We start from the raw sequence: 142,038 nt of genomic DNA, 5'->3' as shown, positions 1-142,038 counted from the left end.
CCTGGGAAGCCCACATAGGAGAGGCACTGGGAAGCTGGGCAGCTCCTCTCAGGACAAGGTGTGCTTCCTGCCTCTCCCCCCAGGAGAACCAGCCCCGGCCTGTCCACCGGGGAGTTAGAACATTCTCCCTGGTGCCGCCACCAGTTTCCAGCTCCCTGCCAGCCCTGGCCTAGCCACCTCCTCCCTCTCACTTGCCACTCCTGCCCCACCGAAGGGTCTTCCCTGGGCCCCCGCCTCCCCACCTCATCAGGGGGCACCAAGCCTTCCATTAGGGGTCCCCTTATGCATTACCTAGCCTGCAAGAAACCCATTAAAGCTTAGCAGTTCACTCCATTCAAATCCTCCACATAGCCTCTACAGTAACGTGATGCTATTTATTGAGTGCCTACTGTGTACCGAACCCTGGGCTCAGCACTTTCCACCAGTTCATTCATTCTGGTCTCTCCTCTTCCTGGCTACCACCATCCCATCACCCTGGGAGGAAGCAATTAAATCATATCCCCCCTCTGCTCAGAATCCTACCTCTCCACAACCACATCCACACACCTTCCAACACCTCTCCTACTTCTCTCCCCTCACTCACAGCAGTCCCCCCCATATTGGCCTCCCTGCTGCTCCTTGGACAGAGGAAGCATGATCCCACCTCAGGGCCTTTGCACTTGCTGTTTCCTGTTCCCCAGATATCCCCATGGCTCTCTCCCACCTCCTCCAGGTCTTTGCTTAAATACAGTCTTCTCTCACTGAGGCCCTTCCTGACCTCTGTAGTTAAATGCAACATCTCACACACACACACACACACACACACACACACACACACACACACCAGCATTCCTTCTCTCCTTCCTCTTCTTTTTTTTTTTTTTTTTTTTTTTTTTTTTTTTTTTTTTATGCGTTACGCGGGCCTCTCACTGTTGTGGCCTCTCCCGTTGCGGAGGACAGGCTCCGGACGCGCAGGCTCAGCGGCCATGGCTCACGGGCCCAGCCGCTCCGCGGCACGTGGGATCCTCCCAGACCGGGGCACGAACCCGCGTCCCCTGCATCGGCAGGCGGACTCTCAACCACTGCGCCACCAGGGAAGCCCCCTCTTCTTTTTTTTAATACCAAAGTCTTTTTTATTTTTTTATTGCTGTCTTTTTCACACACACACACACACACACACACACACACCAGCATTCCTTCTCTCCTTCCTCTTCTTTTTTTTAATACCAAAGTCTTTTTTATTTTTTTATTGCTGTCTTTTTAAAATTTTATTTTATTTATTTTTATACAGCAGGTTCTTATTAGTTATCTATTTTATACATATTAGTGTATATATGTCAATAAAGTCTTTTTTTTAAATTTTTATTTATTTATTTGGCCGCACCGAATGGCTTGTGGGATCTTAGTTCCCCGACCGGGGATCAAACCCAGGTCCTCGGCTGTGAAAGCACAGAGTCTTAACCCCTGGACTGCCAGGGAATTCCCTCTCCTCCCTCTTCTTCATTTTTCTTCACAGCACTCACTATCTGACCGGCTATATCCCCCACCATGAGGATGTAAACTCCATGAAGACAGGGTTTGGGGCTGTCTTGTTTTCTGCTGTATTCTTGGGCTTAGCCCAATGCCTGGCACACGGCAGGTGCTCATTCCTGGAGCACATCTTTGAGTCTTCTGTGTGCCAGACTTGCGATCGCAGATACAGCAGAGAACAATAAGGAAACATTGTGGAAAGTGGCATCAGAGGCTCTGGGTCCAGGACCTCATGCAGTCACTTCCCAGTTGCGGGACCTCAGAAAAATACCAGAGGCCTGAGGCATAGCTGATCCCACAGACTAGCGCCACAGCCCCACTCCCCCAGTGCCATCCCATCAGCTCCTTCCAAGGACCCTGTGACATCCACAGTGCCATTATTCTTCTCTGGAAAATGCTGGGCTCAGTTATTGTTGATACCGTATGGTCTGTGCTTTCACAGGTTTCACAAGAGGCACCAATTAAACAAAATCCACCTCAACGGGACCCTTAATGACCCAGAACTGGGTTTTGTTGTTTGTTTTTTCCTTTCGTTTCTATTAGTTCATTTACCAGCCATTTACTTATTGGGCACCAAGCACGTGATGAGGTTGGTGAAAATGTATCATCTCTTCTGGACCCAGGTTATACTTCCATAAAAGGTTTACCTTTTAAAAAGTATAACAGAAAAAAAGAAGGAGGGAAAAGACACATTGGCACACAGGTTGAAGTAATGCACAGACAAAGGTCTGGAAGTTTGCACCCCAAAATCATAAAACTGTCCTGGGAGGGTGAGGAAGGGGCTGGCCCTCGGGCAGGTGGTCCAAGATGGACTTCAGCCTCATCAGAAATGTTTTCACATTTTAAGAGAATTAATGCATGTACAGTATTACTAGCATCATTTGAAATCACAATTTAATCATGAAAAAGGCAAAAAGACAGGTCGGCCAGGGAATCAGAGAGCAACTTGTATCTATTGAACAACTACTGTGTGCTCCAGGGGCACCCGGTTAGGCCCACCAAGTCCTAATCTTCCCAAGTTTCACCTTAGATCAGCCAGTGATGGAAGCTGGGAACCAGAAGACTGGGTTCCTCTCGTCTCCCTGTGGCCTTACACAAAGTCTTTCTTCCCACTTCCCAGGTGAGGAAACTGGGGTCAGCAAGGTCAGTGATGGGGACAGCTACACTCAAAGAATGTTCCTGAACGTCTAAGGAGAAACTCAGTGCTTGCTGACCTCGCTGCATGCCACAGCACCAGCTAAGTGCAAATGTGGAGACCCTCGTTCTGAAATCACTAGGAATCTCAAGACGCAATAGCAGAGCATTAAACCTAGCCCGGGGCCCTACTGAGCACAGGGCCTTGTGCACCTGCCCAGGCTGCAGGCCCGTGAAGCCCGTGCTGGTCTTGTCTTAGCTTACCAAAAACTTTTTCAAAACTCAGAGTGGGAATTAAGCGAGTTTTCTGAGTAACCTTCAGGCAGTCTGAAAGCTCCTTTCTCCAGAGCTTTCCATTCCATGCCAGCCGTCTTAACATGCTGGTATTCGTAAGGCCTAAGGGCAACATGGGCTCCCCCTTTCCCACAAATAGCAATAACACCACCACCAAGAGCAGCTACTATTATTGGGTACTTAGTACGCGCAGGTATTGTGTCGAGATGTGCACACATTTAACTCCTCGAGTCTGCTCAACAGTGCTGTTAGCTAGATGCTCTCATGGACAGGCTCTGGAAGTGGAACCTGAGGCATAAAGTGAGGAGCCGCTCAGCCCAGGTTACCTAATCAGATGGGGGCAGTGCTGGGATTCGTACCCAAGCCTGTGGGGCTACAGAGCTCACGTGCTGGCTCAGGAAGGAAGGCAAAGGCCGGTGGGAGGCGGGCGGAGATTGGCAGAGCTGCCCCAGGCCAGGGAATGAGGCTCCAGGGATGGGAGTTGCAGGCGGGGCTGCCCTCTGTCCCACTGCCTCCCCTCCCCACTTGGAGCCCTGAGCTCTGGGCTGGAATGGCCTTTGCCAGGCAGTGGTTTCATCATCCCCTGCCAGGCCCTGGGGAACCTCTGGGAGCCTGGCACGGCTGTCCAGCCCACTGAGTCCAGGCCAGAGCACTGGGTAAGGAGCACACTCTGGAGTCACCCAGACCCAGGTTCAAATCCTGCCTCTGCCACCCACCAGCTGTGGGACCTCAGGCAAGGTAATCCCCTTCTCTGAGCTCTTGTGTCTTTTTGGTTTTTCCTTTTGAACCTGAGGTACAAAAGGCCAAGTTATCCAAGCTGATTCCTCAATTCACAGTGTTGTCATCATTGCCCACGCAAGGCTCCTCTCTGGTTTTATTTATTCCCCTTAACCCCACTCTCCACTCCCTGCCCACCTCATTCTCATGTGTTCAATGTGCATCTTTAATTTTTGGTAATTATTTTACTTTTATTCACTTATGTAGGACAAAGTTCAGGAAAGGAACTTATCTCAATGAATTTTTACCTCAATGAATTTTTACCCCAGTGCCTATTTATATATGTATAAATCCATGTGACCACCACCCAGATCAAGACATAGAACTTTTGCAGCAGCCCATAAGGCTCCCTTATGTCCCTTCCCAGGCAATAACTCTACACCCAAAAGGAACTGCTACTGTGACTTCTAGATTTGTTCTCAAACTTCGTATCAGAGGAATCACACGGTATGTGGTCTTTTGGGTTTAGCTTCTTTCCCTCCGCATAATGTTTTTAAGATTCATCCACAACGTGCATGAATCAGTAGCTTACTCCATGTTATTGCTGAACAGTATTCCATTTATAGATGGACTACAATTTGTTGATCTTCTCACTTGCTGAAAGACATTTGAGCTGTTTCCAGTTTGGGGCTATTGTAAATAAAACTGCTGAGAACATGCTTACAGGTCTTTTTGCGGACACGTATTTTCATTTCTCTTAGGTACATTGAAGGTCAGACTTTTTATTTGTTTTTCTAATTTATTTTGGTGTAACTTTTGAACTTACAGAAAAAATTACAAGAGTTACAGGAACTGTTCATCCAGGATACAGAATATCCTTCACCCAGATTGTTTATATTTTTTCCCACTTACTTCACCACTTCCCCTCTATTTATATTTCTCTCTTATCCTGAATTATTTGAGAGTCAGTTGTAGACCTGATGTCCTTTTATTCCTAAACCCTCCAGCCTGTATCTCCTGAGCCCCCATTACACACCTGGTACTATTATCAAATTCAGGACACTTAGCATCGATGCAGCACTACTATCGAATCCATACACCAATTCGATATTCCATAATCGTCCCCATAAAGGTCTTTACGATTTTTTTCTGGTCCAGGATCACCCTTAGCTTCCCTCAGTCGTATGTAGACTCCTTCAACAGTTCCTCAGCCTCTCCTGGATTTTCTTGTCCTGCGTTTGAGGATGACACGCTAGCTATTTTGCAATATGTCCTTCACTCTGATTTGTCTGATGATTCCTCCTAGTTAGATTCAGGTTATGCATCTTTGCAGGGATATAATACAAGCGATGCTGTATTCTTCCTGCGTGTCCTGTCAAGTGGCACACAATTGTGATTTGTCCTATTGCTGGAAAATAGGGATAATAAAAGCTCCCACCTCCTAGAGCTGTTACAAGGATTAAATGACACAACCTAAGGCCTGCTTTTGTAATTATTATCTCTCCTGCATTTGGAGGGAGGGCCAGGCATGGGGCCAAAGAACAAACACACAGCTGTCCCCACCCAGACCTGTCTCCTGGGCCCTAACCCTCACCCTGCCTCCTAGAACTTGCAACCAAGATGCACAGAGAGACAGGGGTAGGCAGAAGCCCAGAATTCTAGTCAGACCAGACTGGAGGCCCCTTCGTGCTGTCTCAGCTTGATCCCATGAGGGATGGGGACCCGAGGCCCTGAGAGTACAGAGTACAGTCCCCAGTGTCACCCAGCGAGCCAGTGGGGACTCAGCCCAGCCGCTGCATCCTCCACACCAGGGGTTTTCAACCCAGGGGGATTTTTCCCCCCAAAGGACACTTGGCAATGTCTGGAGACATTTTTGGTTGTCACAGCTGGGGGCAGTGATGCTACTGGCATCTAGTGAGTAGAGGCCAGGGATGCTGCAATGCCCAAGAGCCCCACAACAAAGAATGATCCTGCCCCACACGCCAATAGTGCCAAGGTTGAGAAACCCTGGTCCACACTGAACTAATGACAGCAGGCACCAGATGAGCCCTGGCCAACTTATGTTGCCTACTTTCTCCCAGGACCCAACTGGCTGCAAAGAAAAGGCAGTTTGGACCTTCAGCAACGTCTAGGGCTTAAAAAGAGGAGTCCCCATTGCACAAATGGGGGTTTGCTGCCTCAGTCTCTTTTTTCCTGAGTCCACAAGGGTTCAGATCAGTGCTGTTGGAGAGGGTTTGAGGATGTACAACCTCTGGGGAGCTGGGTGGTAGGAGCTTACAGGGGCATCAGGAGCCCTGGCCTGGAAATGCAGGGGGCGGGGAATCTTAAACCACCTGTGGCAGCTGGGATTGCTGGGTAGGAGTGGTTACACCCTGAGAGTATGTCTTCATTTCTGGCCTCTGATTTTTTATTTTTTTTATTTTTGGCTGCGTCGGGTCTTCGTTGCTGCACGCAGGCTTTCTCTAGTTGCGGCGAGCGGGGGCTACTCTTCGTTGCACTGCGCGGGCTTCTCATCGCGGTGGCTTCTCTTGCTGTGGAGCACAGGCTCTAGGCACGTGGGCTCAGTAGTTGTGGCTTGCAGGCTCTAGAGCGCAGGCTCAGTAGTTGTGGCGCACGGGCTTCGTTGCTCTACGGCATGTGGGATCTTCCCGGACCAGGGCTCGAACCTGTGTTCCCTGCGTTGGCAGGCAGATTCTTAACCACTGCACCACCAGAGAAGCCCTGGGCTCTGATTTTATAGAACTAAGGCTCCAGGTGGTTCTAGTTCTGGGCAGAGAGAGACAACTAACACTGACATGTAGCAGATTCTTAGTAAACAATTTGTAGGCAAAATGAATTGTGATAATAATTGATATTTATTGAATATTTACTATGTGCCAGGCACTGCTCTAAGCATTTCACTTGTATCATCTTACTTAATCTCACCACACCTATGAGGTAGGTACTATTACTGCCATCCCCATTTTGCAGAAGAAAAAATCGAGGTACAGAGAAGCTAAGGCACTTGCCCAAAGTCACAAGCTGTTAAGAGGAACATGAATGGATGAATGAATGAATGAAATGAAATGAAATGAATACCAGTCCCCATCTATATTAGCGTTTTTCCTTCAAACATTACTGAATCAAAAGTCTGGTTACAACTCTTCTTGGGGCATAACAACCCCAGTCCCACCCCCTGACTCCCTGGTCCTCTCCAGAGGGAGAGGTCAGCCCCTCTCCCTCTCACTGCCTTAAGGGATTGTGTCCCCAAACCTGAGCCTGAGGTAGAGACTTACGCCACAAAGGCCTAGGGACCCTATTTCAAGGGGACCCTTTTGTTTATCAAGGGCTTATTTTCCACCAAGCTCCATGCTACACAACAGTCAGGAATGTGAGAGACCCATCGCACAGATGAGGAAACTGAGGCTTAGAAGGGGAGGTCATTTATTCCAGGTCAAACATCTAAGTGACAAACACCTAGTGACCCACACCCATCTGACTCGTGAGCCCCACAGGGAGACAGAAGGAACAAAGGGCGATGAGGAAAAACTGACATTGGCAGGGGGATCATGAACAATCAAGCTCATCCCTCAATCATAGTCTCCCCCAAACTCCATCTCAGTATCCGGACAACCTAACCTACACAGAGACACATTCAATGACATCATTACAGTGTTTGTGGCTGAGGGAACTTGGAGGCCACATCAGTGTCCATCATAAGGGGAAAAGTACATTAAAATGGGGCAGATACATCAGAGGAATGTTATGCATCAGAGAAAAAAGCAATGAAGAGCAGCATGGAGACATCTCTAAGACATAGTCTTCCAGGAATGGATCTGATGTGGTTGTCCCTTACAGTATTGCCTGAGCTAGAAAAAGGTTGGAAACAACTTAAATGTCCATCAAAAGGGGACTGGTTCAATGATTATGGTACATCCGTGCAATGGAATATTGTGGGATCACTGAAAAGACTGAGGCAGCTCTACAGTAGCACTGATATGAACAACCTCCAAGATACACTGTTCAATGAAGAAAGCAAAGTACAGACCATGATGGAAAGCGCCACAATGTGACGTATGTAAATATCGTGTGCTTGTGCTCCACCTCACACAGACAATCTGAAACAAGAAAAACTGCTGGGAACTGCACTGACCTCTGGGGAAGGGAACTGAGAGTGTGAGGGCTGAAGTGAGAGGGAGACCAACTTTTCACTGCAACCCTTTCATACCTTTTGGAATTTTGAACAATGAGCATATATTATATATTTGAATTAAATAAATTTAAAAGAAAAATGCAGAGAGGCCATGGGGGAGTTCAACTGAAACCATCCACAAGAGAGGTGACATAGTGTGGGGATCACAGGAGGGTAAGGAGGGCGTCCAACTGGGGAGGGGGGCCAAGGGTGTGTGTGCAGAGACAGAAAATTGGTTACACGCAGGGGACTGTCAAATAAGTAAATATATTGAGGATAATGCGAGCCAATTTTCTCACTGTTGAAAAGAGAGTTCCTAATATGGAAAGAGAGAAAATCAGGATAAATGTTGTGGTGATGGACTGGAACTAGAGTTATCAGCTGTAAACTCATAGTCTTCTAAATAGATGATAATGATGAAGATAGACAGATAGATAGATAGATGCATAAATAATATGGATGTAAATATACGTCTATATACACACACACACACACACACACACACACACACACACAGCCCTAAGAGAGCCTGGGAATAGGGACACCTCAGCAGCAATGAGCACACTTCCTGCCAAGACCTTGGCTTCTAAATACTGTTCTCTACTAAAAGGAGCCCGGGCTCCTAGGAGAAATGGCTAATTCCAGGGCTGGAGCAGGCAAAGCACTAGCTGAACCTGGAACACCTCCTGCCAGAAGGTAAGAGAAGTGCTCAAAGAACGATGGTGACATGTCAGAAGGACAAAGAAGCTCAAAAAAATAAATTAATCATTGAAAGTTTGATGAGGAACGGGATATTTACATGGTTTCAAAGTACCTCCACTCAAACAGTTATGAATTGCAAAGGGGAAAAAAGTAACTTTATAGATGTGAATTCCCCCAGATATCTCTTCAATCAAGTGATCAAAGTGAACATCACCATCCTCACCACAAGGAAAAAAAATTTTGTAACCATGTGAGGTGATGGATGTTCACTAAACTTATTGTGGTAATCATTTCATTATATATACATGTATCAAATCATTCTGTTGTACATCTTAAACTTATATGGTGTTATACATCAATTATTTCTCAGTAAGACTGGGGAAGGGGGAGTAAACACCATCAACACTAGGACAAAGAGAAGAGCACAGCATCACTTCTGTGATTTATATGCCTGACCTGAACACGCATGACCTGAATCTAACCACAAGGAAACAACAGGCAAACCAGGTGAGGGACATGCTACAAAATAGCTGGCCTGTCATCCTCAGAAGTGTCAAGGTCATGAAAATCAAGGAAAGACTGAGGAGCTGTTCTAGATTAAAGGAGGCTAAAGAGACATGGCAACTAACTACAGCATGTGATTCTGAACTGGATCCTTTCACTGGACATTATTAGGGCAACTGGTGAAACTTGAATGGGTCTGAGTACACCGCAGTAATGTAGAATGTTAATTTCCTGATTTTAATGGTTATATTGTGGTTATATAGAAAATATCCTGTTTGTAGGAACTATATACCAAAGTATCAGGGGGTGATCAGGCAACAGGGTCAGGTCAACAATTGATTCTCAAATAATTCAGGAAAAAAATGTTCTTTGTACCATATTGGTAACTTTTCTATAAATTTGAGATCTTTTTCAAAATAAAAACTGCTAGGGGCTTCCCTGGTGGCGCAGTGGTTGAGAGTCCACCTGCCGATGCAGGGGACACGGGTTCGTGCCCCGGTCCGGGAGGATCCCACATGTCGCGGAGCGGCTGGGCCCGTGAGCCATGGCCACTGAGCCTGCACGTCCGGAGCCTGTGCTCCGCAATGGGAGAGGCCACAACAGTGAGAGGCCCGCGTACCGCAAAAAAAAAAAAAATAATAATTAAAAAAAAACAAAAAAACCTGCTAGAGACTGAATGTTTATGTCCTCCAAAATTCATGTGTGGAAATAACTCAATGTGAGGGTATTTGGAGGTAGGGTCTTTGGGAAGTGATTAGGTCCCATTAGGAATGGGATTAGTTCCCTTATAAAGAGACTCCAGAGAGCTCCCTTGCCCTTTCTGCCATGTGAGGACACAGCATCTATGAATCAGGAAGCAGGACCTCACCAGACACCAAATCTGATGGCAATTTGATCTTGAACTTCTCAGCGTCCACAACTGTGAGAGATAAATTTCTGTTGTCTATAAGTCACTCAGTCTATGGTATTCTGTTATGGCAACCAGACTGACCAAGAAAGAAAGTTTTTTTCAAACAGAAAAAAAGTAAGAAATGGAATGAGATCTAGGATTGAATATGATTAACAGGAATTAAACACATACTCATAGCATTTCCTATGACTCAGTAAGGCACTCCTAGGTATATGCCCCACTGAAATATGTACATATGTTCACCAAAGACATGTATTCTAGAACGTTCACTGCAGCCCCAATTTTAAGACCTAAAAGCTAGAAACAACCTAAATGTCCCTCAGCAATAAAATGGGTAAATGTATTGTGGTATATCCATACAGTGGAATTCTGTTCAGTAACAAAAAGGAACAACGCTGATACACACAGAAACTTGGATCAATGCTGCAGTTACAATATTGAATACAAGAAGTCAGATACAAGAGGATGCCTATTGTGTGATTCCATTTGTGTAAAGTGCAGAAATAGGCAAAATTAGTGTTTGCGGTTAGAAATCAGGATAATGATCACCCTTAGGTGGGGGCTCTGAAATGGTCTGTGTTTGGATCTGGAAGCTGGGTACACGCATGGGTCCACACGGGGAAGATCCATTGAGCTGTATACCTATGCTGTGTGCACTTTCCTGTATATGGATATTTCACTGGGAAGAAAAGACATAAAACGATGAGATGCATAAATAAGGATAGACATTAACCACGTTGGGGTGAGGGCTATGAGAAGTGGGGTGGAATGGATGTGGGGAGCCAGGATGAAGGCAGAGAATAAAACGCAATGCAGACCTTGAAAGGACTGACAGCAATCTCGTCCTAAGAACCGGGAAGCGTGATTAGTTACTGCTCTACACCTGAGTTTCAAGATGCAAGGAAGAAACGGGTCCCCATCATCTGTATGTCCCTCACCAACCCATGAGAGATTCAGCAAGGTGAGCTTGATGACCAGCCCCATTCGGCATGAGAGGACTGAGGCCTGGCTTGGGTAAAGCAGCCCAGGCAGCCCCAACTCCTACCCCAGTTCTCTCTCCTTCACAGCCTACTGACCCCCCACCCACCAGTTTCTCTGAGGAGCCATCTTCCTCCCTGGCCACCTCCAACCTCCAGGGCTCCAAGGGCTGGGGCCTGTGAGGCAGGAACCTGGTGACAGCTGTAAAAATAAAAACTCACCTGCCCACAGGTGTGTGGGAGTCTGTAGGAGTCTCTGGCCTACAGACTCACCTCGCAGAGATCCCAGCTGGGCAGGCCCCAGGCAGGCTGGCCAAGTGCCTCCCAAGCACCGGTAGGCCAAGGGCTCAGCAGAGCAGAGGAGTTATTTGGGGTGGTGTGGGGTATCTGGTCCCAGCGCAGCTGTCAACACGCTCTGTGAGCTGCAGCAGGGGCTGACCGCCTCTGTTTTCAAACTGAGGGCCTCCTTGGTGGAGCACATATGGAAAGTGCAGAACAGGATTTGAGCTCACTGGGGTTAGCAGAAGAGATTCTGTCCATTCCAAGCACCTGATTCAAGCCTGCCCTAACAGGCACTGAGATTCAGTCTCAGAGGAGACACCTGAGGACAGGCAGAAAACTTTCATGACAGATATCTTCATGCATTACTTCTGTAATTAAAATGAATTGAAAGAAATCCTTCCACCACATCTGATGGGAATTATTCTTCCTAAGCAAAGAGCGAGCCCCTCGTTTTGAGCTTATGTGCAATTGTATCAGTAGAACATTCTCAGACAAGGAAGCACTGGGGCATCACCAAGAAACGCAGGTCACAAAATAGCTCACATAGGTTGATTCTGTTTTGGCAAATACATCAGTTAGAAATAGATTCAGCTGCCAGTAACAGGAAGCCAAAATGTCAGAGACCTCAATAAGCACAGATTTATTTTCCTATCATGTAAACTAGTCCAGAGCAAGGAAGACGAGGACTGGTATTGCTGTTCCATCACCATCAAGAACCCAAATGCCTCTTATCTTTTGGTTTCACCACTCTCTCCATGTTTCAATGTCTGCCTAATGTTCAAAATGGTCCTTGAAGCTCCAGCCATCACATTCCAGGCAGGAAGCAGAAAGAGTGGGGACTGGGGGGATTGCATAGGAAGGAGGCAAAAGGGAATGTATCTCACAGCTGAGTCAGCCCATTTTAAGGAACGTTCCTGGAAACCTCACCTACGACCTCTATTTATATCTTATTGGTCACCCCTAGCTGCAAGAGAAGCTGGGAAATGTAGTCTTAGTAGGGCACTTGCCCCCAACAATAGAGAGGTCCCATTGTTAAGGAGGAAAGGGGGGTGGTGTGTGAGTATCAAACAGACGTTAGCTACCCTGAAGAAAAAGTACACATAGAACAAAAATTCTGGAAGGAAATAACTGCTGCATACAGAGGTCTCTCTCTCTCTACAGTCACCCTGCATGAATTAACCTGTCAAAACTCTACCAAACACTATAAAGAATTTTACTCTCTTCTTGTTACAGATGGGGAAACTGAGACACAGCGAGATACAGTCACTTGCCCCGAACCACACAGCCAGGAAATGGTAACTTCAGAACTAGAATACAGGCAGCCAATTCTTCTAGCATCTGAGCTCTCAACCCACCAAGATGCTAATGACGTTATTAATAACAATGATGATGGCTAATTCTTACTGTGTGCTGGCACTGGTCGAAATATGTTGCATGGATTAACTCATTTAATCCTCACAACAACTTTATGAGGCAGGTATGATCATTATTCCATTTCAGAAACAAGGACATTAAGGCACAGAAGAAACGTGAACTGACTTGCCCAAGGCCACACAGCAAGTGTTAACAGGGTTTATTTCTGGGTAGTAGAATTATGGGTGCTTTTTATTCCCTTCTTTTATTGATACTCTGTATTATCTAACCATCCCACCATGATCGTACACTACTTAGGAAATCAAATAAAAAGAAAACACCCCTCCTGGAGTCCAGCCTCCTGCCTTCCCCCTAGCCACCTACTACCCCACCCAGAGGCCTCAGGGAGGCCTGGCCCCGCCTCCCTCCCCAGCCTCCCCTCTCCCCTCCTCAGTGCCCTCTCCCCTGCAGTCCCCGCTTCCCAAAGAACTCTCCCTCTCTTGGCTCCCAGCCTTTGCTCCTCCCTTACCCGTATCCTGGCATGCCCTTCCCCTCATTCCTGCCTGGTGAACAGCTCCCTATGGCTCCAGGCCCTGGGTCAGAGGATCCTCACCCACAAGGTCTCCTGGGCCCAGGCAGGCAGGCTCCTTCCGCTCTTCACCCACTGCACTTTGCCTAATCCAGAGGCTGAAGGACATGTTTCATCCCATCGATAAACTTGTCAAGGGCTTTCTGGGTGCCAAGCCCTGGCAGGGACACCTGCTCATTCATCCTCATAACCACCTCTCTGAGCCTCACCCTGGCCTCCATGGCCCTGCAAGAAAGACCCTGCACCCCTCTGTCCTCCTTTCCCCACTCGACCCCTGGCTGCCTCTACTCTAGCCATACTGGCTCCTCACTCTTCCCCTGACACACTGACCTTGGTCCTGTCTCAGGGCCTTTGCACCTGCTGCTCCTTCTGCCTGGAATGCTCTCTAAACACTCTCCCCAGTCACCCTCTACCACTTTCTCCAAGGCCTTAATACAGTCTGAAATTAGCCTGCTAATCCATCATCCATCTCCCCCAGCAGGATGTCAGCCCCAGGGATACAGGGACTGTCTTGGGCTCACTTGACGCTAGCTGAATATGTAAATGGAAGCTGGTACTGCTCTTTGTTCATGGGTGGGGAAGCCCAGGCCCAAATTTGTCAAGAATCTTGCTGGAGGTCACCCAGCAAATAAGGGGCAAAACTCAGAGGTGTTTTTTTCCCCTGCCTCTTACTCAAAGATGGGCCAAAGAGTGCAAAACTGAGGTTTGCCCACCTGTTCCCCCACATGCAGTAACTAGCCGACAGGAAAGTGGCTTCGCCTGGGTCCAGACAGACATGGATTCAAATCCCAACTTTTCTGCTTTCTGGGAAAGTGATGTCCCTTCTCAGAGCCTTAGGTCTCCACTCTTTGAAACGGGACTCCTACTTCTTGTTCTCAGAGGGCACCTGGGAGGGGCTCAAACTCCAACCCCCAATTCCCCAGCCCACCCTGGCCTGCCTCACCCCCTGCACATGGCTTCGGTCAATACAAGGTTGAAAACCCCCAAGGAGGGGCGGCCAGCCGGCCAGCCAGCTGGGGCCTCTGGGGCTCCATCACTAGTCACCCAGGTAGTCAGCTAGGCCGAGAAAGGACTAAGGGGGTGGGGGGCAGGAGAGGAAAGCAGAGCAGATGAGAGGTTTGGGGCCATGGAGGGGGAGGCAGGAGGAGAAGGCCTCGTGCTAGTCACTCACCAGTCGTTGGGCCAGTGCCTTCATCTCTCTGTGCCTCAGTTTCCCCAACTAGGGAAGGAGGATGATAAACAGCGTCCGAGTCATTGGATTATCACAAGGATAAAAGGCACGTAAGGCACACACGGTAACACCTGGCGTAGAGTGTGTGCTCAGGAAACCGAGGCTCTTCCCCCCTCACACCTCACCTGGCTCAGGCCTCTGCTCAGACGCCACCCACTAGGAGAGGCCTTCTTGGACCTCCCCACCCCTCCCTGCCCTACTTTCCTTCCCTCAGAGCCCTCGTCCCCACCTGTCATTACCTTGTTCTAGTTACTAGATACTGTCTGTCTCTCCCCATAAGTTGTCACCTCCATCTTGGTCACCACATGTCCCTAGCACCCAGCATAGGGCCTGACACAGAGCAGGTGCTCAATAAATGTTTACTGAATAAGTAAAAAAAAGAAAAAAACTGGACAAATAAATATCTCAGAAACAAGGACAAAACAGTCCCAGGGAGGTCTAGACATGCTTTGGGTGGAGGAGGACACACTCTTTAGGTATTTAGACGGGTAAGTCCCGCTTCTCTTTCCTACCCACAAATTCCACCATTCTTAGCTGTGCAACCTTAGACAGGTCACTTCCCCTCTCTGAGCCTGCTGGCTTGGCAGGAAAATGCCAGCAACAAAAGCCATGGCCTCCAAGAGCACACGGCCCGGCACCCAGCAGTGTCTCCAGCTTTCATTTCTGACACCCACTTCTATGCTTGGTAAGATCACCAGGCTGTGGGGCAACTACACAAGATTATGAGGTGTAAATGTGTTGTCAACTCTCCTGTCCTGAGCAAACATTGGTTGGGCTTCCCAGCTAGCCTCAGTGGTCAACCCCACTAAATGGGTCTGTGGTTAACATGACCAGCCTTCCTGGGCAGTTGGAAGAAACCAGCAAATCCATCTATGCCAAGGTCTAGGCGTGCTATTTTGCACATCATAAACACTGAACTTGCATCCACTATTATTCCTGTTCCTCAAGGCATGTCCCTGGCCTCCTCATGCTTCACCCCATCCAGCTCTCTTTCTTGTTTCCCAGCTTTTGAACGGACTGGCCCCTCCTCCCTGCAAGCCTTTAGCTCTCCTAGCCTAGTGATCCATAGGGTAGGTGTCCCCCCATTTATGACATGAGTTCCTCAAGTCCTTTGGGCACAGCTCTGGCCACAGTGCTCCCACAGGCCACCAGGACCACCATCAGAGCCCTCAACCTGTTAACTAGTTCTCCAAGCCCTCCTCAGGGGTAGTCAGATGGGATTGGGTTCAAACTCCCTTAATGTTGCTTCCAAACTGTGAAACCATAAGCAAGTCACTTAACTCTGGCACTTGGGGTGCCTAAGCCCGGGGTGGGGCAAGGAGCCCTCCAGGAAGGGCCCAAGATTTGGGGTGGGGGCTGGGATGACCAGCCAGGCTCTCAGCCCTAAGCTTTCCCCAGAGACTTGGGAGTCGGACTTAGCTTCCTAACTGGGTCCACCCTTGCTCTACCTGAGCACTAACCCCGCTACTGTAGGCCTCAGTTCACTTTTGTAAAACCAGTGTAGCACCTTCCCTGGGTGCTTATTCAGATTATAGGGAGGGTGTGAGTGTGTAAAGAGCTGCACTCAACACTTGTTCTCAGGCAGCACTCAGGAAGGGAGAGGCTGGGGGTCACTCTTTGACCAGGCTGCTCCCCTCTCACCACCTCTGCGTCCTCTGGTGACAAAAATGGGTGAGCAGCACGCATCAGCCAGCTCTCCATGACCAAAGGAGTGGGGATTAGAGGTTCGTTCCTAAATGGCAACTCGCCCCCCACCAAAAGACTGAGCTACCTCCTTCCCTAGGTCCAGCCCCCAGGCTCTGCCCTTCAGCAGGTAAATCCTAGAGGCAGTTGAGCCGATGTGCTCGTGCTGACACTGGACTGACTTGGAGGTTCCAGGTTCCCATCAGTCATCAGGCCGCTCAGGATAAGACCTGTCCGGGGCCACACTGGAGGCCCAGGACCAAAGTGAGGTTATTTGTGCCCAGTGCTCTGTACAGCCCTCAGGCCACGAGCAGGAGACACTAGGGTTAGAGGGATGGTGTTTGCCTTGATCCTCAGCTCCATAACGGTGGGGGCTGAGTGTCTCTGTTTCCCATATCCTGGCCTCCCACAGGGAAGGAACATCCAGGCCTCCAAAGGGAAAGGGAGGGCAAAAGCATTTCCCCTTCTCAAACCACAAAATCAGCAGCTGCTCCCAAGATCCCAGGCTGCCCCAGGCCCTCAGCAAACTAAGCTATGAAGCCCCCATTCCACCCTCCCTCCACCCCCGAATTCCTAGAGCAGGGGGCCCCCAAACCAGTTTCTCACCCTTTTGGATTTGACAGCCAAAAGGCTGTTCCACAGCTCTAAAAGCAGGCCTTGTAATGGTAGCAACCTCTCCAAAGGTTGCTGTGAGGTTTAAATGAGATGGGGCAGGTCCAGGGTTTACTGGACACTGGCCCCTGGCAAGCGCTGGCCATGCTCGCGCTGCGCTTTAGACTCAAGTGCCAAATGCCAGGAGCCTCCCAGAGAAAAATAATAACAAGAGCAAATGCTTATATAACACCTCCTGCGTGCCAGGCACCGTGGGACACTGTACGTGTATCCACCAACCCCTCCGTCTACATCCTCAACTCTCAGGAATGCTGTCCAGGGCTGAAATAGGGGTGGAGGTGCAGTGCGAACGGGTGGGTGGGAGGGTATCAAGGGGTAGGGAAGAAGCCTCGCCTGGGGCCATTTCTGTCCCAAGCAATCAGGGACTGCAGCCCTGGGTTCACACCTGGGCTCAGCCGCCTTGAGCAGGTGAGGTTGGGCCTCAGTGTCCACAACTGGGCAAAGAGGACAAATGGCACATCTCCCACTCCTAGGAAGAGGAGTGGAAGTACAGGAACCCTTCCCCCCACTTCCCCTACCTGGCCCGGATTCTCCCCTCCCGCTGGCCAGGGACACAAACCCAAGCTTGCCACCCAGGCCACTCTCTTAAAAATACACATACACACACACACACACAATTTTCTAAACAGCCGGCCCCACTTCACTTTCCAAAAGAATCTGCCCCATCTTGGGCTCAGCAGGACCAAGACCCGTATCCCCTCCCCTTTCAGAGTCACAGTTCTGCTGGCTGGGTCCCGAAGCACTGCGCAGAGGTCACAGCCCTCCAGTCCCGTCTAGACCCCAGCCTAGCACTCAGGACCAGCCAGAGTCCCTGAAGGCCCTCCCCAAGCAAGGTTCCGAGTCACTCCTCCCCAGCACCCAGCAGCACTGAGTCACCCTGAAAGCCTGGCCCAGCACTCCTCTGCCCCTCCCCCGCCCCAGCCTGGTACCCCCATCTCCAAGCACAGGCCCTGGGGGAGTAGCAGAGGAGAAAAAGCAGCTGCAACCCCCCCCCCACCCAACCACCTAAAGAGCCAAAAATAATAGCAGCTCACACACACACAACAACCCCACACACGCCAGAAAAGCAAATATAAAATCATAAATCCAAAATAAAGGGGAAAAAAAAAATCAAAGCCAACTACTGCCCCCAAAAGGCTCTTTAACCATTCTCAAAAAACAAAAAAAAAAAAGTTTATTAAAAGTGTTCTTAATGCTTGAACGGAAAAGATTCCCAAATATACAGATGCCTCTTTTCTCATAGAAATAGATTATTTTTTTATAATACAAAAAAAAAGACCAAAAAAACAACAACAAAAACAAAAACAACAGCAAGAGCAACAACCCCGTAGGAACATCTTTAAGCGATTACTCAGGGCCCGGCTGACAGTTACACGTGGGTTGCGTCAGTCCCGTGTACACACGCGTTCAGCCATGTTTAAACCGATTGCATCAACTTCGAAACCGGCCCGCCCGCCAGCGCCTGGAGAGGGGTCAGAAGGAGAGGCAGAGTTTATCATTCATCTGTACACATAGACATCTCTTCTTTAAATAACACCACGGGCGGGCGGCCCATCTGCATGTGCGGTTGGTGTGGACAAAAATATAGATATATATATATAATAAAATATTAAAATTACCGACGAGCTCCCCGCGCTGCCAAGTGCCCCAGTGCCAAAGTTTTGCCGGCGCCACCAGGGGCGGGGGCGGGAGCGCGGGCGCTTCCCGGAGTCTCGGTGGCCGCGGCGCGCCCGGCAGCGCGGAGGCCGGCCGGCAGGGGGACGCGCGCGGGGGCCGCGCTAGCAGTGGCCGGAGGAGGTGAGCAGGGGTTCTGGCAGCTGCTTGAACAAGTTCCGCAGGGTGCTGAGCTCGCGCGACAGCTGTTCCACCTTCTTCTGGAGCCGCTCGTTCTCGGCCGTGAGCTCCAGGACCTTGTGCTGCGTCTCCAGGTTGCGCATCTTGGCCTTGTCGCGGCTCTTGCGCACCGCGATGTTGTTGCGCTCACGCCGGATCTTGTACTCGTCGCTGTGCTTGTCCACGGTCTTCTTGGCCTTGCTCTTGACCTGCGAGGGCGCCGGCGCCGCCCCCACATAGCAGGCGGCCGGGGGTGCCTTGGCGTCTGCTGGGCTTGGCGTGCCGGGCGGGCTGGACGACGAGGACGTGGAGAGGCTCCCGCTGCTGCCGCTCGGCACCGCCTGGTAGCCGAGGTAGGCGCGCAGCGCGTACGGGAAACCAGCCGCCATGCCTGCGGTGCCGCCGCCCGGCGCTCCGGCCTCCTCCTTCCGCTTGCAGTCCGCGGGCTCGAAGCCCGGCTCCGCCTTGAGCTCGGCCGGCTGCGGTGGCGGCGGCGGCGGCGGCGGGGGCGGCGGGTGTAAGGGCGCGAAGCAGCCCGGGTGCAGCGCGCCCTTGGCGGCCCCCAGACGACCCAGGCTCACGTAGCCGTATTCGGCCGCCTTCTTGCAGTTCTTGCCCCCGTAGTCGTCAGAGAAGAGGTCGGAGAGGAAGTCGTGGTGCTGCCCGGAGGAGGCGGGAGCGGGGGCGGGCGCGGGCGGAGCCGCCTCGAAGGTGTCCGTGGCCGGCGCCGGGGCCTGCGGCGCGCCCAGCGGCTCCAGGTATGGACTGAAGTCGATGGCGCGCTCGTGGTCACCGATGCTACCCAGCTCGCCGGCGGGGGGGCGCGGCCCGGGTCTGGCCGCGGGGGGCGCCGCGGGGGCCGCCTTGCCGCCGTACGCAGCAGCCAAGCAGTCCGCCTCGTAGTAGAAGTTGGCCACTTCCATGGATTTAAAGGCAGGCGGCGGCGGCAGGGGGAGACATGCTGGGTCCCAGGCCACCAGGCGTTGCATGAACGCGGGTGCCCGGGGAGGGGGCCTGGGGCTGCCCGCTCCGGCCGGCCCGCAGGTGGCGCGGCCTCCCAGCTCCGAACTGTCGCTGCTGTGTCCCTGATGCTGTTGCCGCTCCCTCCGGCGTGGCCGCTATTAGCGCGGGGGCTGGCGGCTGGCGGCTGGACCCTCGGGTGGGTCCCCTTCCCGGTCCCGTGCGCGGCTCTGACTCGCTAAAGTTTCTCCTGAGCCCGGTTATTTATAAGGCGGGCCATGGCAACGGCTGCGTCACAACTGGAGGCCGCCCCAGCCCCTCCCCAGGCACGCAGAGGACACGCTGTGGCCGCCCGAGACCCCCGGGAGGGCGGCGGTGGGGCGTAGTGGCCAGACTGGAGACCCAGAGCGCGCCCTCGGGGGTCCCTCGGCCTGGTGGGGGGCGGCATCGCCCCCTGCCCACTCCCACCCGGCGGCCCCGGGATTGGGAGCGAGAGAAGGCGCTAACCCGCCCCCGGACCGCCCCCTCTGGGCTGGAGGCTATACTAGAAGGGAGGGGAGAAACCGGGGAGGGGGCAACGTGATCTTCTTCTCCCACCCCAAACACGGCCGCGGCCCGCCCCCTGCTGGAGGAGGCGCTGGCTTCAGGATCGGCTGCAACCAGTCCCGACTCCCCACCGAAGGGACGCGCTCCAGGCGGGATGCTGGAGACCCCAGCTCTGGCTCCCGGAGAGGTGACCCATCTCCACGGCCCTTCCCTGGGTCCAGCCTCGCACCTAAACTTGCCCCCATCCCCAGATCTTGGAAGGAGGGAATTTCACACCTATGGCGACTTCCTGTCTTAAATACGAAGGCCTGGGTTTGGGGGCCTGCAGGTCAGGGGCGAGCTCCACTTGGGCCTGTGCCAAGGTCGACCGCGCCCCTCCCCTAGCCCCGCCCACCGCACCTGCCCGCCCCTCAGACCACACCCGGGTCATCTCCAGCCCCACCACAGCCCGACATGGGCCCCGGGAGGGTGGAAGGGGACAGGGATGCTTGTCTCCAACACACTGTGTGACCTTGGGCAAGCCACTTCACTTCTCCAAGCTTCAGTCCGTGAAGGTGTCGTTACTGTTATTATTATTAGTTGTATTACTGTCTCCACCACAGACTCCCAAACATAAGGCTTATTGGCTCTGGGACGCACATCATAAAGAAGGGCCTTCTCCCAGGGTACAAAGAGGCCCAGAGGCCCACAGCACACCCAAGATCACATGGCCTCATGTCCCCCACTGTTCTCAGAAGGAAAGCCCTTGTCCAGGCACCCTCAGACCTATTTGCACCCGAGGCCAAAACACCTGTTTCTGAAGCTGGTGGGGTGGGGGACCAGCCAGGCTCAGGAGGGGCCATGCAGGAGAGAAAAGGGAATGCCCCTATTTTCACCAGGTCCCTACTGGGCAGTGAGGGTGGGCCTGGACCCAGAGTTTGCTTTTTCACCCTGCCAGAAGCATGCCCTTGCTGCCCCCCTGGTTCACAGATGGGGAAACAAGATGGCCCACCTGGATCTGAATTTAGGCCTGAGGCCCTCCCTGCAGAGTGGGCTCCAGTGGCCCCTTACCCTCTCCTGAGCCATTCCGAGGCCATTTGGGCAGCTCCTGGGCCTACCCCTCTGCCACCCCCAGCCCAGGCCGCCCAGGCAGGCGCTCCCAGCCTGCCTGGTTGCTGACCCCCAGCCCACTGACCCCAGCCCTGGCCCTGGCGGGCAGGTGGACATTGCTCAACCTTCAGCATTATCTGCTGAGCTGGGGTGACCTCCGCCCTGGAGAGCTGGAGAAATGACATCTCTTGAGTGCCCTTGGGGGGGTGGGGGGCAGGGAGGAACAGGATGAAACACTGGCCCAGCCTGCTGGCTTTCTAGGCCTTCCCAGAAGCCTCTGGGCCAGGGAGGGATCCAAGGCCCCAGGGCCACCCAGCCAGGCCTCCCAAGCTGCAAAATGGGACACTCAGGGCTCAGCTTGAGGGCCACTGCCTCCAGGAGGCCCTCCCTGCCCCACCTGCTGGTGAACTTCCTTCCCAGCCCTTATCTCCAGCCACCGTTATCCTAGTTGTCTTGTCTGCCTCAGTCCCACTCCAGACTAACCCCTCCATGAGTGCCAGCCCTCAAATATGGGAACTCCTGGATCAGGCGTGCTCAAAATGTACCAGGGGACGAATGCATTTGCTGTTACCTCTGGACCAAGACCGCTGTTTCCCCAGCTCTGCCCAAGGCAGCTCCTCAGGGCTCAGCCCAAAGGTTACCTCCTCTGAGAAGGCCTCCCTGACCTCCCCATCCTAGGCCCTTGATCACTCCTTTCGCATCCCCCTGCTTCATCTCCTTCACCATTCTCAATTACAATCAACATTATCTCACCTACGCATCTTGATTTCTGTTCCCACTGCCCTCTCCCATTGTCAGCTCCAACAGGGCCAGGATTTTTGTTTGTTTTATTCACTGCGGTTCCCCCAGTGCCTAGAACAGTGCCTGGTACACAGGAGGTGCTCAATAAATGGAGGAGGCTGAGAAGAAGGTGAGGTTCCCCCCACCATTAGCTGGGCTGTGTGACCTCAGACAAGACGGCTCCCCTCTCTGAGCTTCAGCACCCACCCCCACCTCTCAGGACTCTGGGGAGATGCTGTGAGACCTGGGGAGTCTGCAGCTAATTTGTGTGTGTCCTCACACAATCTTTCACCCTCTCTGAGCCATATTTTAAGCTCTTTACATATATTAACTCATTTAATCCTCCCGATAATTGGTAGGAAGCAGGTACTATTATTATCTCCGCTTTATGAATGAGAAAACTGAGGCCCAGCAGAGCTAAGTGTGTCCCAGGTCACATTCAAGGGGTGGGAGGAATTAAAGTCTTTCCAGCCCGACCTCCTGCTTTGGGTTTGTAACAAATCATAACGGGTCTGGCCACAGGGGCCCCATTTTCTAAATGGAAAAGCTGAGGCTCAGATAAGGGCAGTTGGGGTCACACAACAAGTCAAGGGGCAACCCAGACCCTGGGAACCAGCCCCCAAGGACCCGACTCGGTCCCATTGGGGTCTTGCCCTTCTGACCTCACCTAACAAATACTGAGCCTTTTGCTTCCCACTCTGCCCTGGCCTGACAGTGAAATCAGTGGCCGTTCCCACCCCAGTGCCACCCTAGGTGTCCTGCAGGGAGGCTGCGTGCACGGGTGACGTAAGCCCTTGTTTTCACAAGGCTCGTTGCTCAACAGGCCCTGCCTGCTGCCCCACCATTAATGCCCAGCCTTTCCCCGAGGAGGGCGGGGATGTGAGCTGAACCACTATGGCCCAGAGGCCTGGAACACGCCCCAGCGGGCCTGCAGGCAGCAAGGGCCAAGAAACCAGGATCCACCTGACACCACCCACAGTGACTTCTCCCAGTTACCGTCTGGCATAGGTGTCTGTAGGAACCTGGGGCGGGGAAGGGTCTCAAAATGGCAGCCAGCAGCCCTATCCAACCCAGAGACGTGTTCAGCTTGACCCCATAGTGTTTTGCTCCAGATTTTTTGTTTGTTTTGTTCTTTAATGAATGTATTGCCAACATTTAAAAAGCAAGACACTTCACATCAAAATTCAAACTTCCAGCTTCTCTTGTAAGACCGGAAGCCGTGGGCCGGGACCACATGGCTAGGAGTGGTGGGCAGGAGCCTGGCGGGGACTGTGGAAGAACAGGCACTTCCTACCCAGATACATGCCCCTCCTCTGCCCCCAAACTGCTTTAAGAATTCCTTCTCCCAGTCTCTGCAGCTTTTCTTTAGCCCCATTTGCAGGAGGAAACCAAGGCACCTTGCCCAAAGGGAGTGCCATTGTTGCTTCCTTGACAGAGGGAGGTGAAAGGGCTTAGAAATCAGCCAGCAGGTCGAAAAATAAGGCTGAAGGGGGAACCAGCAGAGATGGTCCATGGAGATTGTCTCTAGTGGATTTGGAGTTGGGGGTTGCAAGGAAGGACTTTTGTTTCTGCTCTGTACCCTCCTGGCTGTGGCACCCCTCTAGACCTCAATCCCTGGTCTATTAAATGCAGGTAATTATATCCCCTCTCTCTTGGGCGTCTGGGCCTACTGTTCCCCCTCACACTGACCCACCTCAACACATGAGAGTGAATTACCTCCCCTTAGCCCCACAGAGGGCCTGACCTCGCAAGTCAAGATAACCTCACAAATCAGGCAGGTGGGAAACAGGCCCAGAGTGGGTTAGGACTTCCCCGACCCAGGATCACAGTGAACTGGTAGAAGAGCCAAACTTAAAAGCCGGATTTCCCCTGATTCCTATGTCCGAGATTTTTCCCACCATGCCTCCTCTTTGAGACCTCACTCAGGTCCAGTGTCCTGGGATCCGGAATTTTGGAATCCTAGGATACCCTTGGTGCTGGCTAGTGAAACTTGCCTGAGCATATGCTGCCACCACGTGGCAAGCTCTGGGAATGCAGGAGTGATTTAAATGAATTTTTTTGATGGAGGACCTACTGGGTACTTTGCTTATGGGATATAGAGGTCAGCACTATGGATATAATAGATGCTCACAGGATAAGAGCAAGCCATCGCTGAAAGAAATAAAAATGTCCAACAAACAGACGAAAGGTACTCACTTTAATTTAGTCATTCATCAAATATTTTTTGGCACCTGAGCAACGTGGTTAAAAATATTTAAAAGATGCATTCTCTTTGACTCACAATTCCATTTCTGGAAAATTTGCCTAAATAAACATTCATAAATGTGTGTAAAAAAACAATTTTGGCATTTTGGCATGTGGCTCATGCCCTAGACACATATTCATGAACAAGACAGAAGTGATTCCTATTCTCATGAAGTTGATATTCCTCTTGGGGAAGACAAACAATAACCAAGATAAATGAGTCAACTATAAAAAGTGTTATATTCTGGTAAGCACCATGGAGAGAAACACAGCAGAGGAGGAGCATGGGGAGTGTTGGGGGATTTTATTTTAACTTTAGACTGGTCCAGGGAGGCCTCATTGAAGTGACAGGCGAGCAAAAACATGAATGCAGTGAGGGAGTGGGCCATGCAGATAGCAGCAGCGAGAAGAGCAAGTGCAGAAGCCCTGAGGTAGAAGCATGCCTGGCCCATGTAGTCGCTGTGGGTGGAGTACAGGGGAAGTAGCGGGAAATTATCTCACAGAAATAGTGGAGGCCATATCACACAAGGGTTTGTGGGCCACTGTAAAGACTTGGGCTTTTACTTTGGGTTAGTGGGAGCCATGGAGAGTTCTGAGCAGAGGAGGGACAGTATCTGACTTCAGTTCTAATGGAATCCCTTTGGCTGCCTATGACGGATGGACTGTCCTGGAGGCAAGGGCAGAAGCAGGGATCTCAGTGAGAAGGTAACTGGAGTCATGAAAGCAGATGACAGGGGACTCCACCAAGTCATGGAGGTGGTGAGAAATAGTTTGGATCTATTTTAAAAGTAGAACCTGGGACTTTCCTGGTGGTCCAGTGGTTAAGACAACACACTCCCAATGCAGGGGGCCGGGGTTTGATTCCTGATCAGGGAACTAGATCCTGCATGCCACAACTAAGGATCCCGCATGTTGCAACGAAGATCCTGCACGTGGCAACGAAGATCCCACGTACTGCAACTAAGACCCGGCGCAGCCAACAGCCAAATTAAATAAATATTTTTAAAAAATTAAAAGTAGAACCTTCAGGATTTGCTGCTCGATCCAGTTACAGAACAACCACACAATGGACCACTCTATAGTCATTTAAAGTGACAAGGTATATGACACAAAAAGTACTAGCAACCAACAGGAAAAAAGGAGATATATTTGATACATTCAAAATTAAAACTTCTGGTCAGTAAAGGACAAAATCAACAGAGTGGAAAGACAGCCTACAAGATAGGGGAAAATATTTGCAAGTCACATATCAGATAAGAGGTTAATATCCAGAAAATATAAAGAACTCCTACAACTCAAAAACAGAAAGGGCTTCCCTGGTGGCGCAGTGGTTAAGAATCCACCTGCCAATGTAGGGGACACGGGTTCGATCCCTGGTCCGGGAAGATCCCACTAAGCCGCGGAGCAACTAAGCCGTGTGCCACAGCTACTGAGCCTGTGCTCTAGAGCCCACGAGCCACAACTACTGAAGCCCGTGTGCCTAGAGCCTGTGCTCCACAACAAGAGAAGCCACCTCAGTGAGAAGCCTGCACACTGCAATGAAGAGTAGCCCCTGCTCACCGCAACTAAAGAAAGCCTGCGCACAGCAACAAAGACCCAACACTGCCAAAAATAAATATTAGGAAAAAAAAAAACAACAGAAAAACGACTCAAATAAAATTGGGCAAAGGCTTAGAAATAGACATTTCTCCAAAGAAGATACATGAATGGCCAATAAGCACACGAAAAGATGTTCACAATCACTAATTATTATGGAAATGCAGAAAACCACAATGATAAACTACCTCATACCCACAAGGATGGCTACCGTCAAAAAAAAGAAAAACAGAAACAAAATAACAAGTATTGGTGATGACATGGAGAAATTGGAACCCTTTTGCATTGTTGGTGGGAATGTCAAATGGTACAACCACTGTGAGAAACAGTAAGGCGGTTCCTCAAAAAATTAAAAATAAAATTACCATACAATCCAGCAATTCCACTTCTAGGCATATATCCAAAAGAACTGAAAGCAGGCTTTTGAAAATACATTTGTACAACTATGTTCATAGCAGCAATTATTCACAATAGCTAAAAGGTGGAAACAACACGTGTCCACTGATGTATGAATGGATAAACAAAATGTGGTCTATACATACAAGGGGATGTTATTCAGCCTTTAAAAGGAAAGAAGTTCTGACACAGGCTACAACATGGATGAACCTTGAGGACATTATGCTAAGTGAAATAAACCAGACACAAAAGGACAAATATTGTCCGATTCTACTTATATGAGGTACCTAGAGCAGTTAAACTCACAGAGACGGAAAGTAGAATGGTGGTTTCCAGGGGCTGGGGAGAGGGGAAAGGGGAGTTGTTTAATGGGTACAGAGTTTCAATTTGGGAAGATGAAAAGTCCTAGAGATGGATGGTGGTGATGGTTGCACAACGGTGTGAATACATAATACTTAATGTCAGTGAACTGTAGTTAAGATGGTAAATTTTTTTGAACTTTTTTAAATTGCCGATTGATTTTAACTGTTTACTTTGTAACATTTTTAGGTTACAGAAGAGTTGTAAAGACAGTACAGCATTCCCATAAGGTCTTTGTGCAGCCTCCTCTAATAATAGCATCTTACATAAACATGATACATTTATCAAAACTATTGGATTATAAGATGGTAAATGTTACAGAGCTACTATATGATCCAGCAATCTCACTCCTGGACTTGTATCTGGAAAAGACAAAAACTCAATTCAAAAAGATACATGCACCCCAATGTTTACAGCAGCACTATTTACAATAGCCAAGGTATGGAAGCAACCTAAATATCTATCGATAGATGAATGGATAAAGAAGATGTGGCATATATATATATATATATATATATATATATGACTATTAGTCAGAAAACAAAAGAATGAAATAATGCCATTTGCAGCAACATGGATGGACCTAGAGAATATTATACTTAGTGAAGCAAGTCAGACAGAGAAAGACAAATACTATATGATATCACTTATATGTGGAATCTAAAAAATAATATAAATAAATCTATATACAAAAGAGAAACAGACTCACAGACATAGAAAACAAACTTATGGTTACCAAAGGGGAAAGAGAGGGGGAGAAGGATAAGTTAGGAGTATGGGATTGACAGATACAAACTACTATACATAAAATAGATAAGCAACAGGATTTACTGTATAGCACAGGGAAATATATTCAACATCTTGTAATAACCTATAATGGAAAATAACCTGAAAAATATATATATGTATATATAAAACTGAATCACTTTCTTCACTGTATACCTGAAACTAACACAATATAGTAAATCAACTATACTTCAGGGACTTCCCTGGTAGTGCAGTGGTTAAGAATCCACCTGCCAATGCAGGGGACACAGGTTCAATCCCTGGTCCAGGAACTGGTCCGGAGCAACTAAGCTGGTGCGCCACAACCACTGAGCCTGCGCTCTAGAGCCCATGCGCCACAACTACTGAAGCCCACGCACCCTAGAGCCCACAAGCCAAAACTACTGAGCCTACACATCACATCTACTGAAGCCTGTGCACCTAGAGCCCATGCTCTGCAACAAGAGAAGCTGCCACAATGAGAAGAGTAGCCCCCGCTCGCCACAACTAGAGAAAGCCCACGCGCAGCAACGAAGACCAACGCAGCCAAAAAATAATAATAAATTAATTAATTTTAAAAAAGAATAACGTCATCTTAAAAATATATATATACTTCAATTTTTTTCACTGGTAAATTTTATGCTATGTGAATTTTACCACAATTTTTTTTAAAGGACAAGGTAGATCTTCATATGTCAGCATGGAGAGATGCCCAGTGGCATTGTGAGGTCAAAGAAAGGCATGGCAGAGTAGTATCCTGATAGAATCATGTTTATCTTGAAAACCTTCGCCATTAGCTAAAAAAAGTTTTAATTGTGAATTCACACAGTGTTGATGAAGGTTCGGGGAAACTGGCACACTTACACACTTTTAGTGGCTTTGCAAAGTGGTTCAACCTCTCGTTGTACTTTGACCATAGCTATCAAAATGGGAAACATCATTGGGCCAGAAATGCTGGGCACTTATACTACAAAGACACTCACACCTGCACAAGCACAATGAACACTGCAATAGCAAATCTTGTGACATAACATCAGGGGCTGTTGTTTCCAGGAACTACTCTCCAGCTGCCAAAAAGAATGGGGCAGGGGCTTCCCTGGTGGTCCAGCAGTTAAGACTCCACACTCCCGATGCAGGGGACCCGGGTTCGGTCCCTGGTCAGGGAACTAGATCCCGCATGCCGCAACTAAGACCCAGGGCAGCCAAATAAATATTTAAAAAGAATGGGGCAGCTCTACGGGAGAGGATCCAGACCAGCACTGTCCCGCAGGACTTTCTGGGATGACCGGCATATTCCACATCTGTGCTGTGCCATGTGGGAGCTGCCAGCCACATGAGGCCACTAAGCACTTGAGGTGTGGCTCATGTGACTCAGGAACTGAATTGTTTACTTCATTCAATTTCAATTAAATTTAAGTAGCCTCCTGTGGCTAGTGATGACTGTATTGAACCGCACACATCTGGGACCATCTCCAAGGTCTATCGTTAAGAGGAAAAGGCCAAGTGCAGGCCAGGATGTGTGGTGTGCAAACCCCACGTAAATGAGGGGAGATACGGAATTGTCCTCGTGTGTTTTAGGAGGATGGAGTCTCCTACTGCAAGAGCCACAAGAAACTGGCTGCACTGGCCGCGTAGACTTCAGGGTGCTCGGAACGTTGTGTAATAACACACCCCAAAACTTAGCGGCTAACAACAACCTCCATTTTGTTTGCTCACGATCCTGCGGGTCAGGAATTGGGACAGGGCACGAGGCGACAGCTTGTCTCTGCTCCAGGGCTGGCTGCAGGCTGGAACATCCAAGGTGACTTCTCCATTCCCATGTGCGGCACCTCAGCTAGGCTGGCCTGAAGAGCTGATGGTTGCTGGAGCACGTCTGCCAGTGAGTTCTTCGTTTCCCCCGTTCTCCATTATGTAGTTTCTCCCTCCACGTGTGGCCTCTGCGTGTGTGTTATTGTCGTGTGGCCTCTGCATGTGGTCCAAGCTGTCTCTGCTGGAGTTCTCTCCTGTGGCCCCTCCAGGCGGCCTCTCCTCATGGTCTCCCCACCACAGTAGCTGCACTCCTTACACAGCAGCCGGCTTCCCCCATGGCACAGAAGTGAAAGCTGCTAGGCCTTCTTAGGCTGAAGCCCCAAACTGGCTCACCACCATTTCTGTCACATTCTACTGGAAAGGCCAGATGCAAGGGCTGGGGACTGCACAAGGGCATGCCTACCAGGAGGCTGGTTCACTGGGAGCCCCTAGAGGAAGTCCACTGCAGAAGGACGGCGAGGGTCCTGAGGTGGGAGGTGGAAGACCCACCTCCTTTTCTAACTTTAAAATGTTCACCATGGGTATGTATTACCTTATTACCATTTGTTGGAGCTTAGAAAGCCATGCATGGCATGGTCCTGCCTCCATGCCTTTGCTCCTGCTGTCCCCTCTGCCTCTACACCCTTCCCTCCCACCTCCAGCTGAGAAACACCCTGAGAAACTTTCCCTGAATGCCCAAGTCAAATTACTCTCCACTTCCTCTGTGCTCCCTACACCTGGTGACCCTAGGATCTTATTCTGCCCCGGCTGGAGTTAGTTTTGTGTAATCTCCCTCTCCTTGGAGCCCCTCAAGGTCAGCCCAATATAGGTCATCTCTTTACACACACACACAGAGGACTCATGCAGGTGCTGAGGAGGTGCTCAGTGATTTGGGGGCACAACCCAGGAAAATACACACTAGCCTAACCCACAATCTCCCCACCCGGCTGGGCGCAATGCTGGCATCTCTGGTTGCATTTGTCTAGAGTCACCGACAGGTGACGACAGAGCCCAACCTCCAACCTCTGCAGCTGCTATGAGTAGAGAAAGCAGGTGTAGGTGGTGAACTTGAGATGTCAGACACCCCAGGGCAGGAAGCTCCAGGCCCAGCTTTGAAGAGAAATTTCCCATCCTTATTGCCCAACCCCCTCCTCCTCAACTTCAAAATTTGCTTCCCCGTCAAGCAATTGACTTTAATCATAGGCGTGACAACCATTCATAGGTGCAGTGACCTGGTTACCTCTAAAATCTTGTGCCAAGTGAAAAGCACGAGACACAAAAGAATACTCACTTATATCAGTATGGATTCATGGATTTTACTTTATTCCAGGGGTTATAAATCCATCATTACCATCATTTGTTTTGATGCTCAGATTGGCCCTGATTTGGCTAGTGTCAGCCCTTTTCAGCTGGCTCCTGTGTCCTTTTATCACGTCCCCATCATTCTTGGAGCATGTCCTTATTTTCTGACACAACAAGATGTTCCAGGCTCAACTTCTACTTTTCTTACCCCAGCCCTCGTTCCTTTCAGTGGTGAAAATCTGGGTGCTGTCCAACATTAATCGTTACCAATCTAATAGGTGTAAAGTGATAGCCCCTGGTTGTCTGCATTCGCATTTCCTATTACTAGTGAGTTTGAGCCTTCCTCCCATGCTTGTGGTTTCCTCTTCTGTAAATTGCTCTTCACGTCCATTGCCCTTTTTCCATTGGGGCAGCTGTCTTTTCTGTTGTTTGCAGGAGTTTCTCATATATTCTAAGCACTGCAGTCTTAGACACTGCAATGTCTTCACACTTAACGTCTGCCTATTAACTTTGTCTATAGGGTCCTTTGGTCAGAATTCCTTCATTTTGATATAATCAAAATGGGTTTTTTTTTTGCTTTTTATACATTTGTGCTTTTTTATTGTGGTAAAAAATAGATAACATAAAATTTACCATTTTAGTTACTTTAAGGGTACAATTTAGTGGCGTTAAATACATTCCCCATGTTGTGCAACCATCACCACTGTCCACATCCAGAAATGTTTCATTATCCCAAACGGAAACCCTGTTCCCATTAGACAGTAATCCTCCTTCCAGCCTCTTCCCCACAGCCTCTGGAAACCTCTACTTTGCTTTCTATCTCTATGAATTTGCTCAGGTATAAGTGAAATCATAGAATATTTTTCCTTTTGTGACTGGCTTATTCCCCTTAGCATAATATTTTCAAGGTCCATCCATATTGTAGCACATGTCAAAATTTCATTTCTTTTTTTTCTAAATTTATTTATTTTATTTATTTATTTTGGGCTGCATTGGGTCTTCGTTGCTGCGCACAGGCTTTCTCTAGTTGTGGCGAGCGGGGGCTACTCTGTTGCGGTGCGCGAGCTTCCCACTGAGGTGGCTTCTCTTGTTGTGGAGCATGGGCTCTAGGTGCGCAGCCTCAGTAGTTGTGGTGTGTGGGCTCAGTAGTTGTGGCTCGCGGGCTCTAGAGTGCAGGCTCAGTAGCTGTGGTGCACGGGCTTAATTGCTTCACGGCATGTGGGATCTTCCTGGACCAGGGCTCAAACCCGTGTCCCCTGCAATTGGCAGGCGGATTCTTAACCACTGCGCCACCAGGGAAGTCCAAAATTTCATTTCTTTTCATGGCTGAATAGCATTCCATCGTGTATATATAACTTCTACTAATTTTTATAATTTTGCACCTCATGTGAAGCCTTTAATCCATCTAGAATCCGCCTTTGTGGATCTCTCACTGGCCGATGGAAGTCAGCTGACCTGGAGCCTGGGAAATGCAGCCTGCAGAGGCCAGCCCCTCTGTAACTCAGAACAGAACCAGGGAAGGGCAGAACAAGCATCTGAGGGCAAGGAGGACCAATCCCTCCCAAAAATTCAGTATGAATTAAAGATCCAGTTTATTTGGGGCCACTTTCCCAACACCATCTTCTGAACAGTCTCTCCTGGGCGGCGGGGCTGCCGTTCTTGTGTTGTTACTTCTCAGGTATCCACGGACTACTCCACCGTCACTGCTCTGCCTCGCTGGTCTATCTGTCCGTGCACCAGCACCCACACAGCTTCTACTATAATGGCATACGTCTTTCAACTGCTGATGGGGAAGCTCCCCCTTTACTCTTCTTTTCTAAGGTTGTGGCTAAGTTCTTTCCACGCCACATCTCATCAAATCCTCAAAACAGCCCCGTGTCAGGGGTACAATCCTTATCCTCACAGGACAGGTGAGGAAACCGAGGCCTCAGGGAGGGAAAGTGACTTGATGACGTTTACAGAGCTGACAAATGGCAGAACTAGGACGAAGCAAGGCGTATCTGACTCTAGGGCTGCCCTTTGATCCCCAGCACCCAGCTGCCTCTCCCATTTGCAGTCTGCCAGGCTCTTATCTGTAAGAAGGGGGAAAGGGCTGGAAAAGCCTGCTGGGCTGGCCACTTGCCAGTTTGCTTGCATATCAGGAAGGAAAAGCACTCATATCAGGAAAGGAAACCACTGAGCATTTAAACAGAGAGACTTTCCAACAGGGAATTGGTTACAAAGATGATGCAGGAGCCCAGAAGCCAACCAAGCAATTGTGAAGAACCTCAGAATCCGCAGCAGCAGAGTCACTGCCGCTGCTAAGCTGGAGGGCCTGAGGGAGGAAGCAACACTACAGTAGCCCGGGGCCTGTGGTCACTCAGCAAAGCGGGAAACACAGTGGACTGTCCTGTGGGAGTTGAAGCCGTCGAGAAGACTCATTTGCTGATGGAGATGCAGCCCAAGGTGTAAGGAGACAGGGAAAAATACTTCTCCCTTCCTCAAACCTCCAGTCTCCCACCAGGATCTCTCACTGGCCGATGGAAGTCAGCTGACCTGGAGCCTGGGAAATGCAGCCTGCAGAGGCCAGCCCCTCTGCAACTCAGAACAGAACTAGGGAAGGGCAGAACAAGCATCTGAGGGCAAGGAGGACCAGTCCCTCCCCAAGAGGACCTCCCTTCCTGGTCCCAGTTCCCACCAGGCAGTCCCCACCATGGTTCCAGCCCTGGCTTCTTGGATCTAGTGATACCACATCTTCCTGTCCCTCTGACCTTCCGCTGTAGCTCATCCTGGGGTGCCTCCTCCTGCCCTTTTGGCATCTCAGCTCTTCCATCATCTGTGTAAGCAATTCCTTGTATTTCATCTTCTGTTTGAAATGCCTAGAGTGGTCTCCATTTTCCAGACTGGATCCTCGCTAATACAGCCATGCCATAATTCAGAGAATGGCCACAGTGCTACATGCTAAGTTTGTGGACTGAGTAAAGAACCAGAGGGGAGGGCAGAAATTAGGTGTGCTGAGTCCCCAAGGCAGGGCCAATCCCAGGCACACTGTGGACCAAGCTGCAGAGGAACCACAGCAATCCCAAGGCTGACTCTGGGTCTACACAGATGCTGGGGATTCCCAAATCAGGACCCAGGCACAGCTGAGAGGCTCCATGTGGTTCTGGCCAAGGAAATCAGCTTCTATTAAGGGCCTCCTGTGTGCCTGTCTGTATTCATATATCACCCCATGTTAGTTTTCTAGGGCTGCCATAACTAAGTACCACAGACTGGGTGGCTTAAACCACAGACATTTATTTTCTCACAGTTCTGGAGGCTGGAAGTCTGAGATCAAGGTGTCCGCAGGGTTGTTTTCTTCTGAGGTCTCTCTCTCAGCTCAGAGATGGCCGTCTTCTCCCTGTGTCCTCATACCCTCTTTGCTCTGTGCATCTGTGTGTCCTAATCCCCTCTTCTTATAAGGACACCAGTCATATTGGATTAGGACCCACCCTAGTGACCTTGTTTTAATTTAATCATCGCTTTGAAGACTCATCTCCAAATACAGTCACACTTTGAGATGCTGGGGGCCAAGACTTCAACATATGACTGGAGGGGGTGAGCACAATTCAGCCCATGATAACCCCCAATCTCACAACGTGGACACTATCAGCCCTGTTTTCCAAATGAGGAAATGGAGGCCCAGACAGTGATTTGCCCAAGGCCACCCAGAGCTGGGTCAACTCAGGTCCAGGCTCTTCACCTGTCAGGCCCCAAAAAATCTCTCACTCTCTGTGATTTCCTCAGACCCTGGGAAATGGATTCCAGTCTTCCCTTTAATTCTTTTCCTTTGTGTCATAAGACAGTGATCCACCATGTATTGAGCATGTATTATGGACCAGGCTCTTCCATTAGCATTTGGTATGTTTTCTAAATACACAAGATGCCTCTTCTTCAAGCCTCTGCTCAAACCTCCTCAGGGACGCCCCCCCTCTCCGAGCCCCTTATTTGTAACAGTGCCTCCACCCACACAGATCCATCTCTTGCTTTATTTTCCTTTACAGAGTTATCAGTACCTGAAAATATCTTATATGTGTGTTTATTTTTTTACAGTCTTCCCCCAACGAGACTCTATGAGGACAGGACTCAGGTCTTGGTGTATCCCTAGCACCGCGATGAGATTCATTATAGGTGCTTAATGTTAGTTCAATAAATAATCAAATGAAAAAAATAATTAAACAAATGAATGCTCTCATCAAATCTTCACCAGACATCTGTATGATGAGGGCCCTGGGATCATCATTTTATTAAAGAAACTAAGCCTCAGAGAAAGTCCCAAGCTCACCCAGCTAGTAGATAGTGAAGCTGGAATTTGAACCCAGGTCTGTATTCTCAACCTCCACACCCAGGCCCATCTCCTTGCCTTGGCCTTCCTTCTAAATCTCTCCCTGCTCTGTGGCTTCCCAAATGACCCTCACAGCTACCCTGAACCTCTTGTTCTGGAAATTCCAATTCCTCACTAAGCTGGGCTGCAGTATCATTTTGTGCCAGCAGGTGTCACCAGAGAATTCCTCATGGCCACAATCAGCTGTCCAGCACTCCAGAGCATGAACCTGCCAGAGTTTATTCAATCACCTTTAAGGATATTTCCAAGTTTTTGCTCCACAAACCAGTCTGAAGCTACATCCTTGCACCTGTGTTCATGGGTTATGGGGTGCGAATTTCTCTGGGAATGGATTCCTAGAAATGGAATTCCAGAGAGCAATGAACATCTTTAAATTGCATAGATTCCATGAACTTGCTAGCCTGGTTTACAACCCAGGAGTGTGGGGCCCAGAGAGGGCACGTGGCTTACCCAGGGGCATACAGCAAGCTAGTACAAGGGCCAGGTTTGAAACTGGCTCCACTGGCCATGAATTTTTCCATGCACTTGGAAGATACTTCCACCTAGGCTGAAGTGCCGTCTTTGTGCATTTTTTACATGTGTGTGGGGCTGGATCTGATTACTCCTTCTGTCATTCAATCACCTACTTGTTCATTTAACAGATGCATTGGTGAGATACAGGCTCAATGCTGTAAGAATGGCTCAAATAACAAATGTCTACAAGACAAGAAAATAGTTTACTTTCCTCTCTCACATCAATCTGAATGAAAGCAGACTTGGATGGTGGCTTTATGGTATCAGGGACCCAGACTCTTTTCTGTCTTATAGCTCTTCCATCTTCAACCAGCAGTTTCCATCTCATGGTCCAAGATGGCTGCTCTAGCATTGCCATCACATCTACATTCCTGCCAGTGGGTAGTAGAGAAAAGGAAGTAGAAGTCAACTTCTTTAAGGGCACAAACCAGATGTTTTGTGCCACTTCCACTCTCATCCTATTGGCTGGAATTAGTCATATGTCCTATATTGCTGCAAGGGAGGCTGGGAACAGTAGTCATTAGGTAACATAGCTGGGCAGCCATCATATTTTCTTCTAAAACTCGGTGATCTATTACCAATGAATATACTGTCCAGTTTCTGATGCTCATACATTTTCTGGGCACCTACTATGTGTGGGAGAAGGTGCAGCAGACTGGAAATAGCACAAACTTTGGAATTTGACTCGTCTTGGGTTTGAATCCCAATTTTGCCTTTCCCAGCTATGTGTCATGATCTCTCTGAGCCTCAGTTTCCTCATTTAAAAAATGGAGACAAAAGGGACATCCCTGGTGGTCCAGTGGTTAAGAATCTGCCTGCCAAGGCAGGGGACACGGGTTTGAGCCCTGGTCCAGGAAGATCCCACATGCCGTGGAGCAACTAAGCCCATGTGCCACAACTACTGAGCCTGTGCTCTAGAGCCCACGAGCCACAACTACTGAGCCCGCATGCCACAACTACTGAAGCCCGCATGCCTAGAGCCCATGCTCCACAACAAGAGAAGCCACCACAACGAGAAACCTGTGTGCCGCAATGAAGAGTGGCCCCCGCTCACTGCAACTAGAGAAGGCCCATGCGCAGCAGTGAAGACCCAACGCAGGCAAAAATAAATAAATAAACAAATAAATAATTTTAAAAAAAGAAAAAAAATGGCAGCTGCTTTTAAAATGAGCCGTACCCTGAGCCACACTCCCAAGGGCCAGAGGTGACTCAGCAGAGGCCTGCCCTCGATTCCAGTGGAAAGACATTCCAGGGCAGCCTTCTGTCGGTAAAAGCTCAGAGACATGTCTGTGCATCAATCATGCATGAGTCAGAGCATTATGCCCATAAGTCATAAAGCAGCAGCTGGGCCCAGGATTCTTGGCATCCTTCCAAGCCCATCTCCCCAACCCCATTTTACAGAGGAGCAAACAGAAGCGCTGTGAGCACAGCATGACTACACTGTTTCATTTTATCAGTCTCCTCCTAATTAGGCATGGGGGTTGGTTCCACTTTGGAGCCATCGTAAACAGACTTGGCTGGGCCTCCCTATGCCTATAGGAGCAGGGTTTTCTGGGGTAGCTGGGGAAAAAGAATCGCTGGGGTGAATTGTGGATCCAGGGAGTGCTCCAACTGCAACAGAGGGAGGCGTCTCTCCCCAATTTACTTATAGGTCACAGTTTTTCAACCTCAGCACTACTGACATTTTGGGGCAGAGAATTCTCTGCTGGCGGGGGCTGTTCTGTGCCTGGTAGGATGTTTGGCAGCATTCCCGGCATCTACCCACAAGATGCCAGTAGCATATCACCACACCCAGTTGTGACAACCACAAATGCCTCTAGACATTGCCAAATGTCCCCTGGGGGGCAAAATCATTCCCAGTTGAGAATCACTGCTCTCAATGCACAGAGCCTGTGGCAGGGTTTATAAGCACAGATTCTTTAAGCAGATTTATAGATGTCACTGATTTTCTTCTCTTCGGACAGGTGCATGTGTTTTATCTCTTTGGAAGGGGTCCATGACTTTGGTAGTCACTGGTTTAAGAATAAAGATTTCAGGGACTTCTCTGGTGGCACAGCGGTTAAGAGTCCTCCTGCCAATGCAGGGGACATGGGTTCAAGCCCTGGTCCAGTAAGACCCCACATGCCGCGGAGCAACTAAGCCGTGTGCCACAACTACTTAGCCTGCGCTCTAGAGCCCACAAGCCACAACTACTGAGCCCGCATGCCTAGAGCCCATGCTCTACAACAAGAAAAGCCACGGCAATGAGAAGCCTGCGCACCACAATGAAGAGTAGCCCCCGCTCGCCGCAACTAGAGAAAGCCCACGCACAGCAACGAAGACCCAACGCAGCCAAAAATAAATTAATTAATAACAAAAATAATTAAGTTAAAAAAAGATTATTAAAAAAAGAATAAGGATTTCAGGTTATTATTGGGATAATTAGTGGGATTTGAATATGGGGAATAAGAATGATATTATAACATTGTATCAGCATTGAATTTCCTGGTTTTGAAAACTATACAATGGTCATGTAAGAGAATGTCCTTGTTTTTACGAGATGCACACTAAAGTAATTAGGAGTCAAAGGACATTGTATCTTTTTTTGTGTAACTGACTCTCAAATGGCTCAGAAAAATTACACACACAGAGAAAAAGAATGATAAATCAAATGTAGCAAAATGTTGCCAACTGGGGGATCTGAGCGAGGGAGGTATATGGAAAGTTGCTGCACTATTCTTGCAACTTTTCTGTAAATTTGAAATTATTTTTTAGAAATTATTATTTTAAAAGGGTTTTTAGAAATCACCATCTCGTTTTTAAAACATGGTTTTAATCTGTTATTCCCCCTGCTCCCAAGAAAAAAGTGCATGATTGTGCCCAGGAGCTGGGAGCCATTCAGGTCACAGTCCCAAGAATCTCCCAGAAAGGGTTCTCTTTGCTTTTATTTGGGTCTGTAAAATGCCCAGAAAGAAGCTCCACCCAGCATTAACAGTGGTTAGTAATGGCCCCTACCTAGCCCCAGTTTTGTTCAAATGTCCACGCCTCCCCCAGGAGCCCAGTTGGCTCAGGAAAGTGACCCCATCCCCAGATCCTTAGAAGGGCCTGAGGGGTCTAAAGGGAATCTTTTCCCCCTGCTAGTGACTGGTCCAGGAACAGGCATGGGATGCAAGGGAGCCAATGAGGAACAAGGAGCCTCCAGGATGCTTTTTTACTTGTTTTGATGAATAAAATGAACGAAGTGACTTATGAGATATCTGACCCTAGCACTCTTGGATGCTGCCCTGATAACACCATGTGAAGAAGCCCATCTAGCCTTCTGGAAGATGAGAGGCCACAAACAGAACTGAGACGCCCCAGCCAACAACCAGCACACACTGCTGGATGTATGAATGAGCACAGCTGGAAGCTGAATGAAGCTGCAAGAGTGAGACCAGGTGAAACCAGCAGTGGAACCACTAGCCAATCCACAGAGTTGTAAGGAGTAATAATCAACACGGTTTTAAGCAACTGTTTGGGGATGATGTGAAGATTCGGTGAGGTTATAACATGACACAGAAAGTGCTCAGACAGATGCTGGTCATTATTGCTGACCACGTATTACTGTTCTCATCCCCATGCCGATCACCCCCTCTGTCTTCCTCCACCTAATGAAGCTCTCCCTATCATCCTCCACCCATCTCTTACCCTGCTTCATTTCTCCACATCACCTGTCCCTACCTGACATTAGATTATCTTTTTACCTGTTTATTGTCTGTCTCTCTTGCAACTGGGAGGGTAGGGACCACTGCTGTATGGCCAGTATCTTACACAGCATCCGGCCCACAGCAGGTCTCAGTAAAGATTTGGTGAATAAGTGAATGGAGCAATCCTGATCAACATGATTTGAGGCAAGTCATGGGGCGCTCCATCCCCCAACACTGTGACACCTTGGGGTGTCCAGGTCGGGCGGCTTTGCAGCCTGCGTCTCAGAGCTAGCAGAAACTGGAGAACAGAGACCTGAAGGAGAGTCAGGGGCCAGCCACCTGACTCTCTGGGGAGCTCATGCACCAGGAAGCAGGTACAGTGATGCAAAGGCCCAGCAGTGGATGCCAGCGCGAGATGTCAGGAGACAAGGCTGGAGAGTCAGCAAGGCCTCGACTGTCAGGTGAGGGTGTGGATCTCACCCCACCGCCCCCATAGTCAAGTGTAACAAACGTTTCTGCAGGGTATCCTGCCTGGCAGGTACCCCACCTCTCACTGTGCTCACTGTGAACCTTACAACAAGCCTATGCAGTGCTGTTCTTTCCATTTCACGGAAGGAAAATAGACCCACAGAGGCTCAGAAACACAGCTGTGAGACTCCAAGCTTCAAAGGCCAGGCTCCTTCCACTGCCCATTGCTGCCCTTGGCCTTTGTCCCCATCTTAGGTGTGTAATTCTGCCTCTTCCCTCTCTTCTGACTTTGCTCTAACTTGATGACCAAAATTATATGTCATTCTCTAGGCCAGAAAAACTACTTGAAGCCATTGGACATCTCAGCTTGGGACGTCCAACCTGCACCTTACACGCAGCATGCCCAAAACAGAACTCCTGGTCTCCCCGGCTCCCCAAACCTGCTCCCACCTTCTTCACCAGCTCAGTCAATGGCGCCTCCATCCTTCCAGTGGTTCAGGCTAGAAACCTGAGAGTCATCCTCAACTTCTCTCTCCCTCACCCCACATGCCATCAACCAGCAAGTCCTGGCCACGCCACCCTCAAAATGCAACCAGAATCCACCACTTCTCCCACCTCCACAATCACCCTGGTCTGACCCTCCATCCCCTCCTACCTGGACTATTGCAGTCACCTCCTCTCTGGTCTCCTGCTTCTGGACGGTCTCTGAGTCCACCTCTCACATGCAGCCTGAGGATCCTATTAAAATATAAAGTCAAGATCACTGTACAATTCTTTACCAGAATTGCCCAATAGAACTTTCTGCGAAGGTGGAAATGTTCTAAATCTGCACTAATTCATTACCCACCAGCCACATGTGACTATTGAGCACTTGAAATGTGCAGAGTATAACTGAAAGACTGAAATGTTAATTTTACTTACTTTATTAGCTACCCTCTGTTTATTAGCTTCCCTCTGTGGGAAACAGGCACTCTTGAACACAGATGGTGGGAGTATAAATTAGAATATGATTCTAATGGCTACCTACCGACCGATAGGTTTATCTATATCTAGCAAAATGACAAAGCAGTTAACATTTGTCAAAACAACCCCACTTCAGGAGTCCAACACATCTACCTTCATATGCAAAAATGACATTAAGTAAACCATCTATAACATCCAAAGATAGGAAATGACCCAAGTGTCCATCAATAAACAGCTAGTTAAATGAATTATGGTCCAGCCACACAGTGGAATACAATGAAGTTATAAAAAATGAATGAGGAAATAATGACCCCCTAAAGCACAAAGAAAAAAATAAATTAGACTTCATCAAAAGTAAAAACATTTTTGTGCATCAAAGGACACTATCAAGAAAGTGAAGACAACCAACAGAATGAGAGAAAATATTTGCAAACTATGTCTCTGATAAGGGTCTAGTGTCCAGAATATATCAAGAACTTTTACAATTCAACAATAAAAAGACAACCCAATTGTTAAATGGGCAAAGGATTTGAATAAATTTGGATTTATTTCTCCGAAGATATATACAAATGGCCAATAAGCACATGAAAAGATGCTCAACATCACTAGTCATTAGGGAAATGTAAATCAAAACCACAGTGAGATACCAGTTCATATCCATTAGGATGGTTACAACCAAAAACAGAAAATAACAAATGTTGGCGAGGAGGTAGAACAACTGGACCACTCGCACATTGCTGGTGGGGATGTAGACTAGTACACCTGCCATGGAAAACAGCTTGGCATTCCTCAAAAGGTTAAAGTTACCATTTGACCCAGCAATTCCACTTCTAGGCATATACCCAAGAGAAATAAAAACATATGTCCACACAAAAATCTGTACATGAATGTTCATGGCAGCACTATTTAGTATAACAGCCAAAGGTGGAAACAACCCAAATGTTCATCAACTGAATGTGTAAACAAAATGAAGACTATTCATCCAATGGAATGTTGATGGCCATAAAAAGGAATGAAGTCCTACAAAATGAATGAAACTTGAAAACATTATGCAGTGAAAGACCAAAAAAGGCCACATATTGTATGATTCCATTATATTATATGATTCCATTATATTATATGAATATATATTTTTTTTACTTTCAAAGCATGTGAATGTCCTACATATTAAAAATAAAATTATTTTCTTAAATATAAATCAGGTTACGTAATTCCTCTATTCAAAACCTTAGAATTCCCCGGCAGTCCAGTGGTTAGGACTCCACGCTTTCACTACTGAGGGCACGGGTTTGATCCTTGGTCGGGGAACTAGGATCCTGCAAGCTGCTCAGTACGGCCAAAAACAAAAACAAAAATTAAAAGGGAATTCCCTGGCGGTCCAGTGGTTAGGGCTCTGGGCTTCCACTGCAAAGGGCATGGGTTCGATCCCTGGTCGGGGAACTAAGATCCCGCATGCTGTGCAGCATGGCCGAAAAAAACCACAAACAAACCTTAGAGAGAAGAGATTTCTCAGTTCATTTTAAGTAAAAACCAAAACTCTCTATATCCTTTCAAGACCCTACCCTATCTGCCCCGCTCCCTTCCTCTCTGATCTCACCTCTCTCACCTCCCCCTCTCTCACCTACTTCATGTCTCACTGGCCAATGTGCTGTTCCTGGACATGGCAAGCATGTTCCTGCCTCAGGACCTTTGCACTTGCTGTTCCCTTGGCTTGGAACAATTTGCCCCCAGATATTTGCACAGCTGGCTCCATCTCCTTTAGGTCTTGGCTCAAATGTCACTTTCTTGAACAGGCCTCCTCTGACTCACACCCTCACCTCCCAGGAGACTCTGTCATGTTCCCTGCTGTTTCCCTAGAACAACCTGGGCCAGATTGGTGCTTAATAAATGTGTTCAATGAATGAATGACCTCTTTGTCCATCACCCACCCTAGTGCTGGCCACTAGGGGATCTTCAGACACCAGCAGTAACCAGCCCATCTCAGCCTGCTTGGAGTTCTGGGACACATGCAGAGAGCTTAGAAAGGTGTTTCCCTGAAATCTGAAATCCAGCCCTCACCAAGGCAAGCCACCTTCATCTCCTGGATTGAAAAATTGAACTAAGCTAAAAATAAGGCAAGGCCAGCCAGTTTTGCCAGAATTCACCAGGATTTGGGCTGCAACCTGTCCCTGCCATGGAAGCACACTTTTCTTTCCTGAAGGTATAGAAGGAAACAGGGAAGGAGCATGGACCTGGCTGGGGATGGTGGCCTCCCAGGGCATGAACACCCAGGAAACACACCTGGGATGACCAGCTTTTCCTAGCAGCAGAAGAATCCAGGGCTGAAAACCTCAGAGAACCAGAACAAGGGTGGAGCCTCCAAAAGACATTCTAGAAGGGTTCTCACCTCCCCACCCTGCTCCCCCTGGGCACCTCTTGGGTCCTTCCACGGCCTCTAAAACAGCTCCCATTTGGTGACACCAGACGGAATTTATGTGAGCAATTACTGTGTACTTTGTAGTGAGCTTGACCGGTCATTTACCTGCTGAGGAAGTCAAGTCATTTGGCTGAGACTTCATTCATTCATCAAGCATTTACTGAGCCCTACGCTGATCCAGACATGGAGGTTCAGCTGTGAAGCAAGCAAGTCCCAGCCCTCAGGAGCTTGTTTTTTGGTGGCGGAGACACAAACTGTAAGTTCACTGCCTACGACAAGCACTGAGAAGACGGGGTGATGTCGCAGTGACTGGAGGAGTAGGCACCTCTCAGCGACGTGGTGAGGGGGGGCCTCTGAGGAGGCAACACCACTCGTTATCATGAGTAAAAGTATGCTGCGGTCTAGCTTGGCACGGCGCCTAACAGATATTAAGCGCTCACCAAATCTTACAGTGACTCTCATCAGTCTACTGTCTTCTCCCTCAAGAGAACAGGCGCTCCCGAGCACACAGCACGAGCTGTCACACAGTAGGGGTACGCTCGGTCCTCGTAACCTCTGCACGCGGTAGGGCTCAGAAGTCGGTCCAGTGTGAATCGGCCCCAGCCAGGGACACTGTTCAAAGTGCCCACCAAGCCCTGGCTCCCCCGCCCCGCCCAGGCGCCCTCCACTCGAGTTCCTTGCACACAATAGGCGCTTGGCTGTGCGTGCTGAAGAGACGCCCGCTTCTGGGTCCGCTGGCGCAAGACCTCGGCCCTTTGCACCGGTGAGTAAACCGAGCCCGAGGTGGGCAACGACGCTGCCCGAGTTTCCGTGCGGCTGACGACCAGGCCGGAGGCGGAGGCGGAGGTGGAGGCGGAGGCGTAGCGTGACTGGCACTGAGGCGCCACCACCCCACAACTTCCGCACCCAGCTGCGCCAGCTGCGGACCTGACCCCCGCGCGCCGCGGTTGGTTGCGGCTCGGAGGTCGCTGATTGGCTGACGTGGCCCCGGCGCGGGCCCCGATTGGCTGTGACGCGCGGCCGGGCGAGGCCCCCGCCGCCGCCGCAGCCGCGCCTGGACTGGGCGGTCATTGGGCGGCGTGATATCGCCGCGGTTCCGCGGACCCACAGCTGCCGCTGCCGCCGCTGCCGCCAGCAGAGCGCACCGGGCTGGCCGGGCGAGTGGCTATGGCGGGCGCCGAAGACGGGCCGGGCCAGCAGCCGGAGGTCGACGAGGACGAGGCGGCGTATAGCCGGCGCTGGGGCGCGCAGCATGCCGGGGCCCGCGAGCTGGCCGCGCTCTACTCACCAGGTAGGACCTCCGGGCTCCCCTCCGGGCCTGCAGTCATCAGCCTGGGCCGCGGACAGTAACCCCGGGTCCCCAATATCGGAGCCCCAGCCTCCGGCCCCGATGCAGAACTCCATCTGCGGCTTCTAACTTGCAAATAGCTCCCCTAAGTCCGGGGACCCCACCCCAGCGCCCCTTCCAAGCCCAAGGCAGAATCCCAGCCCCGGGGCTTTCTAGACAGCTCACATCACACAGCCAGGTCCGGATCCTAGCTCGGGGTACCTGCGGCTGCAAAGAGCATCCCTAGCCTTAGGGACCCCCCACCCCAGGACCCTGTCCAAGCCGAAGGCAGCCCCTCAGCCACATGCACTGACCCCTAAAAGTCACACCCTATCCCGGGTTCCCCAGATCCAAAATTCGCACTCTAGGGCCCCATCTGCACCCCAGCCAGAACCCAGAGGTAGTGACCTCAGATCTGGGCATGTCAGGCCCCCTGCTCTGGGAACCCCAACTCAGGGGCCCCCAGCTAGAGTGCCCCAGAGGCACTTCCTCCAAAGCCCCATCTTAGATTTATAGTTTCAGTCTACAGACCACCATTCCCCCACTGCATTAACTCTCATCCTATATTTTGGAATCCCCGGTGGTGAGGGCACTGCAAATCTTCCAGTTTAAGCTCCTCTCATATACAAGCCCCAATTCCAGCCATTTCCTTCCCCCATGTAGATATATTAGCCCCCTCCATTGGGACTTGGGGGTCCCCAGACTGGACCACAACTCAGAGACCCTTGCTCTGGTTCTGCCCCAGGACAAGGTCTCTGGTTTCTTCCTGCTGGGCCTACCATTTCTTTTCCAGCAAGCACCAGCCTCCACCCCCTTCTCTGACTTCCACTTGAGCCTCAAGAATCTCATTGCCAGACCCCAGCAGGGCAAAGTGTCCCCAGGGGTTAAAGGAAGTGCCTTTGAGAACTCCAGAGTCAAGTGACTGGGAGGCCCCTCTGCCTGGGTGTTGCCATCACATCAAGCTTTGTTTGTCAAACATTCTGACATCTTTCCTTTTGCTAGAGGGCAACCACCATGCACAGCCTTTGCCTGGGGTGGGCATGGGTCCACTACCACCTTTGGCTTTTTTCCCTAACTGGCCTGGGTTTGCATACCATCTCTGCCATAACTATCTGTGTGACCTTGGGCCATTTGCTTTCTTGTTGAGTCCTAGATCACCAGAGGCCTTTCTGGACTTGCAATTCCATGTTCTGGGTGTGACTTTTTTCATACCTGACTTGGGCACCTGGCCCAGGATACCATGGTTTCTTCAGCCTGTTCCCCCAACACCCAGCTTGTGGACTTAAAACCTCCTGTGCTCCCTGGGGCAGGCTGGACTTGGCATCCTGACTATTCTTCTTAGCTGTGTAACCTGGGCCAAGGCACTTTCCCTTTCTGAGCCTCAGTTTCCTCACCTCTAAAATGGGTACAAGATAAAGTTTATCAGTTCCTTAGTGTCGCTGGGAGGAGGAAATGAGATCGTCTACCTTGGTGCAGTGCCTGTGATACAGTAGGCAATCCCTATTATTAATCCAATAGTCTGACCCTCCCTGTGAGTCTTGGGGTAAGCTCTCTCACCTCTCTGCTTCTCAGACTTACCACCTGGGAATCAAGGGTAAGGATTCAAAGCCTGCCTCCTTTGGTGTCCAGCTATGCCCACTCAAGTGAACCCTACCCACCTTCAACCAAATCATAACCTGGGCATTCTGAGCTTCCTCAATGGACTGCCATCTTCTCATTCCACCATGATTGCATCTTTGCCCAATTCTGGTATCCCCAAGTGCCCCTCACTCTCTGAAGAGCAGCCACTGCAGGGATTTAAGGCTGCAGACAGTCTCCTGGTGCCCCAAGCCTGCAATCAGAGGCCTTATCTCCTCTTACCCTAGAGTTGGGGCAGGGCAGGGGGAGTGCCTGGAGAGGGGGAGTGAAGGAGGAAGAGACTAGTTTCTCCAAATTCCATAGACCTCCCTCTGCCCGTCTGTGTCCCTTGGCCTTGAGGAAGAACCTCAGTCTCTGGGCCTGACCTATAAAATAAGGGGCCAGGCTGAATACATATTGAACACCCTCATCCCATGCCCTGTTCTAGGATTTGGGGGCAAAGCGATGAATGAAACAGGAAAAATGGAGCTGGCCTTTTTAGTAAACCCAGTAAATACAGGAAATATCTTACTTGCCCAGTGGTGGCAAGTGCTGTGGAACAGACATACAGCAGAAAAGGGAAAAGTGAAATGTTGGGGACACATTTTAGAGAGGGGGCAGTTAAGGCCTCACTGAGCAGGTGACAATTGAACAGCGACCAGAAGGGAGGGACTCCTGAAGATATTTGAGGAAGGATTGGTCCAGACCAGGGACACAGCAAGTGCAAAGGCCCTACGGTGGGAGCAAGCCTGAAGTATTTGCAGGACACCAAAGAGGCCTGTGGGCTGGAACAGAGTGAGCTGGGGGAGAGTAGGGAATGTTTCTGGGTTCCAGGACTGAATTCTTGAGATTCCTGGGGCCAGTGATGGGTTGGCACCATGACAACTGGCAGCAATAATACGGCAGTTAACAGAGTTGACATTTATTGAGCACTGACTATGTGCTGGGCACTTCCCTTATGTGCTCTCATTTCATCCTCACTACAGTTGTCTCAGGGGCATCCTGGTATTAACTCCATTTTACAGGGGAGGAAACCGAGACCCCTATAGCCTCCTCGTAGCCCACCCCCGACATGTGTTCTTCCTAACGTTTGTCATGCCTGGGATTAGGCTTGTGTCTGCCCCCACCAGAGGGGAAGGTCAGCAAGGCCAGGGGCGGCATCTGTTTGGCTTGCCTGAAGTGCCTGCACCCTGTCCATCTTTAAGACTTTCCCTGGGGCTTAGCAAAGAGTGGTGACCTGCCCACAGTCACACAGACAGTTAGCAGGACCAGAATGAGAACACTGGTCGGGGCGTTCTAGGTTCTGTGTTCCGAATCTTTGCTGTGGAAGTGAGCCAGCCCAAGTGCGTGTGCAGCAGGGGCACCAGTGTTCCAGGTCAGCAGAGCAGCACGTGTGCAGGGCTGGCGGCAGAGACAGTGGACCTAGCGTCGGCCGAGAGCTGTGAGTTGTCTGATCAGGGCAGCCTCAGCCTGATCCCATGGACCCTGAGTGTCTGGCCAAGGAGTGTCTGACCCAAGCACTCCCCCAGGTCCAGGGAGCCACAGAGGGTCCAGGTTAGGGGTTTGCAGCACCACCCCACCCTCTGCCAGGTGCCGATGTTTGTGAAGGGTGGGTGGACTTGGCAGGTCTACTCCAGTCTCACGGGCAAGCCTGGAGGCAAGGCAGGTGTCCAGCTTCCCGGCAGGTGCCAACTGACCTCTGGCTATGTGGGTCCCACTTCTCAGGTACCTAGGCTCCAGGGGTGGATCTTGGGGGGTCACCAGAGCCCCTGTTCACCCACCCTGGCTAACTACGGATGCCCCTGCCCTGTGGGACACAGGGACTCTTAGCGTGTGGTGGGGGGAAGGTGGAGGGTGTCAGGAGTGCTGGGTGGGGGTCCTGGCCTATAGTCCCAGAGCTGAGCCTGGATTCTGTCCCCCAAGACAGGCCTCCCTGAGGCCCCTTCCCTGGCCGGGCCTGGTCCCTGTCATGCTCCTGGCCCAGCTTTCCCTCTGTCTCCTTCAGTCAGTCTTGTTCATTTTCCATTTCTTTGTCTCTCCTTCTCTCTGGCCATACTCATGTTCTCTTTGTTACCTTATAATCACTCCCTGTCTCTGTCTTCCTCTTCTCTCTGTTTCTCATCGATTTTTTTTTAATTTTTATTTTCTTTATTTATTTTTTATACAACAGGTTCTTTTTAGTGATCTATTTTATACATATTAGTGTATATATGTCAATCCCAATCTCCCAATTCCTCCCACCACTACCACCCCGCTGTTTCTCATCTTTCTGTGTCTCTGATTCCTGTTCTCTCCCATCTCTCTCTCTCTCTTCCTCTGTGTCTCTCTGGTCTCTCTACCTCCTGTCCCCCCACCTCCCTGAAGCCGAGTGTCTCCTAGTGGTGGCCAAGGACCATCAGAAGTGCAGGTTCCAGGGCTTGTCTGACTGAAACCAGAAGAGTCGGGCCTGATACCAAGCCTTTGGCTGTGGCCTGTCCCCAGGCAAGCAGAGATGGCCTGCCCTGCACCTCCCAGCCCTCCCAGCCCTCCACACACAAGCCTGGCCCGCTCCCCAGGCCAACAGGCAGTCACTACTGTCACTCAGCCCAGATCGTGGACCCTGGCCAGGCCAGGGGCTGGCTCAGGGAAACAAGGCTCAGCACTCTGCCAGAGGTGGCCTGAGCCCTTCTGTCCTGAGGAAAGTCCTTCCCCTCCCTGGGCCTCAGTCTGCACATCTGTGAAGCGACACCATTTAGACCACCTGACCACGCAGTCCCTGCCAAGCAGACTGTCCATGCTGTGACTCTGGTGATTCTCGAGGGACTTTGGACAACATACTTCATCTCTCCAGGCCTACTTTCTCCTTCTGAAAGATGGGGCAAATAGCCCCCAGCCCATGGCGTACGGCAGGCAAGGGCTTGTTGGGATCGTCCCTGACACTGTCCCTGGTATGTAGTAGGTGCTCCATGAAGGCCGCTTATTATAATAGATGTAGTTTTTATGGGTCATAGTTGAGGCACTTGTTCTGCAGAAGGATACCGAGGCCAGAGAGAGAGTTTAGATGGGAAAATATTCAGATTTTGGGACATTCTTTGTGGCAAGGGGAGAGAGCTGGGCTATCTTTGGAATCAGGACAGCCCCGAACATCCAGGCTAACGAGCTCAGGATCCAAACCCAGTTTTCATTTTTACCCGCAGAGCCTCAGTTTCCTCATCTAGGAAATTGGGATCACACAGTAGCTCCCTGGAGGGACTGAGACTTGAATGAGAGACTGAGAGACTATGCCTTGGGCTTGAAACCTCAGGTGACTGCAGGGACTTGGCCAGGACTGCCACCAAGGGAAGCCACCCAGTATGAGGCTGCAGGGAGGGGAGAGGACTGGGGTCAACAAGGAGCTCTTGCTCCGTCTGATGGAGGCAGGCTTGGGCTGGCCAGAGCCCTATGTTCTCAAAGGAGGTAGTTTCGTGTGATTTTTTTTTTTTTTTAAGTGTAGCTGATTTTTTCAAAACTAAGAGCAAAATATGACAGAGGGAGTGGGTCTGCAGCATCTCTGATGCGGGCTACACCCTGTACCCCAGCCCATAATAGGCCTCAGTGGGTGTTAGCCATTGTTGTTGTTGCTGTCCCTACAGGCTGGGTGGCAGCAGATCAGTACTGAAGAATCACCTGTCCCTTACCACCACCCCTCCTGGCTTCCTGCTTCTGAGCCCCAGGTCCTGGCCACACACAGGAGCTGCAAAAGGGAAGGCCCTTCTGGGCCTGGTCATGGTGACCCCAGGTGGGGGCCCCTGGGGTAGCATAGCCCCGTGGCCCAAGGGAAACAGCCCCTGACTGCGAAGTAAGCAGCAAGGGGCTTCTGCATCTGCGGCTGTGTGATGCTGTTGGGATCCTGGCCCTTTCTGGGCCTCGGAGTCCTCATCTGTATGGGAGGGGCTGAGGGATGTGACCCTGGGCATGTCCTTTCCCTCTCTGAGCCTTGGTCTTTTCACAGGGCAGCTGTCCGGATTCTGGCTCAGGGCGCAGTCTGCTGCTCTACAGCCCAGACAAGGCCCTTTCCCTCTGAGCCTGTTTCCTGTCAGGAACAGTGGGACGCCTCATACTTCCTTCTCACGGTGCTTCAGTGAGGGGTGCCCAGAGACAAAGCCTGGCAGTCTTTCTCTAGGGTCGTGGTTGGGAATTTGTTCATTCCACAAGCATTTATTAAGCAACAACTGTGTGCCAGGACCCTGGTGAGTAGGCCAGGCGTGGCCCTAGGCCTCCTGAGCTCACATGTAGGGAGGGGAAGACAGATGTTAGACAGGCAGTGACAGTCCCTCATGATATGGGTCCCATGTTGGGGGAGCCTGGGGGTTAAAGGAGGCATCATGGATGGCTTCCTGGAGGTGGAGGTTACAGGTAGAGATATGTAAGAGCAGATTTGTCCTTGGGACCAGCTGCCTGAGAAAACAGTATTCCCAGGGGCCCTGTCACACGTTATATCACCCACGTGGTCTTTTTATTTCCTTTTGCTTTAACAGTCTTTTATTTACTTATTTATTTATTTATTTTTGGCTATGTTGAGTCTTCGTTGCTGCACGCGGGCTTTCTCTAGTTGCGGCGAGCGGGGGCTACTCTTCATTGGGGTTCGCGGGCTACTCATTGCTGTGGCTTCTCTTTTTTGTTTTTATTAGTGTATTTGTTTTATTTATTTATTTTTGGCTGCGTTGGGTCTTCGTTGCTGCACGCGGGCTTTCTCTAGTTGCGGTGAGCGAGGGCTAGTCTTCATTGCGGTGCGTGGGCTTTTCATTGCGGTGGATTCTCTTGCTGCAGAGCACGGGCTCTAGGCACGCAGGCTTTAGTAGTCGTGGCACACGGGCTCAGCAGTTATGGCTCACGGGCTTAGTTGCTCCGTGGCATGTGGGATCTTCCTGGACCAGGGATCGAACCTGTGTCCCCTGCATGCAGGCAGGCGGATTCTTAACCACCGCGCCACCAGGGAAGTCCTGCATTCACAAATTTTAAGTTCAAAAGGGAGTACGTGAAAAAGTCTCGACCGTATAGGTTTTTTTCCCTTTTTTCACATAAATGGCTGTTTAGCACTTTGCTGTTTGCACTTACCAGTTTGTCCTGGATGTCCCTCCATAGCCACACATTAACAGTCACCCAGGCTTTTTTCCTAGCTACAGAGATGCCATAAACCAAATTAATTTGTCTGAGTCCCCCAGCAATGGACACAAAGGTTATTTTCAAAATTTCTATACCTGCAACAAAGCTGCAGTGAGTGGATCAGCTCGTCTGAGCTCACGTGCTATTAAAACAGGGGCCAAGATTTAAAGAGACGATCTCACACCCACATCCTGATTGCTGGCTTCTCTTGAGAATTTGAAGGTCTGGCCTCCCTGGGCCCACACTCCCCCTTGGCAATAGTCAGCCAGTTAGTGGCTACTGCTTTAGAAAGGGCACATGTGCTGTGGTGTTCCACTGTCCCCACCCAGCCCACCTCACTCCTTCAAATCACCTGCCTGGCCCCTGGAGTTTGAGACCCTTCATCGGCACTGCCTCTTCTCCCTGTGGCTGGAGCCCTAGAGGGGATAACCAAGGCCTTATTTCTCCTGAATTCCTGACTCATTGCCTGGAGCCCTGCTTGATGGAGGTTGGGCGGGGTCTGAACCTCCATGATTAAAAGCTGTCTGTAGCCTCTGCCTCCAAATAATTACCTACAAAAGGGGACAGGTGATGGGATGATGACAGTTAAAAAAAGAAGCTCATTAAAATTCCTTCACATGTCTCCAGAGAGAGCCCAAAGGGGCCCAAGAGACCAGTAGTCTGGTCCTGTCTGCCAAAGAATCAGCATGTGCAAGGCCAGCTTCATGGGCATCAGACCTGTGCACAGGCGGCCTGCGCTCAGAAGGGCCCCACCAGAAGCGCTTGGTTTAACACACCCGGCCCTGAGTGTCTGACCTTCAGCAGGCCCCTCCCCTTCTCCAGGCCTCGGTGACATCATCTGTGAAATGGGCAGGCAATCCCTGCGTTCAGCCTGTAGTCAGCACTGCAGACTCAGAAGACAGTCGAAGAGCCCCCATGGGCCCAGCTCTGCCTGGCTTTGATCCTTGATCCCTCAGCCTTTGCCACCCGCCCTGTACTCACCTCTCGCCTCCTCTCCCTGCAGGCAAGCGCTTCCAGGAGTGGTGCTGTGTGGTGCTGTGCTTCAGCCTCATCGCCCACAACACGGTCCACCTCCTGCTGCTGGCTCACTGGGAGCACACACCTCTCGTAATGCTGGGAGTCGGTGAGTGCCCGCAGCCCTGCTGCCTGCCTCGGTTTCCCCAGGGGTCAGGGACCTACCTAGTGTCTGCGCCACTCTGATGGCGACTTACACGTGTGTGTGTGTGTGTGTGTGTGTGTGTGCTTGTGTGCACACGAATGGGGTACAGGTTGTGGGAACCCTGGCTCCCATCTCAGTCGGTGGCACCTGTGTCCTTCCTGTCACTTCCAAAAACCTGGGTGTCATCCTCAGTTCCTTTCTCTCACATTCCACTCCAGAGCATCAGCAAATGCTCTTGGCTGTCCTTTCAAGATGCATCCAGCATCCATTACTGTCCACCTCTACATCCCCTCCCTGGTCCAGCACCACCCTCCAGCCTGGACTATGGTGGAAGCCTCCTCCCTGGTCTCCCCGCCTCCACCTCTGCCCCGCACTGTCCATTCTCCACAGGCAGCTGGGAGAATCCCATTGGATCCTCCGTGAGGTCACGCCACTGGCCTGTTGTCCCCTGTATACTTAGAATAAAACACCAACTCCTCAGCACGGCCTGACCCCAGCCCCGCCTCACATCATTTCCTTCCTCTCCTCTGGCTCACCCTGCTGCCGCCACAGTGGCCTCTCGCTGTGCCTCCACCAGGTGCTGTCAGGCACACCGCTAGCTCAGGGCCTTTGCGCATGCTGTTCCTGTGCCTGGAACTCTCTTCCAGCAGGTACCTGCGTGGTTCCCTGCCTCGTCTAGGTCACCTCCTCGGGGAGGCTCTCCCTCAACAATAGCAGCCCTGCCATACACCATCCCTCACCCCACTCTGTTATACAGTCTGTTTCTTTGTTTGTTACCTGTCTCCCCCACTCAAATATCAGCTCCCTGAGAGTAGGGATTTTTGTCTGCTGCTGTGTCCCCAGCCCCAAGCACAAAGCCTCACACAGTAGGTGCTCGGTAAATATTTATTGAATCAGTGAATGAATGAGCTGCAGTGTATTAGTACCTGTTGAGTGTTTTCCATCGGTCAGTCCTCACCCATCCACAGACTGGGGGGGTGGAGGCCGCAGTTGCCATCATTTTCCAGACGAGGAGACCGAACCTCAGAGAAGGGACCGGCCAGAGTCACACCTCAAAACAGAGAGTACGACATAGTTCTTAATTCACTGTCTCCACTCCCAGGTCCTGGAGTGACTCAGTTCCTTCCTCTCCGCACACCGCCCCTCCCCTCTTCCCTCTAATTCAGGTGTTCATCCCTTCCCCCACCCCGGGCTCCCAGGCTGACAGGGCAGCGGCTGTGCCCTTGGTCCGCCTAGCCAGCCCCAAGTGTTCAGCTTCCACAGTCGCATTAAAAGCATTCTGGTCGCCTAAGCCAGTAGCGCTCAGGCCAGCTAATTGAGCCATCTGGGTCTGGGGTGGGGATAAGCGTGTGCTGGGGGCGGACCAGCTGAAGGGGAAGGAGGTTAAGCCATCTAGTGCCAGGGAGCCTGGGCCCCGCCCACAGGAGCCAGACATGTCCCCTCTGCCCAGGGGTGAGAAGGACCTGCACCTCCAGCCTCTCTGCCTTGGAGCAGCACATTCAAGGGCAGGGATGTAGACAGTGTGAGCCCCGACGCCCCATCTGGGGGTGGTCACAAGCAGGCCCCTACAGTCCTGGGTTCAAGTCCCAGCTCTGCCACTTCCTGGCTGTGTGGCCTTGGGCAAGTGTCAGTGCACCTCTGAGCCTTGTCTTCCACATCTGGAAAGTGAGACTGCTCACAGCCCCTGCCTCCTAGGGCCTTTGTGAGGGCAAAATGCAGGTGTGCATAACTGCTGAGAGGGCAGCAACTGAGTAGAGGTGAGGAGGGGACACCACCCAACATTCACTCCCCAGGGCTCAGACCTTCTGCCTCGACGGTCAGTTTAACAGTGGATATTTCCCAAGCCTACCGTGTGCAAGACCCACGCTGGGCTCTTTTAACTCTTGGCGGCAACTGAGTGAGGAGGGTCTGATCCCTGTGCTGTGAGAGGCCAGGTGACTTGCCCATCGACCCTAACCTGGGCAGCAGCAGAGTCTGGGATTTCATATCCAGACCTGGCCGGGGACTACGCAGCCTCCAGTTGGCACTAGGAGGAAAGGGTGTTCTAGGCAGTGGGCCCAGTCTGGGCAGAGGATCAGTAGCACCAGAGCCCCAGGTGTACGTTGTGTGAACCAGGAGGGTGGGCATCCCAGGCAGGTCGCTGCCTCCCTGGTCGGTTGGGACCAGACCCAAGAGACGTCGCTCCTGCCTGTGATAGCAGCCCTTCCACCCAGCACCTTTGCCTCTGGGCTGATAAGGGCAGACAATCCCCTGATAGTAGTGTTTGCACAGTTCCTAATGGATTTAAGTAGCTGCCCTGATTTGTGTGTTGACATGCCAGAAGTAAGGGCACCGTGCCAGCCTACACAGCCCACCTGCTGCTGTCTCCCAAGAGGTTCTGGTGCCCCTGGCAGGCCCCAGAAACCAAGGGAGCCAGAAGCCCTGAAAAGGTGCCCAGTTAATAAATACAGACAGATGATACAATCCTGGGTAGCAGAGTCAAGATAGGGGAGCTGGCGGCGAAGAGGAGAGGTAAGAGGTCAGGGAAGGCTCTCTGGAAAAGTGACATTTGCACAGAGACCTGAAGGAGGTGAGGGAGGGGAGGCAAACAGTTGTCCCTGGGGTGTCCCAGGCAGAGGGAACAGCAAGTGCTGCAAAGGCCTTGAGGCTGGGGTGAGCCCTGAGCATTTGGAGGATAGAGAGGAGGCCCATGTGGCCTGAGAAAACTGACCAAAGGAAAAGTAGTTGGTGGCAGCTGAGGGACAGCTGGGGGCAGTGGGGGCAGGTCGTGTAGGGCCTTGAAGGCCATGGTCTGGATTGGGGGTTTTATTCTACAGGCCGTGAGAAGCCACTGGCGATTTTCCCACAGGGAGCTGACATCACCTCATGCTGCAGGGAGGACGGATGGGGGCAGGGAGGGCCAGAGAGGAGGTGAAGGTGGTGGCCCAGAACCCTGCAGGGCAGTGGAGGTGGTGAAAAGTCGTCAGATTCTGGGTGAGCTGTGAAAGATGAGCACCAGAATGTGCTGTCAGGTTGGCTGTGGAGGGGAGTGGGGAGGGGTCAGTGGCCTGAACTACGGAAGAAGGGACCGGGAGGAGGTTAGAGGACCCGCGTGAGGGCAGATGCTTGGGATGCCTGCCTGAGGGCCAAGGGAAGGTGTCGAGCAGGAAATCGGAAATCCGGAAATCTGGGTGTCCTGAGAGTAGAGATGGTGTTTGAAGCCCAGATGCTGGCAGAGGGCCCCGGGGTGGGGCGGAGGGACTGTGTGCGAGCACAGGAGAGGCCCCCCGAGGCCTCCCGTGCTTGGGACGGGGAGAGGAGGAGGAGCCAGCCAAGGGGGAGAAAGGGGAACTGGGCAGGCTTGCACAGGCCGAGAGGAGAATGTGTTTCCAGAAGACTCGGGGATCAACTGGGAGCAGCCAGCTGAGCAGAGCAGCAAGATGGGGCAGCGAGGGGACCACCGGATTTGGCCCCGTGGAGGTCATTAGTGACCTTGACAAGGACAGTGTGAATGAGTAATACATGAGTGGCCCCGGGAGCCCAGAGCTATTTGCCGCACTTGGGGAAACTGGAGGGAAAGTGTGAGGGCTCTGAGCCAGTGCCTAAAGGAGTGAGTGGGAGTTTCTGGCAGACAAATGGGTGGGTGGGGGGCAGGGGTTCCAGGCAGGGGGCACAGTGAATGCAAAGGTCAGCACTCGCAGGGCCCCAGGTCATGGCCAGCCTTGTAGGTCAGGTGCAAAGTCTCCACGGATCCGAGCTGAAAGGTGGTAAAGACAGGCTTTGGCCCCAGGACTGTAGGGACCAGCCTTCAGCAGTGTCTGCCTCTGTCTCAGCCCCTCTGCCTCCACACCAGGCCTTGAGGTGGGCAGGGCGCGAAGAAGTCCTAGCCAGGTGACCTGTGGGGAGATGGAGGCCCCAAGGGGCCCAGGGACTGTCTCAAGGTCACCTGGTGAGTCAGGGTAGCCTGGAGTGAATCATCATCTCCTATGCTGTCCCAGTGTCCTGCAGGCAGGGTGGTAACTAGGCCCAAGCTGCCCCCAGAGTGAGCCAGCCACCAGGCGCTGACACCAGCATTGGGACAAAGAAGCTTCTGTGTGCCCGCCTCCGCCACCTCTACCCCCATTAAAGAGGACTTGGGCAGCAGGCCTGAAGGCCTGGAGTTGCTCCTCTAGAAACAGCCACCGCCCATAGATCACAGAGCCATTTCCTCCCTTAGGTGGGGGGGGGGGGGGGGGGGGTTGGGGGGGTGGGCTCTGTCCCTCCAAAAAAAATTCCTGACGTCTGCCTAAAGCCCACACCCCTCCCTGCTCAGCAGCCTGACAAGGCCAGGGGCTTGAGGCTCAGAGAGAGGAATAACATTTAACTACTAACTGTAGCTACATTCGGGGAGCACTTGCTATGTCCCAAGGATTAGCCCACTGTTATTAACTGACTGCAGTTAAGTAAGTACCATTAATGTCCCCATTTCCCAGATGTGGACGTGAAGGCTCAGCATCATCATGAATGGCCCTCGCCTTGGTCTCTGGCCACTCACCAGCAGCCCTGACCACGCAGCCCTCACCCTTCAGGTCTCTTTTCCTCCTCTGGCACGTGGGGTGTGGTGGGGCCTATCACAATGGACGTGATGTGAGATAATACACGTTTTTTTTTGTTTGTTTGTTTGTTTTGCCACATCTAGTGGCACGCGGGATCCTAGTTCCCCGACCAGGGATCGAACACGTGCCCCCTGCAGCGGGGGCACGCAGTCCTAACCACTGGACCTCCGGGGAAGTCCCGATACACGTTTTTTTTTAATGGACTTTATTTTTTAGGACAGCTTTAGATTTATGGAAGACGAGCAGATAGTACATCGAGTTCCCATATATGCCCTGCCCCCAATTTCCCTTATTATTAACATCTTATCTTACTGTCATACGTTTGTTACAATTAATACACCAATATGGATACATTATTATGAACTAAAGTCCATAGTTTATTCAGATGTCCTTAGTTTTTAGCTAATGTGCTTTTTCTGTTCCAGGATCCCATGCAGGATTCCACATCACGTTTAGTTGTCACGTCCCTTGAGGCTCCTTAGCTGTGAGAGTTTCTCAGGTTTTCCCTGTTTTCAGTGATCTGAACAGTTTGGAGGAGTGCTCGTAGGATGCACATCTGCTGGAATTCGTCTGGTATTTTTCTTAGTGGGTTATGTGTCTTGGGGAGGAAGCGCTCAGAGGTCAAGTGCCATTTTCATCACCTCGTAGCAAGGGTATGTACCGTCAGCATGACTTATCCCCATGATGTTGACCTTGACCACCTGGCCCAAGTGGTATTTGTCAGGTTTCTCCCCCACCCCCGCCCCGCTTCTGTACTGTATTCCCCTTGGAGAGAAGTCACTGTGTACAGCCCATATTTAATCTGTGGGGAGTTATACACCTGATGATGCACTTTTTAACACCTTTGACAAAGCACCCAGCACACAGGAAGCACCCCAATGTTAACCGTGATCACAAAACGTTTTTCTAATATTGTTTTTATTATCACTGTTATCATCTGTAAGGATTAAATGCTTAGGACGATTAAGGAGATAAGATGTATAACCAGCTTAGGACTGGCCTGGGTACAGTTTAGGGATTAAGGGAGATAAAACGTTTAAGGTTCTGGCACAGAGCCTGGTAACTATAAATGCTCAATAAATGTCCAGTAAAAATAAATAAATAAATGGATGGATGGATGGATAGATAGATAGCTGACATCTCTACCCTAAGAAGATGAGGGCATAGATCTTCACACAGGCTTGTGAATGCATGTTCACAGGAGCCTGAGTCATACCAGCCCCAACCTGGAAACAACCTAGTCATCCAAGAGCAAAACGGACAAATGTCCTGTGGTACATCCAGATGGTAGAATACTACTCGGCAATAAAAAGGATGAACTCCTGAGACACACAACCACATGGATGACTCTAGAAGCATTATGCCAGGGAAGGAAGCTAGACCCAAAAAAGCACATACCATGAGAATCAATTTGTATAAAGTTCTAGAATTGGCCAAACCAAAGTATAATTATGGGAAGCGGATTGGTGGTTGCATGGAACAGGGGTGGGGAGGCACTAGGGGGACTGCTGGGGGGCTGCGTTCTCCTGAAGGCAGCATTTAGGGGCAGGATTAGTCCAAGCTGTTGGGACAGGGGCTCAAGAGGCACCTTAGCTGACCCTTCGCAAGTGAAGATGCTGAGGCCCAGAGGGGGCAAAGGGCTTGCCCAGGGTCACACAGCAATATGGTAGCAAGAGATGAGGCCCCCGACCCTTGATCTAGCTCCCCCTTAGCTCTTGGCCACAGTGCCTCTAGTCCCTCCTGGTAGACGCAAGGCAGTGTGTCCACAGCATCCTGTGTAGTTTGCAGTAGGAGCTCTATTAATGCCCCTGGACCTACTGAGGTACGGATTAAGGGCGTGAAAGCATGCTGGTTTTGGAGGCTGGTAGACTCACCTCTTCCCATCCCATGGCTGCCACTTCCAAGCCATGGGACCAGGGGTGATGCTTCAACCTCCCTGAGCCCCTTTCCTCATCAGAGAAGTGGGGAAAATAAATGAGGCTGTCACCTCAGATGGTGACAAGTGCTGTGAAAGAAGTAAAGCAGGGAGATGTGACCGAGAGCACCTGCCTGGGAGGAGGGCTTCGCCAGGGGGTTGGTGATGTTTGCTCTGAGCTAGAAGGCTGAAGCGGAGCCAGCCACTCGGGGATCTTCAGGGAGAGGGTGGGGTGCCAGGTAGAGGAACAGCAAGTGCAAACGCCCTAGGCTTCGCCAGATTCCCCAACCCCTTCCCCAGCCCAGGTCCACCCTCCCAGCACCGTCACTAAGGAGCATGACTCCCTAGCCCTGGGCGGGGCCTTGTGTGCACTGGCCTTTGAGCCCTGCCAAGCCCTCCCCTCTCCCCAGCCCAGCCACCCATGCAGTGTCACCCCCTTCCCCGCCCTGTCCTTCGGCTTCTGCATGCCAGGAGGTGCTGTATGTCTCCACGTGGCGGCCCACTTGTCACCAGGAACTTGCAATGTATGCAGCTGTATCTCCCCTGCCCCCCGCCATCCCTCCCATGTTTGGCATATGTGGGGTGGATGCTCCAGGGCCTCTGGAAAGCCTTCATTCACAGCCACCCATGACTCGGGCCCACACACCAGAGCTGCACGTCCACAGTGACCCACACACTCACTCTTGCTCCCTCGCGCATGAGTCCTGCTCTCCAGGGAGGCATCTAGGGGATTTTCTTAGCCTTCACAGTACCTCAGGGCCCTGGTCCCCCGTCACCAAGGGGCTATGGGACCTAGCAGAATTCGAATAACCTTTAAATGGCCCAGCTGGCCCTTGGACAACCAGTTCACACCGAGAAACAGTCTGGGAGGGGAGGAGGGGGGGTTGCCTGAAGTCACGTGACCCAGTGGGCTGCATTTACCAGCACTTAAAACTGCATTTGTTTTGTGTATTTGTTTACAACTTCCTCCCCCCACCCCCACCCCCATATCTCTGTCCCAACGACATGAGCTCAATGTCTGATGCACCTCTGGCTCTAGAGCTTGGCACACAGTAAGTCCTCACAGAATGTCGCTTGATTGAATGACTGAATGACAACAATAATAATATGTATTGAGGGCTCACTATGTGCCCCACACTGTACTTAATGCTTCACATTGATTCATTCAACAAATGTTTACTTACTGAACCATATTATGTGTGAGTAATTGGAATGTAGCCAATGTAAATGCAAGACTAAAATCCCTGTCTTTGTGGAGCTGATATTCTTGTAGGGGAGACAGTAAACAAACAGAAATGAAGTCCAAGGTGATAGGTGCTTGGAAAAGAAGATAGGTGCTAGGAAATGCTGGAAGATGGGAATGGTTACAATTTTAGATCAGGTGTCCCCGGAGGACCTTTGAGGCAAAGATCTGAAGGAAGTGAGGGAGTGAGCTGTGTTACCTCTTGGGAAAGAATGTTCCAGCAGAGTGAAGAGCAAATGCAGAGACCCAGAGGCATGTAGGGGTGTGTAAGGGAAGGGGAATATGCCAGTAGGGCTGAGACACAGAGGGAGGGGAGCGTGATGGGGGTGGCACTGGTGTGTTACCTTGGGCAGCTTGCTGGCCACTCCACCTCGGTTTCCGCATGTGGACAGTATCGTGGTGCATCCTTCTGTGTTACATTTGGACCCCAAAGCAGGTTAAGAGCCCAGCTCTGCCACTTGCCATCTATGCGACCTCAGTCTAGTTATTTCTGTTCTCCAAGCCTCAGTTTCCGCCCCTATAAAGTAAGAGTAAAAATGGTACCAACTTCTAACAGATTGTGAGAATTCGTTAAGATCAAGCATGTAAAGCACTTGTGTCTGGCACTGAGAAAGTGCTCGATAAATGGTAGCTGCTGTGGTTTTTTTTTTTTTTTTTTTTTGCGGTACGCGGGCCTCTCACTGTTGTGGCCTCTCCCGTTGCGGAGCACAGGCTCCGGACGCGCAGGCTCAGCGGCCATGGCTCACGGGCCCAGCCGCTCCGCAGCACGTGGGATCTTCCCAGGCCGGGGCACGAACCCGTGTCCCCTGCATCGGCAAGCGGACTCTCAACCACTGCGCCACCAGGGAAGCCCTGCTGTGGTTTTTTTAATCATCATCATTCGTATCCATCTAGAGGAAACTGGGGCACAGAGAGGTTGAGTAACATGCCCAGTGTCACACAGCTAGTGAGTGACAGCTGGAATGTGAGTCCAGATGTAACAGCACATAACCTCTGTATTATACTGAACCCTCAAGTGAGCGAATGGTTTGGGGGTCTCTGAGGGGACTCCACTCCAGTTCTGAACAAATTCAGAACGAAGACAAGGAAAAGGCTGCTGGAGGGCAAATTATCACACTTACTGTTGATAAAAGTTAGGTTGCGGGGAACGTGGCTTCCATGTGGACCTAAGGTACTTCCCGACACCAAACCCCAGAAGGACATTTTCATCTGGTTACCAGCAGCACTGGGGCAGAGTGGGCTTCCCTACATGGGGCGATTGGGGGTCAGAGAGAAAGGGACAGTTGGCTCTTAATAGGGAAAGGTTGGGCTGATCTGAGCATGCCCGGTTTACTCTCTCCAGACTCACCGAGCAAATGAGGCCCCACATCTCCCTGGGGAAGAGCAAGTAAAGGGACAGATTGAGGCCAGGAATGTTATTCCTGAGACTCCATTCACAGGGAACAAAGTGTCCCAAGTAGAGAAGGGACACCTTCTGCCCCAATAAATGAGTGAGCGAGCAAGTGAGTGACTTCCTGATTTGGGGTGGGGAGTGGGCACCCCCCCAGCTCATGCTCTTCTTGTCCACAGTTGCAGGGGCTCTCATTGCTGACTTCTTGTCTGGCCTGGTGCACTGGGGAGCCGACACCTGGGGCTCCGTGGAGCTGCCCATCGTGGGGAAGGTGCGTATGTTGACCCAGTCCCGAAGCCCAGCCCATGTCCTCCAGGAGGAGGTCGGGCTGTCTGACCTTGGGTGAGTCCCCTTTCCTCTCTGAGCCTGTTTCCCTATCTGAAAGATGGCAACTGTGGTTCCAGCCTGACCCCCATGCCCCTCCTCCAAGACTAGAACAAGAATCCCCTGGGGTTTTCTGGAAGCATCAGGCGTGGGACAGAGAGCTTTGATACATGTCCACCTCACCGGAACCCCTTGAGTTTGGGGACCACGCCACATTTTATTCTCCTTTGCCTTCCCTGCCACACCTCACTGTTTCCATTGAACTTTATCTTGAGTCAGTCTGACTTTTTTGATTGTGGTAGAAAATCTGGTACAGACTTAACCAAAGGAAGGTACTGACTCATGTAATGAAAATTTTAGGAGTAGAGCCAAATTAGGGCATGGCTGGGTCCAGTGAGACGGACAGACCATATTCTTTGGACTCAGTCCCTCTCCATGTCTGTCTCCGCTGGCTCCACTCTCGTGTAGGCTTTCCCCTACAGTTCATACAGTTAAGGTGGGGAAAGGTGGCCAGGATGGCTCACAGCTGCCTAGACTTCCATCCTCCCAGCTCAGTGCCCCCAGTAGAAGAACTCCCCTTTCCCATAGTTTCGGCCAGAGTACCATGGCTCATTCCCATTGGCCCAGCTTGGATCACACACCCATCCTTCATCCAGTCACGGTGGCCAGAGGGATGGGGTGCTCTGATTGGCCAGGCCAGGGTCCCCGTGCTTACTCTTAACTAGGGGGCGGAGGAGTCAGCCCATTGGAACAACTGGTACTAAAAGAAGGGGAGGCTGTTACCAGAAGGAGGGGCCTGGACGTTGGAAAGAAAGAAAGGGTCCTGCCTGTCACTGGGAGGAGCCTCCTCAATTGTCTTAGGGTAGGAAAGGAGGGTGGAGATTGTCTCCAAACACCCCCATAGCCCAGGTCAGGAGACTGAGGCCCACAGGGGGGCAGTACCAGCCCAAGGTCCCCACCAGGTCATTTCGACCCATCTTGCACTAAAGCTGTTAGACCCAGACCCTGAAGGCTGGGTGGGATCTGCAGCAGTGACGTGGTGGGACAGCATCTCAAAGGCAAGGAGGTGAGCCCGTGCGGAGTGTGTGCAGGAAGTCAGGGAGAGTGGCTGACCACCATAGGCGGACTGGTCGGATGGATCCCCTCTCCCGCCCCCCCTACCCCACCCAGGCTTTCATCCGGCCATTCCGGGAGCATCACATTGACCCGACAGCCATTACGCGGCACGACTTCATCGAGACCAATGGGGACAACTGCCTGGTGACGCTGCTACCACTGTTAAACATGGCCTACAAGTTCCGCACCCAGAGCCCAGGTAAGAGTGCCCCCTGGTGGGCCTTCAGGGAGCCATTGGGGACAGGCACACACGCACCCCTCCCATGAGCCTCCTGTAGCTTGTGTGTGTGTTTGCCCCTCACTGTGTTAGAAAAATTTTTAGTTAGTTTCCATCATGTAAAATTGGGATATTTGACATAAAGATCTGTGTTTCCAGCTTCTCTTGAACAATCCGATCTGGCCACCCTGGGTCTTTGTTCCCACTTGGCTGTACTGGGCCAGAGCTGAGCCGCAGGGGCACCCCCTTAGACAGAGATGCACGCTTTCTACTTTGCCACAATCCCCACTACTCCCTGCTGTCAAATGCCTGGCCTGCCTTGCTCATTTGAATTACCTCCCTGGCCCTGAGGGCTTCTGGTTTTGCTGTCTGGGCTTAGTGGAAAGAGTATATGTAGCCTGCCAACCCAGTCCTGAGTTCAGACCTCTGCCCTGACTACTATCTGGGGGAGGAAACTTGTGCCAGAGCAAGTCACTTCACCTCTCTGAACCTCAGCGACCTCGTCTGTCAGGTGGGGGATGAGTCCTTCCCCTGTGCCAGATCCTGTTCTAACCAGTTGACACGGTGCTGATCTTTAGAGCAGCCCCGCTGCGGGGAGATGTGATGAATGTCTGTGGTGTTGGGGGTGCTGCCCCGCCCACCTCCTCTTCCCCAGTGGGGACACCCGTCCCCCAGCTGCTGTGAGCATCCAGCTGCCCCTTCTGAGAACTGCCAGGGCAGGTCCCGCCTCTTCCCTTGGGATAAGCCTGAAGCCAGTGACAAAAAAAAAAGCCTGCGAAAGCGAGCCCCCTGGCCTCTGAGTGGGACCAACTCTATGGAGTCATTAATATTTCAGACCCCCACCCCCACCCCAGGATCAGGCTAAGACAAGACTCCCCCCACCCCATCTTTGCTTAACTCTTCCCCTGCCCTGTCCTGCTTTCCTCACTCCCTCAGATGTTTTTCCAGAAGAGAGGATTTCCCGCTCCCCCCCCACCCCCACCAGTCAGATAACTCATGTGCACATGAATCCTTGTCTCAGGCTCTGCTTCTAGGGAATCTGGACAAAGACTTACTCTCATTTCGTTGTTGAGGAGCTTGAGACTCAAAGAGGTAGAGTCGTTGACCCAAGTTCATACAGTTAAGAAATGTCAGAGCAGGGGGGAATTCCCTGGTGGTCCAGGGGTTAGGACTCCGCGCTTTCACTGCCGAGGGCCCAGGTTCAATCCCTGGTCGGGGAACTAAGATCCCACAAGCCGCGTGGCATGACCGAAAAAGAAAAAGAAATGTCAGAGTAGGGATCTGCACCCAGCTCTGCCTCATTCCAGAGCCCGCATTCTTAACTATTACCTATGCTTATTCCATTCTGCCCACTGAGCAGAAGAGGAGACTGAGGCCCAGAGGGGAGTCTGAGCTTGCCTGTGTCCACTTGGGAGGTTGGAAAGAGGCCTGGGTGCTATCCTGGGAAGGGAGCTGGGCCAGGCTGGCAGTGGGCCCCCACCCTGTGGACAGCTCTATGGGGCCTATGGTCACCACCCCCCTCTACCCATGCTGCAGAAGTCCTGGAGCAGCTGTACCCCTGGGAATGCTTCGTCTTCTGCCTGATCATCTTCGGTACCTTCACCAACCAGATCCACAAGTGGTCACACACGTACTTTGGGCTGCCGCGCTGGGTCGTCCTCCTGCAGGACTGGCATGTCATCCTGCCTCGTAAACACCATCGCATCCACCACGTCTCACCCCACGAGACCTACTTCTGCATCACCACAGGTGCGGCTATAGGGTAGCGTGGAATGGGCTGCCCCCACTCTGACTGCAGCTCCATCCTTAGGATCAAGGGGCACAGGTCACAGTGGGAGGTGGTGCAGTCCTGCAGGAACATTCTCTCAGAACACACGTTTCTTGAGCATCTACTACGTGCCAGGCACTCTTCTAGGTGCCAAGGACACAGCAGTAAACAAGACAGACACACACACACACACACATACCCCCTTCATGGAGTTGTGATTCCAACCACCCATCCATCCAGCAGATATTTATTGAGCACCTACTATGTGCCATAGCACTGAACAAAACAGGCAAAAATCCCTACCTTTATAGCATTCACATTCTAAGAGGGGACATTCCAAGCACTAAAAAACAAGTACTATATCTGATTGTCCTAACTGCTATGGAGGAAAATAATGCAGAGGGTAGGAGAGGGAAATGGGGAGCTTCACCCTTTAAATAGGGTGGTCAGGGAAGGCCTCACTGAGAAGGTGACATTTGAACTGAGGAAGAGAGTCATGCAGATCTGGAGGAAGAGCTCTCCAGGCAGCAGGAGCAGTAGGTGAAGGGCCTTGGAGGCAGGAACCACATGCCTGGTTTGTTTGAGGAGCAGCAAGGTGGCTAGTGTGGCTTCAATGAGAGGCGTGAGGGGTAGAAGGGTCGGAGAGATGGCAGAGTCCAGGTGTGAGAAATGCTGTGAGGGCAAACAAAGCAGGGTGAAGGGCAGAGAGTCATGGGGGAAGGGGGCATAGCTGTTGATAAAGGAGATCAGAAATCTGGAAAAAGGGGGGTTCCCTGCAGATAAATGGGGACAGATCAGTCCAGGCAGAGGGAACAGCAAGTACACAGAGGCCCTGCGGCAGGAACAGGTGACCCAGGAGTAGTAAGGAGGCCCACATGCTGTTGGTAGTTAATGGGCCAGTGCCAAAGAGGTGAGATGAGGTGAGGCGACCAGGTTTTCCAGGGGCAGCTGGGTATCTTTTTAAGGTTAAGTATACCACACGTGCTGTTAAGTCAGACCAACTTGGGTGTAGCCTTCAGCTCCTCCATATGTGACTTGCGGAGGCTTACAAGCCTCCCTGGTTATTGTTTTTCTCATTCACAAGATGGGGCTACAGCTACCTCCTTCACATACCAGCTCCCAGGGCTGGGGTGTGAGTGGTAAGGTGGCAGATGCAAAGTGCTTGGCACATAGTAGGTACCCAGTAAGCTACAGCTACTGGTTTGGGGGCAGGGGTTGGGGTGTTTGGTTTGGTTTTGGGGGGGTTTTGTTTTGTTTTTGTTTCTTGGGGACTTTTGCCTTTCTGGAAGCAGAACTGAGAGCCACAAAAAAACATTTTTTGTACACCCTAAAGTCATGCTTTCTAGGAGCAGTTGGAGGGGTTAGAATTTAGGCTGTTGTGGAGATCATTTAACTGCTCAACCAGAACTGGGATCAGTCTTGGCTTGGCCATATACTAATTGGGAAACTCTCTTCCAAGGCTCAGTCTTCTTTTTTTTTTTTTAATTAATTAATTAATTAATTAATTTTAATTTTGGCCGTGTTGGGTCTTCGTTGCTTCGTGTGGGCTTTCTCTAGTTGCGGGCAAGCGGGGGTTACTCTGTTGTGGTGCGCAGGCTTCTCTTGTTGCGGAGCACGGGCTGTAGGTGCGCGGGCTTCAGTAGTTGTGGCTCGTGGGCTCTAGAGTGCAGGCTCAGTAGCTGTGGCGCACGGGCTTAGTTGCTCCACGGCATGTTCATCTTCCCAGACCAGGGCTCGAACCTGTGTCCCGTGCATTGGCAGGCAGATTCCTAACCACGGCGCCACCAGGGAAGTCCCCAAGACTCAGTCTTCTCATGTGGAAAGTGGGACTAATAATAGTATGTACTTCAAGGTTCAGGTGGTAGACTGTAATACAGATTAAATAAGATTATGAGCACTGTTCATTGAGCACCTACCATATGCCAGGCATCATCCTAGGCAGTGGGATCAACAGTGAAATAACATGGGGTTCTACTGTTTGGAGCTGACATTCTAGTTGGGAGTTGGAGATAAAAACCAACACAAAACAGGGAGGCGACGAATTAATGAGATTGGTTACAGGTTATCATAAAAGCTGTAAAGAAATAAGAAAGGGTGACGTGACAGGACAGGAGCACTGCTAAGCGGTAGTCAGGGAAGGCTTCCTGGAAGAGGTAGCATTAGAGCCAAATGATAAGAAACATTGCCTCCATGCCTGGCATATAGTAAGCACTCAATAAGAAGGTGAATGAGGGGATGAAAGCATATCTGAGCAGCCTCTAAACCCATTGGTGGGAAGCCCCTGTCCCAAAATTCCTCGGTCAGTCCTTGTCCCCTGCACCCTGCAGACTTACTCTGTTCCTCCCCTGCCCGAGGCAGGGCCAGCTCTCTCTCTACGTCCTCTCACTACTGCTCTCCCATTCAACCCCTCCGCACACCCCCCTGCCCTGTTTCCACTGCAGGCTGGCTCAACTACCCTCTCGAGAAGATGGGCTTCTGGAGACGCCTAGAGGACATTATCCAGGGCCTGACAGGCGAGAAGCCTCGGGCAGACGACATGAAATGGGCACAGAAGATCAAATAACTCCTCCGGGCCACCACCTCGTTGCCAACCTTACCCAGCTCCCCCAAACCGAAGCCATCTGCCAAATTCCAGCCTCCTTGCGCTGGCCCATCCAGGTGGAGAGGACAACTCCTGGGCTGGGCCCGGGCACCCCCAGCCCACCCCTTGTGACACAGAATACTTGAGCCACTGATTTTTTTCATTTCCTTTTTTTCGTTTTCTTTCCTTGACCCCTCCCCAGCCACCTGAACTGCTCTGTCTGCCAAACCTGACTCTGCAAAAAAAAAAAGAAAAGAAAAAGAGCCCCACCCTGCCAGCCATCCCTTGGGTTGAGGAGAAGTTCACCAACTCCCCACACTCCCACCACCCCTTGCCCCACTGGGCAGCCCTTCAGTGTGGCTGGTATTGGGGCACTGAGTCGTCTGTTCCTCTTTGCCCTCAGTGGTCTAGGAGCCCCCAGGCACACCTAAATGTCCCTGGAGCATTACCCTGCCATGGACCTGCAGACTGACCCCCAAGGCCTGGGTGGATAGACAGCCCCAGTCACCACCTTCAGCCTAGCTTGTCCACCCAAGGATGGCAAAGTGCAGCAAGGGTCTGGGGGCAGCTGGCCAGACGAGGCTGGAATTTCCTGATCAAGTCTGGATCCCCCTTCTTCCCCACCCCTCCCCCATCTGCCAATGTGATTTCAGCCAGAGCTGATGTTTCTAATCAGAGGATGTCTTCGAAGGGCACAGCCCCTGCAAAGGGTCTTTGTCATTTGGAAGGGGACACAGTGTCCTCTCTGGCCGGGGGTATGTCAGAGAAGGTAGAGTGGGGCTTTTTTGTTTCGGTTATTTTTTTTTTTAACGGTGCTTGCTTGTTTAATGTAAATAATAGAAAGCCTTAATATCTTTTCTGTAACACGGAGTAATATTTTAATGTCATGTTTTGGATGTACATAATATATTTATAACAAAGCAGCAAGAGTCTACTTAACCTCGCTGCCTCGTATTTCCTGGTTGCCTGGGGGAAGGGAAGTAAGGAGCCTGGAGGGTGAGGGCCCACCCCTACCCTATTCCCAGCTTCCCTTGCAACGCTGGGCTAAGGATGAGGTCTTTGTCATCTAAGACAGTGAATCACTGTCGACATCTGCTCCAAACACTTTTGGAAGGGACCCGTGATTTGATGAGGAATGGTCTTCATGCAGAAAATCATGGTGATAGAGTAACAAAGGCTGATCCTTATGGGTGAATTCCTTTGGCAAATGTTTATCGGCACCTAATGTGTGCCAGGCTCTGGCCTGGATACCGGGGCATGGAAGTGAACAAACAAGGATTTACCCTGATGGGGCTGACCTCCTGGGGAGAGAGACAATAAACTTAAATAAATGCACATGGACATTCAGACGGTGATTTGTAAAGAAAATTAAACATCTTGGGATTATATCAGAAAGGCAGGGTGAGGCTGCTTTGGCAGGGTGGTCAGGGAGGGCCTCTCTGAGGAGATGACATCTGAGCTGAGACCTGGAGGAGGAGATGGAAACAAATGGGGAAAGAACTGGAGGGAAAGCCTTCCTGGCTGGACAAGTGCAAAGGCCCTGAGGCAGGAACAATCCTGGGGTTTGTAAGAGAGTGTGGCTGGATGGGAGTGAGCAAGGGGAAAGTGGAAGATGAGGTTTGAAAAATAGGAACTAGTTGTATGGAACCTCACAGACAGGCAAGTCGGGAGACTGGACATTTTAAACAAGTATCTCATTCATTCATTGAACAAATATGAGGCATTTCCTATGTGCCAGGCACTGGGATTCAGTAGTGAACACAACAGATTTACAATCAATATCTAGTCTGGGCTAGATAGTTGCTATAATAGTAACCAGGAAAAACAAAAACTTGTTGGGGACAGAGAAATGATAAAAGACTCTTTAGAGCAGTCCCAGATAAAGTTTTTTTTAATGTGACCCATAACTTCATTTTAAAGTTTGCTCGCCACTAGACTTGATTTTTAACTGTCTGAGGGGACCACAAAAGGAAGGGGTATTAGAATTCTTCAACTCTAAATGACAGAAACCATAACTTAAGCAAAAAATTAATAGCTAAAGTAATTTTATGAACTCATATAACTGAAAAGGTCAGAGGTGTTTCTGACTTAAGGTTTGGCAGGACGCAGGGGCTCACGTGACTCATCAGAACCTGGTCTCTCTGTCTAGCTCTGTTTTTCTCTGAGTTGAGACTTGACATTGGACCAGCTCAGCTCCTCAGTAGAAAAAGTCTCCCTTCCCAGCAGCTGCAGCAAAAGCCCCAGGGCAGGCTCTTATTGGCCTGGATTGGGTCATGTGCCTGTCCCTGAACCAACTCTGTGGTGGTAGTGAAGTGTTCTGATTGGCCACGGCTGAAATATCCACCTGGAGTTGCAGAAGTGGGATCAACACTTCCCAAGTCACAGGATGAGAGGAGGGAGGGATGGTTCCCAAAAGAAAAGGTGCAGTGGGTGGGGCAGACAGCCAAAATCAGTACCAGGTAAGCAGCCTTGGGGCTGCAGGGTTTGCTTTCCTATTCCCAGGCTCTGCTGGGGGTATATTTCTAGGCCCTACCAATGTTTTAGTTCCCCCAGAAGCCAGCAAGAACAAACAGCGTGAGTCCAGAGAGGTGAAGTGACTTGTCCAAGACCACACAGCTAGTGAGGCAGAGCCAGGCCTCACACTCAGACCATCTTGCTGCTCCTGAATCCCAAGGACTGGAGAAATACTTTTCAAAACCAGAGGGACACATGTTTGGGGTCAGGTCTGGGAAAGTTGGGGTCATTTGTGAGATGGGAAGATTCCAAAAAGTCCCTATTGAGGGCCGGGGAGCAGGAAATGCTAATACCTACTGAACACTTACTACAGGCCAGATGCGGAGAGCTCCGTGCGTGGGTCCCCTTAAGCAGTCCCTGCAGCTCTGAGAGGTGAGTACACTTAGCCCCATTTTTTCCAAATGAGGAAACAGGCACAGAGGTCAAATAACATACCAAACGTCACACAGATGGTAGGTAGCAGGGCTGGAATCTGAGCCCTGATCTAACGCTGAGCTCTAGCAAGCTTTCACACGCACCTGCAGCCCCAGTGGAGGGAGGGAGGTGAGGAGGCAGGTGGCCAGTGAGAAACGTGTCTCCTATGAGAAAGCAGCAACACATCAGGATGAGAAACAGCAGCTAACACTGAGGACTGAGATGCCCTGGAGACATCAGGCCCCAGAGGGCAGCTGCTAGTCAGATCAGTTGAGTAAAGAGGAGCCAGAAAATCCAGATTTGTTCAATGCTGGCTCCGTTCTTTAAACATACCGTGGGCAAAACAGAACAGGTATATAGGCCAGTTTCTGCCCGTAACTTCCCAGCTGGTGCAGGGACGGCCTGATTTGGGGCGGATTTGTGCTGCTATCTGGTGGTGGAGTGGGGCAGGTGGCAGTGCAGAGCAAATACATGGGTTTCCAGCTCCACTGGGAAACGTCACGCATCGCCCCCCCCCCTTTGCTGACTTGTCCTTAGAGGGGGTCTGGGCAGGGCGCCTGCTCCCAACATTAACCCCACCCTCTTCTGATAAATCTAAAAATTTCAAGCTAACCTTTCAAACATGATTTTGTAATAGGTAATGCATGCACAAGGTAAGGAATAATAAACAATACAGGGGTCAGCTGACTGGCCAGTAGACCAGATCTGTCCCACCTGTTTTTCTACTGTCCCCCATTAGCATTTTCTTTTTAATAGTGGGAGGAATAAAGAATATTTCCTAACACACGACATTCAAATTCAGTGTCAATCGTAAAGTTTTACTGACACACAGCCATTCATTTGCATATTGTCTATGGCTGCTTTTTCAATACAGCAGCAGAGTCGAGACCAAACGACTCACAAAACCTAAACTATTTACTATCTGGCCCTTTACAGAAAAAAATTTACCAACTCCAGGTCTAGAGTGCTCCCCATTCATGTTCCCCCAAGCCCTCATTTCTCTTCCCCATCATTTTGATAAGACCCTTGCAAGTCGCTTACATAGGCACAGAGTCATGTCTGTCCCCCCTCTTTTCACACAATAGGTAGAATGTTATATACACAGTTCTGCACCTTGCCTTTTTTCATTTAATATGTTTTGGGGATAGTATATATCAATGCTTCCTTATTCCTTTATACAGCTGTATAACATTCCAACTTCAGGATGGACCTTTCTTTTTTAACTCATCGCTCGTTGAATTTTGAGATAATTTTCATTTTGGGGTAATACAAACTGCTGTTTTGTGCATCAGAGAACTTAAGTGTTTGCTCATAAGGGCCAGTAGACCTGAGGGGTCAATTTCTGGGGATTGAATTGCTAGGTCAGGGATGTCTGTGTGCTGCATTTTGATAGCTCATGCCAAAGTTGCCTTCCACCAAGGCCGTGCCCATTTAAACTCTCAGAACTTTTGAGAGTGCCAGTTGCCTCACACCCTTGCCAACAAAGAGTGTTATCGAGTGTTTTGTTCTTTGCCAATCTGATAGGTGGTTTTAATTTGCATTTCTCTTACTGTATTTCATTGAATCTAAGATATCATTGATTGTACCATCCATCCTGATTTCAGAGATGTTTGAATATAAAAATTTGCGTCTTAGAATCACGGAAATACAATATGTTGAGTGAGATTGGGTATCTTATCACATTTCCTTTCTCTGTACATGTTCTTTTCTGATTTTGCGGGGGAGGCAGGACAGTAATGGTTAAGAGCTTACGGTTCAAATCCCAGCTCTGCCACTTACAAGCATGTGACTTTGGGCAAGTTACTTAATCTTTCTGTGTCTCAGTTTCCTCATCCGTGAGATGGGAACCTAACTCATAGGGTCATTGTGAAGATTAAATGAATTAATATACGCAAAACACTATGTTCCTGGAACATACTAAATGCTCCATACACGTTTGCTATGATTATCATCTTTCCTTTGGGATCTCTTTTTCTTAATGAGTTGCAAGGGCTCTTTATAAATTAAGGAAACATCCTTTTGGTTTTCCCCCCATCCCAGACCCCTGGTTTTTACTCCTTTTTCATTGACCACAAAACAGATGATACAAAATTCAGACATTATAGAAATAAATTGTATAGGAAGAAGCCAATGGAAATGACCCAGATGTCCATCAATATAGGAATAAATTAATTGTACCATTACCCCCCACCTACCCACTCCTATCCCTTTTTGGTTGTGTATTTTAGCAACTACATCAAACATTAAATATCTTAATGCTATACTTCAGACACACCCCAGGGGGGCATAACTCCATGTATGTGCCATGAAATGCCACGAATAAATGTGTCACACATCCCATCCACCACAGACCCCTCCCCAGGGATTCTCTGTCTTCTGGGTGCCCATGACCCTTCCCGTCAACAGTTCCTCAGCTTTACTTTCTGTAGTTTGTATTATAAAAACTATAGCATGAATTTGGGGTTTTTTCTTAACTATGAATTGGAAATATAAACATAAAACTTTATAATGTTATCCACAACCTCGCTACTCAAAGTGTGGTCTGTGCCTCAGCATCGGCGTCCCCTAGGAGGCTGTGGGAAATGCAGGATCTCAAGCACCCCTCACCCCTACAGAATCAGAATCTGCATTTAAGCAAAACTGCTAGTGACTTACCTGCACATTAGAGTTTGAGAAGTATTGCTCTAAAAAATGATATTGTAGGTCTTGTAAAGTATATTGCATTTTTTACATTTTCAATATACTTTTTCAAGTTATTCATGCCTTTCACATCTCAGAGATTCCAGAACTCCCCGGATGTTTTCCCACCTTGTTGAGAACAGTGTTCTTGAGTGAATGCTGTGAACAGTCCAAGTCCATATATCTCTTTCCTGGAACACTGTGCCAGCTTCCTTGGCTGTAGATAACAACTTACTTTTAAGAGCAGTTTAAGCAGTAATGACGTTTATTATCACGTCTTAAGAAGCTTACAGGTAGGCAGCCCTGGGATTTGTTCAACTGCTCAACTACATCATCCAGGTCCTATCTAGCTCTTGCCATCTTTCTGTGCTGTCATCTTTGGTGTGTTGGCTTTTCAGCCTCAGGCTTGTGCCTCATGGTATCTATATGCTTGCCACAGCTCCAACCATCATAACCTCATATATAGGAAGGAGGAAAGGGGACAAAAAAGGCTTTCTCCCCAGCTATTTTCAGAAGAGGGAAACTTTCCAAACACCTCCTCCCCAACTCCACTGGCCAGAAAGAACTAGATCACAGGCACACCCCTGGACCAACCACTGACAAAAGGGAATGGCAGTGCCTGTGATTGGCTTGGATTCACACCTGGACGTTCAGCCTACTAAGCAAAATCAGGCTTCTGTGAGCACGGAAGGTCATGACTGGACTGGCAGTCAGTAGTGTCCAACACACCTCCCCTCTGGACCCCTCACCTCCAGTCTTGCTGCCGCCCAATTCAATTTCCTTGAGGCAGCAGGCTGCACTTTGTAAAAACGCAAACCCGCCTACGTTTTGCTTCAAACTTTCAAGGCTTCAGCTCCCTCACCACACAGGAAACATCAAGTGCCCCAGAGTTAAAAGAACTGGATTACAAACCTGAATTTACTCCTTTCTTGTGTGACCCTAGGAAGGCCATCTTACTCCACCGAGTCTCAGTTTCCACATCTGACAAATGTGGAGATAACAACAGCTACTTTGCAAGGTTCATTGAGGAAATAATAATATTGTAGTAATAATGGCAGCAGCTAATACTTATATAGCACTCGCTCTGTGTCAAGCCATTTTCTAAATTCTTTAGTTCTATTAGCCATTTTAATCTTCCCACGAATCCGATAAAACAGGACTCACATCCGCGACAGCTGAAGCTACCAGCTCAAGGGCAGAGAGGGAATGGGGCGCACGGGCCAGTAGAATCCCGCTCTGGGGACTGGTGGCGACCACCGGGGAGGGGGCGGAGCCTCTCCGAGAGCGCTTTAGTACGGGGAGGACTACAACTCCCAGCAGGCTCCGCAACCCCGCTGGCCTATAATTACCAGCATGCCTCGGGCTGCCGTGCTTAATCTAGTCTTCCTGCGAGGCGATCTGTGTAGAAATTCGCTTTATCGTCAATTTGCTTGACAGAAATTCCTCAGGGGAACCACGGAATCTACGCAAGTAAACATTTATGAGCATCTTGGATAAGAGGCTTGTGTTTTAATCGTCACTCCTCCACCTGTTATCTCTGAGTCTGTTTTCTCACCTCTAAATTGGGGATATTCCTAGGAGTTGTGGCACAGAGTTGTGAAGATTAAAAGGTGGATATGACAGCTTGGTAAATGTCAGCTCTTCTAGTGTCCCCTTCTCTCTCGGTGCCAAAGCGTTTATCAACGCATTTTATCCCCACAGCAACCCTATGAGGTTGATACCGTCATCCCCCTTTTCAGAAGGGGAAATTGATGCCAGGAGGGGTTCAAGTCCCTTGCCTCAAGTCACACAGCAAAGTGAGTGGTGAAGGAGGACTCGAACCCAGAAAATTTCACGCCAGAGGTGAGTCCACCTTAGGAGCCCAAATGCTTCCCACTTGCTGTATGACTTTTTACAGTGACCCAAAGTCCAGGGCAAATATCTTCTGTGCTCTTCAAGGTAAACTTGAATCACGTGATACACGGAATAATGTCAAGATGATTCCATGTGGCCAGTGCTGGGAAGAAGATACACGTGGCACTTGGAGCGTCAATTATGGCTGAATTTGACCTGGTGGGAGAAATCAAGGAAAGTTTCCCTGAGCGGGCAATGACTGGGAACAGCACAGGCAATGGCCGTGAGGAGGGAGAGGACATGTGTTTCAGAGGCCTTGAAAAGGGCCAGTGTAACTGGAGAGGTACAGCAAGTCTCAGAGGTGCAGGCAGTGCCAGGGAAGGGGGAAAGTGAGGCACCCAGGGTGCAGATTTTAGGGAGGCTCGCATTTGAAGGGTGGTGCAAGTGCAGAGCCTGGATCGGAGAGTGAAAGCCTCCTTAAATTTGGCGCCCTAGACCCCTCACTGACCCCATCCTAGTCCTGGCCTAGGTGCAGGGCATTGTGGGTAGGGTGGTTAACCATCCTGGTTTGCCCTGGAGATTCCTGGTTGTTGTCCCAGCAAGGTCATACTCGGCCCCCTTTCAATCTGCTGATTGTCATTGTTGGATGATAATTCTTTGGTCACTCAATTTGTAGAGTCTGTATTTTATCCCATGGGAATGGGGAGCTACTGAAAGGTTTAGGTGAATGGAACATGGGGGCAAGAATGGAGGCTACTGGGATCATCCAAGTGGGAGACAAGTGGATGGAATAGAGAGATGCTTAGGAGGCATTCTGTAAGAACAAGGTGATGAATTGGATGCACTGGGTGAAGGCTTCCAGCTTCCTTGTTCCTCTGTATTGAAAGTCCTGGTCATTTCTCAGCCAGTGTTCAGCTGTGTTGCCTTGAGGCAATCCTTTCACCTCTCTCAGCCTGTTTCCATATCCATATAAGAGCTTCTCAGACCATTTGTCATAGAGGAGTCACTTCTTGGATTTAACATTTGCAAGTATATGTTTCCAGGGCCTTTGCACATGCCATTCCCTCTACCTCCTTCTCATCATTCAGGTCGCTGTTGAAATGTGACTTCCATAGGAGGCCCTCCCTGACCACTTCTTCTCTGGTTTACTCTCTATTATAGTTATGTTTTCCCCTATTTGTTTATTTGCTTCCTATCTCCGACTAAAATCTAAGCCCATGAGAGCAGGAGCTTGCTTCTTCAGGGATGTATATCCATCCCCAGCACCTATGACAGCATCTGGCACATAGTAGATGCTTAGTAAATATTTGTTCGATGGAATGAATGGATTGAGTGAAAGAGTGAACGAATGAATGAATGAGTGAATGCTTTCCCTGCCACCTTAATGCCCCAAATCATTTAGCTGCCCTTCTACAAGCCCCTTCTGGCCTGGGAGCATTGATCTTGGAAGCAAGACATCTGGCTTGGGTTCAAATTCTGACTCAGTCATTTAACAGCTGAGTGTAGATAAATGGCTTAACCCCCCTCGCCTTCATGTTTCACTTTAAGCCCGACCTGGTAGAGATGTTGTTGTGAGGATCCAACTAGATAGGAAAATGCCCCAGGCAAAATAGGTGCTTTTTATTCATTTATTTTTGCAGTACGCGGGCCTCTCACTATTGTGGCCTCTCCTGTTGCGGAGCACAGGCTCCGGACGCGCAGGCTCAGCGGCCATGGCTCACGGGCCCAGCCGCTCCGTGGCATGTGGGATCTTCGCGGACCGGGGCACGAACCCGTGTCCGCTGCATCGGCAGGCGGATTCTCAACCACTGCGCCACCACGGAAGCCCGAAATAGGTGGTTTTTAAAAATATTATAAACTTGCATCTATTTATTTATTTATATTTATTGAAGTATAGTTGACTTACAATATTGTGTTAGTTTCAGGTGTACAGCATAGTGATTCAGGTTTTCGGTTTTTGGTGGGGATTTTTTTGCAGATTATATTCCATTATAGGTTGTGACAATAGGCGCTTTTTAAAAGCTTTCTTTTCTTTTTCTTTCACAGTCACACCCTTCCAAGTCTGATCCCCCTTGCCCTCCCCACCAAGCACCTCAATACCTCCCTCGCACCAGAGCCTGCAGGGCCTTGCAGGTTGCTGGGCCCTCACGCACGCAAACATTTCCTCTCTCTAAAAGGGCAGGAAAAAATACCTTCCCGGCAACGGGTCGCGCAGTCAGCGGAGCGGGCGTCAGCGGAGGCGTCTGCGTGTGCGCACACGCATGCGCGGAAGAGCCCGGAGAACGGGTGGGGGGTGAAGAAGGGGCCGGCCTTTGAGCGACAGCGACGCAAGATGGCAGCCACCACGGGCTCGGGTGAGCGGGGGCGCCGGACCCGGCCGGCCGAGGGGGCATGGGCTCGGGCCGGGGGCCGGGGACCCGCGAAGGCCCTTGCTGCGGGGCCAGGGCCTCTGCGATGCCTCTGTCCCCTGGGCCCCGTGGCGGCGACTCAGCCGGCCTGAGTGGGGAGGAGGAGCAGGCGGTGGCCGGAAGCACGGGCGGGGGCCTGAGGGGCCTGTGGGGCCTGTGGGCGGCGCGGCGAGGCCCAGAGGCTCCCCCGGGCGGCGTGAGGGCCCTGCTGAGAGGAAGGGCCGGGTCCCGCGGCGCAGCGGAGCGGCCAGAGCGGGTGAGGGGCGAGCCCAGAGGCACTGCCGAGGAGATCGGGGCTGGCGGCTCTTTAGGGGAGATCGAGGGGTCCCCTTGAGAACGAGGAGGCGCCCCAAAATGGACGGAAGTCCTTTATTTGGGTGCTGGGTGTCCGGGTGGGGGGAGGAGCCTTGGGATGTCCGTTTGGCGGGGACTTCGGAGAAGCCCCTCAGGATGGATGAGGGAAGAAAACAGCATCCTGAGGGGTGACTGAGAGGATCCCCCATTGGTAAAGGGCAGGGCTTCAGTGTTAGTTTGGGGGATTGGGTTAGCTGAGGAAATTTTTATGTTGATTAGAAAGGAAGAGTCTTGGGGTGGCTACTTTGGGGGGAATGAAGGGCATCTCCATAGGATACGTGAGAAGAGGAAAGGGATTTCTCAGATTCCAGAGGGATTTGGTTGGAGCAGCTGAAAGTGAAATGACCCCATCGTTACCAGGCCCCTAGTTTTGGAGATAGATGTTAGGTTTTAGGAGGCAAGCTCCGAGTAGGGCGGTTAGTGGAAGCTTGCGATATTGGGTGAAGAACAGATGAGTTGGGAGCCCTGGAGGTGTCTGTCTGGGGAAGGGAGCCCCATGCAGTGGGTGAGAGTGGGAAAAGGTCAGGTTTCAGAGATGTTCTTTTTAGAGAAGAAAAATCTCCTTTGTTGGGTGAGGAAAGCGTACCCTAGGAGTGTCTGTTTTATGGAGACTGTCTCTCTCCCACTCTTTCGGGTGTTGGTAACATATGGGAGTTCAGCTCAGAAGTTCCCCAGTGGCTGGATGGGTTATGGGGAGAGGAACAAATAAAATGGGAAGTTTTGGGTGACTGGAGAAGAAAGCTGAGGTACAAGAGGGAAGGAGGGGGCTACGCTGTGGGCCAGGGGGAGTTCTTCCAGGCCCTGGTAGGTAAAGGGAAGGAGCATTGGTTTTGAGACTGGATTCAGTGTCCCTAAGATGCACCAGAGGATCAAATCCTGAAGGATCTGTTTCAGAGCTAACACTCACAGCTGGGCATCAGGGGGTGGACTCAGGTGGCCTTCTGGAAGAGGCAGGGTGATGATTGTCTGGGGAAGGTCCCGCAGAGGGGCTCATGAGGCAAGAGAGTCGGATTCTGGGAGTGCAGAATTTGGGAGTAACAGAGTGTCCCCCTTTTGGTGAGGAGGGTGTCCCCTGAGGTGCCTGGCAGTGAAATTGGCCAGTGAAGTCCTCCCAGATGAGGTGACAGTGGGTGACGGCTGATGGAGGAAACGAACAGGCCCACCTGCCTGGGTACTGAAATCCTCCAGCTGTTCAAGGCCGCAGCAGCACTGTTAGGAGAGGGTTGGTGACCCAAAGCGAGCAGGGTGAGGGGAGTCTGTCTTTCCAGGATGTTACTCCTCTAGTATCCCAAGGGGCCATCTTTGTTTGATTGTTAGAGTGGGAATTGAAGGAATTGGAAGTAGGGGATCTGACTGAAGTCACCTACCCCAAGCTGCCTTTTACACTCGAAGCAGTGGGGTCTTCCTGGAGGATGAGGAAACCACACATCTTTTTCCTAGGTTTGGTTTCAGTTGGAACAGTGCTGAGTCAGTTCATTTACAAAGAGACTGCTACAGACATTCTCAGAAGAGAGAGGCTGAGTCAGGCCAGACTGCTGTGGGAAACGTCTCATGAGAATAACACCCCTGCCAGGTTGCTCTGAGCTGGGGGTACACTGTGCCTGCAGCAGCCAGCGTTGTGATGGCTTTGCAGCTCAGCCCCTTGGCAATCACTTGAGATTGGCTACCTGTAATCCGGTTTAACAGCTCCTTAATTCTAACTTCTTGAAGCCCTGCCAGTTGAAGAGTGCTTCATAAATGCTGTGGTGGTCAGATAAACCATCGTCAGCTGCTGTCTAGTGGCATGCAAGAGCACTTGGCATGGTTTAGATAACATGGAAGAGGTTTTGAGGTGCCTTAAAATGGGCTTCCCAGGGGCTTCCCTGGTGGTGCAGTGGTTGGGAGTCTGCCTGCCGATGCAGGGGGCGCGGGTTCGTGCCCCGGTCCGGGAGGATCCCGTATGCCGCGGAGCAGCTGGGCCCGTGAGCCATGGCCACTGGGCCTGCGCGTCCGGAGCCTGTGCTTCGCAACGGGAGAGGCCACAACAGTGAGAGGCCTGCGTACCGCAAAAAAAAAAAATAAAAAAAGGGCTTCCCAGAACTCCTTTGTCTGTTTATTCAGCAGGTATTTATTAAGAATTTGCTGTGAATAGTGAACAAGATGGACATAACCCCTGTCCTTGAGGAGCTTCTATTCAAGTCAGAAGCCCATTAAAGGAGTAAATAATTAAGATTTCAGATAACAGTAAACGCTATGAAAGAAATTGTGTGATGTAGTATCTGGAGAGGTGGTCAGGGAAGGCTTCTCCAAGGGGGGGTATTTGAACTGAGACAAATGATGGAAGGCGCCAACAGTGTGTGTCACAGGCAGGGGATGGGGAGGCTGAGTGGAAAGGCCCTGTGGCAGGACTGAGCTTGGCATGTTGAAAGTACAAGCTAAAGTCCTCCGTGTGCAAGGGAGGCTTGTTAAAGAGATGAGTTGGAGAGAGAGATGAGTTTGGATTTTATTCAGTGTGGAAGAAAGCCATTGAACAAGTACCTGGTCTGAAGTAAACGTTCAGTAAATGTTTGTTGAATGAATGAATGAGAGTCTTAAAAAGAGAGGAATGACAAGATCTGACCATTGCTCCCAGGCAGTAAGAGGAGTGCAGAGTGCTAAGGGAGGGAGCAGAAAGATCATATTTGGGTTAAACTAAAATGAGTGTACAGGCCTCTCTGCTTTCTAACCCTGAGAAGTCTTTCAGGTGTGGTCAGGGGCCCTGAGGCCTTCCTTAGGTTTAGAACAAACCTCTTGATTAATCTGTGCCCCTGGTTGCCAGGAAACAGCTGTGAAGCCTTTGAGTTCCTGTAAGGGCTGAACTTAGTTTTTTGTGGTCACTGCTTTCAACACTTGGTGACAGCAGCTTCCCACCTCCTTTGCTTCTGCAGTGTGTGATTTCCCCATAGATCTTAGAGGGGTGGAACTGTGGAAAACCCACTGGAATCCTCAGGATGCTTGTGTTGTGACAGGTGACTTCCTCCTGCCTTGGCCAGGATTGCAGGGCCTCAAAGAGTAGCCCTTGGCTACCAGATCTTTCCTCTCACCCAGCATCCCACAGGCTGCCCTGACAGTAAACCAGAAACGGAGTGCCAGCAAAGTAAGCCCTTTACATTTTAAATTCGCATACGTTGGAGTGGCCGCATACACTCACTCCTCTTATGAACATTTAACCAGATGGGCAGTGGAGGTTAGTAGTCTTCCATTCCATTCAAGGGAGTTGCCTAGAAAGAGCTGGAGCTGGCAGATGAGAACCGGTAGTCTCTTAGCTGGTCTCGTTCCCGTGTGTCTCACTGTGTGAGCATCTTCTTGTGCCAGTTGTAGCTAAGTGCCTTTTGTACAACATGGGCCCTGCTTTCGTGAGAACGTCTTCATGTTGTACGCAGCTGAAGAAACAGCAGTCTGCTCTAGTGATCGAGGGGAAACGCTTTGTTGGGCCACTACAATCTGTTGTTCCTCTTATGGATTGCCAGGGTCAATTTGATGATCATGATTTTCCCTTTCACAATAACTTTAAAACCACCCTCTTCCCCCCACCATATTCTCTTCCTCCCTCCCTCTCTCTCAGCTGAAGTGTAGCTCTACAGTAGTTTGATAAATGTAGAATAGAGAATATAAAGTCAGAAATCTTTTTTCTTTCTTTCTTTCTTTTTTTTTAAAGAGTAGACACCTTTATTTATTTATTTTGGGCTGCGTTGGGTCTTTGTTGCTGCGCCGGGCTTTCTCTAGTTGCAGTGCTCGGGCTTCTCATTGCAGTGGCTTCTCTCGTTGCAGAGCATGGGCTCTAGGCGCACGGGCTTCAGTAGTTGCAGCATGTGGGCTCAGTAGTTGCAGCATGCGGGCTCAGTAGTTGCAGCATGCGGGCTCAGTAGTTGCAGCTCACGGGCTCTAGAGTGCAGGCTCAGTAGTTGTGGCTCACGGGCTTAGTTACTCCGCAGCATGTGGGATCTTCCCGGACTAGAGATCGAACCCTGCATTGGCAGGCGGATTCTTAACCACTGCGCCACCAGGGAAGTCCCAGGAATCCTCTCTTTCATTCTGAAAGGCCCTAGGGAAGTATAGAGCAGCACATTTGGTGAAGTAGAGATGTTAACACTGTTACTTTTATATTATGTAGAGTGGTTTAGAGGTTTCCTAGTACTTCGACTTAACCTGCTATGTCATCTCATCCAACTCTCCACAACCTAGTGAGCTCACCAGGGGAAGTATTGGCCCCCCAATATTCCTGAAGGAGATTGATGGCTGCCTGAGGAGTGGTGACACTCAGATTAGAGCCCAGGGGCTTTTGACTCCAGTTCCTTCCCCAACCTGCTCCAGTGCCTTAGGAAGGAAATGGAAAGGCATGGATTCAGGCATGTGCTCTTCCTCAGTCTTGGCGTATTTAATCTTGATGAGAGAACAGGCTTTAATGAGAAGCGTCTGCCACCTGTAGCAGGAACTCTTTTTATAGCATCCCTGGCCACATTTTACCCATTCTGGGTAATGTGCTGTCTAATGAGAGTGAAGGCCACTTCTTGCTCTTGCTTATACTTTACACTCAATAACTCAACACTCGTTGGGCTTAGGGCCCCCTCATGTCATGTACAAAGTCAGTCCTTGTCTTCATTGACATGCAAGCCCTTCAGACTTCTTCTTAAGCTGCACTTCTAAGGCTAACTGTGGGTAGACACTGTATTAAATACATCATCTCGTTTCTGACAGCAGCGTTTTGAAGCAGGTATCTATTGTGAAGGTGAGGAAACTGAGGCCCAGAGAGGAGAAATGACTTGCCTGCAGCTCAGAGCCAGTGACTTGCAAACCAGGGTACAGAACTGGGACAGCTCTGCTCCAGGACATATGCCCTTGTCCATATTAGCATTTTTCCAGCCCCCCGTTGCCTGTTCTCCAGCTAGGCATCTCAAGTTCCTTCAGCCATTGGCAGGTCTGTTGACATTCCTGCCTTGGCGGATTAGTTCTTTCATGGGTGGATAGTAATGACACCAAGTATGATTCTTTCTTCATTGTCACGTTCACCCCATACAAGTTCAGTAGGTGTAACCCCAGAATAGATGCCAAATCCTCCTCCTCTCCATCGGCATTATTGTCGTTCTTGTCCTACCAGTACCCCCTTTCTCTTGCCTAAAAGACTTCAAAAGCCTCCTGCTTCCAGTCTTGCCCTTTTCTAATCCATTCTCTGTAGAGGAGGCAGAATGGTTTTTTACAGACAAGAAAACAGAAACTGCCACTCTCTGCAGAAAGCCCTTCCTGCTGCACTTAGAATAAAATCCATCTCTTTCCCATGGCCCACAAGGGCCTCCATGGCCTTGGCCTTGCCTACCCCTGAGCTCACGTGATGTGCACACCTGTGCCCTTGCTCTTCCCCTTTTAGGAATGCTCTGCCTGCCTGTGACTGCCTGCTTCTCCTTCTTCAGGTCTCAGCTCTCCAGAAAGTCCATCCCTGCCCACCCCTTTCAATATAGTCTTCTCACTCATTATCACATCTCTGTTCTGTTCTAAAGTGCATAACCTTATCTGAAGGTTCCTTGTTTGTTTTTCCACATTTCTGTGCCTTTGCAGTAGGGCAGGAATAATCCTTGTTCTCTGCTATGTCCCTAGCACCCACATAGTCCCTGACATAGAGTAGGTGCTCAATAAATATTGAATGTTGCAATGAATTAATCCAGGTTCTCATCTTGATGTAGCCAAATATATAAATTTGACATATTTGGAGAAACATTATATCTGATAGGGCAGAAGCAAAAGTGCCTGTTCAGCTTTTCAAAAAGGAAAGCTCTTGTCCTGATTAGTTGGCATTTATAGACGGACTTCAGCATAGAATTTACTCTTTCTCTCCTTCCCTGACTGTCCTGAGGCACTTACCACACCCTATTCTTTGTCTCCACCCCTTTCAGATAAAATTTGATCTTTGGCCTTGGTCACCCTAGCAGCAGAGAAACACAGGGTCTTGCATCTTGTCACCAGCTGTTTGTTGTCACATTGTCTAGACTGTAAAGAATGATAGATTGCCGCTGTTTTTTCTCCCAGATCAGTGATTCTCAAACTAGTATATATTAGTATCACCTGGGGGGCTTGTTAGATTGCTGGGCTCCACCCTCAGTTTCAGATTCGATAGTTCTATGGTGTAATGTATTGTAGTGTTCTGGTGTGTGGCCTGAGAATTTACATTTCTAGCCGGTACCCAGGTGATGTGTAGGCTGCAGGTCTGGGGACCATACTTGGAGAATCATTGTTGTGTAGAAGGAGAGAAGAAATATGCTCCTCTGGACAGGCCCTAACCAGGCACCCAGACTGCACTGCACTTGCCAGTTGCTCAGAAACAAAAGTTACCTGCCCCTGACTTCATGCCCACTTTTCGAGAACGTTTAATCCAGGTGCATCACCTTCCAGGCCTCCTTATTTTCAGAATGGTAGCAGCACCAGACTCCTAGCTCAGTTCACTGTCTTCCCTGAATGGGCAACCAGACCAGTTTCAACTAGCAGCTTTCTTTCCCGGAGAGACCTGTGAGGCTCTGCCATTTTAAATCAAGACCCAGGCCAGGCCAGGGTTTTCCAAGATTGGCATGCTGTAATAGCCACTGCTTTGTGACAATGCTTTTCCCAAAAAGATGTTTTAAAGGGCTTCAAAATCCTTTTTGTACCACAGATATTTTAATATGTTGCTGTGTTTCAAATTACTGCATTAAATGTTTTACTAGGACATGGTGTAAAACCCTATCAAATATTCATACTTTTTAAACCTGGTTGTCATATTTTCTTTGTAATATCCTGCAGCTGCTGACTTTTCAGTTTATATTTAGCCAGGAGAAAGACTGGCTGACTTTTGATACTGACACAAATCCAGGAAAAATCCTTCTGGAAAAAAGAATTCTGAAGTAACAGGAACAAATGTTTTCTTTTTAAAAATCTTGGGTTACTGCGTTATTTTAGCACCTTGGTAGAGTTATCTTAACATTTTCATAGCTAACCTTTTAATAGTTATAGTTTATTAAGATTAACAAGAGTCCATTTTTACATCCTCTATTGCCTCTTGAAGCTGTTCCTTCAGCTGCCTTTTAGGTGTCAGATTAACACACAAATTTTAGGAACCTTAAAATTTAGCTTGATTCAATGGATTAAAGTGCCATAGGAAGAAAATATGTTAGAGTATCACTGAGTTTTTTTGATCTGTTATGCTTCTGGTTTTTGACATATCTGGATTTAATTTTTAATATATTCACTGAAGTCTTTTGTTTAACGTGTCATGATTTTGAGCTTATTCTCTCCATTTGGGATGGAATGAAGTCCTCCCTGTGACTGATACATGTACAAGGTCTGCAGGAGCTCTGAACTCCACCAATATTTGGATTTATGTCCCTGGGGTAGCCCCTGAGGTTCTAGAACAAGGGTTATTTGGAGTCAAATGTTCTTGCTTTGTAGAAAATATTGGAGTTAGGCCATTTGGAGTTAAATGCTCTTGCTTTGTAGAAAATATTGATGTATTAACTTTGTATGCAGTTTCTAAATGGTTTGAAATATCAGTAACATGCTTTCATATATATTTTATGAAACAAAGTTCAATTTGTAATGAAGAATCCTTGACTTGTGTGGTGTGGGGAAAAAAAACAGTTTTCCCTCATTAAAAAAAAGTTTCTCTAAAAGTCTTGATCACACTTCATTAAAAAATAAAACTACTTATCAAATTTTAATTATCTCAAAACAAAGAACCTTATCTTTGTTAAGGTATCTCAGTTATATGGTATTTTGGCCACAGTAGACCATATGAGAGGTTACAGTAGGAAAGGAAGAGGTACTGCCTTTTCTTCAATCAGGAAACATTTATTGAGTACCATTACATGCCAGGTAGCATGCCAGATTCTGGGGAGGTAGAATTGAATGAGTCACAACTCTAACTTGAGAAGCTCCGAGAGTGAGTCAGACAACAAAAAAAGAAAGAAAATGAAATTTAAAGAAGAAAAGGTACAGCACAGACATTGTGTGAACGTAAAGGAGCATGGGGCTGGGGGTAAGGGGGCTCTTAGAGGACCTCCGCAGACTGCCCAGCTCCGAGTTGAAGATTTGTGTTTCTTCTTAAGATCATCATGTTTAAAATTTAATGTATAACTTTTCTTGGGCTATTTGAAATCCATACTAAGCCCCTTTGATAATCTTTTTAATATTAGACTCCCTTTTAATAGTGCTATGAATGTTTCCCTGCTGTATTTCCAGAAATAAACCAGAGTTAGAATTTTGTGACGTTGAGCATTATTCATTCTGAAATAACATCCCTAGCTAACACCTGGCCACCATTCATTTATTCAGCAAGCGTTTGAGTGCATGCTTTGGCAAAGCACTCTTTGACGTATTGGAAATTCAGCAGTGAACAAAACAGATGAAGTTTTATTCTCAGGGAGTTTATGTTCACATGGGAGAGACAGACAGTAAACAACTAATGAAGTGGAAGAGAATACACTTAAAATGTCAAGTGGTAATGATGCTGTGAAGAAAAATAAAGCAAGTAAGGGAATGGGAAGTTGGAGCTTAGATGAAGAATAAGGGAGCCAGCCAGCCAGCCAGCCAGCCATTCCCAGCTCCGGGACAGAGAATTCTGGGGTGAGGCAACATCAGGTGCAAAAGCAAAGTCAGGTTCCTCTTCAGGAACTTCAAAAAGGATGGTATGGCTGAAGGAGGGTGAGGAGCAAGGGAAAGGGTGGCAGGAAATGATGTTGGAGAAACAGGTAGGGCTCTGTAGGTGAGGTAAGGAGTTTGGATGCTAGTTGTAAGGGAAGGCCAGTGGAGGGTTTTGAGAAGGGGAGTGATGGGATCTAACTTAACAGTGGTTGCAGTGGGAATGGTGAAGATGATTGTATTGGGGATATATTTGGAAATGGGTTAGGTATGGGGTATAAGAGAAAGATCTCTTATCGTAACTCCAAGATTTCTAGCCAGAGAAATCTGTTTGTGCTATATACTGAGATCAAAGAGTGGGTACTTTTTGTTTTTTGAGGAGTGCAAGGGAGTTTTGTTTGGAATTGTTTTAAGTTGGAGAGGCCTATGAGGCATATAAACAGAGATGTGTAGAAGGCAGTTAGTTGGAAATATAAACTGGAGAGTTATTAAGCTTCCTTGGTCTGGGTAAAATCACTTGGGGAGTAGATAGGAAAGCAGCGGTCAGTGGGCTGTGCCCTGAGGCCTGGCAGCCAGTGTTTGGAAGTCAAGGGGGTGAGGCCGATCAACTAGTGAGGTAGGAAGAGAGCCTGAGGCTAAGGGAAGAGAGTTACAGGAGGGAGTTATGGGTGCTGCTGAGAGCTCCAGGAACTTGAGGTAGGGGCTGAGAACTGACCACAGAATTTGGCTAGAGGGTGCTGCTTGGTGCCCCTGACAAGAGCAGTTTGGGTGAGTGACTAGCTAGAAAAGCCTGATTGGAGTAGGTGCAAGTAGAGTGAAGAATTGCAAACAAGGGGTCTAGACAGCCCTTTTGAGATTTTTTGCTAAAAATGAACAAAGAAATGAGTTGGTAGCTAGAAGGGGATATGGGATCAAGTGAGGGTTTTTGTATTTTATACTACGGTGGATAGGACAGTGCCGATGAAGGTGATTCAGCCTCTGTCCCAGGTATTACACAAAGTGCTTTTATAGGTTTTACCTCATTGCTTCTTCCTCACCACTTGTAGAGGTAAAGAGTATCGGGATCCCTGTTACTCTGAGGGTCAAGGATAACTTGGCGTAGTCACCCAGCTAGATTGCTGGAAAGTTGCAGAGCATGGATTTGAGCCTAGGTTCCTGGTCTTAACCCTCTGCTGAGAGATTATAGAATTTTCTCTAAATTATATTCTGACTCTTATTTGTGGGAGGTAACTTCGCCATTCCTCTGACCAGCCTTTTTAAAATAGAGTAGTCGGGACTTCCCTGGCGGTCCAGTGGTTAAGACTTCACCTTCCAGTGCAGGGAGTGCGGGTTCGGTCCCTGGTCGGGGAGCTAAGATCCCACATGGCTTGCGGCCAAAAAAACCAAAACATAAAACAGAAGCAGTATAGTAACAAATTCAATAAAGACTTTTAAAATGGTCCACATCAAAAAAAAAATCTTAAAAAAAAATAATAAAAATAGAGTGGTCAACTAGGTATCCTTACATTTGTGATTCTACTTCCGTGGCATCTAAAGATCGTTTATGTGAGTATACACATACGGGGAAGCATGGGTTGACTTTGTGTTTATCTTTTATAAAATGGAGTGTACATACCTTTTTATCCTTTGCTCAGTTTTTTTATTTTTCAACGAATATTTATCTAAAGACTACCATGTAGAGGCCAGTTGTTTTAATGTTTTTTTTATAAAAATGGGAACTATCACCACAGTCATGCAAATTAATATGTGCTGCCTTAAATCTCTTTAACATCCCACCTACCTCAGCTTATAAGAAGTTTGATAACTTGTTCCGTTGTCACAAGTATTTGCTCTAAGCAAATGCTTCTGGCTTTGTATCCTGAGATGTTAGTAGTAACACATCCCTAACCTGGCCTCTAATCCTTCAGCCCATCCTGAACATTACCTGGGAGATTTGCCTTATTTCTTGCCCTGCTCAGAGCCTTTTGCAGCTCCCCACTAATTACCCTCAGGATAAAGTCCTCTTAGTAACATGGCCCCACCTCTTTAGCTTTCATCACATTCAGAGGGGTCTATGACCCCCTCAAAGATTAAGAAACGTTGCCCTATGATTATATTTCTCTCATACATTCTAATACTGTTTTGTTTTATTGAACTTTGTATGTGTATCTTGTTTCCATAGTGAGACTTTATACTCTGATTGGGAAGCTCCTGTTTTTATTTCTTTCATAGCCCCAATAAGGTCTAGCATGGTGTTGGATAAGTGTCTGATAATTATTGTACTGAAAGAAAGTGTGTGTACATATATATTACTAACAAATTTATGGGTAGGGAAATTTTGACAAACAGGTAACAAGCGTAGCTAACATTTAAAAAAATTGCAGTCCTGAAATGTGTGGATTTTGCTTGTAAAGGTGGAATGAGCTCAGTTTTACACATATTAAACATGGTGAACCCTAGATAGTTCCTTACTAGATAGAGTTCAGTATACCAGCTAACCAGATGGTTCCTTACTAGATAGAGTTCAGCTACCCAGGTGCTAATCAGCCACTTCTATTTAAATATTAAAAAAAGCTAAATGAATCACTGCATAATTTGTAAATTTTTGGAGTTCCTGATTTCTGCTAGCTGTAGTTATTCCCCAGACTTCACTTTTAATCAATTTTTGAGTGAAAATAAAAGTTTATGGCTTAGGAAAAATGAATTAAAAAGTAACAGTCCTCTTTAAAAGCTATCCAGGGACTTCCCTGGTGGCGCAGTGGTTAAGAATCTGCCTGCCAGTGCAGGGGACATGGGTTCGATCCCTGGTCCAGGAAGATCCCACATGCCATGGAGCAACTAAGCCCATGCGCCACAACTACTGAACCTGTGTGCTGCAACTACTGAAGCCTGTGTGCCTAGAGCCTGTGCTCCACAACAAGAGAAGCCACCACAATGAGAAACCTGCGCACCGCAACGAAGAGTAGCCCCCGCTCACCGCAACTAGAGAAAGCCCGCGTGCAGCAACAAAGACCCAATGAAGCCAAAAATAATAATAAATAAACAAATAAATAATTTTTAAAAATAAAATGAAAAAAATAAAAGCTATCCACTTTGTGGACTTAAATTCTTCGAGATTTTGCTAAATAAAGGTTAACTGAGTACTTAACTGCCCAATGCCAGATTACAACGTTTATCAACCTTTACTTACCCTTACCCTCAGAGGGTTTAAAATATCCTCTGAGCTAAACCTAGGATATTAGGGCTTAAAGGGATTTTTGAGAACAATCAGGTGACCTCGGATGTTGCAAAGTGGTGTCCCATAAGCAGAATCTGACCCATAGACATTTGACCAGGGCAAAGGCGTGACTGTCCCCTTTAGAGAGGATGTGTATTCTCCAGCTCACCTCAGTTCTTAACACTTCCTGTTGTTTTGAGCCAGACATTAAAGAAATCTGCAAAGCCATACCACTCTTCTCACTAGTTTAATTCTGTTCTTTGGAAAATATAGTTATATGTTATTTATCTTAGCACGTAATGGTTGGTTGTGGTTAGTTGTAAATGAATTAAGTATTTTTATAATTTCTCAGTTTTAATTTTCTAATTTGGTCAATATCAATAGCTATAACCCACATAAACAAAGGCTCTTTGAAGTCTTCAATAATTTTTAAGAGTGTAAAAGGGTCTTGAGACCAAAAAAGCTGAGAACTGCTATTCAAATGGAATAAATGCTTATCATAATTAATCAGTATATAGTACAATTATTCTGATATTCATATGTATATTCCAACTCCTGCTTGGAATATTTCTAGACTGCCTAATAGATGCTGGCCAATCCAGAGTTTTTCATTTATTAAGCTGTTTTGATGCCTATTTTATAATTGAATCAAATTGAATCATCCTGTAATGTCAGTACAGAAGTAACAACGAAAAGCTGACTTTGTCCTCTGTGGTGCTCATTTACTGTTCCAAATACTAACCTAAAATAAGTTTAAGTGACTCATTTGTTGTTGTGCAGTTGTGTATATGAGCTTTGCATGCTTTGTTTTTAAGTAATTAAATGTCTCTAATCCAATGGAAATACCTGTTGGAAGTGCAAGATTCATTACTAATATAATATTTTCCCCTACTTCAGAAGTAAAAAAATCAAGCGTCAGAAAGATATGTTGAATTCACTACCTGTTTTGAAACTAATAGCAGTGAGCTTGTGATATTTGGATTAAGGGGGACTTCCCTGGTGGTCCAGCAGTTAAGACTCTGCTTCCAGTGCAGGGGGCGCGGGTTCGTTGCCTGGTCGGGAAACTATGATCCCACTTGCCGCGAAGTGTGGCCAAAAAATTAAATTAAAAAAAAAAGATTTCCTAATCAGACCTGGTTGTTAGATGAAGAGGGAACATTTCCACCTATAAGGATGTTCTTTGCTAAAGTTTACAAGAGGAACAGTTACACCTGAAATAATTAATCCAACCTGATTTAAAGATCTGACACAGGGCTTCCCTGGTGGCGCAGTGGTTGAGAGTCCGCCTGCCGATGCAGGGGACACGGGTTCGTGCCCCGGTCCGGGAGGATCCCATATGCTGTGGAGCGGCTGGGCCCGTGAGCCATGGCCGCTGAGCCTGTGCATCTGGAGCCTGTGCTCCGCAACGGGAGAGGCCACAACAGTGAGAGGCCCGCGTACCACAAAAAAAAAAAAAAAAGATCTGACACAAAAAATAGCACATTTGGGGGAATTCCCTGGCAGTTCAGTGGTTAGGACTTGGCACTTTCACTGCTGGGACCCCGGGTTCAATCCCTGGTCGGGGAACTAAGATCCTGTAAACCGAGGAGCAGCAAAAAAAGAAAAGAAAAGGAAAAAAAAGCACATTTTTTATCTTGCCAAAGAGAGCAACTTGAAATAGAGGTCACATGTATAACTTCATTCAAGAGTGAAGGGCTGGGCTTCCCTGGTGGCGCAGTGGTTGAGAGTCCGCCTGCCGATGCGGGGGACACAGGTTCATGCCCCGGTCTGGGAGGATCACACGTGCCGCGGAGCGGCTGGGCCCATGGGCCATGGCCGCTGAGCCTGCGCGTCCGAAGCCTGTGCTCCGCAACGGGAGAGGCCACAGCAGTGAGAGACCTGCGTACCGCAAAAAACAAAACAAAACAAAAAAAACAGTGAAGGGCTGGGCTTCCCTGGTGGCCCAGTGGTTGAGACTCTGCCTACTAATGCAGGGGACACTGGTTCGAGCCCTGGTCTGGGAGGATCCCACATGCCGCGGAGCAACTAGGCCCGTGAGCCACAACTACTGAGCCTGCGCTCTGCAAAAAGAGAGGCCGCGATAGTGAGAGGCCCGCGCACCGCGATGAAAAGTGGCCACCTCTTGCCACAACTAGAGAAAGCCCTCGCACAGAAACGAAGACCCAACACAACAAAAATAAATTAATTAATAAACTCCTACCCCCAACATCTTCTTAAAAAAAAAAAAAAGTGAAGGGCTTAGCCATGGGAGCTATTGTACTTTGCTGTTGATCATTTGACTTGAACAAGTTTTGGTAACACTAAAGAACACAGACCACTTAAAGTTAGTCACTTAGGGAATACTATGAAGTGAGATTCCCACTCTCAGAGAATCCTTGATCCTTATTTCAATCAGGTGTCACATAACTGAAGCCCTAGAGAAGGTGAAGAAGCATGACTGATGTAACTTATCTGGGGAAGAGTGTTCCAGGCAAAGCGAATAGCAAGTGCAGTTTGGTTGACATGGTTCCTAAGTGTTGTGTTGATCAGATGACACAATCATGGTTGTTTGTTTGTTTTTTTAACATCTTTATTGGAGTATAATTGCTTTACAATGGTGTGTTAGATTCTGCTTTATAACAAAGTGAATCAGTTATACATACATCCCCATATCTCTTTCCTCTTGGGTCTCCCTGCCTCCCACCCTCCCTATCCCACTCCTCTAGGTGGTCACAAAGCACCGGGAGCTGATCTCCCTGTGCTACGCTGCTGCTTCCCACTAACTATCTATTTTACGTGATAGTGTTATATGTCCGTGCCACTCTCTCACTTTGTCCCAGCTTACCCTTCCCCCTCCCCCTCCCCATATCCTCAAGTCCATTCTCTAGTAGGTCTGCTCTTTATTCCCATCTTGCCCCTAGGTTCTTCATGACCTTTTTTTTTTTCTTAGATTCCATATATATGTGTTGGCATACAGTATTTGTTTTTCTCTTTCTGACTTAACTTCACTCTGTATGACAGACTCTAACAACCCAATCCAAAAACGGGCAGAAGACCTAAATAGACATTTCTCCAAAGAAGATATACAGATTGCCAACAAACACATGAAAGAATGCTCAACATCATTAATCATTAGAGAAATGCAAATCAAAACTATAATGAGATATTATCTCACACTGGTCAGAAAGGCCATCATCAAAAAATCTACAAACAATAAATGCTGGAGAGGGTGTGGAGATAAGGGAACCCTCTTGCACTGTTGGTGGGAATGTAAATTGATACAGCCACTATGGAGAACAGTATGGAGGTTCTTTAAAAAACTAAAAAAACTATCCCACCCAGCAATCCCGCTACTGGGCATATAGTCAGAGAAAACCATAATTCAAACAGTCATGTACCACAGTGTTCATTGCAGCTCTATAAATAGCCAGGACATGGAAGCAACCGAAGTGTCCATCAACAGATGAATGGATAAAGATGTGGCACATATATACAATGGAATATTACTCAGCCATAAAAAGAAATGAAGTTGAGTTATTTGTAGTGAGGTGGATGGACCTAGAGTCTGTTATACAGAGTGAAGTAAATCACAATCGTGGTTTTTTAAAAAAATCGGAAAATATGGAAAGGGGGGGTTGGAACCACCCATAATCCTTGCACCTAGAGATAACCAGGTTGCACCTAGCGATAATCTATCCAGGTTTCTTAAGATGTCACTTAACATCTATATTATTTTACTAGGGCTGCCATAACAGAATACCACAGACTGGGTAGCTTAAACAATGGACATTCAGAATTCTGGAGGCTAGAAGTCCAAGATCAGGGTATCAGCAGGTTTGATTTCTTTTGGCTTGCAGGTGGTTGCCTTCTCACTGGGTCCTCACATGGTCTTTACTCCATACAGATGTGCATACCTGTTGTTTCCTTGTGCATCTAAGTTTCCTCTTGTAGTAAGGACACCAGTCATATTGGATTAGGGCCCACCCTAATGGCCTCATTTTAACTTAATCACCTCTTTAAAGGCTCTGTTTCCAAATATAGTCACATTCTGAGATGCTGGGACTTAGGTCTTCAACATATGAACTTGAGGAGACACAGTTCAGCCCATTACACCATCTGTGAACAAGTACGTCAGATATCTATCAGTCTTCCTATCAGTACAATTCTGTGCTATTTGGATATTCATTTTTATTAGTGCAGACTTATAAAGTAACCAATAGTAACAGCAGTAGTAATGCACAGTGATTTTTTTTCTCCTAAGCCAAATTAGGATTATTAAAGATTTAACTCTTTCTAAACAGAAGGCATTGAATTGTCTGGTTTTTTGCTTATAATGTCACAAACAGCCTTCAGTATCGCATTTGCTGGAGGAGACTTAATCCAGTATAAGTGAATAATCCAGTTGGCTCTTCTGTGGATAAAAAATGCCAGTGTTTTCCAAACGGACCATTCAAGAATGCTTTCAGATTTTTCCTGTTTCCTTTCAAGTACCATCTGTGCTATTTAATATTTTTCTTCAGTCGGCTGACTCTTTTGCTTATGTTTATTTTAGAAGGAAAATTTTAACATAATCATAAAGGGGAAATTAGTTTAACATTACTTGCCCTAAAAAATACATGACTGTAAAATGAAGTGTTCACTCATGTACCACCTAAATAAAGCCTGGTAGCAATAGTTGACTTCTCTTTCTCTCACACTTCATAGGCAATCTGACAGCAAATCTTACCAGCTCACACCCCTGAAATATTTAAAACTGTGCTACTTCTCACCACCTTCACTGCTATCACCCTGTTCCTTCACTGTTAACACCTGTGATCTTTTGCTGGGATTATTGCAATAGCCTTCTGGCTATTTCTGCCCTAGCTCCCTTCACTGTACTCTTCATACAGCAGCCAGAGGGATCCTGTTAAAAACAAGTCAAAATCCTGTCATTCTTCTATTCAAAACTCCAGTGGCTTTTTAACAGTTGGAGTCCCTAATTTCCTACTTCCATCTCACTGACTTGGTTTTAGCTCACTTGGCATCTTTGCTGTTCTTTGACACTCTGGGCAAGGTTGTACTTCAGGACCTTTGCACCTGCTCTTTCCTCTGACTGGAAGACTCTCCCCTCAGCTGCCAATAAGTCATGTTCCCTATTTAAAATTGTAACTCCCCCCACCAGTACTCTCTGCTCCAGAACACCACCATCTGTCATACTACATAACTTGCATAATTTGTATTTGTTTCCTTCTAGAATGTAAGCTCCATGAGGGCAGGCATTTTTGTTTTGTTCACAGCTTATTTCTTGGTGCCTAGAAAAGTGCCTGATTTCCTCAGGTATTTATTCCAGTTGAATTAATAGTAAGATGTGTTCCACACTTTGGGAAATACTGAGATACACAGAGAACACCACCCACAGTCTTGAGTCCCTCCAGTGGGTCTTTCTTCATAATCATATGTTAAAGTGCTGCTTGGCTCTGAGTCTGGCCAGTTGGAGGCTCAGTAAAGAAAGCTTGTAACTTGCCTGGATCCTGAGTTTTTTCCTGAGGAATAGTCTAAATGCCAGGGGAAGAGGTGAGTGCGGGGAGAGGTAGGCAGGACTGGTTGGGAGAATAACATCCCCATCTGGGCCCAGTACCTAGACTCTGTTCTGGAAGACACCCAGAAGCGGTGCAAGCCTCAGCCTGAACTTAGGTGCAGTGGCATGAACCTGTGAGATGTGTTCGTGTGTTTGCTTCCATGAGCTACTTTGCAGGCTTTGGGATTTTTGGAAACAGGTAAAGCAGAGAACTGCTACCCTCTTAGCTTTTCACAAGAGAGAAACTATGACTTAAATATTTGCAATTTTTCATCCTTGCCGCCTTCTGTTGACTCTGAGTTGATCAAGAGGACACTGTTGTTACATGATAGGGCCAGGGCGTCTGTTCCTCCTAAGGTAGTTTGAGACTCGTTCCAACAAATGAGCATGCCCTTAGATTCAGAAATGTAGAATAAGAACAAAACAAAAGAAATAGCCTCTTTTCTTCCAAGGCACTTTTGTTAGCACTTTAATTTTCATCTCAAACTATTGGGCCCAAATTAATCAACATTTCGGCTTGTAAACCCTTTATGAAGTTCGTCAAAGCTCCAGGGTTGGGGGTGGGGTGTCTTTCTAGGTTTGGTCATCCAGCCCTGGTGTAGTCGACACTTCACCTGTAACAAACCACGTGCCCCTTCCTTCTGGTTGTGCTGGTCAATACAGATAGCTTCGTAAGCAGCAAGCTTGAGGTACGACAACTTACAGAAGTTTTTAGCACATAAGCATCTTTATTCTAACCTAGTGATAATGAGCAGCTAGCTCTAGGCTTACAAGTTCCCCTGGAGTTGCTAGTATCTTGAATTTCTTTCCATTTATTTTAGGAGTAAAAGTCCCTCGCAATTTCCGACTGTTGGAAGAACTCGAAGAAGGCCAGAAAGGAGTAGGAGATGGCACAGTTAGCTGGGGTCTAGAAGATGACGAAGACATGACACTTACAAGATGGACAGGGATGATAATTGGGCCTCCAAGAGTAAGCGTCGAGCTACCGCTATAAATGTCAATGTCTTAAATTCACTGTGCCTCCTTTTAAAAAATATTAGCCTTATCACGGAAAAAGCTCACCAATGGTATATTTTCTGAAATGTGGCTATTCTTTTTTGACCAGTTTCAGTTTATATATTTGAACCTCCTCTGATGCTGTTTAATCCCTCTAAATGGTAAGCAAAAACCTGTTTAGTCTCATAGTGTGAATTTACATGACAATGTAGACAGTGAGGTTTGAGGTAATTGTACCCTCACGTAGTTTAGAACAAACTCCTGGGCTTATCAAATAACAAGGCTCCAGGTACAGCCAGCATTCCTGAAGACAGTGTCCAACTGAACTTCGGAAAACCTTTATGGTTGTGGTTTTTATTCATTGTTTCCCAATCCTGCCATGCGTCTGTATCCTAATTCATTGGGCCATTCAACAAAGGGTTATTGCCTGCCTGGTCTGTTCCAGGCTCTGTTGGGCCCAAAGACCTTTGCGAAGAAGACAAAGACAGTGGGGATGGGGAACAGGACCCCTCTTTTAGAGCTCTGTGATTTTTCGAGCATTCCCAGTCTTATAATGCCCGCTAACCTTTTTTTGTGGCACATAGTAAACCCCCCAGAAATGCCCTTTAATTCTCACAAGAGCCTGTTGTAAGGTGCTTCTGTTGGGTAGCTGCATTCCATCTTACAGATGAGGAAGCCGACTTGGAAAAGTCAGGGTACTCACACAAAGTCACATAGCTGATAATTCCCAAACCTCGTCTCACTCCAGAGCCTGTGCTCCTAACCACTGTGCTATATTGTCTCCTTCCTATTTATATTTTGAGTTTTCATCTGTTCCCACTATAGAATTATCTAGTGTTAAGTAGCAATTTGATGTAGGAGTGAAGAAATAGATTCCAATAATGTGACACTTGTTTCAGACAAGCGGTAGGAGATTCTGCCTGAGTGTAGCAGGCCCTTTCCTGTGTCTGCTTGTGCTTAAGGGTGATGATGTTCGGTCATTCTTTTCACCTCGTGCAAGGCTCTGCACCAGCCTCTGGGAGATAGAAAGACACATGGGATGTGGCCCTGTCTGAAAAAAGGAAGAGTGTGGTGCTCGCTCAGTGTTAGGACTCTTAGATTGTCATAAACACTCATGATGAATGACTGGCTTTGATATTTAATGTTACTTTTTGAATCATTTTTGTGACCCTGTAGTTTTGTTTGGGGGGTTTAAAAAAATATTCAATCTGTTTTTACTCATTTCTTGATCTTTTTTTAATCTATGAAAATCGGGGTTTTCTGAATCTATTAAATACTGGGAAAAACCTTGATCTAGAAGGCTTGTTTCTTCATAAAGATCATTTCTTGCTGTCTCTGAAAGTCCACTGTATAGTGATGGCTTCCTTCACTGCATTCTTATCTTCCTAAGAATGGTTTAGGTTTTTTGAAGATGAGAACTATTCTTCCCTTCTCTTTACTCTCCAGAGCACCTAGAAATGACTCAGAATGGGGTAGATGTTCAACAGATTTGTTAACAGACTGATCTTTAGGTTCTAACAAACTAAGAATGAACCAGCGTACAACATTGTGAATGCACTAAATACCACTGAATTATATACTTAAACAAACAAATGAATAAATAAAATGAACACTAAGTTCTGTTGAAAATATGCTGTTCCACCTAAAACATCTTGGGTTACCCTGAGTTTCAGTTTACCTCTTTCCAAAGGGGACTAGCTTTTAATGAGTAGCTACAGTATGCAAGATACTTTCCATATGTCCTTTACATCCTTTTTTTTTTAATTGAGACATAATTCACAAACCATAGAATTCACTTAACCATAGAATATACTTTTAAAGTGTACAGTTCAGTGGTTTTTATTATATTCAGAATTGTGCAACTGTCACTAATTTCAGAGCATTTTCATTACCCAAGAAAGAAACCCCATACCCTTTGGCAGTCACTCCCATTCTGCCTTCTACCCGTGCTCACTCCTCACCCTTGGCAATCACTGTTTACTTTCTGTATCTATGCATTTGCCTGTTTGGGACATTTCATGTAATTGGAATTAATATGTGGTCTTTTGTGACTGGCTTTTACTTAGCATGATGTTTTCAGGATTCGTTCATGTTATAGCACTTATCAGTAGTTCATTCCTTTTTATGGCTGAATAATATTCTTTTGTATGGATATACCATATTTTGTTTATCCATTAATTAATTGATGGACATTTGGATTTTTTCCACTTTTTGCATATTATGAATAATACTGCTATGAACATTTGTGTACAGGTTTTTATGTGGACAGATGTTTTCAGTTCTCTTAAGTATATACATAGGAGTGGAATTGTTGGATCATATGATAACTCTGTTTAACATTTTAACCAACTGGCAAACTGTTTTCCAAAGTGGCTGCACTGCACCACTTTACATTCCCACCAGCAATGCGTGAGGGTATCAGTTTCTCTGCTCCCTCACCAATACTTGTTATTGTGTCTTTTTACCCTTATAGTTTCTATTGCCCTGGCTCCCCAAGGTTAAAAGCAAAGTCATAAAAGGAGCTACCTGCTTCTAGGTGCTTCCTGTGACCAATCTGTTTTATGATTAACATACAGGGTATATGCTGTGCATCTGGAATATCAAGCTAATTATTAAAGCATCTAAATAGAGCTCTGAGTAACTCATGTCCCTGTTGTATTTTTGTTGTTGTATTACTCAAAATCCTCCACCAGTATTTAAAAGGCATATACCATATGATCCAGCAATTCTGCTAGGAATTTACTCAGCTTTTCTTGAATGTATTGCCCAAAAGCCTGTATGTACAAAATTATTTCATGCAGTGTTTTCAATAGTAGCAAAATATTGGAAAGCACCTCAGTATCTTTCAGTGGACCATATTATATACTGTTTAGCTTTTCAAAAGAATGAGACAGATTTATATGTGCTGAAATGGAGGATCTCCATGATATTTAAGTGAAAAAAGGTACAAAGCAGTATACAGACTGTGCTGTCACTTGGGGTGGGGGTGGGTGAGGGAAGAGGAAGAGGCCAGACATATACTTGTGCTTCGAATACTTTTGGAAAACATAAAAGAAGCTGATGACAGTAGTTGCCTTCAAAAGGGATTGCTGGCTGGGGTCAGGGTGGAAAGGAAGCTTATTTTTCACTGTATTTTTGTACTCTTTATGCTTTAATCATATGTGTGTGTTAGCTATTTGAAAAAAAAAAAATAATATATATATATATATCTTTTTTTTGAAAGCAAGTCCTCCAAACCTAAAAGTAAAGCTTCCCATCCAAGTGCCTCTAGCAAAATTCTGGCAAACATGTGACTGTCCACAGCATTAGACGTGGAGTCTTTCTACTCTGACCGTGAGGTGGTAACACTAGCCAGGTTATAGAGCAAAGTTTCTCAGCCTTGGCACTATTGGCATATTGGGCTGGGTCATTCTTTGTTTTGGAGCTGTCCTTTGCATTAGAGGATGTTCAGCAGCATCCCTGGTGTCTCCTCACTAGATGCCAGAAGCACCTCCCCAACCCTGTTGTGACAGTCATAAATGTCTCCAGGTGTTGTCTGACTCCCACCACTTCAGGAGTGGGACAGGGACAGAAATTACCCTGGTTGAGAAGCACTGTTAATACCTCTGGGGTTCTCCAAGATAGTGTTTTTATGTGTGGGTTAGAGTGTAGGTGTGTATTTGTACACATACTTATCTAAAAGTATTGTATGCATGCTTAGGAACAAACAGAATTCCAGGAGTGTGTGAAGTAAAAGGAAAGTGATCCTTTCCCCATTTCATTATACTCCCCACAGAATAAAAACTGATCATTTGGTGTGTGGTGTGTTTCTACTGGCATTTGCTGTGGGTACACAAACAAATACATATCCTTTTTAATAAAAATGAGACCTTGCTATGCTTAATGTTTTGCAGCTTTATTTTTTTTCCCCCTTAGCAGATGGTGGACATCTTTCCATATCAGTGCATATTGATCCGTCTCTTTTTTAAAAGCTTTAAGTTACATGTCTGATAAATGAATATATTCTGGTAAAGTTTTTCAAACAGTACAGAGTAAGCAATTCACTTTGTTCCTTTTAATTCTTTATGTCAGTCAGGCAGAGAAACCATACTAGGTATTTCAACAGAGAGAATTTAATATAGGAAGTTGATCAAATAGGTGTTGGACTGAAAAAAGCCAAAAAAGCACGCTGGGGGAACACAAAGATAACACAAAGCAATCAACACCGCCTGGGTCTGGGGGGATGGGTCAGGAGAGGCTGGGGCCATGGAAACCTAACACTTGGAGGACAGATACCCTCTGCTGTTAGTTCCTGTGGGGCCCAGCAGAGCTGCTTGGAGGAGCACTGAAAGGCCAGAAGCTGGAGACCAGAGACAGCTCTTGCTGCCAGGATGAGGGCCTCGTGCCAGACTGACATTGGTGGGAACAGAAAGCAAATGGGAAGAAGCAAATGCCTCCTTTCACCTTTTTATTTTCTATTAGGATTGTGTGGTCAACTCAGCAGTTTAGTCTTCAGGCTGTAGAATATTCAGGTGGCACTATGATTGAATTAGAGAAATGAATAATCAATATTGCCTTCAGAGGGACCTATGGCTCACTCAGAAGGATACCCTGACTGATGGGAAGAGAGTTTTTGTACAGAGGAAAATTGTATCTTGTCACTGTTCAGAGGGATGTGTGCAGGTGCTGGTTAGTAAGCGCCAAGCCCACCTTTCCCTGCTCTGCTTTGGATCCTGGGGCTGGCACTCTGCAAACTACATTTTTCCTTTGTCAGCTGGCTTCCCGTTAGGCTCCACCGATCAGGACACAGGAGAGAGCCTGTAAGGCGGAGAGAAGAGACTTATTCCTTCCTGTTTGCCTCTTGTTCTGTCTGCGCCACTCTGGTAATTGCCCTTCATCCTGGCATCAACAGTGGGTTCCAGCCTCCAGCTTTTGGGGGCACCCCCAGCATCAGCCTCGCAGCACCCCCTCCTTAGAGATCTGGGTTCAACTCTGATGCCCTCTTCCTCTGAGCCTCTAGATCTGATCAACTCCAGCTTTGTTTCTTTGCCCCCCCAGCCTTCAGGGGGAACAAGGGGAATAATAAGCCTTAGCTAACCCAGAGGTGATACCTGCTCCCTGCGGTTACTACCTCTGTGTTAGTTCAGGCTCCTCTTCTAAAGCTTTTTTCAGTCCAGTGATACCTGTTTAACCGATTCCCTATATTAAATACTCTGTTAAAATCCTAGTGTGGTGTCGTTTTTTCCCAGCTTTTCCCGAACTTTCAAATCCCCACTTTCCTCCCCAGATTAACTGTGAACAGTAGTTCGATGCGTCTCCTCTCACACCTCTTCCTGTACATTTACTACCTGTCCATGTCCTAAGTTGTTGAGATCTTCTCAGGCTCTACCTGGTCTCCCTTTTTTAGAGGGCCCATCCTTTATTCTAACATAGCATATGCCCACATTGCACATTAAACATACTTTTTATATAACTGTATCAGATTTGAACTGAGTAGTGGTTGACTAGTTCACCTAGTGTCATCTTTCTTTTATATATTAATTTAGATTTTGTGCTTTGCATATTTTTGCAGCCAATACCTTTTTCCTTTTCTCATATCTCATACATCTTAGAAATACATTTTAAAAGAATGAAATTTTGCCGTTTGAAACTACATGGATGGACCTGGAGGGGGTTATGCTTAGTGAAATAAGTTAGACAGAGAAAGACAAATACTGTATGGTAACACTTTTATGTGGAATCTAAAAAACAAACAAATGAATATAACAAAACCGAAACAGACTCACAGATACAGAGAACAAACTAGTGGTTACCAGTAGGGAGAGAGAAGGGAGGATGGGCAAAATAGGGGTAGGGGATTAAGAGATACAAACTACTGTGTATAAAATAAGTAAAGCTACAAGGATGTATTGTATGTACAGAGAATGTAGCCAATATTTTATAATAACTTTAAATGGCGTATAATCTATAAAAATATTGAGTCACTGTGTTGTACACCTGAAACTAATATTGTCAGTCAACTATACTGCAATATAAATAGATAAATAAGCAAACATTCATTGTATTTTATAATACTTTCAGATTTACAGAAAAGTTGCAGAGGTGGTGTAGAAAGAAAGTTCTGGTATACACCACCCTACCCCAGTTTCCCTTACTGTTAACATATTAGTACAGTACGTTTGTTACAACCAATGAACCAATATTGATGCATTATTCACTGAAGTCCATAATTTATTCAGGTGTCCTTAGCTTTTACCTTATGTCTGTTTTCTGTTCTAGAATCCTATCCAATATACCACATTATGTTTTGTTGTCATGTCCTAGGCTCCTTGTGCCTGTAACAGTTTCAGGGTTTTCTTGGTTTTGTTGTCCTTGACAGTCTGGAGGAGTACTGGTCAAATATTTTGTAGACTGTCTCCCTGTTTGAATTGGTCTGATGTTTTCCTCATGATCAGGCTAGGATTATCTCACATATATATTTTAGGCCCAAGAAAAGTTTGTGATCTCTAGGCTCTGGGCATGTAGTGATCAATGGATGAAACAGCCTATGTACACATAAATATATCCAGACTTGGTGGGAGGTGTCTGTCTGCTTCTATAGGTTGTACATAATCTGCAACTTGCTGGCTATACCAAGAGCTATGTCTTGGCATCCTTTGCAGGGGTGTGTGCGTGCGTGCATGCATGCGTGTGTGTGTGTGTGTGTGTGTGTGTGTATGTCTGGGCCTCAGCCTTTGAAAAGGCTACAGAGTATCCAGTTACAGGAGTATGCCTTATTTGTTTAGTCAGTCTCTTGCAGGTGGACATTTAGATTGTCTGCAGTATCAAAAATAACTAAACCGTGCTTCACCTTTTTGTACGAGTCCGTCTGTAGGAAATTCCTAGAAATGGTCTTGCTGGTCTAAGCACTCCTGTTTCAACATGTTGATAGGCACTGCCAAATTGCCCCATGAAGCTCAAGCCATGACAACAAAGTTGTTCCATGATCAAATAATGAATCTTAAAGAGAGCAGTGTTCCTCACGGAGACAGAATGTTCTAGCAATTCTCCTTCAGGCACATTTCCTTTCTTCAATGAAACCTTTTTAGCAGGTCCTTGGAGCCCTCGTAAACAAAAGAGAAGAAAACCAGAACCTCATTTTCTATAACAGTTTTGCTTTGGGCTTTTTCGTGACCTTTCAGTGTCTCTGCTCACTTGACTTGAGGCACTTTTCACTGTGTTCCAGTGAAATTGCCAGTTGAACATAAGTGGTGAGAAATTCAATATTCCTCTTGTTCTAAGTTGGTCATAGCATGCATGTTCTTATATTAGGCTTTCATAGTGTCAAGAGTAACGTTAAGATTTAATCTATGTAATGATCAGAGTCCTATGAATAAACTGCTTACCTTCTTAACCATTTTGATGCTGTTGTTAATAGAGTGATCAGTGACCTCTTATCAACACTGATAAGCCAAAAACCATGCTGGCAGGTGAATAAGTCGGCGCATCAGAGCCTCCAAAATGTAGTGTCAAATATTTTAACAGACTTTGTGATTTTGGTAATTACTGTGAGCCCCCAGGGACTTTTTTATGTAAGAAATTGTCTTTGAGTTGTGTGACAAAGCCAGTGAGCAGGAATGCAGGACACACCCAGAGATGAATTTGGGATCCATGCAGTCAACAGATATTTATTGAGTGTGAGACTGTGTTAGGCTCTGAGGCTGGACCTTTTACCATATTTTCCATAAATCTGTACAGAAACCGTGCCACTCTCCGCTTCCTGCTTGTTATGTTTACTGAGTGAGTTTTTCTTTCTCTGAGGAAACTCCTTAATTGCAACAAGGTGTTCCTTTTATAAAAGCGTAAAGAGCAACATTCATTCATTCAACAAACAGCTGAATATCAGTTCAGTTGAGACCCCTGCCCTCCTTGTTATGAGTTTAGTGAGGGGTGTCAGACACAGGACTAGGAGTCAGTCTTCAGATGAGGGGTCAGGAGGACGCTGAGAGGAGTGACCTGCAGTGTGCGGTGGGGCAGCTGGTATCAGGGCCCCAAGGAGAGAGGACCTGGGGCTGGATGAGGAGGGAGAAGAATAAACGGAGAGAAAGGCAGGGGTGCACAGGGTCCGATCCAGGAACTGGGGCTTCCTTTCTTAGGTCACCAGGAAACCATTGGAGGGGTTAAGCCACAGGAACGGTTTCTGGTTTTGAAAGGTCAGTCAGGCTGCTGTGTGGGGAGCAGATGCTAGGGGAGCAAGGGAGAAGGCAGAGACTTGGGGTGATTCAGATGAGGTGCGGTGGTGGAGGAAAGTGGGTAGGTGTGGGATCTCTTCTGGAGGTAGAAGCTGAGACCATTTGACGATTGGGAGGTAAGGGGTGAGGAAGAGGGGAGTCGTGGCTGGCTGCTAGGTTTTTGCATTAACTGCTGGATGGTGCTGCTACTTATGAGGGAAGAAGAGAGGGGGGCATCTTGAGGGTGGGTGGAAATCCAGAATTGATTTTTGATTTTGTTATAGGCTGGGGTCCCTGTTAAGTGGATGTGAAAAGTTTCTATGAGTATATTAAGACTGCCTTCTGAATTTTAAAATATTAATATATGTCCCAGTTTTTAAATTAGGGACGGGCCACTATTTAGACACAATGTTTTCAAGCATTTAAATCACATCTTCTTTAATTTATTCCCCCCAAAGACCGCTAGATGTCACTGTTTACACAAGAGCAATTTCTCATGCAGTATGCAGTGAGGAAGGGGCACTGGTGCCTGAGAGGGGAACCCAGAGAAGGGTGGTCCTTGCCCTCAAGGGGGCCAGTCTGATGGGGAGCTGTCACCCCCTGGTGTGGTCTTCAGACACGCAAATGGTGATAATGCAACTTCATATAAGACAGAAAACTTGTGAAGTAGCCTTCCGTTTCATATGATGTTTGAACTGGGTCTTGAAGGTTGTGAAGTAGTTCAGGTGCGGGCACGGCACTCTAGGCAGAAGGAACAGCCTGGGAAAATCAGCACGTTCTGCTGTTCACTGGGTGGAAGTTAAAGGGAAAAGTTCATTGGCTTTAGGGGATCGGACCTTTCCAGTGTTTCTCAACAGAGGCACAGTTGGCATTTGGAGAAGGACTATTTTTTTCCGGTGCAGGTCTGGCATCCTTGGCTCCCCACCTCACATACTGAATGCCAGTAATCTCTCAGGTCATCGTAAAAACAGCAGGGAGAGATGATGGCACCTACAGCTGAGATCCCTTTCACAGAGCACAACCCCAAAGTGGTGATGAAGTGGGAAGCGACTCTCCTGTCTCTCCCCCACCCCCACCTTGTGCTTCATTTTGAAGTTCTCTCAAGAGTTACCTGTTCTGTGTTTTGTACATGGTGGTATTTAATGCACTGGCTGATGATCCCCGCATGAGTAGACATCTGGTGTGACTTCCCAGAATGAAGAATGCCTCTGACAAACCATTTCCCAGAGCGTAGAAAAATTCACATAAAAACAAGTCCATCTGATTGGGCTTAATAATACTAGCATGAAACTTCAGTGATAACTAGCTTAAGTGTTCCGTCTTCTTTATATTCCCCCCCAGGCCAGGATTCATATACACCAGTGTAAGGACTAATTACTGCTAACTTATCAAATAACAAGTAGACTTTGTGTAATGGAAGCAGATGCACCAGTTCTGCAGTCAGGAATAAATGAGGTTTCAGAAGTTCTACCTTTTTGAATTCTTTGTAATTGCCTGACATGGCTGTACCCTTTTTTTTTCCAGACAATTTATGAAAACCGAATATACAGCCTTAAAATAGAATGTGGACCTAAATACCCAGAAGCACCCCCCTTTGTAAGATTTGTAACAAAAATTAATATGAATGGAGTTAATAGTTCTAATGGAGTGGTAAGTTGTTTTTCCTGCCCCTACTTGTTCTCTGGGGTTCTCTGAAAAATGCTTTGCACTTTAATATTATCAGGGGCATTTTGGGCCGGAGTCCATATGTTAATTGGTTATTTGATGATAAAATACAGTGCAGTATGAACATGTGCAGATTTGGGGTGAGGGCCTGTTTCCCAATTGTGTTTAACTACAACTTACGTGGCATTTACTCTGGCCTGTATTTCTCAGCACTATGCCGGTCACTTTGAGATAAGAGCTCATTCAGTCCTCCTGATATACACCCAAGAGGTAGAGAGGTGAGGAAACCGAGGTGAAAGGTCTTGCCCAAGGTCACACTTTTACCTCATGGGCCTTATTTGGGGACGACATACTATTTTTTTCCTCTAATGGTCTTGCTTTTTAAACTTATTTTTACCACCATTTGCACTGCCATAAATGGAAACCAGTCTCATTTGTCATAAGAAGGCAGTAACAGCAATGATAAATATTACAAAAACAAAAGAAAGTTGGTAAATTCTTCCTCCATATGTTGCTTGCCAAAGGTTTTTGAGCCTCTGAGGCCTGCTCTCTTGTTCAGAGGGGAGATCAGCAAGTATTAAAGGGTGCTGCATATTAGCATTGCATGAGCTAGTAAGCCTTCTGTTTTGAGGTATTCAGAAGACTTGAAAGAAAATTGAAAAGAGATGAGCCTTGTTACTGTGTTCAGTGTTTAGTGTTGTCTTTGAGTTCCACCTGAAGTCCTGAACCCAGGACTCAACTCACACTTTGGGAAATTTCTTGGGGAATGCTACACTAACTTGAGAGGGTATGACTCTGAGGAAGGCCCTTGTCATCAGAGCCTGGGTCCTCGCCACCCGTTGCTTGTGCTCTCCCTACTGCCCTGTACCTCTTCATCGTCCACGACCCGGGCGTAACGTTGAGAGAGGACAGGCCCTGAGCGGTAGCAGCAGCCAGCCCAGGGGCAGCTCAGGTCATTGTTTCAGAGCCGGTTGGGTTGAGTCTCACCAAGTGTGAGTGCCATTTCTCTAAAGGTGGCTTTACTTATTCATAATTTCCTTCTCCCACACAGTGAGGGTTTGGGACACAAAAAGGGAAAAACAGACTAACTGGAGGGAGGGAATCCTGTGGGTATTCTGCATGTCAGATACCACTGTGTGATCAGCATGTTCAACTTGAAAAATGCATTTTACTCACGTTTCTGCTGTAGCTTAGCTCCAGCATACAACTTTTCTTTTGTTTGAGAGCCTGACAGTACTTTGTTCTTTGTTTGCCTTTCTGTAGGTGGACCCAAGAGCCATATCAGTGCTAGCAAAATGGCAGAATTCATATAGCATCAAAGTTGTCCTGCAAGAGCTTCGGCGCCTAATGATGTCTAAAGAAAATATGAAACTCCCTCAGCCTCCTGAAGGACAGTGTTACAGCAATTAATCAAAAAGAAAAACCACAGGCCCTCCCCTACCCCCCATTCGATTTAAGCAGTCTTCATTTTCCACAGTAGTAAATTTTCTAGATACGTCTTGTAGACCTCAAAGTACTGGAAAGGAAGCTCCCATTCAAAGGCAGTTTATCTTAAGATACTGTAAATGATACTAATTTTTTGTCCATTTGAAATATATAAGTTGTGCTATAACAAATCATCCTGTCAAGTGTAACCACTGTCCACATAGTTGAACTTCTGGGATCAAGAAAGTATATTTAAATTGATCCCCATCATAACCGGTGGGGCACATCTAACTCAACTGTGAAAAGACACACCACGCAATCACCTTGCTGCTGATTTACATGGCCTGGGGTCTCTGCCTTCTCCCCTTCCCCTCCCCCTGCCTCCTCCCTCCCTGCAACAGCCCTCCAGCTTGGGGTGGCTTCTTAGAGTAGATGTAAGGGTTTCAGGTCACAGCCTGTGGGACTCCTGCTGGGTGTGGGGGATGCTTCGTCTGCACCCCTGGTTTCTTTCTTTAAGTCTTAAATGCTGCCCCCCTTCCAAGCCACCATCCTCTTCCCACTCTCCACTACCACCCTTGGCCGAAGCATAGATTGTAACCCCCTCGGCTCCCCTCTGAAATTGGCCTTTGGTGAGGAATTCAGGGCTTTCCCCATATCTTCTCCCTCCACCTTAATCGAGGGGTGCTGCTTTGTCCTTCCTCCTCCTCAAGTCCCTTTTTGCACCATCACCACCCAACACTTTCCATGACACTTCCTTGCTTTGGCCAGAAGCCATCAGGTAAGGTTGGAAAGCATATCTGACCTCCCTCATTTAGTTTTGGAACCACACTTACTTACTCTCCACCAGCCTGGGAAATGAATATTGGGTTCTCAGCCCTGCCACCCTCTGCTGTCATCATCAGCTGATACGTTTACTTAGCTCAGGTTTTGATAAGGTGAACAGAATAGTCACCAGGGTCACAGACCTGCCAGCTCTCAAAGTCCTTGGTGGTTAAACTTGGAGAAAGGCCACAGAAGACACTTGTAAGCACACACGATCCCTCTGAATGAATTTTCTTTTCCTGTAATTGCTTTAGCTTTTAAAAATTGAAGAAGTTTTAAACAGGGCTCTCATTTGGTCATCCTTGCAATCCATTTGGGTCTAGTTTGGAATCTGACAACTGGAACAAAAAGAACCATGAACTCGGTGCACACTTTGGTTTCGGTGCTGCTGCTTCTCTCGGTCCTCAGCAGGGATAAGAAAGAACTCCGTGTGCACGGCAGATCCCCGGAATTCCTGGCCAATGGCTGCGTTTTTCCACTTTTCTGTTCAGGACCACTAAATGCTGAGATGTTGGACGCATACCGAAATAAAAGCAATTCATTGTGTTCTAAGGTTTTTTTTTTTTTTTTTTTTTTAACTTAGTGTTTGTGTAAAGCCACCTTTTGAAGCAGCAGCTATCAAGTCTGAAAAGCAATTGATGTTTCCATTCATCTTTTTCTGGGGAAAACCTTAGTTCTAAGGATTTAACATCCTGTAAGTAAAGTTTAACATAACAGTATTCCATAGCTAGACTTTTTATTGTCAGACCATTGCCTGATTTTAATATAATAAAAAGTGTGCGTTAATATTTAAGAAGCTGTGCTCTTCCTCTTGGCATATAATTTATTCAGTAATAGAATTTAATGTCTTTGGGATTCAATTTGACCTCCTAAAGCAGGGGTCGGCAAACGTTTCCTATGATGGGCCCAAGTCAGTAAATATTTAGGCTTTTTATCTTTATTTATTTCTTTTGGCCATGCCGCACGGCTTGTGGGATCTTAGTTCCCCGACCAGGGATTGAACCCAGGCCCTCGACAGTGAGAGCGCGGAGGCCTAACCACTGGACCGCCAGGGAATTCCCAAATAGTTAGGCTTTATTGTCCAAGAGGCAAAATCAAAGAAATTACGTATTTATGTAACAAGAGAGAAAACAAATTTCCACAATTTTTTGGATGAAATTCAAAACATCATAATTGAGTACAGTTTTTATAATGTTACAAGTATACTAAGAAGAATGAAATGCTTTTTTTTAGGGGATAACATTTAATTGGGATTCAAAGTATTCCCTGTTATCAAATCTATTGCAAATGTTCATCTATGAAAATCTTTCTTCATTTGAGGGGCCGTACGAAACCAGGCAGTGGGCCAGATTTGGCCCATAGACCATAGTTTGCCAACCCCTGCCATAAAAGATTGAGTGAAAAAAAGGGTTGTGGTTTCCCCTCTTTCCTTTGATTTAAGTAGCTTTGTGGGGGGCTTCCCTGGTGGCGCAGTGGTTGAGAATCTGCCTGCCAATGCAGGGGACACGGGTTCGAGCCCTGGTCTGGGAAGATCCCACATGCCGCGGAGCAACTAGGCCCGTGAGCCACAACTACTGATCCTGCACGTCTGGAGCTTGTGCTCCGCAACAAGAGAGGCCGCGACAGTGAGAGGCCTGCGCACCGCGATGAAGAGTGGCCCCCACTCGCCGCAACTAGAGAAAGCCCTTGCATGGAAATGAAGACCAAACACAGCCAAAAATAAGTAAATTAATTAATTTTAAAAAAATTATAAGTAGCTTTGTGGGACCCTAGCTGCTAAGTCTCCACTAGTACCTACTTAGTGGCTGGAGGTAGTTGTCTTCTGGTTGGAAAAGAAAATAGAATTTTCCCCTGTGTTTCTAGTGTTTGAAACAAGAGTTTTGATCTGATTGACAGTTTGTCTACCCTCTCCTGTGTGAGGAGTGGGAACATGTCGCGGCTGTTTTTACTTAGGATTTGCACTTCTGCTGTGGTCCCAGCCACCAGTAGGCACCACCTTGGTGTCCTGTGCCAGGAGCCGGGTCGTCCCTTGTGGCCGTTGGGGCTGGACCTGACTTCATGGAGGGTATCGGGTTGTTCCTAACACGCCACCCTCCAGAAAGTGCTGCCAGGATTTCTGCCAAATGGTCCTTAGGAATCCGTCCTCTGGGGCGGGTCGCTGCCTTTCAAGCTCCCCTGAAAGGGGATCGGGACGGAGACATCTGTGGGCTCTTCACCCTCAGTCAGTTCTCTCAAGGGAGAAAGAAGACGGGAGATTCTAGAATTATTTCAAAGTTCTACTGGAAAGCCCCAAAGCAGAGTCAGGGCGGCAGCTCTTCTGTGCAGTGACTTCCAGAGAGGAAACAAGTCCCATCTGAAATCCGAGACTCTGCACCTGTTACCCTCTTAGCGAGCTACAGGGAACTGGGCCTAGAGCTTCAGGAACTCAACCAGAACCTTCTGTGACAACCGTTTGAACCTTTGGTCTGTGGTTATGTCCCACAGTCGTGTGATTTGCTCCTTATCTTTGCTGGTGCGTTCACAGGTGGTCTTAAGTTTACAGCCTAAACCTAGGGCAGAGAAGAAGCGCTCGTCTGAGGTGCAGAGAGAGCACTTCTTTCGCTGGGTGGCCACTGATCCCCAGCTCCTGCCAGGTCTTTGCTCTTGAGAGAAAATACTTCCACTGTTCCTTTTCACTGTGCAGAACTGCACGGAGCGGAGAGGTCTTCACAGTGACCTGACAATGCTGGGGGGAAGCACCCCCCTTCTGATTGACCTACAGCAAACCAGCAAGGGGTCTCCACTGCCACGTGACCTCTGACCACGACCTTGTGGTGAGGGCAGTGCCCTTGAGCTGCTTCTCTGCTGAGAAAGTTCTTAGGCCCTTCGAGTGGAGGTGCCACCGCTGCCTCCAGTTGTGCTGTAGCAACGTGGATTGTGTTGAGTCAACGGCATGGGCCCTGCGGAGCGTCTGCTCCTCTGTCTGGCTACCAGCCAGTCCCTGCCTGTCCTCTTGCCCTTCCCCCCCATGGCAAGTGGACACTCAGTCACGTTCCCTTTCCTTGCCTTTGCCTGATCCACAGAACCCCGTGAAGGACTTGGGACATGGTGTCAAGGACTTCAGCAGAGGAGAACATTCTAAGGAAGGGCAGCATGTGAAAGCATCTCTTCTTTCCACGTGAGAAATGAGATACTGGGGTGGGCTCTATGGGCAGCACATGGCTCTGAGCTATAGGGGTGACACCTGGGCGTACCTCAAAGGCTTTCTCATGGCGATTACATAAAGTTGGCTGCTGTGTTTTAGAGCTGTTGGTACGTTGGCTGCAGGTGGCCTTGGAAGAGGGGACGTCTTTGCACTTAGTGCCAGCCTCGCTGCTGCTGGCCCTGGCACCGTGAACAGGAAGGCACTGTCCATATCTTTGGGGTTCCGGCACATGTCTGATGAAGGTGCTCCTCGGTGCTGGGGATGTGGGCTGAGTGAATGCCGGATCTTTTTTTTTTTAATTGGAGTATAGTTGATTTACAGTATTATTAATATATTAATTTTAGGTATAATCTTTCTGATACAGATTTTTATGTGAAGTCTCCCAACATTAGTCTGTCAAACTGATACACTTTTTTCATTCCCATGTAGAACAGTACATCGCAGCTTGCAGGTCACAGTTGAGGCCTCCAAACATAAGGCTCCATCACCAGCTGTATCTTGTCCTCCCAAGGTTGTCATCTTGGTGGCCTTTGACCTCTGGGAGGCCTGCAGTCCTGGAAGCTTTGCCCAGGGACGTGCAGTGGGTCCCCAGAGCGTGGGCAGCACTACCTGTGGCCCAGGTGGAAGGTGCCAAGTAACACTGGGCTGCCGCCGGATCCCCGGGAAACAGACCCACATTTCATTGAGTCTGAGATGCCGTCCGCTGTGAGATGCACCATTATTTTATGTACTACCAAGAAAAAAAATGCTGCCAATCACAAGGGTAAGACGCTACTGATCATAAGGAACGTCCCAGTTCCAGAAACGTTCAGGCGTAAAAGTGTCCATTTTAGGTTTGGTGAGAAGTAGGGTGTCTTGTCAGTTGTGATAAGGACAGGGGTGGCAGCCACCCAGGCAGTGAAGGACAGAGACCACACCCCATCCCCTGCTAAAAAAATTAACCTGCCCCTTACACTATGAGGAGAAATCTGAGCTGGAGACCCCGTTTTAATTTTTACTAAAGAGAGACTACATGAACCTAGACTGTATTTCAAACAACACAAGGGAATAGAATGGAAGATGAAGTTCCCGCCGCTTCTGACCCGTCCTCTCAAGGTGAAGCCCTGAGTATTTGGGTCCCTCTGACATCAAGCACGCATGTGCAAGCCGTGCCCCCCTCCCCCTCTCCTCACCCACTGCATTTTGTTGTTGTTGTTAATGTAACTGGGAATGTGGCCTCCACTTTGCTCTTGCTCCAGACCTTTTCCTCTCTAACAGAACCTCTCAAGGCCCCTGCAGAGCCGCATCTCGGGAACCGCCCTGTGGTTCTGAAACAGCTGCTGAGCACCCAGTACACAGTGTGCCAGCCCCAGTGACCAGGGCCTTACTGGTGACGCTGAGGCCGCCTCTGACGTTTTGCTGCTGCACACCAGCCTCGGCACGTGCGCCTACATCAGTGGAGCAAAGTCCCAGAAGTGGACTTCTCCATCCAAGGACGTGGGCATTTTTAATGTTGTCATTTTCAAGTTGCCTCCTCCCACCAACAGTGTAGGACAGGTTACTTCTCCCTTTATGCTCACACTTCTTCGCCAGCCCATCTTTGAGCTGAACATGCTATTTCAGTTTCATGTGCATTTTCTTATATGTGAGGCTGTCTTTTCTTGAGTTGAAAAGTCCTTTTTTCCCTCTCATCTTTGTTACTTTTCCCTCCTGATTTGTAAGGGTGCCTTCCATAAAGGAGTTCTCGCTGCCCGAGACGGTCATTTGAAGCATACACAGATGGCTCTTGTGTGGCTTGGCAGGGTCAGCCGATGGGTGGCCACCTTCACCGGCCACCGAGGACCCTGTGGTACAGTAGGCTCAGATCAGAAACCCTTCCCTGTGGTCAGTTGGGGACGTTTTCAGTCCCTCCTCGAGGCCTGTCCACTCCAGCGTCCCATGGATGAGTAGGGTTGAAGATAGGCACCTGGCCAGCAGAGTGGCTTCCTGACACCACCCAGAGCTGCCTGGGTGACGTTGGTGTGTGTTCTGTGTTCTGATGTGTACTGCCCCCAGCAGGGCTTTGAAAAGTGCAGACCATGTGCCAACTAAGTTGGCCAGTGCGCTAAGTTGATACTTGATACTTGCCTCCAAAAGCCAGTTCTCATGTCTACCACCATCTTCCTGGCCCAAGTCCCCGTCACCTCCCAGGGCTCTCAGTTCTGTCCCCTTCCCCCACAGGCCACTTCCCACACCTAGGATGTCTTCCCTCTCGGCTCTGTGGGGCTGACTCCCATTCCTACTCGGAATGCAGGTCATGCGTTATCCTCCTGAGAGAGGCTGGGCCCCATCTAAAGTAGCCACGCCGTCTCTCTGTCCTCACTGCCTGTGTTTTGTTCCTGGCAATTATTAATATCTAACAAGCTGATTTATTGGGTTAGTTATTCCTCTTTCCCTCACTGGAATGGGCGTCATGCAGGTAGCTGCCTCATCTGGCTTATCCACGGCTCTGTCTCCAGTGCCGAGGGCAGTGCCTGGGACGAAGTCGGAATGTGTTCAGTGTGAGCACGTGAATTATTCTCCAGAGCGGGGGCCTCGGCCTTCCTCTCGCAGGCCATCGGCAGTGATGAGGGAAGGGTCCCGCGTGGGCCCACCATGTACTAAGTGGACTGTGGGGTAGACAAACAGGTGGAATGGCTAAGGAGCGTGGCAGTTTGAAGACACGAGTGATGGAACGGAAGTGAGATCTTCACGGAAATCTCTCTAACTCAGGGGATCTCAGCGCATGACCCGGAGTCAAGTGCGCCAACCCCAGCTCCGCCTACAGGCTGTGTGGCCGCCCTGAGCAGTTTCCTTAGCCTCTCTGTATCCACTTCATAGGATTTTTTTTTTTTTTTTTTTTTGGCCGCGCCCCGCAGCAGGCGGGGTCTTAATTCCCCTCACGGAGGAGTCCCAACCACTGGACCGCCAGGGAACTCCCCAGCAGGATTGTTCTAATAATTACATGAGGTCTTACGCGTAGTGAGATTCTCACAGTCACTTGGCACACAGCAAACCCTTTAAGCTACCGTAAATCACCCCGTTTCCACCGAAGTGAAACTCCCCAGGTCTCCCGGCGCCGGGGTTCTCGGTTTGGGCTCAGGTCTGCGCGCCCGCTCTGCGCCAGCAGAGGGCGCTCGCGCGCTGCAGACTAATGCGCCGGTTTGGAGGGGTTGGGCACGGCTGGAGTGGAAGAGGGAACAGATGTGACCTCTGGGCAAGGAGGCACCACTTCTGAGCTGGCGCTCAGGCGTCTGGGTGTGTGCATTTGGCGCAGAGGGAGCCTGCAAGAGACCCGGGGAGGGGGTGCACAACCACCGCCCAACCCCATACCTACCTGGAGGACCCAGTGTACCCGCGTTACCAGCCCACAGTTTACCCAGGTTGAGCTACGGTCCAGAAGGCCGTCGCCAATGGCGCCCAGCCTGGGTGTTCATGGTGGGGTCCTGCAGCTATGCCAAGGCGGTCTCTGGCTTCAGGGGTCGCCAACAAATGCTTCAGGGGCCTGATGAGGGCTGCTACAAACTGGGAAACTGAACTTTTTGCCTCAGGAAGGAGGGCTCAGGATGGCCACATCTTTCAGTTTTTTGAGAGAAAAGCCAGACATCAAGATTTAGTAAAATATCTTGGGCTTCCCTGGTGGCGTAGTAGTTGAGAGTCCGCCTACCGATGCAGGGGATGTGGGTTCGTGCGGTCAGGGAAGATCCCACATGCCGCGGAGCGGCTGGGCCCGTGAGCCATGGCCGCTGAGCCTGCACGTCCGGAGCCTGTGCTCCACAACGGGAGAGGCCACAACAGTGAGAGGCCCGCGTACCGCAAAAAAAAAGATTTAGTAAAATATCTCAATTTTTATGGTGTCAATGGATTAAAGGCTTTTTAAATTTTAATCACCAGTTACTACCTCCAAGCTACCTTTTAACTCTCCCTTGGAGAAAGGCATTTTGAGGAAAAACCACGTCCCCTCCTTTCTTCGCCTGCCCACCCTATCCTCCTCCTTCAGGCCTCAGTTTACAGGTCACCTCCTACATCTGGGTTAGGAGCCAAACCTTATCCCCGAGCTTTCCCAGTGGAACTTTCATCCACTGATTTGTTCGTTCATTCATTTATTCAACAAACATTTATTGAACATTTTCTATGTGCTGATCTCTGTACTGGAGTCACAGCAGAGAACAAAACAAACCAAAAGTCCCTGTCTTTTGAGCTAACATTGGAATAGAAGAGACAAAGTGAATTCGCAATGTCATTTCAAAGCATGAAGCACGTACCTGAAGTACCCCAGTAAGAGCATGGGATGGGAAGGCAGCAATGGGCAGGGAGGGCCTTTCTGAGGAGGTAACTCCAAATGTGCAGAGGAGCTTCTGTGCCCAGAACCTGGCAGGGTGGACAGTTCCTGGTGAAGGGAACCACAAGAGCAAGGGCCCTGGGGTGGGAAGATACATGTCACCCCAGGATGGATCAGTGAACACATGGATGTGCTGTGCCAGGCCCTGTGCCGGGCACTGGGGAGGCAACAGCTGATGAATGAATGAACAGACCCAGGGCTTGCCCAAATCCAGCTGCCTCTGCTCTGGTGTCAGCAGCTTGGTCACAGGCCTCTCCCCATACACTCTGGCCTCATACACAGCCTGGCTGGAAATTTTCCAGTCCCATCTCTGGCTGGAAAGGCCCTTGCACAGCCCCAGGTATCACCCCCCCAATCTGGCTTGAGCCCACTTTTTTTGTGGCCTAAACACTGGGCCAGAGTCCACGTGGCTTATCCAGGGGTGTGGGGTGGAGAGGGAAGCTGAGCTGATATCTGACTTCCCTGGGCCGGGGTGGGCAGGATGTCCCAGGAACATCAGGCCTTTCCAGAGGAAGGCAGTGATCTGGGGGCTACAGAAGCCCCCACCCCACTTTTGCCCTGGGCCGGGGTCCAGCCCGGATGAAATGAGATCTTTCTTAAAGGGTGGCAAGGTTGGCACATCCGGTCATGAACAGCACACAGAGCGAGGATACATCTGTCTTGTCTGTCTGACTCTTGCTCGTCCAACAAGTATTGTGAGGGCATCCTCTGTGCCAGGCACTGGGGCTGCAGAAATGGACAGGACAGAAAATCTCTGCCGTCATTCCAGGCATGGGAGACAGAGAGTAAAGTAATAATGAATAAAGAAGATAATTTCACAACTGGATCAGGACAATAAGAACAGTACAGTGATGGCATTCCCTGGGGGTCCAGTGGTTAGGACTCAGCACTTTCACTGCCGGGCCTGGGTTCAATCTCTGGTTGGGGAACTAAGATCCCACAAGCCGAGTGGCGTGGCCAAAAGAAAAGAACAGTACAGTGAGCTGATGTGGTAGAGAGGAGAAAGGGTGGGAGCTGCTTTACATGGGTGGTCAGAGATGACCTCTAAGGAATGACATCTGAGCTGAGTGCTCACTGGAGAAAGAATTGGCAGAGGGAGCAGCTGGTGCAAAGGTCCTGAGGCAGGCATGAGCTCAGTGGGAGAAAGGAACATCAAGGAAGCCACTGTGGCTGGAGCAGAGTATGTAAGTGTGTCGGCTGTAGGATTGAGGAGGATGAGATGGAGGCAGACCCCTCAGACCCTCGAGGACAGCTGTGATGGGAAGAATGATAGTGGCCTCCGCATAGGGTGATGTGAGGGTTAAATGAGACAGTACAAGAAAGTGTCTAAAACACAATATAGCGATTATTATTACTATTATTATCAATCACCAACATCCTCCCTAGGTCTGGGCCTTGGGACCATCCTAAGAAGGGCTGTCCAATCTTTCAGGTTCCATCTGTGGCTTGTAGCATAGCGGTCGCCCCTGTTGGCCCAGTTGCCCCCACCAGGGCCTAGGGGATGGGAATGAACACTGCCTGGCACGAAGTGATGGCTCAGCCAGCTCCAGGAGTCCCTGAGGGGCACCCCAGCCTAGAGCAGTGGTCTCCCCTCCCAAGGAGTCATACCCTGCTACCATGCCCCAGCCATTCACAATTGGGGGGCATCTCCCCCAGCTTGGTCTAAATCCTAGTACCCCTGGGTCACCCTGAGCTGATGATTTGACTTTTCTGAGCCTCAGGCAGGGCCACCACCTGCCCAGGCCAGCCCTGCACCCCACCCTCAGCCCCCGCAGTGGCTCCGGCGCCCAAGCCATGGGTTCTTTGGAATGTGATTATTTTTCTTCCCAGATAATTCAGGCCAGAAGACGGGGCTGGCCACTTCCGGCCACACTGTTCTCACTGCCTTCCTGACCTTTCTCACTCCACAAACTTGACACTGTGGTCAGAAGCCTAAAGCCAGACCCAGGAGCCCCCATGCCTCCCCCTCTTGCCCGGGCCCCTGATCATCACCCAGCTCTGGGAATCTGACTGTAAACACCCAGGACCCCCAGCTGCCCCTTTCTCACAAACCCCACCTGAGAACATGCTTACCCAGCCATGGATGTCAGGGAGCGTTGCACTCTACAGTTTACAGGGTGATTTCAAACCATAGAGCTCCCTGGAGCTTCCCAGTTAACCCAGGGACACTTCAGCATCCACGCTTCCACATTTATTCATTCAACAAGTATTTAATGAGCACCTACTGTGGGCCCAGTGGATACAGCAGGGAGAAGAACAGGCAGAAACACCTGCCCTCATGAAATTGACATTCTGGGTGTGGTAATGGTGTACGGAGCAGGGAGAAACAATAAACAAGTGAAAATTCAATTATGTAGAATATTGGTTGGTGATCAATTCTATGGAGGAAACTAAAGCAGGGTGGGGAGTGCTGGTGATAGGAGTAAGGCAGGGAAGCCCTGATATTTGAGAAGGTGGTATTTGAATACAGACTTGAAAAAGGTAAGGAATTGAATCATGTGGACAGCGGGGTGCGGGGCGGGAAGAATCTTTCTGGCAGAGGAAACAGCCAGTGCAAAGGCCCTGAGGCAGAAACATGCCTTATTTATTGGAGAAACAGCCAGGAGGCCAGTGCAGCTATAACAGAGTGAGTGAGGGGGAGGAGGGAGAGGATGAGGTCCAGGAGACAAGGCACAGATCGTGCAGGGCATTGTAAAGATTCACCTTTTCCTCTGAGGGAGATGGGAGCTGTGTAGAGGAGAAACAGATGTGACTCAGGTTTTCACGAAGTTCCTCTTGCTGCAGGCCGTGGGGCAAGGGTGGAACAGGGGACCAGGGAAGAGATGGAGACAGACCCCAGGTAGGGAGGTAGGGAGGAGAGGATGGGACCACCCTGGGCATTCCCAGGAGAGCAAGTAAGAAGTGGGTGGATGCTGACACTGTGTGTCATTGATTAGAGGATGTGTGTTTTTTTCACATGGTGTCTCCACTGACCCCACCCTTCCCAAAGGCCCTGAGGTGGTAGGAGATGCTAACAATGCTGGGTGACCTTGGGCTGTTTGCTGGCCCCTGAGCCTCAGTCCCCTCAGCCTGACCACAGGCCATGACTCAGAGCCCTGAGTCCCCCCCCCGAAAAAACCCAGCCCCAGGAGGAATACTTTAACCTCCCTGCTCACTCCCAGCCCAGGACCGGATCCATTAGGCTGACGTCCTGTGACATTTTTACCCAAGGCCAGTGCTTCCTGTGAAACTATAGATATGTGACCCTCAAGCCTGGCAGAGCAGTGACCCTGGGGGGGCTCTGAGCAAGGCCCAGGGAGGCAGACACCAGCCAGGCAGGGCTGGATCTGCAAGGGCTGTGTGTGGTGGTCTCCACACCCAACACAGCTCTGTTCAGATTAATCACAAAAGCAGCACCCGTGACTGGACACTTGGTACAGCCAAGCACCTTCCTGGCCCGAGTTCCTGGAGGCCAGCACAGCCCTGGTGCGGGAGGAGGGCGGTGGGCAGGGACCCTGAGGCTCAGAGAGGGATGCCATTGGCCCAAGACACACAGCTGGTAAGTGGATGATGGGGGCTCGAATGGGCATCTGAGCAACTCAGGATTATCTGCTCCACGGCCGGGCTGCAAGTCAGTTGCAGCTGCTACAGTCCTGACCCCTGGGGGGCCCTAGAGAAGGGTGCAGGGGTCCTTGAATCTGAGGAGCAGTCAAGAATGCCGTGTGTGTGTGTGTGTGTGTGTGTGTGTGTGTGTGTGTGTGTGTGTATGTAGGAAAAGAAATCCAGAAAGAAACACTCCAGTATTCTAACACCCTCACTCCAGCCAGTTCTGGACAAGGGGCTGCCCCCTCCCTGGGACAGTTGGCAGTGTCTGGAGACATTTTGGTTGTCACAACTGTAGGGGTGCTACTGGCATCCGATGGGTAGGGACCAGCGGTGCTAACTATCCTACAGGGCACAGAGCACCCCCAGAGCAGACAGCCAGCCAGCCAGTCCACAATGTCAGCGGTACCAGGGAGGAGAAACACTGGCTCCAGCCTGTGTGAACAATGGGGGTGGCGGGTGTATTTCTTCCCTTTAGCTTGTCCTATTTTTTAAAGAGAAGTGATTAAGAGTATGAGTATGCAGCCAGGACTGGGGTTTATATCGCATCTCCCCAGCTGTGTACCCCTGGGCAAGTGTCCTTATCTTCCTGATCACTAGCTGTGCCGTGGGAGCACACCCACCTCCAGCGGCTGTGGGAAGATTCAGTGAGACGATGTCTGTGAAGGGTCTGGCTCAGTAGACCCTCAATTCGGGAGAAGTTAATGTTTGTGTCGTTAGGAAAAAATAATAATAATATGCCCAAGGGCTGGGCCAGCATGTCATATAAAGTCACTCGGGTCGCCCTGACCCAATGCTTTGAGGGAAGGATTGTTTTTTATCCCTTATTTGGCAAATGAAGAAATTGAGGGGGATTCCCTGGTGGTGCAGTGGTTAAGAATCCGCCTGCCAACACAGGGGACAGAGATTCGATCCCTGGTCCGGGAAGATCCCACATGCCGTGGAGCAACCAAGCCCACGTGCCACAACTACTGAGCCCGCGAACCACAACTACTGAGCTCGTGGGCCACAACTACTGAAGCCTGCGCACCTAGAGCCCGTGCTCCGCAACAAGAGAAGCCACCACAGTGAGAAGCCTGTATACTGCAACGAAGAGTAGCCCCCGCTCGTCGCAACTAGAGAAAGCCCACGTGCAGCAACAAAGACCTAACGCAGCCAAAAATAAATAAATAAATAAATAAAAAGAAATGGAGGTACAGAGAGGTTAGGCAATTTGCCTGATGTCACACAGTAAGGGGCAGAGCAGGGACTGGAACGCTCGCTTCGAGACCCAAGTCCCCACCTGTCAACCACTGGCTCTCTCACTGCCTCTAATATCAAGTAAACGGGCTTTTTCAGTTGGGTTTTCCCAATTGTCTTCTCTAAAGCTTGGGATGATTAAGTCTTCGCTGGAATTCAGATCACTGCTAAAATGACAGGTGCCCCTTGTATTTGGCCACTACCCTCCTGCCTGGGCCCTAGACACCCTGCTTTATGGTGGATCCCAAGAGAAGGGCCAAGACCCCTGAGGATTTCACGCCCCCTCCTGTCCTGAGCCGACTTCAAAACCCTCCTTGTTGTGAGCCCTGCTTTGATTTCAGGCATTTTATGGGCATGAAATCCAAGCCTTGGTCCTTCTGAAGATACGGTGTTCCTCGGGGGTGGGGTGGTCTTATAGGGCCATTGGACAGGCCACGGGGCAGGGCTTGGGCTTTGAAAGGATCTGAGGGAAAGTCTAATCACCCCTTTAGGATCTGGGGCCATGTTCTGGGAGAACAGGACCACAAGCGCACTCCTCTTAGCAAGCACCTGTGGGCCAGGTGCCCTGCCAGCCCGGGGCAGGCTTCATCTCATGCACTCTCCATAGCAGTTTCCACGAAGCCCGTGATATTCCCCCCAAGTACAGATGGGGAAACTGAGGCTCAAGGAAGAGCAGCCACTCAACCATCACTCAGCACAGAGCCAGGTTCTAGGCTCCTTCCTTTGCATCTCGCCACCTCCCTCATTCCAGAGGCCACAGTGAGAGGGACTAAGGGCAGACAGGTGGACAAATTCCCTCCCAACGTCCTAGGCTTTGAGCTCTAATGGACGGTGCTGAGAGTTCCTTGGGTGGACAGTCTGCGGAATATCCAGAAAGTGGGGACAAGCGCTGGCTGCAGCGTATCTGAAAGGCATCAGCATCATGGGTGGTGAGGTGCCCAGAACCTCAGCCCCCGGTGTCCAAGCTGGGTGTGGACATGAGTTTCTGGGGATGGGGTGGGGGTGGCACCTGCAGAACCTGATTTCCTTGTCACTTTAGCTGGACGACTTCAACATCTCCTCACACCCACCCCCTCACTGGCTGGACGGCCTCTAGCTCCCTCCACCCCGAAATCCAAGCAGGTACCCCAGTCTGCAAAGCCAGTCATAAGGGATGAGGGCAAACAGCCATCTGGCCACACCCGACTGGCCCTGGACCACCCACCAGAGCTGAGCTGCTCACGGCTCATTCTTCTGTTCCTGTTCCATACGAGGAACCTGTATGTATTTTCTGCAGCTGCCGTAACAAATTGCTACAAACTTGGTGGCTTGAAACAAGAGAAATGTATTCTCCCATGGTTCTGGAAAATTCCAAAATCAACGTGTCAGCAGGGCCATACCCCCTCTGAAGGCTCTAGGAAAGAATCTTCCCCTGCTGTTCCAGCTCACGGGGGCTCCTGGCGTTCCTTGGCCTGCAGACGCAGCCCTCCAGTCTTGGCCTCCATCTTCACGTGGCCTTCTGTGTGTCTGTGTCCTCTTCTCATAAGGACACAAGTTGCTGGCTTAAGGGCCCCCCAGTCCAGTATGATCTCATTTTAAGATCCCGGACTAATGATATCTGCAAAGATCCTGTTTCCAAATATGGTCACATACTGAGCTTCTGGGTAGACGTGAATTTGGGGGGGGACACATTATTCAAGTCACTACAAGCACCTACTGTGTGCTCCAGGCCCTGGGGACAGAGTAGTGAACCAGACAGGGCAGGCTCAGCCCTCATGGAGTTCCAGTTCAGAGGTGGGCTGGGGAGAGACAGAAACAGATAATTACAGAAATGATGGTGCAGTAAACTCCACCAGGAAATGTTGGACTCGGGACACGCATGGCCAGAGGTGGAGCCTTCGGCTGGGCTGGGGCCAGACCATCAGCCTCCCCCTAGCCGACTCACTGCATCCCCCAGGTCTGTGCAGTGGCCTTCCTCCCCACTCTTAGTCCCCTCATACTCGACCTGGGGCCTCAGCTCAGGACTCACCTCCTGGGAGCCTCCTCGACCCCACAGGGGCCCACTCTGGGCGCCCAAGGCCCCCTAAATTTCTGCCCAGCATCAGTAGATGGTAGGGTTGTATTTTTTTAACTTGGGATTCTTCAAGTCTATTTATTTACAAAAAGAATGCTTTCTGTAAACAAATAATAATAATAATTGAAAGCATTGATAGAAAAATGCAGTGACTTTCTCCCCTCCATAAGTCCACTGTCTGGAAATTATCTGGTAGATGCACTCAGCATAGTCAATGGTACACAGTAGGTGCTCCATAATGTTTGAATACATGGATGGCCAGTACTCGGCCCTGGAGACAGTGAGATGATTAAGTGGCCGCCCCTGGGGTACAATCTCTATGCTGCCCAGTCTAGAGTGGGCACACAGGTGGTGCTCCATGAATGCTGGTGGTGGCTGGGGAGTTGCCTGTGGGGTCTCCTCCATCTTTGCTGCTGTCCCTGGTGAGGGGGCCCCTTAGTGCAATCAGGGTGAAGTATGGCTGCAGGGATGTGGGAAATTCCAGCCCATGGCCTCAGGGAATTTCCTTCTGGGCCTCCAATCCTCCAGGGGCCAGCTTTCAGCATCCGGGTCTTCTGTCCACAGCCGCTGCCCAGACATCAGGAACTTGCAAGGTAGGGTCCACTGGTTAATCCATGAGCACTTATTGAGCACCTACTGTGAGCTGGAGGTCATGTTACCTGCTCAGTGGTAAATAAGACCAGCCCTGTCTCTCCCTCATGGAGCTTGTGTTCTAGGTTGGGGGACAGACACAGACAAATCAGTAAGATATCGGGACCCAGTGCCAGGGAGAAAGAAGGCAGAAGGGTTCAGGGAGCGGCAGATATTAAATAAGGAAATCAGGGCAGCCTCCTGGAAGAGGTGACATTCGACAGAGAGTCAGAAGGGGAGGAGGGAAAGTTAGATGTCTGGGAAAGAACATTTGGGAAAAGCAGAGGAAAGGCCTGTGGTGTGAGGTTGTCTTCAGGTCCAAGGAAGAGGGAGGAACTGATGTGGCTGGAGCCAAGGGTGGGAGGGCGGGAGGGTGGGAGGGAAGGGAGGAGATGGAGCATGTCCCATGGGGCTTTGTGGCCGCTGAGAGGATGCTGGCTGTTCTCTAGATGAGGTGGGTGGGAGCCATGGAAGGTAAGAGCACAGAACAGACCTGATTTGGATCTCACACAGGGTCCTCATCCTCAGCCCTATGAATGTTGAGGTCAGATCGTTCTCAGTCGTGGGACTGTCCAGGCACTGGAGGATGGTTTGGCAGCCCCTCTGGCCTCCACCCTCCAGATGCCAGTAGCATCCCCTCTGTCGGTTGTGACAACCAAAATGTCCCCAGACATGACCACACGTCCCCCAGGGGTGGGGGGCAAATCGCCCTGTTAGCCTGCAAGGAGAGATTATCAGGGAGCGAGGCAGGAAGTGAGGAGACCTGTGAGGAAAGGTCTGCGACAGTCCGGCCTGGGAAGCTGGTGGTGGGTGTTGGGGAGAAGCCATTGGTTCTGGATCTAGTTTGAAGTAGGAGCAGACAGGAGGTGCTGACAGGTTGGATGGCGGTTTTCTGGCTGAGCCACTGGGTCCAGGAAGCCCGGAGGCGGGCTTCCTGTGTGATCTGTGTGTGATCTGTGTCGTGTGGGAATGGAGCTGGGTCTGGACGTGTGGGTCCTGGGAGTCATTGGGCTGTGGGCCTTGGTGGAGCAGGAATAAAATACCAGAGCTCACTGAGGGGGAGGGTCAATGAGAAAGTCCTGGATTTGGGGAGTTCCCTGGTGGTCCAGTGGTTAGGACTCTGTCCTTCCACTGCAGGGGGCACGGGTTCGATCCCCGGTCAGGGAACTAAGATCCCACGTGCCTTGAGGTGCAGCCCCCCCCCCCAAAAATTCCGAATATAAAGAAAGTCCTGGATTTGGCTACACAGGTGCGGGGAGAACTTGTCACGGCCTCCCCTTAGGAAGCGTGGTATGCTGGGCCGCCCCTTACCCACATGATCTCATCTGATTCTCACAGCAGCCTTTCAAGGCTGGAGCCCTTGGTAGCCCCAGTTACAGATGAGAATGCAGGGGCCCAGAGAGGCTGATTGACTTGCCTGAGGTTACACAGCAAGTCAGGCATAGGGATGGAGAGGAAGCCAGCCCACCCCGATGCCCAAACCCTGGTCCGCATCCAGCCCCTGGTGGCGGGCTGGGTGGGGGCGGGGGTGGTTGTCAAGGGGAGGGAGGCTTTATTTTCTAACTTCGCGGTTTTCTTTATTTTCTAAAGTTTCTGCAGTGAACATGTTTGTCTTTTGCATTCAAAAGGAAACAAAACCAAGAAAGGGGTGTTTTGACTTGTCTCTTTTTAGGAGACATTCCTTGTGAGGTTGTTCCCCTGCTCACCCCACAGAACAGCTGACTGGCTCTGGGTCTCAGTTTCCTGTCGGCAGCATCGCTGGTGGGCTGACACAAGGAAACAAACTTCAGGGAGGGCAAATTAGCGTGACTCTCAAGAGAGTAAATAGGACTCCTCTGAGATTCTCCTAAGAGCTGATCATCTAGAAAATACTTGCCTGAAAAAAAAAAAAAAGGAAGTACTTGCCTAAGTCCCCAAAGACATGGATGGGGGTGGGGTCCACCCCAGCATGGTCTGTGGTAGCAAAAACAGGCAACAACCTAAAAGTTCATCAAGGGGAGCCTGGAGAATAAGCTGAGGTGCCTTCCCAGGATGGAATACTACGCAGCTGTGAAAAAGAACAAGGCTGCAGGGAGGTGCCCAGGATATATTGTGAAGAGCCTGGAGCTGCACAATGTGTATCTTGATACTATCTGTAAAACAAAGACAACATAGGAAAACAACACAGGAACGGGAAGAGATGTGGAGTTGTTTGTGGATTCTCAGACAATCCCTGGAAAGTACCGGAAGACACTCTTAACAGGGGCAGGGCTAAGGGTCAGAAGCAGGAAGAAGTCTTGGTTTTTTCTTTCTTTCTTCTCCTCCAGTTGTTATTATTCATTAATACAAAAGAGTTCAGGCCAACAAAGAAAACATAAAGACTAACATCCTCACCACACAACCCAAGAAAGACACTATGGAGAGAACTGCGCCCCAGTAACCCCTCCCAGTTACTTTCCTCCCGGCTCACAGGAACTGCTGTTCTGAACCTGCAACTTATCCTTCCCACGAGTGTCTTCACTTTGCTATGCACTTAGCACCCCTTGAATTTTAACCGAGTTTTGTACTTTGTTTTCCGTGTGGGTTACCTTTCCCCTCAGGGATATAGAAAATTAATTTCAAAGAAGTTTTCTTGCATTGTCACCCCTCCAGATTGCTCCTGGAGCTTCAGTTTCCTGGAACAGAGGGCTGCACCCCTCGTCTGGGCCCCCATAGGCCCTGAGCAGAGCAGAGGAGCTGGCGGTGGAGCAGATCAAGTCCTGGGCACAGCAGCTCTAGCTCGCTCGCCGGGCTTCTGCAGGCCCGGGGCGTGGAGCCAGCAGGCTGGAGCCAGGCGGCCTCCCGGGCCTCCTCACAGCCGCTTTTGATAAAGCCCCTCTGTGCACAGGGTGGGGGGGCCAGGCCGGCTGGAGCCAGCTCACATCTGGAGGCCAGCACAGGCCTGGGGCAGCCGGCGCGGCTGACAGTGGCGCCACCCCGAGCCACACGCCCGGCACTGGGTAAACAGCCCCGCGCCCACCCAGCAGCTCACCTTTCGCCCACAAGGCTGCCTTTCTTCTCGGACCCAGGACGAGGCCACCACGAACATTCCTCCCGGCACAGGGCAGAACGGGCCGCTGACCTCGAGGCTGGGCCGAAATCTGAATCCAGGTACCAGGCGATGGAGGCGGGCGTGGGGGCTGTGGGAAAGCACCTACTATGTGCGGGGCATTGAGCTCATTTCAGGCTCACTGCTGCCCTGGGAAGGGAAACAGGTGGCTGAGAGTGTGTGCACTGGAGCCAGAAGACCTGGGTTCAAATCCCACCTCCAGCTGTGTGACCTTGGGCAAGGCACTCAACCTCTCTGAGCCTCTGTTTTGTCCTCTGTAAAATGGAAATTATAATAGTCCCTCCCTCAGCAGGTTATGGGAATATTAAAGAAGTTACCCTGGGAATTCCCTAGTGGTCCAGTGGTTAGGACTCTGCACTTCCATTGCAGGGGGCCCAGGTTCGATCCCTGGTCAGGGAACTAAGATCCTGCATGGCACGGCCAAAAAATTAAATTAAATTTTATAAAAAGGAAGTTACCCTCAGTCAATTGCTCAGAAGAGTTCCTGGATTATAAATACTTGATACTACTATGACTTCTCAGTCACTCATTCAACAAAGCTGAACTCAGGGTGTTCTGTGCTGGGTACGAGGGTTAAGATGGTGAAAAATGGGGGATTCAGCCCTCACTCAAGGAGCTGCATCCTTGCTTAGCTGACGAGGCTACTGCCCAGCCACCCAAGGGACATCCAGGGCCAGCCTGGGCTCCAGGCCAGGGCTCCACACTCCTTTCCCTAGGGATCACAACCCATTACCTGCCTGGGGGCAGCAGGCCGGGGTCCTCGCCTCATGTGCCAAGAGGTTGGTGAGTGGGGGCAGGAAGCAGCCACATTACCTGACTTCAGACCAGGTGAAGCCTCTCCAGTCACACCAAGTTCTGCATTTTCCTGGCGGCGAGGCCCTCACCATGTCCTGTTGCCTCCATGACGGGGCAGGAACAACAACACAGCTACCTCCTGACCCTCCGTGCCCTCATCTGCCAGAGGGGCGATAGCACAGGTACCAGTCATGGCGTGGCGCTGGGGAGGCTCTGTGAGTGAGACCACGGGAAGGGAACAAAGCCTGGCACAAAGGAAGAGGTCTGAGTGGAAGCCAGGGTGGCTTCCTAGAGGAGGCCATCGTGCTCCCGGGGGTGGGAGTGGGGCGGGGGAGGAGAAGCAGGAATCAAAGGAGGCTCAGGGAGTGAGAAAGACAGAACTGAGCCCCTGCAACGTACACAGCCCGCACTGCCCAGAAGTTCACGAGAGCCAGGTCACTGTTCCAGCAATCGGCAAGGTCTGTGCTCTAGCCATCCTCATTTCACAGATGAAGACACTGAGGCCCAGAAAGCAAAACTAACTTATTCCCTCAGGGACTAAAAGCCAGAGTAGAATTTGAACCCAAGGGGCCATAATGCCTCCCTCCCTCCTGCTCTCCTTCCTCCCTTCCTTCCTTGGGTCTTTACTGCGCCCCCAACTGTGTGCTGGATTCACAGACACAAGCAAACCCAGGGTCAACCCTCAGGAACCCCTGCCTCACACCTCTGTCAACCACCAACCTGGAACCGTCCCTTGCCCCTTCTGGGCCTCGGTTTCTCTCCTCCGAGCAATGGGTTCAACTGCTACAGCCCCTTCTGGCCCAGCATCCTGACTCAGGGCAGAGGGATGAGCGGCAGCCAGGGCCGGCTGGCGGGGGCCTCCCTGCCCCAACCAGGCAGGCTGGGGGTCCTCCACCTGCTGCCACCCCCCAGTCCCCCGTGAACCTGCTCGCCAGGCTGGAGCCAGCCGCCATCTGGAGCGACGGGCTGTTTATGGAGCCAGGCGGCGGCGGCCCTGGCCCTGACCCCGCCAATCTGGAAGCGATTAGCGGCCCAGGCTGGGGAGTATTCGGAGTTCCAGTCAGTGGGTCGGGAGCCCCCCCCCCAACCCCACACCCTGCACCACCCGGAGCCAAGGCCGCTCTGGGGGTCTCCGAGGAGCCCCCTTTCTTGCAGGGCACTCCAGCTCGGACCCGCTCCAGGGCCTAGAGCTCTGAAAACCAGCAGCCGGGAGGCTGGGCCACACACAGGCCAGGATGCGGGGGTGGATGGAGAGGGTGGGCGGGGGGGTGGGGGGGTGGGGGGGGTGGGGGTGTGAAGAGCTGGGGCCTTCCTGGAGGAAACCTCGCGCAGAATTGCTTTCTGGCATGTTTGGTTTTGAATATATACAAGTGCACAGAGGAAACACACACACACAGCTCAAAGAGCACAGGGGGTGTAAAATGCATAGAGTGAAAAGCCAGTGGCCCTCCCCTCCTCCCCTCAGGTCCCCCCTCCCCAACCAGACAAGTCGAATGTTTTCAGTGTCTAGGAGCTCCTTCTGAGGTGGTGTGAGCGTCTACACACACATCTATCTAGTTATTCTTCTTGCCTTTTTCTGCAACCGGCAGCCCACTTTACGTTCTGTCCTGCCACTTCTCCCTTGGATTAATCCAATATTTCTACCACTACTGCTGCTAACAATCACAATGTTAATATGATTGCTGATTAATAACGGCAGCGGGGCTTCCCTGGTGGCGCAGGGGTTAAGAATCCGGCTGCCAGTGCAGGGGACATGGGTTCGAGCCCTGGGCCGGGAAGATCCCACATGCCGCGGAGCAACTAAGCCTGTGCGCCACAACTACTGAGCCTGCGCTCTAGAGCCCGCGAGCCACAACTACTGAAACCCGTGCGCCTGGAGCCCGTGCTCTGCAACAAGAGAAGCCACCGCAATGAGAAGCCCACGCACCGCAACGAAGAGTAGCCCCCGCTCGCCGCAACTAGAGAAAGCCTACATGCAGCAACGAAGACCCAACACAGCCAAAAATACAGAAAGAAAAATTAAAGGAAAAAAATAATGGCAGCAAAGGTTTCTAGAGGACTTATTATGTGCTGGGCACAGTTCCAGGTGCTTTACATGGATTAATGAATGAATCATAAGAGTGAAGTGCTCCTATTGGGAAGTTCTATCACTCTCGTCATCCCCATTTTGTAGATGGGGAAACTGAGGCACAGCACGGCCAGGAACCTGCCCAGTGACACACAGCAGTGACTGGCAGAGCTGGGATTCAGGCCCAGGCAGTCGGGGTCCCAGGTCTGTGCTCCGAAACTCTTCACCATCCAGCCTCTCCCGAGGCTCCAAAGTAGTTCGCCATCTGGATGGATCTGGCGGTCTTGACGAGGCCTTGGGTGATGCACCATTGGGTTGTTTCCATCTTGGGCTGGTGTTAAATGTGCCATGAACACCCTCGTGTGAGGTCATGCCACATGGAACCGGGGGGAGGTCCATTCTCAGAAGGGCCTGGCTAGTCACAGGGGTGAGCGGTGCAAGGGCGGCGGGCCACTGCTCAACTGTCTTCTGTGGTGGACGGAGGTGATGCTGACACCTGATCCAGTTCCCTGGAAGAAGGGAGGAAGCCTCGGCTGCCACATCCTGGGCCTGTTTCCAGGGAAACCCAGGCCCCGCCCAGCACATCCAGGGTTCCTTGGTCTGCATGAAGCCTGCCCTCCTGTTCTCCTCTGATGGGTGGACAGGACTCCAGGCTCCCTTCCAGTCTCCCCACCTCCAGCCTCACCCCTCCGGTCCCAGCTCCATGCTGCAGCTGGAGCAAACCTTGCAAAACCTAAATCGAGTCAGGCCTCTTCCAGCTCAACTCCCATCACCCTCCCTTTCCCTCCCCTCCATCCAGGCCAAGCCACAGGTAGGTCCCCAAAGTGCCATGCCCCCTCACCCACAGGCTTTTGCACAGGCCGGTCCCTGCCCCTGGAACGCCCTCCTCACCCTTCATCTGGCTAACTTTCTCCTCAGCCTTCTGGTCTGAGCTCACAGCCTTCCCCAAGCCCCCAGACTGAGGTAGGCAGGGCCTCCCCTGATCCCTGCTGCCCGGGCCCCTGTGAATCTTAGCTTGAATCACACTGTTGTCTGATGGCTGTCTCTCCTGACGAAATGTCAGCTCCAGGAAGACAGAGATTTTTACATGCTTTATTCGTTTCGGGATCCCCAGAGCCTAGAGCAGAGACTGGAGCACAGTAGGTGCTCAAACAATTTGTTGGAAGTGTGAAGGTATGAACGAATGAATGAGTCAGTGGGGAGCAATCTGTCAGCAGAATGCCTGTCGTGAAGTGAGTGGGGTCCAGGCCTATCCCTGAGGGGAGGGGGAGGGGAGTACAGCTGGGAGAGGAGGAAATAAAGAAGGGTTTATAAAGCACCGACACTACTCAGGCACTTTCTCGTTCCTTGGGCCTGCAAGGCCCATCATACAGATGAGGAGACAGCCCCCTTCATTCGCTCCACAAACCCATCCTTCAGTCTCCAGGCCCTGGGCTGTCACCCTCTGCAGGGTGACAGCAGAGAACAAGCCAGGCACAGGCTCTGGTTTTTTAAAGCTGGTGGGAAAGGCAAACCCAACAGGAAGTGGGACAGAATGAACCAGAATTAGTGCCTGGGCACCTAAGCAACACCACTCCAGAGCCAGCCGCTGATGTGAACCCTGGCACCACCCGAAGTGACCTTGACACAAGTGACGGCTCTCTGTCCCCTCTTCTGGGTGTTCAATGACAATAATGATGATAGCCAGCACTTATGTGGCGCTTACTGTGTGCCAGGCCCTCATCTGAGCACTTTACGCAGATGGCTTGTTTATTCTCACCAGTCCTCCGAGGGAGGGACTGTTAGCATTCCCATCTTACACGTGAGGAAACCAAGGCCCAGAGAGGTTAAGTGACTTGCCCAGGGACACACAGAGGTAGGCCCAGGAAGGTAACATTGTGAAGTCACACACAGGGTCACAGATGTCAAATTCAGGATGAAGCCACCTTTGGAGGGAGGGTGGGGTCTCCCACGGTCTCTGCATGTTTCATTTCTCTCTTGGAGGTGGGAACGTGGCTGCTCGTGCATCATTTCTGGACTTTCTTTTGCAAGCAATCCGCAACAGCACATAGCCACACAGCCACGTTACGTAGAGTGACTAACAGTGGACACAGGGCTGACCTTTGACCCAGCTCTGTCTGACTCGGGGCTGAAACCAGCCTGGGTGAGGAGGCCCCTCCCGGCCCCCCTCAGCCTCTGGGCCCTCCAGGCTCTCAGTGACGCAGCTGTGGTGGCGTTTGGCAACCCGAGCTGCCCGCAGTTACGACAGCCCCAGCATCTGCCAGCAGGGGCGGGGTGGGGGGAGCCCCAAGCCTACCCCTGCCTCTGCCAGTTCGGTTGACCCCTTCTCCCAGCAGCCCCTCTCCTGGCTCCACCTTTCCTCAGAGTCTTCACCAGCTGATATCACAATTGCTGACAGTGACCAGAAAGTCAGGGAGTGCCTTGAGGGCAGGACACCTGTCTGTGCTGTCACCACTCTCTCCCTAGAACCAGCGTACAGCTGGCACTCAATAAGTGCTTGCTGAACAAACAAATGCAAAACTGGATAAATGAATTGCAACCCCTCCCTCACTTTCTTCTTTCCTCCCTTTCTGCCTTCTTTCCACAGATAGTTATTGAGCACCTACTATGTGCCAGCCTCTGTACTAGGCACTGGGAGACACAATGGTGAATGGAACAGGCAGAGAACTCTGTCCTTGAGGAGCTCATGTTCTAAAGAGGATGCTGGGACTTCCCTGGCGGTCCAGTGGTTAAGACTCCGCACTTCCAAGGCAGGGGGCGCGGTTTCGATCCCTAGTTGAGGAACTAAAATCCCACGTGCTGTGCGGTGTGGCCAAAAAAAAAGGAAAAAAAATTTAAAATATATAGAGGATGCTAGTCACCAACGCAGTCATCCTGCAAACAAAGTGCAGAACTGCAGCTGGAGAAGGTGCAGGGGGCTGAGGCTCTGGGTGCCATGGGCACCTGTAGCAAGTGGCTGGATCTCTGGGGGGGTGGGAGTGTCTCCTGGTGGAGGTGTGACCCTGCAGTGGCTCACTGGGCAACGCAAAGTTTGCATCTCCTCAGGAGGCTCAGCGAGGACAGCCGCGGGAGTGAGTGGGACACACGTTATACAAGGGGAAACCCTGGGGCGCTGACCCTGCCCTCCCATCCCGGAAGGGTCTCTGAGGAAGTGACGCCCTGAACACAGAGCCGGATCCGTGGCGACCGCGAAGAATCTTCCCTTCCCGGCAGAGGCACCAGCCATGCAAAGGCAGGAAGGCTGCCACACCCCTAGGAAGCTGGAGGCTTTGCACGGGATGCCCCCCTCTGGCCTGGCTTTCTCCTTTTGTGGAAAGGGAACAGTCGCCCGCCCACCCCCACAAGCGGGGATGCTGGTAGGTTCTCTGGGAGCCCTTTATGCGCTGGGCAAGGCACTTAATCTAAATCCTACAGGGTGAGGTGTTTTCTCCCAGTCTTCCCCGCTAAGCTGTGAGCCCTGTGGGAGAGGGCCCAGCACAGCCTGCACACAGTAGGTGCTCAGGGTGCGTCTGTGGATTAAATGAGCCAGTGAGTCTCAGATTCCTCATCTGCGCGATGGGGTAATGCTGGTGTGGCCAGGGGGAAGGAATGAACTTCACATTACAGCTTGTATTGTTTCCTCTCCCCAGTTCCTGGTGGTGGGTCAGGCCTCTGTGGACCCCCTCGAGTCCTGGAAGATGATCGTGTCTGCGGGCTTGGGGAGACGGAGAACAGAATGTAGACTGAACAGCTCTCCAACTCCAGACTTTGAGGCAGGATCCTGAGGTACTTAGAAGGAAATGACAAGCAGCCTCATTTACAATTGAAGGAAACTGAGGTACAACAACAAAATAATAAAATCTAATGCTTACTGAGCTCTTACTCCAAGCCAGGCACAGTGCTAAGCCCTTTGACCCAAGTTCTTTCATTTAATCCCCCCAACGATCATCACTGTCGGAAGCTAATACCGTGACCCCTATTTTACAAGTGTGGGAATGAAGACTCGGGAGGTAAGTCAAGACCATGCCTCCTGTTAATGGGGGATCTGGGATGAGCATGCAGATCTGGCTTCAGAACCCAGAATCATAAACCCGGCACTTCCTGAGGGGAGGTGGGGGTAGGAGGGAAGGGATGGGGGACACCTGGGAGAGACAGACGATAAGCCCTTGTCTGGGGGCTAAGGGCAGTGGAATAAATAATTGCAAGAGTGAGGAACCCAGGGTCAGTTCCATGTTCTTCCTACCCTGGATGGCCCAGGGCAGTTTGGAGAACCCCGATTCTAGCCCACCCCAGCAACCTAGAATCTACTCTGCTTCATTCATGCATTTATTCATTCATTCAATCATTCAGTCAACAGAAAACAAAATACAGGATGACACAGATCAAATATATCCCTGTAAACAATAAATGTAAATGGGTTGAATGGGTCTATTAAAAAACAAAGACTCATATTAGATCAAAAATCAAAATCTATTCATTTATTCATGGGCCAAATATTTATTAAATGCCTAAAAGATTCAAGGTCCTGTTTTAGATTCTAATGACAGAATGTAAAAATAAAATTTCTGTTAAAGAAGGAAAAACACTGGGGAAAGGAGATCCAGGGAGAGAGATCTGAAGGTGCAAAAACTGTGAGGCTGCAATGAGTTGGAGGATGGAGGAGCCGAAAAGGGGCCGGTGTGGTTGGAGAAGAGCACTAGTGAGCAAGCGTGGGGGCAGTGAGGCAGGCAAGGCCTGCCAGGTCAGGTCCGGAGAGCAGAGGCAGCACCAAGGGGGGCCGAGATGCAGAGGAGCCAGGTCCTGCTTACCTAGAGCTATGGGGCAGCGACCGCTCCTCACTCTTCCAGCAACCCCAGCTGGGACTCTTGACCCTTCCTCAACTGAATGCAGCCAAGATGACCTCACCCAGCCTCCTCCCAGGAAAGAAGAATTACCATGAATTGAAGGCCTACTGGGTGCAAGGCTCTGCCATGCGTGGTTTACATGCTTAATTAGCTCATTAAGTCCTGCCATCAGGTTAGTTTTCTCCCATTCTGCAGAAGAAAAAAACTAAGCCTCAGAGAGGTAGAGTGACCTGCCTGAAGCCACACAGCCAGACAATGGCAGGCCTGAAGTTTGAACTTGGAGTATCCAACACTATGGTGTGCCTTCTTGGCACTGCATAGCTGCCTCCCAGGAAATGGCAGTGGAGAGGTCTCAGCTGGCTGTGTCCTCACGTGGGTCCCCTGACCACTACGACTTCAATTCTCCATCTGGGAACCCACATGCCAGGTCAGTGTCGAGACCTGGATGACTCCCTCCCTCCGGGACGTGGAGTTCCAATGTGCTGAGCTGGCGCTTCTGATTCCACCCCCACAATGACTCCATTTGACAGAGGAGGAAACTGAGGCTCAGAGGGGGAAGTGATTCTGCAGGGTCACGGCCTTGGGACTCCCGAGGGCCTGGGACTTTTGCTGAGTCTGTTCATTGGATGCTAAGAATGAGGACCCCCCTGAAGGATGCAGAGACTTTGGGATGGGGTGGAGGGACAGGAACAAGGATACACAGGCAATAAGGGAGAGCAGGCCTGGAACCCAGGACACCAGCTCCCAGCCTCTGCCCCTCACTGTATCCTGGGGAAGGCGGGGGCCTGGTCCCTGGGTCCGGATTATTTCCTGAGAACGGGGAGGAGCCACGGGAAGTCTCCCCGCATCACCCCACTCAGGTCCTGCCCAAACAGGAAATGCCAGGCAGTCCCCCCACCCACACCCCAAGGCCGTGGGAAAGCTTTGCCTGGGATCCAGTGCTTCCAGCTCTGGCCCAGCCTCACTGGGGATCTAGACCCTAACAGGGCCTGCGTGACCTTGGACAAGGTCCTTCCCCTCTTGGGGCCTCAGTCTCCCGCTCTGTAGTCACAGAACTCTGCCACCTCCCGGCTGTATGACCTCAGGCAGGTGTCTGTGCCCTTCTGAAGCCCAGCTCCCTCTTCTGTAAAGTAGGGGACAGTACACACAGAGTGTGCTCTACCCACGGAGCCATTATCACCCCAGGCAAGGGTGTGACAGGGGAGGCCTTTGGAAAGATCCCTATGGCCCTCTGGGAAAGACGAGGAGCTTCCCTGGACTCAGGACCACACCAGGTACCTCTCTGCACCTCACTTTCCCAATGTGTAGAAGAGGCAGAGCCATGGCACGGGCTGAATCACAGGGATTGAATGCCAGGAAGGGGGGTCAGCGGGGAAGGGGCGGTTTCAGGCCACAGGGGAAGGTGGAATGAGACAGATTCAGGAGAGGTGCAGATGCCGGCTTTGGGAAGCCTGGAGAATGAGGCCTCCTGATTATTTACTGCTCTTTCCCAGTGAGAAAAGGCAGCCAGAATAGTGGAGAATGGCTGGGGGATAGGGCTGGACCCCGCTTCTTGGGGACTTGCAGGGCTCTAATAGGTGGCAGGGGTGAAGGCGGCTTTGTTGCGCCTCCTAGTCCTCCCAGGCAGGAAGTAGGTGCTCCCGGCTGCCAGGCCTTGGATGGGTAGTTCCCAGAGCCTCCTTCTCAGCAAACCATGACCCCATGGAGTCAGTTGAGGCTGGCAGTTCAGAGAGGCACAGCAACTTACCCTAGGTCACACAGTAGAGTTGCCACCACTTCTTCAGACCCTCCTTAGACAAAGCAGGAGTCCCAACTATGAACAGGAATGAAGACCCCTGCCAGTTCCATGCTGGGGGGCAGCTTGAGCCCTAGACCCTGAAGAGACTTAGGGAAACTAAGGCACCAGAGAGGTCCTCTGGCTCTGAGGCACCAGATGTGCAGTGGGCTTCTGTATTTGGGTCTCTCCACCTTCCAGTGCCAGGTATGTCCTGGGGCAGAACCTGGGAAATGGGCTCAAGCTCTCTCATACCATTTTACAACCAGTGCCAAATTATAGCACTTCTCAGAAGCTGGCTTCTTTGTTGTAAAGTACAGTAGAAGGTGTGGTAAAGATGAGAGATACCAGATATGAAGCGTGCCCAGAGCATAGCTCAGTAAACTGGGGCTATGGTAGCTATTATTGTTAGACATCTGTTACCTAATCCCCCTGAGCCTCAGTTTCCTCATCTGTAAAATGGGTTTAATAGTCCCTACTACAGAGTCCCACTGAGGATTCCAAGAGTTATCCCATGTAAAGCACTTACCGTGTGTCTGGCTCTTTTTTTCCACTTCTATTCCAACATCCCAGTGCCTGACACATAGTAGGAGCCCAATATGTCTTAGCTGTATTATTATTATTTACTGTTATTATTATTATCGCCCTGACTCCAGCTGTCTGAGATCTTGGGCAACTCACCAACTTCCTGCCTTGCTCAACTTCACTTTCCTCCTTCATAAAATCAAAATACAATAGCGCCTGCCTCCCAGAGCTGGACAAGGATGCATTCCTGCATTCCACCAACACTTATTAACCGTTTTTTTAGGAACTGGGGATATAGCTGGGAACAAAACAGAAAAAAAAAAAAACTAAAAAAACCTGCCTTCATGGAGCTGCCATGCTCACAGGGCAGACAGACAACATAAATTGGTATTTTATATAGTGTGTTAGAAGCTGATAAGGGCAGGGAAAGGCAGTCTGAACACGGGCTGTAGTAGTTTTACGTGGTGAGGCTGGATGAGAACGACGGGGAGGGGTGGAGAGGGTGAGGGGAGGCCACGCTGGGCCTGTGGGCTGCGTGTGGGGGGGCGGGGGGGCTTTCTGTGTGGGGTGGGAGCCCTGGAGTGTTCTGAGCAGGGGAAGGATGTGGTCTGACCCAGGTTCCCCAGCAGAAAGTGTACTATAGGTGGATAAGGAGGGGTATGCAGGGGAATGAAGGGGGGTGCCAGGAGATGGCGGGATGCAGGGGAATGAGGGGGGAATGCAGGGGGAAGGAGGGATGCAGGGGGATGAAGAGGGATGCAGTGGGATGAGGGAGGATGTGGGGGGGATAAGGGGGGATGCAGGGGGATGAGGGGGGATGCAGGGGAATGAGGGGGGAATGCAGGGGGAAGGAGGGATGCAGGGGGATGAAGAGGGATGCAGTGGGATGAGGGAGGATGCAGGGGGTGGATAAGGGGGCATGCAGGGGGATGATGGGGGGATGGGGGGATAAGGGTGGATGCAGAGGGATGAAGGGGGGATGCAGGGGGATGGGGGGGGATGCAGGGAGCCCCGGAGGAGGTCGCTGCAATAAGAGGATGGGGCTGAACCAGAAGGGCAGCAAAGGAGGTGGGGAGACATGGTAGAATCCTGGGTCTGTTTTCAACCTCAAATCTTCCTCAGGTGGATTTTCATCCCTCTTTGGCAGCTGAGGAAACAGAGCCTCAGAGAGAACTGGTGAGAACCCCGGGATTCCAAAGCCAGGCCAGGCCCCAGGAGGCCACGAGGCCTGGGAAGTGCTGCCCAGGGCCTTGGGCTGTGGCCCAGACAAGCTGGAAATCCTCACCTCTGGGGCCACCCCTTGCCCAGACCTGCCCATAAGGAGCAGTTGAGGGGCGCAGACCCTCACCCTCTGCTCCACAAACCTCGTCAAACCTGCTGCCTGGGACACGGCTCCTCCACTAGGGTGCCTGAGGATCGTTACCCTTACCATTAGATAAGCAAGAAACTATCAGTACAAATTACATCAGTAAACTCCATGCTCTAGGATGTTGAAGCAGATATTATCATGAACCCCAGCTGAAAGCTGAGGACAGAGTTGGGGGGGCGTCACTGCCTGAGGTCACGCAATGGCAGGATTGGGACTCAGACTCCCAGATCTGCGGTCCCAGAAGCTGAGCTCTTGTCAGTGATGTAGAATGAGACAGGCTGACAAGAGATTCCACTCAGCCCCTCCTTGTGAGGTAAGTGGGGAAACTGAGGCCTGGACAAGCTCAGAGACTGCCCTTAGCCACACAGAGACCCCAAAGCAAGTCTGAGAGGCTGCTTCCCACAAGCTGGGCTGTGCAGGAAGTGGCCAGGGCTAGGACAGGCCCGCTGCTTTGATCAGCTTTACGAGCCATGGCTGTTTATGGAGGCCCGGGCCCCTACCCCCTGCCACCTGGGACTGGGTCTTGTCACCAGCACTCGGGATATTAGGAGTCCCAGGAGAGCCTGCCAGCCGGGGTCTGGGCCCCATTTCCTCCAGCCTGGCCCTTGCCCTGCCCCTTGGCCTCAGCCCCTGGGAACAGGGCAGGAGAGTCCCCTCAGGACGGATCCCCTCACTGAGGGGCCTCCTGGCAGTTCCTCTGCAAACGCAAAACGAGCTCTCAGTCCCACCCCAAGGCCTTTGCCCTTGCAGTGGTACTGGCTGCCTGGGGCCCGCCAGCTCTTCCCGTGCTGCCCCTCCTCCAGGTCGCCCCTCCCTTTCACCGCCTCAGAGGGGCCTCCCTGACCCCTGTCTAAAGCAGCTCCCACCCCGTCACCCTCTAACACAGCCTGCATTTAATTCTTCATTGCCTGTATCACTGTCTGGAGTTTTTTGTTTGGGTTTTTTTTCTTTCTGGCCACGCTGTGCGGCTTGCATGATCTCTGTTCCCCGACCAGGAATCGAACCCATAGCCCCTGCACTGGAAGCGTGGAGTCCTAACTACTGGACGGCCAGGGAATTCCCTGGAAATTTTCTTGCTCGTTCTTTTGCCTACGGCTTTTCTGCCTTCTCCCCCCAGGACAGGGACCTCATCTGTCCCACTCACTCCTGTGTCCCCAGCACCCAGCATAGTTCTGGCACACAGTAGGTGCCCAGTAAACTTTTCTTGAGTGAAAGAATGATAAACTCTTTTAGGGGGCTGAGCTGTGGGCAGCCTGAGGCCCCAAAGCACTTCTCAGAGCCTCCCATCTCCGGCCCCTCACGTGTGCCTGGAAGATTCACTGGCACAGACGCTGCACACAGAGGGGAGTTTTAGCCCCGCTTTACAGATGAGGAAACAGAGGCTCAGAGAAGTGACATGACTTGCCCAGTGTCCCCAGCGTGAAGGAGCAGGGCTGGGATTCTATGCTGGGTCCCTCTCCCCCAGCACCCCTCAGGCCCCTCCCACATTCTACCTCCCCATCCTCCCATCCCCCTCTACCCACCTCACCCTGGGCCTGGCTCACGTTTGTAATGGCTCCTGACAAAAGCATCAGAGGACAGATGTCCGATCAGCCAGGCCGGTTCTGGGGCGGGCACGAGGACACTCCCCGCCCGCCTGGAGTGATGCCGAGAGATGACAGTGGACACCTGCTCCCACACCTGCCCCTGCCTCCTCACCCTCATTCAGGCCCTTCAAGCCCCCCAACAACCACAAGGCTACAATGGATGGTTTGTTCTCAGAGACCCCAGGACGCCCGATCCCCAGCCCCTCGGCTCCCCGCCTGCACTCTGTGACCTTGGGCAGGTGGATCCCTGCCCTGGCCTAAGGAGAGAGCAGCAAGTGAGAGTTTTCCATCCTTCTGCACACACACTCTGGCAGGCTGCCTCCCCGCTCACCCTGGCCAGCTAGGGAACCGCAGGGCACAGGGGTGGGGAGCGTGTGGGCACCTGCTGAAGGCAGGCCGGTTCCGGTTTTCACAGAGTTTGCTAGGCTTCCCAGGAACCCTGGAGACAGTCTGTGATCATCCCTTATTCCAGCTGGGACAATGGAGGCCCAGACTCAGAGAGGGCAAGGCACTTGCCCAAGGTCACACAGCAAGCAAGACCAGAACCCCACTGTGTGAGTTTTTCCTGTTCTTCTAACTTGTCCCTCCTTGGTCCATCATTGTCACTATAGCTGAAAACTATACTTGCTTTCAGTTTGGCTGAAAACTTGGCTGAAAACCTACTGTGCATCAGGCATTTAGCCAGGTCCAAATTCACTGAAAAACACTCATTCAGCAGATAGGGATTTGTCAGGCACGGGGCTGGGTCTGGGGATAGAGCAGAATGAGACAGACAGGACGGCCCTCAGGGGCTGACCTTCCAGTGGGAAGACAGAGAATTAACAAGCAAGGGAAGAAACCAACTGATGATTCAGACGTGATAAGGGTGACAAATGGAAGGGACTTTAGAGTAAGGTCGAATGCAGGGCGCTCTGAAGAGGAGAGTTTTGGGCTGAAACCTAGAAAAGGAGGAGCGGCCAAGTGAAGAGGAGAAAGTGGGTCCCAGGCAGCTGGACCCCTGGACGCCAGGGCCCTTAGGTGAGGGAACTGGTGTGTTTGAGGCACAGCGAGCCAGAGTGAGGGGGAGGGAACCAGGAGGGGGGATGTCTGAGAGATGGGGGGTCATTCAGGGCCTGGGAGATGGACAAGGGGAGAAGCGGCACTCACTACCCAGAACAAGATGGGCCTCAGTTTTCTCATCTGAAAATTAGGTTGAGCTGCTCCTGTGGTTACAAAAAGACCCCGGCCCTTTAAAGAGGGTGGGGCCTGCCATTCCTGATGACTGTGGGGTCATCAGACCCCCTCCTGCTCTGGGGGGACCCTTCTTGTACCTCTCCCTCCCTGACTTAAGAAGGGTCAGGGGACTTCCCTCGTGGCGCAGTGGTTAAGAATCCACCTGCCAATGCAGGGGACAGGGGTTCGATCCCTGGTCCGGGAAGATCCCACATGCCGTGGAGCAACTAAGCCCGTGCGCCACAACTACTGAGCCTGCGCTCTAGAGCCCACGAGCCACAGCTACTGAAGCCCACACGCTCTAGGGCCCATGCTCCGCAACAAGAGAAGCCACGGCAATGAGAAGCCCACACACCACAACAAAGAGTAGCCCCCGCTCGCCACAACTAGAGAAAGCCCACACACCAATGCAGCCAAAATTAAATTTAATTAAAAAAAAAAGAAGGGTCAGGCAGAGGAAAGAACCTGGAGCAGGAGGTTCTGGGTTCTGGGATCTTGGGTGACTTGATGGCCCTCTGGGAAGCTCAGTTTCCCCATCTGTAAAATGGGCACAGCCCTGCTCCCCACGTCCCCGGGCTAGTGGCCAGGTTTCAGAGGATGGGCTCGGCACTCAGCAGGTGCTCCATTTAACAGGGCTCTGATCTCCTTCCTTGGGGGTGCGGTGGGGCATTGCTTAACCCAGTGGAAGCTCAAACCTGCTAGGCAGCTGGACCTGTGAGCTCAGGCCCTGTCCTGCTTTGAGCTGACAGGTTCTTAGCCCTGGCTCAGGCCCAGAGAACCAGCTCCTCCACCTGCCTACTGGGGTGAGTTGCCAGGTCTGGGACCATCAGAGTGGTCACCCCTGAGATCCAGGGTTGGAGAGGCTCCAGGGCCAGTCACTGCCCACCCAGACAGGGGCCTGGGAGAACCCAGATTCCCAGCATCCAAACTGCCCCATCACACAGACGAGGAAACTGGGGCTCAGAGAGAAGTGTCTTGTCTGAGGACTCAAAGAGACAGGGCTTTTGTAACTTATTCCACAAATAATTATTGAGCTCCTACTATGTGCCAGGCCAAAATAAACGAGCAGGGATCAGACAAGCTTCACGTTTGTGGCCTGCACAGCCCCACGGGAGAGATAGACATTGAACCCTTCGAGAGTGATGTGCACCATGCTTTGCAGAAATGCCTGGGTTTGAACCCCGAGTTGTCACTTGGCAGCTGTGTGACCTTTGGCAAATGACTTAACCGCTCTATGCCTGATTCCTCATATATAAAATGGGAGATTATAATAGCACATACCTCATAGGGTTGTTCAGAGTTCTTACATAAGGAAAATGTTCTCTACAGCTATTGTTTTCTCTCTTTTTTTTTTTTTAATCTTTTGGCCACGCCGTGCAGCATGCAGGATCTTAGTTCCCTGACCAGGGATCGAATCCGCACCCCCTGCATTGGAAGCGCAGACTCTTAACCACTGGACTGCCAGGGAAGTCCCAAGCTATTGTTTTATGTTCTTTCATTTTACAGAAAGTTATTGAGTGCCTACTATGTACCAGGCTCTGGTCTGGGAGCTGAAAACACAGATGTGACCAAGATGACATATTCACTGACCTGGTAGGGGTCTAGTCTGAGCCCAGGTGTCTGACTCCCAGGTCAGCAGCTTCCAGCCCCACCGCCTCCTCCAGGAAGCCTTCCGTAATGACCCTGGCCTGCTGAGAGCTGCCTCACTCTGGGATTCTGTAGGCCAACTCTGACACCGGCCCTGCCGCCCATGGGTGCCCAGAGTCACTCGTCCAGAGCTGGCACCTGTCTCAGGATGGAGGGGTGGGCCTAAGCACTGGCAGGATGTTTTATCCATCAAGGTCCTGACAGATGCCAGGAGACGGGTGGGGTGGAGGTGGTGGTGAGAAATGACTTTTGCAGGCAGGATAGTGCCTCCCCGTCCTGGTCTGGCTCTCCCCCAGGCAGTCCCAGCCCTCTACCACATGGGTCCTCCCCTAGGCCCGGCCACAAGG

At 49.8% G+C, this 142,038-nt stretch overlaps 3 protein-coding genes and 1 non-coding gene across 7 annotated transcripts; 3 read left to right on the top strand and 1 right to left on the bottom strand.

Annotated features, from left to right (window-relative positions):
• Positions 1-17,890: 17,890 nt before the first annotated feature.
• Positions 17,891-19,755, bottom strand: CEBPB (CCAAT enhancer binding protein beta). The gene has a single exon (XM_065892684.1). The coding sequence runs from the start codon at positions 19,548-19,550 to the stop codon at positions 18,507-18,509; it is 1,044 nt and encodes a 347-aa protein (XP_065748756.1). The 5' UTR covers positions 19,551-19,755; the 3' UTR covers positions 17,891-18,506.
• Positions 19,756-43,821: 24,066 nt separating this feature from the next.
• Positions 43,822-68,050, top strand: PEDS1 (plasmanylethanolamine desaturase 1). Of its 3 annotated transcripts, none has more exons than XM_065892395.1 (6): positions 43,822-44,063; positions 51,844-51,963; positions 61,301-61,392; positions 62,616-62,760; positions 64,315-64,527; positions 66,988-68,050. In XM_065892395.1, the coding sequence occupies exons 1-6, from the start codon at positions 43,940-43,942 to the stop codon at positions 67,107-67,109; spliced, it is 816 nt and encodes a 271-aa protein (XP_065748467.1). In that variant the 5' UTR covers positions 43,822-43,939; the 3' UTR covers positions 67,110-68,050. The 3 variants fall into 3 exon arrangements, with proteins under 3 accessions (XP_065748467.1, XP_065748470.1, XP_065748468.1); XM_065892396.1 differs by having other exon boundaries at positions 43,940-44,063; positions 61,301-61,383; positions 66,988-67,109; XM_065892398.1 differs by lacking the exon at positions 51,844-51,963 and having other exon boundaries at positions 43,841-44,063; positions 66,988-67,377.
• Positions 68,051-74,485: 6,435 nt separating this feature from the next.
• Positions 74,486-108,570, top strand: UBE2V1 (ubiquitin conjugating enzyme E2 V1). 2 transcript variants are annotated; one of them, XM_065892399.1, is made up of 4 exons: positions 74,486-74,576; positions 95,502-95,650; positions 105,390-105,515; positions 106,794-107,172. In XM_065892399.1, the coding sequence occupies exons 1-4, from the start codon at positions 74,486-74,488 to the stop codon at positions 106,938-106,940; spliced, it is 513 nt and encodes a 170-aa protein (XP_065748471.1). In that variant the 3' UTR covers positions 106,941-107,172. The 2 variants fall into 2 exon arrangements, with proteins under 2 accessions (XP_065748471.1, XP_065748472.1); XM_065892400.1 differs by lacking the exon at positions 74,486-74,576 and adding an exon at positions 76,847-76,921 and having other exon boundaries at positions 106,794-108,570.
• Positions 108,571-126,218: 17,648 nt separating this feature from the next.
• Positions 126,219-126,291, top strand: TRNAG-UCC (transfer RNA glycine (anticodon UCC)). Its single transcript has one exon. It is a non-coding gene; the product is annotated as a tRNA-Gly (tRNA).
• The last annotated feature ends 15,747 nt before the right edge of the window (positions 126,292-142,038 follow it).

This window comes from Phocoena phocoena, chromosome 15 (assembly GCF_963924675.1).
Source record: "Phocoena phocoena chromosome 15, mPhoPho1.1, whole genome shotgun sequence".
NCBI lineage: Eukaryota > Metazoa > Chordata > Mammalia > Artiodactyla > Phocoenidae > Phocoena > Phocoena phocoena.
Note: the sequence above shows the minus strand (reverse complement) of the source record. Positions and strands in the feature narration are given on the sequence as shown.

Excerpts from the sequence above, each read along its gene's own strand:
- CEBPB (XM_065892684.1), bottom strand. The coding sequence starts at position 19,550 with ATGCAACGCCTGGTGGCCTGGGACCCAGCATGTCTCCCCCTGCCGCCG.
- PEDS1 (XM_065892395.1), top strand. The coding sequence starts at position 43,940 with ATGGCGGGCGCCGAAGACGGGCCGGGCCAGCAGCCGGAGGTCGACGAG. Across the intron at positions 61,393-62,615 it reads AGCTGCCCATCGTGGGGAAG|GCTTTCATCCGGCCATTCCG; the intron begins GTGCGTATGTTG and ends TACCCCACCCAG. Across the intron at positions 64,528-66,987 it reads CTACTTCTGCATCACCACAG|GCTGGCTCAACTACCCTCTC; the intron begins GTGCGGCTATAG and ends TTTCCACTGCAG.
- UBE2V1 (XM_065892399.1), top strand. The coding sequence starts at position 74,486 with ATGCCAGGAGGGGTTCAAGTCCCTTGCCTCAAGTCACACAGCAAAGTG. Across the intron at positions 74,577-95,501 it reads CAGAAAATTTCACGCCAGAG|GAGTAAAAGTCCCTCGCAAT; the intron begins GTGAGTCCACCT and ends CATTTATTTTAG. Across the intron at positions 95,651-105,389 it reads TGATAATTGGGCCTCCAAGA|ACAATTTATGAAAACCGAAT; the intron begins GTAAGCGTCGAG and ends TTTTTTTTCCAG.